At 44.1% G+C, this 132,075-nt stretch overlaps 12 protein-coding genes across 18 annotated transcripts in view; 5 read left to right on the top strand and 7 right to left on the bottom strand.

Moving 5' to 3' along the window:
• Nucleotides 1-23,398: 23,398 nt before the first annotated feature.
• taf5 (TAF5 RNA polymerase II, TATA box binding protein (TBP)-associated factor) lies at nt 23,399-27,979 on the top strand (the record flags this gene model as incomplete). The annotated part of the gene is made up of 11 exons (XM_080520442.1): nt 23,399-23,810; nt 24,591-24,819; nt 24,893-25,208; nt 25,286-25,449; nt 25,664-25,799; nt 25,875-25,995; nt 26,137-26,266; nt 26,354-26,518; nt 26,642-26,819; nt 27,082-27,259; nt 27,570-27,979. 11 exons carry the CDS (start codon nt 23,399-23,401, stop codon nt 27,782-27,784), a joined length of 2,244 nt encoding a protein of 747 aa, XP_080376568.1. The 3' UTR covers nt 27,785-27,979.
• A 50-nt stretch (nt 27,980-28,029) lies between these two features.
• On the bottom strand, nt 28,030-29,081 carry atp5md (ATP synthase membrane subunit k). The gene is made up of 4 exons (XM_080520453.1): nt 29,007-29,081; nt 28,405-28,509; nt 28,239-28,334; nt 28,030-28,157 (listed from the first exon to the last, which is right to left on the bottom strand). Exons 2-3 carry the CDS (start codon nt 28,489-28,491, stop codon nt 28,245-28,247), a joined length of 177 nt encoding a protein of 58 aa, XP_080376579.1. The 5' UTR covers nt 28,492-28,509; nt 29,007-29,081; the 3' UTR covers nt 28,030-28,157; nt 28,239-28,244.
• Nucleotides 29,082-29,259: 178 nt separating this feature from the next.
• pdcd11 (programmed cell death 11) lies at nt 29,260-47,392 on the top strand. Of its 6 annotated transcripts, none has more exons than XM_080520434.1 (36): nt 29,260-29,282; nt 30,021-30,138; nt 30,318-30,464; nt 31,791-31,955; nt 32,437-32,598; nt 32,691-32,811; nt 32,907-33,082; nt 33,709-33,816; nt 33,931-34,143; nt 34,282-34,406; nt 34,492-34,552; nt 35,160-35,306; nt 35,407-35,658; nt 36,248-36,373; nt 36,456-36,650; nt 36,820-36,990; nt 37,076-37,289; nt 37,434-37,583; nt 38,637-38,749; nt 38,856-39,358; nt 39,593-39,655; nt 39,849-39,942; nt 40,179-40,268; nt 40,370-40,472; nt 41,435-41,612; nt 42,381-42,437; nt 42,520-42,639; nt 42,775-42,897; nt 42,991-43,159; nt 43,362-43,493; nt 43,594-43,740; nt 43,817-44,070; nt 44,575-44,809; nt 44,953-45,106; nt 45,551-45,716; nt 47,219-47,392. In XM_080520434.1, exons 2-36 carry the CDS (start codon nt 30,037-30,039, stop codon nt 47,388-47,390), a joined length of 5,508 nt encoding a protein of 1,835 aa, XP_080376560.1. In that variant the 5' UTR covers nt 29,260-29,282; nt 30,021-30,036; the 3' UTR covers nt 47,391-47,392. The 6 variants fall into 6 exon arrangements, with proteins under 6 accessions (XP_080376560.1, XP_080376562.1, XP_080376564.1 ...); XM_080520436.1 differs by lacking the exon at nt 29,260-29,282 and adding an exon at nt 29,726-29,852 and having other exon boundaries at nt 36,248-36,364; XM_080520438.1 differs by lacking the exon at nt 29,260-29,282 and adding an exon at nt 29,726-29,852 and having other exon boundaries at nt 43,597-43,740; nt 44,641-44,809.
• A 32-nt stretch (nt 47,393-47,424) lies between these two features.
• LOC308148901 (RING finger protein 122) lies at nt 47,425-56,060 on the bottom strand. Of its 2 annotated transcripts, none has more exons than XM_080520451.1 (7): nt 55,489-56,060; nt 54,930-55,312; nt 53,123-53,279; nt 51,837-51,879; nt 50,927-50,968; nt 50,259-50,341; nt 47,425-48,524 (listed from the first exon to the last, which is right to left on the bottom strand). In XM_080520451.1, the coding sequence occupies exons 2-7, from the start codon at nt 54,952-54,954 to the stop codon at nt 48,404-48,406; spliced, it is 471 nt and encodes a 156-aa protein (XP_080376577.1). In that variant the 5' UTR covers nt 54,955-55,312; nt 55,489-56,060; the 3' UTR covers nt 47,425-48,403. The 2 variants fall into 2 exon arrangements, with proteins under 2 accessions (XP_080376577.1, XP_080376578.1); XM_080520452.1 differs by having other exon boundaries at nt 47,426-48,524; nt 53,123-53,276.
• A 2,095-nt stretch (nt 56,061-58,155) lies between these two features.
• Nucleotides 58,156-60,856, bottom strand: calhm1b (calcium homeostasis modulator 1b; the record flags this gene model as incomplete). Its single annotated transcript, XM_080520447.1, has 2 exons — nt 58,156-58,665; nt 60,311-60,856. 2 exons carry the CDS (start codon nt 60,854-60,856, stop codon nt 58,156-58,158), a joined length of 1,056 nt encoding a protein of 351 aa, XP_080376573.1.
• Nucleotides 60,857-63,446: 2,590 nt separating this feature from the next.
• LOC308144996 (inositol 1,4,5-trisphosphate receptor-interacting protein) lies at nt 63,447-65,324 on the top strand (the record flags this gene model as incomplete). Its single annotated transcript, XM_080516310.1, has 1 exon — nt 63,447-65,324. The coding sequence occupies one exon, from the start codon at nt 63,447-63,449 to the stop codon at nt 65,322-65,324; it is 1,878 nt and encodes a 625-aa protein (XP_080372436.1).
• A 4,554-nt stretch (nt 65,325-69,878) lies between these two features.
• LOC308148899 (ras-related protein Rab-40C-like) lies at nt 69,879-74,404 on the top strand. Its single transcript, XM_080520449.1, has 6 exons — nt 69,879-70,525; nt 70,610-70,670; nt 70,761-70,821; nt 71,689-71,766; nt 71,905-72,127; nt 72,373-74,404. The coding sequence occupies exons 1-6, from the start codon at nt 70,372-70,374 to the stop codon at nt 72,672-72,674; spliced, it is 879 nt and encodes a 292-aa protein (XP_080376575.1). The 5' UTR covers nt 69,879-70,371; the 3' UTR covers nt 72,675-74,404.
• Nucleotides 74,405-75,707: 1,303 nt separating this feature from the next.
• On the top strand, nt 75,708-77,608 carry wfikkn1 (WAP, follistatin/kazal, immunoglobulin, kunitz and netrin domain containing 1; the record flags this gene model as incomplete). Its single annotated transcript, XM_080516298.1, has 2 exons — nt 75,708-75,971; nt 76,100-77,608. 2 exons carry the CDS (start codon nt 75,708-75,710, stop codon nt 77,606-77,608), a joined length of 1,773 nt encoding a protein of 590 aa, XP_080372424.1.
• A 37-nt stretch (nt 77,609-77,645) lies between these two features.
• On the bottom strand, nt 77,646-82,059 carry mettl26 (methyltransferase like 26). The gene is made up of 6 exons (XM_080520450.1): nt 81,703-82,059; nt 81,158-81,320; nt 78,803-78,862; nt 78,646-78,713; nt 78,477-78,555; nt 77,646-78,373 (listed from the first exon to the last, which is right to left on the bottom strand). Exons 1-6 carry the CDS (start codon nt 81,894-81,896, stop codon nt 78,317-78,319), a joined length of 621 nt encoding a protein of 206 aa, XP_080376576.1. The 5' UTR covers nt 81,897-82,059; the 3' UTR covers nt 77,646-78,316.
• Nucleotides 82,060-83,460: 1,401 nt separating this feature from the next.
• LOC308144978 (girdin-like) lies at nt 83,461-100,829 on the bottom strand (the record flags this gene model as incomplete). Its single annotated transcript, XM_080516282.1, has 29 exons — nt 83,461-84,536; nt 84,814-84,879; nt 85,018-85,260; nt 86,199-86,279; nt 86,899-87,113; nt 88,140-88,232; nt 88,366-88,511; nt 88,662-88,848; nt 88,945-89,088; nt 89,164-89,441; nt 89,536-89,697; nt 90,263-90,436; nt 90,520-90,661; nt 90,760-90,890; nt 91,081-91,275; nt 91,382-91,587; nt 91,669-92,310; nt 92,771-92,915; nt 93,017-93,163; nt 93,405-93,563; nt 94,271-94,352; nt 95,876-96,063; nt 96,143-96,283; nt 96,381-96,464; nt 96,552-96,610; nt 97,006-97,075; nt 99,153-99,258; nt 100,604-100,695; nt 100,767-100,829. The coding sequence occupies 29 exons, from the start codon at nt 100,827-100,829 to the stop codon at nt 83,461-83,463; spliced, it is 5,517 nt and encodes a 1,838-aa protein (XP_080372408.1).
• Nucleotides 100,830-105,085: 4,256 nt separating this feature from the next.
• On the bottom strand, nt 105,086-121,504 carry pld5 (phospholipase D family member 5; the record flags this gene model as incomplete). Its single annotated transcript, XM_080516269.1, has 10 exons — nt 121,340-121,504; nt 112,653-112,789; nt 112,352-112,535; nt 112,081-112,189; nt 111,760-111,887; nt 108,983-109,180; nt 108,257-108,408; nt 107,366-107,531; nt 107,199-107,289; nt 105,086-105,351 (listed from the first exon to the last, which is right to left on the bottom strand). Exons 1-10 carry the CDS (start codon nt 121,496-121,498, stop codon nt 105,086-105,088), a joined length of 1,590 nt encoding a protein of 529 aa, XP_080372395.1. The 5' UTR covers nt 121,499-121,504.
• Nucleotides 121,505-126,396: 4,892 nt separating this feature from the next.
• Nucleotides 126,397-132,075, bottom strand: part of cep170ab (centrosomal protein 170Ab) — a gene marked incomplete at both ends in the record, with an annotated part of 14,105 nt that continues 8,426 nt past the window's right edge. The window contains 8 exons of the mRNA XM_080516257.1: nt 126,397-126,599; nt 126,712-126,763; nt 128,430-128,523; nt 128,928-129,016; nt 130,312-130,467; nt 130,700-130,808; nt 131,032-131,275; nt 131,730-132,075. The exon at nt 131,730-132,075 is cut by the window's right edge and continues 1,127 nt beyond it. Coding sequence (XP_080372383.1) covers nt 126,397-126,599; nt 126,712-126,763; nt 128,430-128,523; nt 128,928-129,016; nt 130,312-130,467; nt 130,700-130,808; nt 131,032-131,275; nt 131,730-132,075 — 1,293 coding nt within the window. The remainder of the gene's footprint in view (nt 126,600-126,711; nt 126,764-128,429; nt 128,524-128,927; nt 129,017-130,311; nt 130,468-130,699; nt 130,809-131,031; nt 131,276-131,729) is intronic.

Here is a 132,075-nt window from a genome sequence, read left to right as displayed (position 1 = left end):
CCTGTCCCTCTGTCCCCCACAGGTGTCCCCTAAAGGAAATTAATTATACCTTTGCAATAGTTCTGACACTTTACATGTCACAACAAGTTCTTGTTCACAGCCGCGACATCAGACAGCAACAGGCACGTAGCTAGAATCCGCTCTTTCAAATACTCGACAGGTTTTTCTCACTGATGTAATTTCATGACGTAGTGCAGACACACAGTAGGTAATAACTCTGGTTTCACATTTATACCACAAGCTGTGATTTCCTCTCGACACATTCCAAGGAAAGCACGTGTGTGTGTGTGTGAGTGTTATCATGTGCATTTCACTGGAAAAATGAGATTTGAATCTCATCAGGTCACAAAGGCTCACATCCACTCTCCGATTACAACAGAAGCACACGGTCTACATGGAAAACCAGCGCATTAGCAGTAATAAATGAAATAGTCTTGCTGAGCCAATATTTTAGATCTGTTCCGTGAAAACAGTTCGAATCATTTGGAGCACAATTTTTCTCATCATGTGGTTGGACCGAAGTCCGATCAACTCTGCATGACAACAGTACGAAGGAGGATCGAACATCCTCAGTCTGACCCCCCGGTGAGCTTTTAGGTTAATTACGAGGTTAATTACTCCAGCCATTCAAATGAGGAAAGTAAAACTTGAATCAAGCGAAGCAAAAGAAAAACACATGTATTAACCCAGCGTAATTTGCATGGTGTATGTAGATGCTATGCCTGCATGGATCATCATCCGTCGGCCAACTGCTCATTCAACACCTTCATGTTGCTTGAAGGTGAAAGCTCGGCCAGCGCCGTCCTTTCTGCCATCGTCCATGCCGAGCAAGGTTATGGACGCGTGTTCGGTTCAGATTGAGACGACTGATATAACTCTTATGGTGTGATTTAGGTGGACCACAGGTCTGAGCTGATATAAGCAAGGAAGCTCCTCTCTGAGGCACTTAACTAAGAACGGGATCTCTATGTAGCTGCGTAATAATGAACAGTTTACATAATGCACTATGAAGGACACAGGGCAAAAGGGGGAAGACGAACTGAGTCAATGTTAATAGAAGGAAGAGGGTTGGTTTTGTTTTTTTATACAGTCAGGTCAATTAGAGACTGACTTGTAAATGATGCCATAGCACAAATGCATGAGATTCCGTATCATCGCTTCACACCGTTTCCCATGAAGCACATTTGAACCCAAGAACCAACATCATATCACTCAAAAAAAAAAAAAAATCAATGCCAAGAAAACTCCCAAATACATTGAGGTTCGTCAACTCCGTGTGTTTGAAGCTACTTGACCTTTCTCTCTTCTTAACTATGGCCATGACTGGATAAAACGCCTGTTGTAGTGTGACATCACCGCTTTAGAAATCCTTCAGTGTAGGAGACTTTGTGGGGGGTTTTTTTCTCTGCTTGTCCACTGCCAACTTGAACACCACCACGTTATTCTCCTGCTGCTGGTCGCGGTAAGCGACACCCTGACAAACTGCACTCACACTAAGAATGGAAACACAAACGACTGATTGTACGGCAGACTGTACCGGAGCGGGTTCCTGTTCTTCTCACATGAATCTTAGTACTGTACTACTGGTGTTTGTATCTCTACGCAGTGGCCTATCATAACTGGAATTTCAAACCGAGGTGGTGGAAGTTGGGCATTTCTTCGGAATCAATTGCAGACTTCTAGTGTGAAGCACAAGAAATATAAGCAACGGCTTTTTATAGTACATCGCAAACGCCTGACCTTTTACCTTACACTGTAAACCAAATAGAGTTTCATGGATGTCTGACAATAATCTCACTTCTACGCCACTGCCAAACTTTTCTAAGTGCACGCTCATGGATAACGCATTTTCTCCAAGTGTCACCAACCCAAACCCAACAATCAAGAGTTAGCCATACTTTAGAGCAAAAATACTGTAGGATGTAAAATGCCTTAAAACACCAGCAGCTTCTGGCCATGTGTTTGATGTGTATGATTCTGTTCTTCGGGGTGTTTAATCATCTTTATCTCTTTAGTAGCGTTCAATCTAGTTATCATGACAACAAAAGCATAGGAATTGAATGTAGTTGACATGCTATTATCGTTACTGTGACTGCTACATATGTATTGTTGTATGACACCATATCAATAAAGACTCAACGTCAACGAGGCTGCACATTTGTGTCTCCTTTATGTGTACGGATTGAGGTAAGGTATAATATGTGACAGTCATGGAGGATATATATGATAGATCTGGACACCCATGATACACATATATAGGCATACATTTTCACCACTCTACACCTTGTGTGCCATGCTTTGACGGGTAGATTTTGTAAAGCGGGCAACAAAAAAAAAAAAATCGACAACAAAGCAGAATAGGTTGTAATATCAAAAGATAAAATCTATAATGAAAAAGATCCGTGTAACTGCCAGGGAGCCGCCGTGGGATGCCACAGGGTAACGTCGATATTTGTCAACCAGGGGAGGAAGCAACGCTGCAACTGCCTGTTAAGGGGAAGGCTTCTTTCAAACCACACATGCAGCAAAGCAATGTCACCTTGACCTCTACCTTGAAGCCGTATAGTTGCTCTTCCGCCTCTCAAGGCCACATCGCAGACATATGATGGATTACCTGCTGCTGTACTGTATGTTGACCCTTAGACACCGATCTATGCTCCTCACACCGACTCCCAGAAGGCAAGACCTTGGCCGTCGTGGATCTCACCTGATTAGCCCATCTCGAGTGTTGACACCAACTGGGCGGGGCGTCTCGGAGCCCAGTGTGTGTGTGTGTGTGTGTGTGTGTGTGTGTGTGTGTGTGTGTGTGTGTGTGTGTGTGTGTGTGTGTGTGTGTGTGTGTGTGTGTGTGTGTGTGCGTGTGTGACGCAGGTTGCAGGTCTTCAAAGATTTATACCCCTGCAATGCTGCTGAGAAGAAAGTCTGGTGGAATCCTCTGCGGTGGGTCAAGGCCCTGTTATGAAACGGGCCTCCCTCTTTTTACTTTAAACTTGAAAGAGTGCGTCAACTTACTATTTTTAAGTTGCAACCCAGCCCCACCTCCTGCCCCGCACTTCATGCCCCTACACACACTCACGCACACATATACACACATACACACACACCGGGATTTACAAGGTTGTAAATATATACGAGATGAAGTATTGCCTTCTACCATGTATGAAATATTGCCTCTATTGTAAATGCTGTCCAATCTGGGATTAATTTGAAATTTACAGTTGAAAGGCAAAACCTGCTGGTTTTGCCTCCGGTCCTGTTGCAGTCAGGACGTCGGCTTCTGCAGCAGATTTGTGCCACTCTGCAATTATTGCACACATATTTGCTGCGTTGTTTAAATTGTGGCTCCCTGAGCAGAGACCACGGGGAACAAACAGACGAGAAGCATCTTCCATTGATTTCGAACATCTCGTTACGGTCAGATTTAACCTTACGTTAGATGTTTAGAGTCTTATTCATCCTGTCACAGTCTGCGAGATGATTAAAGGTCTCAAATCAATCCCGGGTTAAATTAGTGATTTGATTTAAGGCGCGTCCTTTTCCTTGACATAAAAAACTATTTATTACACCTATTTTGATGAAATGATCACAGAACCTTTGATACTGAGGACTCTGCCGTGGATTTCAAACATGTTTCATCATTTCTCTCAAATTGAGGAAATCCTCTTATAATGGCAAACTTGAGAGGTTGATAAATATTTTCTATATATGCACACCCCTCCCAGGTTGTGGCGATTATTCTTTTTAATGCCTTAGTCTTTGCAGCCCCGAGGCATTAAGGGAGACCGCGCTGAGGGAGGAATGTGTTTTATGTCCTGTCTGGTGATGAGTGTCTGCGTCGGGCAGTGATGGTGGTGGAAATGAGAATCGGGCTGAGCAGCGAGCCGGTCCGGGCCGTAAATTTGTCCCGTTCGTCAGCGTCTCCGGATCAAAGCCATTCCTCTTCACCGAGCCGAGGTGTCAGCCGGGCAGACACGTTAAATTGCGTGTGACCTCCCACACATACGATCGCACATCCAGAAACCACACGAAGGAACAAGGTCTGAGTTCCACGGGCAGGATACACACACAGCTTCCTCACTTTATTCAAACGTCTTTCGGTTTCATCGGACGTTCCGACACATTCAATGTTTATCAGACTGATGAATAACTTTCTACATTTTAGCGATTATCCAACAGTCATTCGACAGTCCGCAGTTGGAAAAGCAACTCACACTTTGTCTCTTTTCTCCATGAAGAATTCGCAATTCTTTATAGCATGTGTAAATATATACATGTATTGAATATATGTGCCAGTAACCTGAAAATAAGAATCAACCGATCAACAAATCTCTGGATTATTTCCTCATAGCTTTTCTTTAAAAGGATGTCTATACATTATTGAGCACCATGGCTATCTCATCCATCCATCCATCCATCCATCCATCCATCCATCCATCCATCCATGCATGCAAACTCCATACAGAAAGTCCAACCCAGACTGAAACAGACAAAGCTATTGAACATATATAGTTAACAGATGGTCATTGGGTCAACAGTTTCTTGTGCTCAGCACAGGTCTCCTTTGCTCTTCGGGGTCCGTTTGCTCGCTGAAGTGTTTACATTGGTATGGTCGAGTAGCTTTGACGGACACAATGACTAAATTTAACGGTCTACAGCTATCGCTACCGTGTTGCTCACAGCCATGCTGTCAAAAAATGAGCCATTATCCTCTAATAATCCAAGCTGATGTTGACGTCACTGTAAAGTTCCAGTAAGGTATTGTCATTACATTCAGTGCTATTCCCGATTATTTCCGTAAGGCAGACATTTTGTCAATGCGCTGTTCTCGCCACGTCACTAGTTGAGTACTGGACATGTGATTGTATTTGTTTGAGACTTTGTACCAGTAAACCCAGTGTCAAGAGTGAGCTGCTGCTGCTCCTGCCGCCGTTGCCTTGGAATCGGTTGCCAGTATCTTGCTGAGCTGCCGCAGCCTTGGGGAGTGATCGCTCGCAAAGAGACCAAGTTCGCTCTCCAGACAGGTTAGATGACTAAGCTTATTCTTAGATACTGCAGCAGACATGATTAATGAGAAGACTAAAAAAAAGCCCCCCGCACATTAAATATTGAGAGCAGTGCCGGATGACAGTCAAATTTGTTTCAGATTACAGCTAGAACTGTCCAGATAATATAGTTTGAGTTTGTATGTAGCATTAAATGAAAACCTCTGCTGTTTTCCTGTTTGTGACAAAGTGCTGAATCATTTTGAGGCAGACCCCGTCTGTGTGACGTGACGTTCCCTCCGTCAACCAGCCCCTCCATCTGCTTTCTTTTTTTTTCTTTGCTGCTAATAATAGCATAGACAGAGGCAGCAAAGACCGACGGACAGACAGACAGACAGACAGAGTAGAGGATGATAATTTACCCTGAACAAAGGGGACAGCGACCGCCCTTTTTCTTGACCTCCTTCAGCTTTTGTCGAGGATGGATGAGAGGTATTGGAGAGTATTCAAGCTGAGAATTACAATTACCTCACATTTGGTGATGGCTGCTATGGTTTCAGAAAGATTTCCACCATGTGAATCGACAATATAGAGATTAGAATATATTTTTATTGCAAGGAGATTCGCAATATGTCATTTTGTTCTCAGTGTGTTGTTGAAGAGTCACGTTTATGTCATCTACATCTTGAAAATCTCTACAAATTAAATGTCATGAGTTTGCCTGTATACACATCTGCTGTATTCACACGATAACTAAGGAAAGGCAGCATCAATAGTTTGCATATTTCAGTGGATGGCTTTGGGAAATGAGTGCCTGTATGCATAAATATTTCAAGATTTCCCGTTTTAAATTCAAGACTTCAGATTTGTTCAACATATTCAATGTTTATCAACGACAACAGCCTTACATGGCACGCAGACATCAAGTTTATAATTACAAATGTATATATGTTTATCCACGTGTCAATACGTTTTAGTGGAACAGGTGAAACCATGCATATCATCCATGGTTTTGACATTTCAGTACGTACATGGCTATTTATACGTGCTCGGGTGTTCCTGATTATTATTAAACATTCCAACCATTTAAGTGTAACATTGCATCCAACAGCCTGTTGGAAAGCACACAGAATATATAATCAAGACAGTTCTAATGAGAACCCTCCGCTCCGTTGCTTTCAAGTGAAAGTCTTCTTTTCCTCAGGAGTGTAAAAGTGTGATTCATCTCTTCCTCTGTTGGTTAGTTCCACATTATTCAGTGAAAGTTGAGATGAGATGTGAAAAGGTGGTTATTTTTAGGTTTCGGCTGACTGCATTAAAAGGAGAAGCACAGAGATGAAGCTCTTTTGAGAAACATACATGAGAATTGCAACGGAAGCTCAGCTGACTGGGCGCACTGAAGGAGCAACTCACACACACACACACACACACACACACACACACACACACACACACACACACACACACACACACACACACACACACACACACACACACACACACACACACACACACACACACACACACACACACACACACACACACACACACACACACACACACCCAAATAACCAAAATTTTGGACTGTAGAAAGAACCGTCCTCAGTTTGTTACATACAGGGACATCTTCTGCCTTCCAGAGAGATCAACCCCCATAGGGAGAGACGTATGGTTCAGTGTCTTGCTCAAGGGCACATTAACATGAGATGAGGATCGACCTTTCGAGTGGAAAACAACTCACTCGCTTCTTGATTTTTAGCTGTTTATTTTCCATTTTTATACATCCCCTTGACAGTCCCGAATTAAACCATGACTACTTTTAATTCTTCATTGTGATAACCTGTGAACAATGTCCTTCACCTTTCATCTCCTTATGAGCTGAGATTGACTGCACTCATGTATCTATCATCATCTTCTACACTGTGGTTCGGTAGCTATTCAGATGAGACTCATTATTCTGGAGGAGGCCGGGGAGGGTGCAAGGGTGCAGCAAAAACAAATTCACCCTATGGGGATGTGTCCCGACAATAACCTTCTGCAGCAGTTTGCAACTGGTGACACAAATTGCAGATGCACACATGTGCCAAAACTGTATCAAGATCATCCAGATGGTTTTTTTTCCATTATAGAAATAAAGCTATATTTACGTAAACCTGCTGCTGTATCCTCTCTGTTGGGTGGTTTTTATTAAAATTACATTAACCCATTAAAACGAAGGCTTAGTACTCTATATCCTCTTATATAGCGTTATATAACACATGAAAGAGTATTTTCAGGTAAACACGTGTCTGTGCTGATCCCGGCGTACCCTAAAACGTTCCCTGGCTTCTGGGAGAGGTGAGAGCCGCGCTGCCGCTCTGCTGCTCTGTAATCCATAATAGAGCAGCTGAGCCCTTCCAGGGTTGTTGTGTTCAACATCCAGCCAGCAGACTGTGACATGCAGTCATAAAAAAGGAAGCACAAAGGATGAAACGGTGACGGAACTGAGCCTCCTGATGGAGCACGGGGGCGATCAGAGAGTTTACAGTGAAGGTGAAGCCTCTGGTCAGATTATTCTGTTTCAGTGAAGGGCCTTAAGATTTCTCTTTGTCGCTCGTCTGATCAGACAGAAGATTTCATGACTGAAACGTCTCCTGGGCTTATTTTACTGCCTTTGTTCCTTCTGTCTGTGCTAAAATATTAAAATGCCTTCATCAACACTGTTAAATATTTTCTGCAGAGCTGCTGCTGAAATTTTCAGGCATGTTAAAACAAGGAGGGCTTTTATTAAATCTTGCATTTTATTAATAACTTTTTGTTTTGCATAATTAGCTCACCCCACTGAGCATTAATTTCCTTTGCAGGTGTGGAGCTGGAGGGTCAAACGGAGCAAAATTAGATCATTATTCTTCAAAGCCCAAAGTGTGCACCAGTAGCTTTGTAATGATGTCAGTTTCTCAAATAAATACCTCCATTAGTGACGCCTTTATAATATTAATGACATTAAAGTCTTGTCATTGTATCTAAAACTACATAGAAAGTGATGTGCAGCACTGTTAAAAGAAGCATTCACCTTCACATAGTGAGATTATGGAGAAGTCGTTTGAAATATAACAGTCTCATGGTAGAGTAGTGGTTAGCACTCTCGCCTCACAGTGACAAAACACTGACAACAGATTGGAAGCACCTCCAGTCATATTGATTATTTTCTTGTTTTAGTTTCAATTGACTCCATTTTTTTTTCATTCATTGTAAAAAACAAAACAAAACAACAAACAGTGGTATAATCTCTCTGCTTGGCTAAACTAATGGCTGACCCATATCCCGTCATCGTCATATTACAGTAATTAGAAATATAGCATTGATTTGTGCAGTAAGCTTGTTTTAACATCCATTAGTTAAAGAAACAACCAAGGATTAGTGCATTACCTTGGAAAGTCAGAATTATATGTTGTTCTTGAGTATTTTGATGCAGTTTTTCCCACAGACGTCTGCAGCAGCTTCAGCCTTGGCTGGATTAGTGATGGTTTTGCATCTCACACAGATGTTGAACAATTACTTCAGGATTTATTCTTCCAAAGGCTCACCTCTGAGGCTTTCGGCCTTTCTGTCCAGCATTGCACTGAAAGTAAGATTACTCTCTGAGCAATATTTTAATCGGGGGATTGCCTCAGTCGTTCACCAGCGCTGTGCAGCAGAGGATGTAAAAGCTGGAAATAGACATTGAGGGAGACGTTCCTTCCTCACATAAAGGGCTGCAGGGAGTCAGGCTGGAGGAGTAAAGATTACCTTCCTCCTGAGACCGACATATTGACAAATCTTCCACGCTCCACAGAGAATATAGTCTTCAAACACCCAGACGTGCACAGGGCAGCTGGACGTCGGGGACTGGAAGCTGGAGGAGGGGGGGAGGGGTCCCTCCTCAGCCATCTTTCTATAAGAGGAAGGACCAACAGTGACACATGCTCCTAATGAGCTGTAAGGGTTGTGTTATCTACTGCAGGCCGATCTTCAGCTGATTACCTCTCAGCACCGACTGATTAAAATGCTCACATGTCCGCAGGTTTGGGAGGTTATCAGACTTGTTTCTCACAGTGGGCACATGGTGGCTCTGCTCCGCCTCCCCTTTGTGTACACCGACGGTACCACCTTCTCCCCATTATTCCTTTGTGATTTCACACACACAGGAGATCTCTGACTGAGGTAGATAGGACCAGAGGAACCCTCCGTCAGGCCAGAGCCGCAATTCTCATCGCAGTTTATTGACATGCAAAGCACAGAAAAGAGGAAAGGCGTGAAGGTTAGTCATATTTGACCATGTTTCCTTCACGAAGAACAGAACATTGCTTGAGAAGAGGTTGATGCAGTCTGCAGCCACTGCTGCTAAGGCAGGCAATGCAAAGAAACCCAAAAAACAAAACATCAGGAAATCCTAATTATATTATGGTGTATAAACTTTTTGAAAGGAAAATAAAATACCGGTAAAACAAACAATCACATTTTAGTTAAAATAACATTATTTCTTTTTTCAAATCATAATCTTTAAATGTTACATCTATGCAGACAAATCCTCGTTTTTTTAATTCACCATTGACCTCCTTCTAATAGATGTAAAGAGGTTAATATCGGATAAATCCAATGGATAAGAGCTGCAGAAATAACACTGACAAGGCCATGTTTAGAGAAGAGAAGAGAAGAGAAGAGAAGAGAAGAGAAGAGAAGAGAAGAGAAGAGAAGAGAAGAGAAGAGAAGAGAAGAGAAGAGAAGCAATTATTATAACAACTAATTATTATTGGTCATTATAGCAAAAAAGACAAGCACAAGAGTTCTGCTTGAAATTAATACTTGCTTTATTGAAATGTTTTTTCTTAAATATTTGGTGCATAAAAACTAAAAGCAGCTTCTGCATGTTTGATTTTGACTCTTAGAAAACGAAAGCAGGTTGGATCCAGATGACCTGAGAGTTGTGAATAACTTCTACCATCGATGTATTTTATGCCTGACAAAAATTCAGAGAATTGTACACCAGTGGTAAGTTTTTGATATCTGTCCTTTGAGTGACAGAAAGTAATAATCACAACCTCCATTCATGTTTTTATTCAGATGTGTTACTTCATTGACTCCAGTTATAGTTTTTCCTTCTTTTTTCTCAGTTTGAACTGTCCGAATGAAGTTTTAGTTTTAATCCGTATTTAAATTCCTCATTAATCCTCTTGTAATGGAGCTAAAGAGGTTTATGATGGATAAGACTACCAGATGCAGAACATGCAGATCAAAAAGCATTGACGGGATGATTTGCTGAAAATGGCTTTTCTTTTTTTTTTTGTCAAGAGGGAAATCTTTACTATAAGAGCAAATATCGGTTTGTTTGATGAAGACATTGTTTGGTGTCGAACAGTAACGTGCTTCCTCTCGTCTCCACTCAGAACACTGAGATGATAAAACTGCTTCAAAGACCCTCACAATGAATTCCTGCAACCTCACAGTATTGTTGATTTAATGCTTGATTCAGTGAATATCAGGGCTGAAACCCTTTGACTTCAGCTTTAAGACATTAGTCCATTAGTTATTTGATTATATGGGGGCAGCTCAGTTGAGAGTAGAGAGCTTTATTCCTCCCCAGGGGGAAACACAAACTTGCAACAGCTCAAGGTAAAAAGGTGCAGAACTTATAAAGTTAAGGAATTAAAATATGTAAACATATGTACAAATCTAAACAAGACCAAAAAAGAGCACAAAAAATATATATATTTTGTCAATTTAGTTTATTTTGTCCATAAACTAATATTTCTCAGAAAACCTTCTTCTTCTTAGGCATAATTTCAAGGAAAATAATCAATTTACTAAGCTCAGCGATTTAGATCACACACACATACACACAGGAGAATTCAAATGAGGGGTTTTGCATCCATTCGGCAGTGTTTACATGAGAACGATCTGCTTGGAAGAGTTTTGCTTCCACGTTTTTTTTTTTTGTGTTGCTTATATTGACCACAGAGCAATTGTATAGAGCGCTCATAAGCACAAGATATAACACAGTACCATGAAGTTGGAAGTGTTGATGAAGAAAGTTATCACATATATCAAGGCATCGCTGTAAATAAACCTGAATTTGGTAGGACACGAATTATAAAGAGGCGAAACATAGAAAACATCTTAAAATATCGTTCACAAATAAAAATCAGCTCAGGAAAATGACACCTATCACATATATGATTATATATACAGTTTTGTTCTCTTTGCACTCAGTCAGACTCCTCCGTTCCTTTCAGCTCATCATTACGCTGAGCTAAACTAAACTGGTTCACCATTTAATATATACAACACCAGGCTCTGTGTTTAAAAGCTGCTGAAAATGAGTGAGTCCTTCCAGACACACATGACCGATATCACCGTAAATGACTTTGGGTGTGAAATCGAGTGTGAAATCGAGTGTAATTGGCTGTTTATGTTTGTCGGTCCGGTGACGAGCAACCGGTTCATAGTGTACCTAACCTCTTGTTCGCATTTGCAACAAACGAAACGTGAGCCCATTTAGACTGTATAGATGACACATATGGAACAATATGGAGAGGGAGACAATAAGTAGATTGAGGATGCAGTTGATTGATTGGTTGCTCAGGTGTCAAATTGACCCTCCAGCACCTTTGTCCCCAGAGCCTGTTTGAGTGGCAATGCCGTTTTCAACCTTGAAACCTAAAGAAACCACATTAAGATGAGCAACGGAGGGTTTCCCTGGAAGTGAGTCATTCCCCCCCACCTGCTTCTCATGGGTGAGTGCGGTGAAATTGCAGCACATCAGTCAAAAGAAACGGCTTCATGCCATTTTGATTTTCCACTACCGAGGAGAAAATAACCATCTGATGCTAACGGAGTGATTGTTCTCCTAATGAACGCCAGACTGTTATGGCAACACGTCACACTGAGGCCCGTTTACATTAATAAAGTGTCATCATTGGTCAGAAGCATTGCCTTCCTGACAGCAGCTCAGTGAGAGAAACCTTCCAACGGACGGCGTTGACTCTACGATTCACTATGTCTTTTCCAGCGTGGCCCAGATGTGGATTTCAAATATGACAAATAAAACTGCACCTTAATTAAAAAAAAAAACCCATGAGGATGAACTGAAGCGCAGCAATTTTGTTATCGTGACCACGTGCTATTTGTTTCTCCTCATCTGGTGTGAAGTGACTGTCTTGTGAGGACGGGCTGGAGCCTCCACACCCAATAAGGTTGGACGTCTCAGTTCTTGGTCGGAGTGAATTCATCCCGTTCCTTCTCTTAGTTTGTGTGTCTCATGTCTCCTCCAGCTCTCACTGCAGCGCCGCAGTTTGCAGATCGGTCACAGACGACGGGTAAATCCATCACGCCTCAAAACGCCAATACTCTCCCGCAACCCGTCGAGCATGCAGCTGCACACCACCCGAAGAAATCCCCCTCCTTCGGCGTGTGTGCGTGTTCACGCGCACCACCGTGTGTGGCGTTTTGCTTGTAATATGTGCGTGGTGCGCACCTCACAAAGTGCTGACCGGTCCTCCCCTACCCGCTGGCAGTCTGCCCAGAGGCTGATATACTGTGTCGCTGCACACACATAAACAGCTATTGATCGGGCAGAAAACACCAAAATGCATTCCATTATGTTGGCGTGACCGTATTTAAAATCTTCAGCTGGTACTGAACCTCTGGGACTCCCGGCTGAAGACTCTCTCAGGCAATGTCTCTGACTGGAAATACTGTTAAAATATTTACCTGCCACAATGAAGTGGCTGCGGAGAAAGGTCTGGCTGAGTGCTGTGGATGGGTGTGTGTGTGTCTGTGTGTGTGGGTGTGTGTGTGTGGGGCAGCTGATCCATTGAAAGCCTAACGCCCTATAATTAGAGAGCCGGTCGATGAAACGGGATCAGCTATTAATTAAAAAGCAGTTTCGAGGGCTGCGTGGATATGAGCCAACACCCAGCTAACATATATCACTTGTCTTAATACGAGCCATTCCTCAGGGACACGTCACTGTAACAGCTTCATCTATATCTGGATCTCTGCACATGTATGGATGGGGTTATTATCCAATCGATTCCCGAAGTGGTTCTCCCTGTGCTCGTTCGTCTTTTTTCATCAAATAACATAATTACTGGCTCTCTAAGGGGTGAAAACGCTTCATTATTGCAACAAAAACATCATTAATTTCACACATATGATTTGCTAGTGGGGTGGACCTCAGCTTGAGTTTTTCTTTTCAATAAATAAAGAAGACATTGAAGGGTAAAACCATAATTTTATCAAGAAAACACAAGACTATCCGACCACACCTGCCCCAAACTATACAGATGGAACTCTTAGAATTCAAGTGTTTACTCCAAACACACACACACACACACACACACACACCCATCCACAGCACTCAGCCAGACCTTGCCAGACATGCATCAAATCACAAACTTAAAAAAAATAATATTGAAGTTTACTTTAGGTAAAAAAAAAAATCTTTTTTATTTGGGTATCTAACATGGAACAAATACAAAACCTGGGTTATAATTAAATATTACCTATATATTATGAATAAATCTCATTTTCCCGATACTTAAAAATATGAGCGGTATGCAGAAAAACAAATCGTGAAGAATCACGCAGGAAGAAATGTTCAAGAAGTAGCCGAGTGCCTCACGTTACACGGCATATATAAAAGGTGAGACGCGGAGGATGATCTGAGCCCGAGCGTCTCAATATACACAGATATGGATTCACACGTGTGCCTGTGGGTAACATCTGTGCATTCCTGGCGCTCCCGGTGAATCTACCACCCCGTGCTTGTGCCCCCGCACATCCGTCTGCTGTTTTGTTTTCACAGGTCAGTCAGTCCTCGGGGACGTTCCCGTCATCCTGTCCACCCGCCCCTACCCGTGGCATCAAACGGTGGCAACAAAGGAAAACCTGGCCCACCCCCCTCCTCTATGTTCACTCTTAAACACACACACATACACACACACGTGTGCACCATGTGTACAGTCGCTTGGCCATGCAGTCAGCTCACAGAAAAGGTTAGGCCACTGAATGGAAATCAATGCATCCTCACAAGCTACAAATGAAATCACAAACGTACACTGAAAGGTGATCCTGACCGTCGTGGGATTTCGCTCAGGTCACATTGACGACTCTGAGGAATTTGGCGAAGCGCCGTCGTCTATGAGGAGAGACGGCCCCTTTATCAGCCGCTCTTTTGTCCCGGACGACCTCGGAGAAGATTTCCTGTCAACGTGGCACGCGGGGGACGAGACGTGGCGCGATCGAGTCCAATAAATTATTCTAAATTATGCTTCAAGTAAAGTGCAAATGGTGGCTTATAGACAATAACGTAACAATCCCTTCCTGCGATACCTTTTTAGAATATTCAGTGTCGTATGCACACACACACACACACACACACACACACACACACACACACACACACACACACACACACACACACACACACACACACACACACACACACACACATACACACACACACACCTGATTAACATGCATGGACAGCTGCAGAAGGAGACATAAATTGGGAAATTATGGAAATGATTCGTCTTTAAAATGTTTGCATTGTCGCCGGCTACAAATTGTAATTATTGATTGGCTATTTTTCTCCAAAGAGCTTTAAGTGGCAAGGCTGTGACCTTTAGCAAATTAGAGGCCCCCCCTTTTTTATCTTATCTTCACAGCAGCTGTCAGTCACTCTCTCTCTCTCTCTCTCTCTCTCTCTCTCTCTCTCTCTCTCTCTCTCTCACACATACACACACACACACACATACACACACTCAGTGAAGCAAACCGAGCTAATTTGGTCTGCAGCAGCTATTTGTAGAGGTTTGGATGGCTGGAACAAAGAACAATGTCTCTTATGTAAAAGCTTAATTCTGCAATGACACTGTGTGTTTAAAAAGAAAAAAACGAACCGCATTAACATGGTAATAATGTACTCTGGAGGTGGACGTCCTGGGAATGGACTAATGATATGAATCAAAACGCTTCAATGCGACGCCGCCAGTTTACCAGTTTTGGTCAGGTGGCCTCGCCGTGCCGGGCTGCTCCTATTAGCTTTAGATGGAGCCTGAATTATTTATAGTGATGAAGAAACTGTGGTGTGCAACATTGTGCTGTGAGAGACCTGCAGCAGAGCGCTGCTTAAGTGGCTGGCGAGATTGCAAGCGACAGAAAAGAGGTGGGTGGGAGCAGAGAGACACAGTGGGGGGAGTTAAGCTCACTCCCTCTGATGAAATGACACTTATAGGATATCATTGAGATCATGTGCAGATGTTCATGCAGTGCAGGTCCTTCACACAGACACGGAGCACCGACCAGCTGCGGCAGCATGACCAACGACGTTTCCCGTTGTTCTATTATGTGATTTAAAGTGACTTTGGTGTGAAGCCACGGTGTCAGTCAGACTTATAAACACATGGACCCAGTAGATCAGTGTTTTTCAACCACTGTGTGGGAAGTTATCCAATTTCACATTTTTTTCTAAAAAAACATTTGCTCTCACAGCCACTGTCAGCTGTGAGAGCAGTGCGTTGCAGAGTAATAATGTATAAATACTCTTCGCCAATAGATGGCAGCACAGAACTTTGCCGGTGAAATCGAAACTGACAGACATCAGTGTGGTTAATCACCACCACCTGCGGCTGCTGCCATCTTGTATCAAAGTACTGTGTCAGTGACAGTGATGGAGAAGTTTTTGAAAAGGAAGAATGTGAACCAGGATCTCAGCTCTTCATCCATCAGGTCCAGGTTTCACACTGAGGGAGTCACTATTAAAAAAAGACATTGGGAAATACTTTTTTCTGTATTTATTTGATTCCTGTTGATAAAACTTTGAGAATGACTTTATCTTGTTAATAGAGGCTACAGAGTTTCACATTTTAACATTTTCGGGCGGTGGTGTGCCTCGAGAGTTTTCCAAAGAAAAAAGTGTGCCTTGGCTTAAAAAGGTTGAAAAACACTGTCAGAGCCTGATTCAACATACAATTGCCAGTTTACAAATATTTGGTTTCATATATTCCATCTGAATTTTGCACAAGTACAAAAGAGCAGTCGTGATCTGGCAGTGATGAGAATAACACTCCGGGGCTCCGAGGCCCTGTGGTTCTAACCCGAACCCCAGATTCCCCTCGGAGCAGTTGTTGTGGTTATTATTCATTTGTTCACGCGTCTGCAATTCAACCTTCCTGAAACAGGACACGACGCACAGTTTGGATGACTTTTTCTTTCTCGTTTTTTTTTGGGGGGGGGGCTTCTTGGGAATCAAGCCAGCGTCTCTCCTCACAACAACATACAGCTGTCTCCGGGAAGCTGTCCTGGAGCGGAGCGCCACACCCCTCAGTTTTGTTTCGGGATGCCGAATCCCCAGTTGCTGAAGCCGAGGTGGCGCCAGGGGGCGGGCCTTGGGTGTGCTGCTGCTCCCCCGAGGATAGCCAAAGCACCACCAGAGCACCCCCAAGAAAAGTGATTTTTTTTTTAAGTGGATTATTTAGATTTTATTTATGTGTGAAGATTATAATGTGTTGCCTGGTTATTTAATAAATACACCAATAAAACATATATTTATGTATTTTTTAAACTAATAAGCAGTGTAATCTTGAAAATGAAAAAAAACTCTGCCTCCTGCACCATGTTTATACATATTTTAAAACTTTGACCTTCATTCTTTGTTGTATTTATTTCCGACTCACGGTTTTATTATCAGATATTTACAATTACTGGTACTTATTTACCCCGTGATGTAGTTGTGGTCTGCTCTTGTCTTAACTTACAGAAGAAAACATAAACTGGTATTGATTGTCTCGCCAACGACCTTTTATTTTCAGTTTAATAGAAAATAATTTAATTTGTCTATCATTTGCACGGCCTTGCTTTGTTTCATCTGCAGTTCAACACAACAAAGACAGAGACACATATTATATACAAATGGAATATCGATGGGATCACACCGATCACACCGACAGAGGGAAGGCAGAGCCTGGAGTTGCCTCATCCTGCAGGACTTTTGGTTATTTAAACGATAAAGTGATACATTTGGTTGATTATAAACCGCTCCTGCACACATCCAAAGATATAGATTTAGTTTATGCCCGAATCATTTGCTTTTCCATTTTCACTCCTGCGTTGCTGTTTAACATATGGATTTCTCGGGGATTTATGTGTGTGTGTATTCAGCTGGGAGCAGAGAAACACCGACTTATAAATTCCCACCTCGGAGTTGGAACGTGTCAACAACCTCGTGCAAACAAGTCAGAGCATAAAAATGACACTGAACGGGTGCAGATCAACACAGATATGATCAAGTTATTCTTTTAAAGTAAATATTGTTCATAAGCTTCACAGCTACACTTCTGGACCTGGTGCTGTTATCACACTAACAACACGGGGTTGATGAAGTATTTGTATTTATAATACATAACGCCTCTGACATGGCCCGACCTGGACTTAAACTGGTGTAAAGAGTGTCGACCATACTGCCTTACGTGTGGCTCAATCAACGAAACTGAGGTGTGTGTGTTATTAAATGGTCTATAAAGGATATGTTCACTCAACTCCAAGAAATGACCCTGCTGGTCTGCAGCAGTGGCCGCCGCCCCTGTGTGGGGCCGGCAGCGCTGACAACTGCGTGCAGGAACCAGCGCCTCAGTTAGGTCAGTATTGAATAATGCAGACTCCCCACATTTCACCCCCCTCCATCAAGATGGAGCTCTCCAGCGTCACGTCTCTGCCTTTGCTACCATTATTCCACTCGGATGGGCAAAAAGCTCGGAAATGCACACACACACACACACACACACGCACGCACACACACACACACACACACACACACACACACACACACACACACACACACACACACACACACACACACACACACACACACACACACACACACACACACACACACACACACACACACACACACACACACACACACACACACACTACCTCACACAAGCAAAGAGCAGCTCCTGCAATGAGAAAACAGCAAAGAGAAAGACAAGCTGCAAAAAAATGTACTTGATTTTGGAGCAAAAAGGAGGATTTTATTTATATCTCCATGTCGAAGTTTGGGATGCAACTGGTTCCACTGGCACAAGTGGACACTTGAATAAAACTGCAGGATAAATAATTGTTTATGTGAATTGTTCGTCTTTAGATGCACCAGTGGAAGATGGCGGAGAGTTCCTTTTTTTAAAAAAAAATTCAGTACGTGAAAACGCTGCAGCCCTGTTTTATTACCTCCCCTCGCTGTGATTAAACCCGACGAAGACGTAAATTGCTTTTGTTGCTTATCGCTTCTGGAAGAGAGCTCCCTTCATGCGACTGCAGGAACATAACTGCTTTACTGTGACCTCGTCTCATTGGCTGCTTTAGTCTCATGTCACATGCTTCGCACCTTCTTCGACACCTGCCTCTCGCCCCTATGCATCACCTCTAGTGCTCACAACCCCTCCTCGGTTCCCTCCATCAATCATACGCCCTCAAAAACACTCTTCTTTCTCTTTTTGTTCCTGCCCCACCCCTGCTCCTCCACTACATCCCGGTCCCCATCCCACCCACCACACTGCCTTCCACTCCCACCATGCTTCTCTCCTTTCATCTTTTCCTCGCGCTCCCTATTCCTCCTTTCTCCTCCTCTGGCTTTTTTCCCCCCATTCCTCTTGAGAGTCACACCTCATGAATTATTTACCTGTGTTTCCCAGCAGGGGGTTTTGCTCTCCTTCCTGACCGTTTACTGTTTAAAGATAGGAATGCAGCATTTTCTCACAGACATACCGTCATGTTTCATTCAAATGCAGTTCATCTTTACACATCCCATCGTCTACATGTGCACCCCCCCCCACACTCTCTCTCTCTCTTCCTGCTCCTTTTGTAGTGAAACAATGAGAAGATGGTGCCAAAGTACTGAAGGATTAACACTGGCAGGTCTGTGCAAGGGCACGCAAGGTTGAGTTAAAAAAAAAAAAAAAAGTGTCATTGTCAATCACCTTCTGGATAATAAAGAGTTTGTGAGCACAAATAATTGAGCTCTCACCGCCGTGCCTGCTGGGTTCATTTCAGCAGCTGCAGCTTGACTGGAGTGTTTCTATGGGGGGGGGGGGGGGGGGAAAGCATCTTGTGATGATAGAAAAGCAGTGAAAGCTGCTCCACCACGCCCCAGCCTGCACTCCCAGGACGACACCACTCCGTCGCCTACATCAACTATTCACTTTTTAGGTTTTTTCAGCTGAAACTTTTCCTAAAAGCTTTGAAATCCACCAGAAGCGTTTATCTGAAAAAAAACACACCTTTTTTTTTTTTACAGTCAGACTTTGGCGATGCCACCAACACTAATTAACACATCACCCGCCTTCCCAGATTTATTGGCAACTACAAGCAGCTCCAGAAGGCAAAACAGTACATCTCCTGCTCGTCTGCATTAAACACAGTGTACGCCTTTTAATTTAGATCAACTGATGCATGTCGGCTTGTACCAGCGCACTAGTACTCGTTCACACCTATAAAGCATTACGTTTTTACAACAACCACAGAATATAACGCACTGAAAAGGCTTCTCTGTGTGTGAGCCTGTTAGGGTGACGTTCTACAGTTCACTATTTCTCTGCACTATTGAAGGTGAGGGAGAAAAGCAGTTTCTCTCTCTTTGATGGTTCATGTGTGCTTCTACAAACCTCTCTGTGGGGGGAGGCCACACCCTGCTGCCTCCTGACAGCAAGAGGGAGAGGGGGGGGGGGTGAGAGAGAGAGAGAGAGAGAGAGAGAGAGAGAGAGGGGATGGTAGAAGACTCCTCCAGCTCTCTCACACTCATACACACACACACACACACACACACACACACACACACACACACACACACACACACACACACACACACACACACACACAAAGGAACCAAGCGAAGCCATTACTGAGGTGTGAAGGGAGGATGAGACCGAACATGAGTCTCTCCACAAATCAACCTCCCATCATATTATCCTTGAGGATCACATGAAGCCAAAACTGAAGCAAAAATGCACGTTTGGAAAATTGATTTGGAGAAAAGTGCATAAACCAGAAGAAACAACGACACTCAAATGGGGTCTGCTGGTTTGCCAGCTTTGGGGAATCTTCCAGTGCGTCAGTGTGAATGAGGGTGGGGCTGGAGAAGGACACGCTGGTGGAAAAAACAATTCAGATTCAGAGTTTCTTTGTGATCAGGTGGTGAGACATAAAGCTTCTTCGTGTCAAACGACAATTGTTCCAATGACATATTAATACTCTCCGTCATCGCAAAGGTCCGGTGAAAGTGCCTCTGCGCTTAAAGCAGAACTCAGTAAAGACTGTCCCTTTCACATCATTAAGCCGTGGCTCTTCGTAGCGTCAGCAGAATGTGATCCAAGAGGTCGTATACATCCTGTTTTATGGTTTTACCTGCAAATGCATTTTTAATGAGTCTCGCTTTCACCGTGCCGTTCCACCAGAACCACGGCGTGTAATTCTACCACACATTTTTTTGTTTGAAACACAAAGATAAACACTGCTCTTTATCTCATCGGGCACATGAACAGGCATTTAAAAAAAAAAAAAACAACAACACATGTGACTGCATGCTGTGGTGCAGACTGCGTAGTTAAATCTTTACTGTCACTTTGGGAAGCGTCTCTGTTCCATAATGAGCAGCTTCACAGTGAGGCGGCACCGGTGACCACGCCCTGAGTTGCTGATGTGAACATCGACTGTGTCTCTCCATCCGACCACCCCCACCCCCATCCCTCCCTCGCACAACGCCGCCGCAGTGTTACACAACGCTGCTGCTTCTGCCGTGAACCCTTCTTTTGTCCCAGCCCTCAACCGTGGACCCGGGGTCCCAGCCGGGCCGTGCAGGACGGGCCCTGGTTGGCACCTGTGCACAATGGAGACGGAGTCAGGCTGCAGTGGAAACACTGGTATGAAGAGTCTGACATCACAATCAATACGGCGCCGCACTGAAATTGACATTTAAAGTTAATGGGAACACAGTTTGAGAACGCACCTGATCTAGGAGTGTCAAATTCAGACAGTCTCCTTGAAATGAAAACAGATGCCTTGCCGGCCTGGAATATGCACAGTCAGCAGTATCACAATGTTCACGACGGCGTGCGTTCACTGACGGAAGGTGGCGTGTTATTCCGCAGACGAAGAAATCCAGCCTCAGCACAATGTAAAGGGAGTGTAGCTGATACGTGTGTGCAGGTTTCAGTCTCACAGGGGTTTTCACTCTCTCTCAGGTGTTTATAGTCGGAAAGGAACCTTTTGGAGTCGCTCCGTTCGGCTAAACCAACTGTTGAAGACATCATGTTTCCTGCAGTTTCCAAGGAAGTGCTACAGAAGTGTGCAATTGTCTTTTTAGATTACACTTCAGAAAATGTGTTAATGCTTTTGCGATTTTTTCGTTTTTGTTTAAATATATATTATATATACTTTTAACTTCTACTGCTTAGATTTCCCTGTGGCGTTCATAACGTGAGTTTAATTATTTAGGGAACCAAGTTTCCTCACATATGAGTGTAAAGCTTTGATTTTACATGATAAGTGAAGGGAGGGTCATGAACAAACGCATGAGTGAGAAGCCCACCAGGCCTGATTATAATTGACAGTGACCCCTGTGTCCTTTCTCCTGCCTGAGGAGCACTGCTACATCCATTTCTCCTCTTCTTGCCTCTATTGGGTTGTATATTTTTTTAAATATCACACCTGTTTCAAAGACTGTTGCACTTTTTAAGATTTGTCCCGATCAGTCAGCAGATAAATTCTTCTTTTTTTTTGTTTTAAATGTAAGACATACTTTAGACTCACTGTGATGGGACAAAACAAGAACTATATGGCAATATAGTCAAAACTTTGTTGTTGTTTTTTTTGTTTTGTTTTTTTTAGCTTTCAGCCCTTTTATACAGTCAATACACAGTTTTATTTAATATGTTTGTTCATATTGTGATTCACATTGTCATTGCTGGACCAGCCTGCACAGTTTGTGGGCGCGAGATGCCACCACCTGGTACAAAATGGTACAGGTCGAATCGCCACAGGGAGAAAAAACACTTTTATAGAAAACTGGAAAATATAAACAGCAAATTGAAGTTTGTTTTTAAGTGTAAAACATTTCACATTGCAGAAATTTAAAGGTTGTGAGGATATCTTAATTTTTTTGGAGGAATATATAAACCATTTTATGAACAAATGTAGTTAATGTAGTTAATCATTACATGTACATTTACGCCAATCACAACTTCTCTCATATAAACAGTCTCCTGAGATTAATATAACTAATAATGTGCTTATAATCTTAATCACATTACATGTTGTATATATTTTATCAGATTCCTAAAACTAATAAAACTAGTTTCACACTGTAGCTCATAACACAAAATGAAATGCAGTCACTTTTGTTAGATACAGAATCATTATCAGGAGTCACAGCATCGCGATGAATGAATCATTAAATATAACATCAAGTGTATTTGATCAAATGTAATCATTATTTGCAAGGTAATGATTATGAAATGCAAATTTGATTTGATAAAAATGTATTGATTGTGTTAAATCAGGTCATTTTAACAGTTGATAATGATTCATCATGTTATAAAATGGAAAGACAATATTTCATAAAGCATGCAAAGCAAAGCTGTAATGATGTCCTACTGAGTCATTCTTACAAAACAAAACAAAATTATTGTTTCTTGATTAAGTCAACTCAAAGAAGGAAAACTTGATATTGTAACATGATAATCACGTCAACATTTATTTTTTATGAATATTATTTATTAAATATGATGAAATGTATCTAATCATTATCACCGAGGAGCAATATTTTGTCATACATTAGCTGTTGTGAGATGCAAATTCATCGGGATTTAAGAAAAATCAATAATGTCTTTATTATTTCATCCAGTGCATTCATGACTAACTAACGTGGGAAAGTTCACACTTTCTGGTTGGAAAAATAAATTGTCTAAGAAGGAACTTCCCACTGGAATAGAATAGAATAGAATAGAATAGAATAGAATAGAAAAGACTCAATAGAAACGAGTCAGTGAGTTTACTGCTCAATGAACGCACCATTAAATTAGAAATTGATGAAATAACCTTTCACATTCACCAGTGTGTTGAACTATTTTGTTATTTGTTGGTTTCCTTTTTTCACGTGGTATTTGAAAACGCATTCTGTACAGGTTTACGTTGAGGGGAAGGACGACGTTGATGAACGGATGACGTGATCAACCAAAGTCCCGCCCCTTTTGTGTTACGATCTGAGCCGTTTGTCCGCGAAGGGGGCGGGACTACGTCGTTGAACAGTTGACGTACAGCAGTAAGGACCAATAAAATGCGCCGATCTTCTCCGCTCGGAGGTTTCCGCTCTCAGATCCGCACATGCGCGTTTCATTTGTAAGATGGCGGCCGTGCAGGGGGGACTGGTCGACGCGGTCGAAGAAAAGAACCTAAAATCAGAAAGTGCAGCCGACGGACTAACAAATAACAGCGCGAATGATGGCAGGGCGCTGTCTACGTCCCCCGGCTCCAGCTCGTCGTCTGGGAGCAGCAAAGCGGCGGCGGCGGGACCCCCGGAGGACCAGCAGACCCTGTTGGCGGTTCTTCAGTTCCTCAAGAAGAACAAACTCACCGAGTCCGTGGACATCCTGCGGCGTGAGGCGGGCTTACCGGAGGATTCCCTGGACGGCAAGGGGGCTGACTCCTCCGGTACCGGGGCCGGGGGTGCTGCGGGCTCTGGGGAGTTCGGAGGCGTGGATGCGAGCTCTCTCCTCAGCCGAGTGACCGTTTCAGTCCCTCAGGCGTCAAGTAAAGGTTCGAAAAAAAAAAGTGTTCGTCAGTAAAAAGTGACGCGAAGCTTCTCCTGTCTTCTTCTCCTGTGTCCATGTGATGCAGAGACATGATTAATGTAATCATAACAATGAGATCAAACTACTTACAGTGAGTGGAAGTGGCCATGTGACCCACGTCGAGTGTGTTTTTGTGTACTTGGAGGATTCATTCATTAGAAGGGTGTGTTTAAAACACTCAATTCAAGACCACATTAAATAGTTTTTAAACATACGCAATGAAATAGAGGGATATCAACAGATATCCATATTGAGTAGCTTTAATACAACTGTAATAAAGCATTATAAGCACTTTTAATAAAACGACAGTGTAATAAAAAATACATCCATATAGTTGTAGATGGTTACTAAGGTAAATGTTGTCTATAAATACAATTCAACAACACATTAATGATAATAATATATTAAAAAATATACAAATATGAAGCACAAATCAGACAGAATAGCCCAAAAGACAGCTGTTTACAATTGAATTAAAGTGGGATCTCTTTGACTTTTTAAATTTTGGTTGTTTTATTTTCTCCGTATGGACTTTAAATGGCTATCATCAGTGAAACAAAGATTTAAAATTTTGTTTTTCAGTCTTTTTCAGGTTTCCAACCCATTTAGACTGTGAATTAATGACAGTTCCCTTGTTATTATCTATCTAAAGTACATTTGCAGTATCGCTACGGGTGGAAATTCTTAAAAGCAATGCCATCAGCTGCTGACCCATCTCCACGTCTCTGTGTCACTCGTCCAGCAGCCGGTGCAGAGGATCAGCCAGACGTCAACGTGGTGCTGTCAGCCTACAGCCAGCAGGGAGACCCAGCTCTGTATGAAGTCTACTACAGCGGCCTGAAGAAGTTCATAGAGACGGTTTTGGATTGTCATCGGGCAGAACTGTCGCAGGTCTTCTACCCGCTGTTTGTCCACATGTACCTGGAGCTGGTGTACAACAATCATGAAACTGTCTCCAAGGCCTTCTTTGAAAAGTGAGTGGCCTCACTGAGCTCTGCCGCTCTCGCTCCGTCCGTACTTTTTGCTCAACTTTGTCTTTACTCTCAGGTTCAGCGGCGACCAGGAGTGCTACTACGTGGACGACCTGCGTGTTTTATCCAGCCTGACCAAGAAGGAGCACATGAGGGGGAACGAGACCCTGCTGGACTTTCGCACCAGCAAGTTCGTCCTGCGGATATCCCGTGACTCCTACCAGCTGCTGAAGAGACACCTGCAGGAGCGCCAGAACAACCAGATCTGGAACATCATCCAGGAGCACCTGTACATCGACATCTTCGACGGCATGCCGCGGAGCAAGAGCCAGATCGACGCCATGTCGGGCAGCTTGGCCGGAGAAGCCAAGCGGGAGGCCAACAAGACCAAGGTGAGCGCCGAACGCCGCACGCAGCGTTACGCCGGTGTTCTTATTGCCCCTGAAACTCACACGTCTCCCTGCTGCAGGTTTACTACGGACTGCTAAAAGAACCGGAAATAGAGCTTCCGCTTGACGACGAGGACGAGGAGGCAGAGAACGAGGAGGGAAAGCCCAAGAAGAAGAAGCCCAAGAAGGACAGCATGGGCTCCAAAAGCAAGAAGCAGGATCCCAATGCTCCCTCACAGACCAGGTGGGAAATCTTCTTTAAATCACTTTACAATGGGTTTTGATGTTGGGAATTAATTTTTAAGGATGTCATGGTGCATCAGCACCTCAGGCCCTCTAGTGGCAACATCCCATCACTGCCTTTAAATAAGTTCAACACTTTCTGAAGTCATTTCTGAATAAGGTCTAAATTGTGTCAGTGTTTACTCATCAGTTTTTGTTTTTTTGCTTTGTTTTAGAATCCCCCTCCCAGAGCTGAAAGACTCGGACAAGCTGGACAAGATCATGTACATGAAGGAAGCCACCAAAAAGATCCGCCTGGGACCAGATAACCTCCCCTCCATCTGCTTCTACTCTTTTCTCAATGCGTACCAGGTAAACCCTCGTGACTGCGGCCGGTCTCTGTCTGCTTTGTGAGACGCCGACGTTCCCTCCTCTCGTCATCTGCAGGGTCTGACTGCGGTGGACTTCACCGACGACTCCAGCCAGGTCGCAGGCGGCTTCGCGGACTCCACGGTACGAGTGTGGAGCCTCACCCCCAAAAAGCTCCGCAAGGTCAAATCGGCAGCAGGTACCTCACACCACAGTTCATGAAATAGCTTCGGACATTTCCTGCTGCTTTGGAGCCAAAGCGAGACTCGCCATCCATCTGCTGTTTGGCCGGGTGGATAGAAAAACTGTGCATCTTAAATGTTTCTTTTCTTCTATCAAGACTTGAACCTGATCGACAAAGAGTCAGACGACGTGCTGGAGAGGATCATGGACGAGAAGACTGCCAGCGAGTCGAAGATCCTGCACGGACACAGCGGCCCGGTGTACGGCATCAGCTTCAGCCCCGACAGGTAGAACTCAGTGGCCCGCGTCCGACATGCCATTAAAATGTGTTTTAGAAAAAAGCAGAAGTGAATGTATATTTAATCTTTTTCCAGGAACTACTTGCTGTCAAGTTCTGAAGATGGAACAATCAGACTGTGGAGCCTCCAAACATTTACTTGTCTGGTGGGCTACAAAGGCCACAACTACCCAGTGTGGGACACACAGTTCTCCCCCCACGGATACTACTTTGTGTCTGGGGGACACGACAGAGTCGCTCGGTAAGAAGCGGCAGAGGTCATTCTGATGCCTGTTCTTCTGTGTTCTGGTAGACGTGGAGGTTATTGTCGTTGGATTCTTCTTCAGACGCCTCTCATTGTGTGTTCTGCTGCTTCCTCCACCAGCCTGTGGGCCACGGATCACTACCAGCCTCTGAGGATGTTTGCTGGTCACCTGGCTGACATCACCTGCACCAGATTCCATCCAAACTCCAACTATTTGGCCACGGGGTCGTCGGACCGCACCATTCGCCTCTGGGACGTCCTGAATGGAAACTGTGTGCGCATCTTCACCGGACATAAGGTCAGAATTCAGAACACTCCTTCTTGATGTGTTTGATTTAGGACTCTGCACAGGTAGAATGAAATTAAGTCGGTTGTTTCCAACCTTCTTTTTTTTTCTCCCTCCTCTGGATGCCCCCCCCCCCCCTGGTTTGTGTTTAGACAGTTTGAGTTTTTCTCAAAACTTCAGTGTCGGGTTACAGGTTATTTCACGTTTCTAAAACGGCCCAATCCGCAGAAGCGAATGCTCCAGGAACAAGTACTGACCCCGTTTGGTCCCTCAGGGGCCGATCCACGCACTGGCGTTCTCCAACAACGGGAAGTTTTTGGCGTCGGGAGCCACAGACGGCCGAGTCCTCCTGTGGGACATCGGCCACGGCCTGATGGTGGGAGAGCTGAAGGGCCACACAGACACCATCTACTCCCTCAAGTTCAGCCGAGACTCCGAGATCCTCGCCTCTGGTGGGCATTCATTCTCACTTATACATTTTAACATCGACAAGCTTGGATGATTGAAATACAAACTATTTAGAGAAGAGTGAATCGTTTTTAGGATTTCATTCCACTCATGACCTACAAACTATATTTATTCTGACAATAAATGCTTCAACGGACTTGAGCTAAGAAATTATTTCAGCGAAAACAACTTTAAATATTTCACTTTGAGTAATCCGAACTATATTTAAGCCTCAGAATTTGAATCGAGATGCACCTGTACTCGATAATACCGCACAACAAAAGACAGTGAATGTGATTTTACTTTGTTTTCTAGGCTCTATGGACAACACAGTTCGGCTCTGGGATGCAATGAAAGCTTTTGACGATTTAGAAACGGACGACTTCACGGCAGCTACGGGACACATCCATCTACAAGACAACTCCCAGGAGCTCCTTCTGGGCACTTACTTAAGTAAATCTACGCCCGTCGTCCACCTCCACTTCACTCGGAGGAACCTGCTTCTGGCCGCCGGGGCCTACAACCCCTGAGACTGAAAAGTAATCAACTCACTGGATCATGAAATGATGGAATTATGGGACTCAGATCAACAACTGTATTATCAGTTTAACTGGCAAATGTGTCCGACTGTGAATTAGTGTAAACCGATTTCCAGGTCCTGCGTGATGAAGCAGGTTTTTCTCCAGAGAAAAGAATCACAAAGTGTTTGTTCATGGCTGACACTTCTGTAATATAGACTTTTGTACTGGTGCACACTGTAAATAAAAATAACATGTTTTCTAAGCTTGGGGCATATATGTTTTTATTGTTTACATGGGAAAACCAAACGATCATATTTAACAACAAGCATGTCCAGCTGCTCTCCCCACCCTCAGCTGTGAGAAATGGTGGTCAAACGGAAACCTGCAAGGACGCAAGAAGGCACTTGGAGTCAAAACAGTCACACGGAACTCAAGCAGGGTTAGAGATAAGACAAATACTTACATGTGATCACTTCTCTGTGACTGCGGCTTGCTTCTTGGGCTTCAATTTGAAGAAAAGGACAATGGCTGCTATGGAGGCATACGTGGCCAGGACACACTGGAGACAAATTGGAAACAAATCAGCGCACGCATGTTTGATTTCCTCATAAATATGGTGCACAACTTACATTCCTCCTTCCTATGATGGTGTATGAATTGAAGTATCTGGCGAACCCAGTGAACTGGTGCTGAGTTCCTGCATCGTGTCCTCCCATGGTGGCTGTTCACTGGTCCTGACAGGAGAAATATGGCTACAAATATTAACATTTTTGACCTTGGAAGCAAGACATGAAACGAAATATGAGCTCCAGTGGTTAATGCCGATTTAATCATAGTTTCATAACTTAAAAATATATTTTTGTTGAGTAATTACATAAACCAAACAGCAACCTTTCTCGAGATTTAGCTCAAAACAACTTTCACGTCGCAAGTATATTCTACAATAGGACAAACCAGTTAGATTACGGCCACAAACACCCAAGCGTGTTGTGAATTAAACATACAAAAGACACTTCATTGTGACTTTTATCTGTTTTTATCTCTCACATCCAGCACGGTTTGTTCTTTAGCACAGACGGTAGCATGCTAAGTTAGCTTGCAGGTTAATTCAACTTATTACATTCCTGTTTAAATTTTACTGCATCATAAAAGCGTTTTAAAATCCAATCGGCATTCTGCACACACCAAATGGGATAAATTGGTTTTATTTTTTGGACAGATTAAGGTTTACCTTTCACACACGACCGCTGTGGAACCGGATTGAGGAAAGTGTCCTTCAGCAGAGGCCGCAAAGCTACAATCACGAGGACGTCCCGCCCCTGTGGGGACACAATCCTGAGTTTCTATTGGCCAGACTCAATGTCAGTCAAACTGGCGAGAGGAAGCGGTCACTGATTCGCTGAAAATACTGTCAATCATTCTGCCCGGCCCGTGATTGGGCAGAATATGAAACACCCTCATGGGTTTTTCTTCCGGGTGAAGATCATGGCGTGTTGCTGAACAACATGTGAGTGTAGAACTCTTTAAATTCTGGGGCTTACTGGGCTGTAGATATTGTCAGATTAGGTTTTGGGTTGCAAAAATGGTTAAATTAGAATCGCACTTTCACGAGAAGCGAGATCAGTGTTTTGGTTGGTGTAGATTTTCGAAATAAGTAATAATTTGGTTGACGTGAATTAAAACGGATGATTCTTACAATCGTATTTTTTTTCTTTATATATTTCCCTGTACGTCCCTTGTAGTCTTGTGAAGAACTGTCACACATTTACCCTTTAAGCATCACTCGCACGGAATAATTTAAAATATTACTTCTGCTGTCCGTATTTTCCCTCATCTGGGTTTCAGTGTGTATATGTGTGTTTTTGTTGAATAGACCGATGGATCATATATTTTCGTATACATATTAATTTCTTTTGTGTGCCACTATCCTATTTGAACTATTTTTAACTATTTGTGCAATGTGGAGCTGCTGTGATGACCACTTCGGGAAACACAGGCCATACACAATGCATTACCGTAAGAGCACACGGATTTCAAAATAAAAGTGGCATTCCAGGGAATGAGACCTCTAAATTAGGTAATGAAACACAAATGAATACTACTGCTAATAATAGTAGGCTTTGTTGGTATATCTTCAGTTTTGTTGATTAAGCTCTGTCTCAGTCCTCATTTTACCTTCTTCACACGATGATGTGTCATCAGCCTTTTCACTTTGTTTCTCTCTCTCTAACTTTGACTTTATCAGATAATTATTATCAAACATGGCATCAATGGAAGAGGATTTCCCCCGAGGAGGGGTGGCGAAGAAGCCCACCGAGAGCAAAATAGCGGTGCAGCGGACAGAAGTGGACAACCTGTTTCAGGTACAGTTCAAGACCTGATGGAGAAACATTTCTTGTAAATAACGTCACCATGTCCATCATGTTAAGTCATTTTGGATTCGCCTCGATAAATTAGCCAAATCAAAATGTCATATTTGGTGCCAGAAACATTTGTTAAATGCATTTATTTTGATAGCGTCTCCTTCCCTATTTTTCTGCAGTCAAATGAACAGGCTGACGCTAAGAAACGAAAAGGAGCGGCCAGAGATGAGAGCAAGAAGCTCAAGAAGCAAAAGACGGAAGAAAGACGTGCTGGAGGTCTGACCCTCAACACAGCCGCAAAAATTGTGGAAATCCTGCACGCCAAGGTAGCGTTTTGTACTTTTCTGGTAGTTTAAGGTTATTTTGTTTAGTTCTCGGATCCGTGTGTGCTGACCCAATGACAGATCCAATGTATGTAGCTCCGCCAAGGACGTAACAAAATCATCGGTGTATATTTATTTATCTGTCTGTATGTGTGTCTGTTGGCAAGATTACATCCTACTGAGTGGATTTTGTTGAAGTCCTCACCACAGATAAGATATTAGGCAATGGAACGTTCTATAAAATTTTGGAGGTGATTCAGATTTTGTTTTATAGGCTTTTTTAAGAATTACGTCAAAACTGTATGACAGATCTCAACCAAATTGTCATCACTGATAGATTTTAGGCCAGCAAAAACCATTTTAACATTAGAGGTGATCTGGATTCTGGATGAGGATTCTATTTTTTTTTTTTTTTTTTTTTTTGAGTCCAGGTCAACCTTTGGCAGCCATCCGAAATCTCTGATTGCTCTTGTTCATCCTTAAAAAGAAATGCAGTCAATACATGAATGCCACATTGTGCACCTCAAGCAATACGCTGAGTTCATGCAATTTTTTGCAAAGCTTCAAATCTATCAAAACATGTTAACTCAATTCATTACATTCCACAAGGAGGTTATAAAATCACCCACATTTATTTGTCTTTGTTGAAATAATGACCTGATCTTCATGGAAATTGTTACACGGGTACATTTCGATCAAAGGGAGAGCCCATTAAATTTTGGTGGGGATCCAGTTCAAAAAGGTTACATGCTTATCCTGTCACTTTAGTTAGACAAGCGCACTGTGGGAAATGGAGTCATAGAAGTGTAGTTTGTGTTGTCCCACTGCGCTCCATTGCTCAGCAGCAGAGTGAGCCACCAGATAGAGTGTAACTCCGTGATCAGCCAGGCTTCAACTCTGGATCCAATGATCATGTGGGTGAATGGAGCAATATTGTCTCATCTTGTGTTCTCTTAAATTATGAACTAAAATCATGGGATCACCAAGCTTTGTCACTTTACTGTCTATATGATTATATGTTGTATATATTTTTAAATTGTTATTTTTAATAGTATTGTTACATGCCTTTTTGCACTGTGGGTCCGAGAGGACTGAAATTTCATCTGTGCTGTATGTCATACATATTAGCACCCTTGACAATAAAGCTGACTTTGACTTTTTGACTAAATGAACAAAGGCAGTAGATCTGGATATGTGTCATTTCCCCGTGTCCATGTCGACCCTAAGCGGAGGTCAGAAATCTCTGATTGCTCTTGTTCTTAATGCGACACTCAGTCAGTCAGATTGTTTCCTCCTCGCAGTCAAATGTGTCCCATCGTTTCCCTTCAGAATGTGAAGGAGGGCATGTTGCTGCTCGGCTGCGTGAAGGATGTGTCAGACTTCGAGATGACGGTCGGCCTGCCCTGCGGCCTGCAGGGTTTCCTCAGCATCAGGAACATCTGTGACTCGTACACCAAGCTGCTCAATGAGCATCTGGAGTCGGTGGACACTGAGGTAGGTCTGCGGCAGACGGCTCGGAGCGCAGGTTCACTGGTGCCGCATCGCGCAAAATGGATAGTTTGTGCGCTTTCGTAGTGTCTTGTAACGCAAGTCAGTTTACACTGTAGGAGAAGATGCTAAGTTTGTTTATGTATGCTGGTGTGCAAAACACACAGAAGTGAATTTTGATGAATGGAGGATGAAAACATCCGTGTGCAGTGCGACGTTGGCATGGGGGAAGCTGTTAAAAAGCGAAGCAAAGATCAGTTTGATTTCATATTTGGGAAGAAATATAAGCCAAAGATACTGACGTGAAAAGTTTTAACTGAAATGCACCTAGTTTAGCATTAATGTGAATTTCTTTATTGATGTTTGGGTTAATTTTATGGTTTTACAAGTTAAATATTCGTATGAATTTGGCTCCAGGTTTGTCGTGGGGGTGATGATACCTGCTTTAGAGTCTGACATGAGTCTTTGTCCACTCTTTGCTGAACAGGAGATCTATTCCCTTCAACACCTTTTCCACCCCGGCATGGTGCTCAGGTGTGCGGTTGCCAAGTTGGACGTTGCTAAAAGTGGGTCGATGAGCATCCAGCTGTCAATCAACCCCAAACTGGTCAACAAGGGTCTGACGTCGAGCTCCTTAGCAGCTGGAATGGTGAGGGAGAAACGAGTTGAGCCTTTAGTCCATCATTTAATTCATACACAATGTGAACATTTCATTTCAAACCACTCGACTGTGCGATTCAGGTGCTGAGTGGCTGTGTGGAGAGCGTGGAAGACCACGGCTATGTGGTCGACGTTGGCCTGGGCGGAACGAAAGCGTTCCTGCTGAAGACGGCCGTCACGGCGAAACACAACAATCCCGAAGGTTTGAAAGATATAAGTGGTATAAACAAACAAACAAAAAAAATACTAGAAATTCACGATGTGACTCTGATCTGTGCGTGTTCTTTGTGTTTCCAGAGCTGAATGTGGGTCGCTGTGTGACTTGTCAGGTCGACGCGGTAAAAAACGACGGCCGCGTGGTTCAACTCTCCATCAACCCGGCCGCCATCGCGGAGGCTTGTGCTGAAACCAGTCAGGGCTGGAACCTCACCAGCCTCCTGCCGGGCCTCCTGGTCAACGCCACCGTGAAAAAGGTAGAACACACGCTTTCTCCAGACGCACTCGGCAATCGCTAGTTTCATTATTATGGCTTAACATGAGCAAATGTGACATAAGAGACGAGGCCAATGCATTTATATAGTAACATTCAGACACGAGGGAATTTACAGAAATGAAATAAATATATCAAAGCAAGGTAATTAAGGACAGCATAGAAATGAGAAGAAATAATGCAGAACTTTATCAAGATGAATGAAATGAAATTAATGAATTCTATTGTTTAATTGAGGGCCAATAATAGTGTTTTAAGTCCTGATATAAAAGAAGTGAGTGTCAGCAGGAGGTTCGTTCCACAGGTGAGGAGTGAAGGAACTAAAAGCTGCTTGACCTTGTTCCGTCCGACTCCGAAACATTAATTAAACTTCTTCTTGAGGACCTCAGCGGGTCTGGATGTTTCATGTTCAACTTGTAAATCTGAGATCTATTTAGGCCCAAGATTATTTAAAGTTAATTCCAAATGGTTCTTCTGGTCTATAAATGTTTATTTTCAGGTCTGACGCCACAGTTTACACCCAGATTTCTTGCCTTGATTTGTTGTCCCGGTGAGTGTTTGACTTTTGACCTTCCTTCTTTGCGCTCCAAAACAATTTCCTCCGTTTAGGTGACGAAGCATGGCCTCCTCCTGGACTTCCTGTCCTCCTTCACTGGCCAGGTGGATTTTCTTCACACGGAGCCACAACAAGAGTCCAGCTACACCGAGGGACTTCAGGTAAACCTCCTGGGGAACCCGTCGCCGGCTCCAGTCATCATTCCTCGGCGTTCCCGACTTCGGTTCACGTTCACACTCTTGACGTCTCACCGCATTTCCCCTGCTCTTGCACAGGTGCGAGCGCGGGTGCTGTACGTGGACCCGACCACCCGTCTGGTGGGACTGAGCCTGCGCAGCTTCCTCACTCAGCCCGGCGCCTCCGTCGAACCCGCGCCGGCCGGAGAAGACCGGATCGGCGAGGTGGTGAAAGACTGCAGGATGACCGCTATGCACCACATGTCTGGAGCCACGCTGGAGCTTCCAGACAAAACGCCGGCCTTCGCGCATGTGAGTCCGTCTTTATTTGTGTTTTTTTTTTTTTTTTCTTTTCATTAAAACGGGAATGAGCGGCCATGACAAGGTTTTCAGAAGTGCTGCAAGGCTTCGCTCTAGTTTTAATAACATTTGTTTTCTCTGTTTTGACAGAAAAACCATCTGAAAGAGTCAAAAGATGAACTGAATGAGGCCAAAGTGTTTGCCAAGCCCGAGCACACCTGCAGGATCCTGGACTTCAGCCCCATGGACCAGATTCACTTTGTCACGTTACGCATGTACGTAGTGTCTCGTCATCCACGCGTGTTTGAAGTCGACCTGACCGATTTTACCCATAACAATCTTGTCCTGGTCTGATTTCAGGAGTGTGATCGAGAAGCCATTTTACAGATATCATGACCTGCAGGCTGGCCAGGTTGTGGAGGTGAGTGTGTGTGTGTGTGTGTGTGTGTGGGGGGGGGGGACTCTGATTGGCTCCAGCTCACCGTGACTCTGAAATAGAAGTGTTACAGTAAATGGAAGAAACAAACAAATTCTTAAATGAGTGCGTGACGGCTCCTATTATGAATAATTATATAATTAGACTGACATTTCTCAGCAGGTCTTTTCACAGTAACGTCCATGTGTACATTAATTGGTCATATGAATGTGCGTTTTTCACCGAAACCTCACTCATAATCTTTGCCTGCTTTATTAAACCATCCTAGGTTGCAGTAGGGAAAGAGCAGGATTCACCCATGTCAGATCAGACACGCTTGTTTCAGTCACCAGTTAAGTGTTTTGTTTGTGGAAGGAAGCTGGAATAAGATCATGCAAACTCCTCATAGATGTAGAGAACTGTTCTCATGCACCAGAAGGTTTCATTAAAATTGGCTCTATGTTAAGATTGGATTCATTTTCTGCAGTAAATGTTAGTTTTTTTGTGAAAATACAGACATTTTCCGGTGAAATGGGGCTGAATGTGGCGCCTGGACGGAAATGTATTCCACACCCTTACTCTAATAGACATTTCTCTAATTGTTTCCACTCAGGGCACGGTGTCAGTGCTGCTGTCTCAGGGGATGCTGGTGCATCTGTCCGACCACATTAAAGGTCTCATCCCTCGAACGCACCTCTCAGACATCATCCTAAAGAACCCGGAGAAGAAGTACGCCGTGGGCATGAAGCTCAAATGTCGGGTCAGTTCATCCCCGTGGATTTCAACGTGCCGAACGGCCCGACGCCGTCGCCTCTCGGAAAAGCCCAAGTCGGTGTCTGATTGCGTCGCCGTGCCCCCAGGTCCTGTCGGTGGAGCCGGAGAACAAGAAGCTGTACCTCACCAGGAAGAAGGCCCTGATGGAAAGCCCCCTGACGCCGTTCCTCAGCTACGCCGACGCCCGGCCCGGCCGCGTGTCGCACGGCTTCATCGTGTGCATCAAGAACTTCGGCTGCATCGTTCGCTTCTACAACAACGTGAAGGGCCTGGTGCCGCTCAGCGAGCTGAGCACCGAGCCCATCGTCTCCCCGGAGGACGTCTTCTACGTGGGACAGGTGAGGCCAGGACAGGCGCCAGGAAATGTAACGTTGTCGTTTGTGCATTTCGTCCTCGTCACGAAATTATGACTAAGATATACCAGCATAGGATTATTTGCCATCAACGGTTGTAAATGTAATGAAAAAGAAGCTCATTGTTTTTAAGGTAAGTTTATTAAATCAGGTGCATTTTCACTTCAATCTTTTCTGACTGTGGTCACGTTCAAGGTGGCTGCATCTGTTAAGATATTTTAGGCTGTGGAATTGTTGAAAAATTACAATAAGTGAGAGCTCTGCCCCATTTTTTTCAAGGTATGTTTAACTTTTAACTGTTTAACATTCGGGGGAGTTTTGGGTTTAGACGATCGTAAAGATTAGTATTTGTATGCACAGCTTTTTTTTATTATTAAATTTGTATATTTAATGAACTAAAAGGGTTGAAATGCATTTAATTATTCTATAATTAGAGAGCCAATACAGTTTACACTATTTCAAACGTAGTTAACAGGATATCTCTTCATCTGCTTCTCATTTCTGCTCCGTTGGGTTTTGCGATTGTTTACAAGTTCTTTGCTTCGGGTTCTGATGAGTTTCTCTTGTTTTCCAGGTGTTGAAGGCTAAAGTTCTCCAGTGCGACCCCGAAAAGGCCAAAATGGTGCTGTCGTTCAAGGCGGTGTTCAAAGAGCAAACCGAAGAAGCGGCGCAGCCTCAGTTTGACTGTGAGGTGGGGAAGGTGAGGGGAAATCTCCGGCTGCGTTTTCGCCTCCCGTCTGCCTTTTTGCCGCTGACGTTCCGTGTCGTCCGGTGCGATTCAGAGTCTGGAGGCGAAGGTGCTGAAGAAGTCTGCCAATGGTCTGGAGGTGTCCATCCTACCCGACGAGGTCCGCGCCACGCTGCCCACAATGCACCTCTCCGACCACCTGTCCAACTGCCCGTTGCTGCTGGACAGCCTGCAGGAAGGAGACGTCATCGCGAACCTCACCTGCTTCAACCGAAACAAACACAATATCGTATCCTCGTCTTGAGTTTGAACGATTTCGCAGGTCTGGTGTTCAGCTCCAACTTCTCTCCGGTTGTTCTTGCAAATGAAGTGGCTGACGTCCTTCTGGGACGGGAGAAATCTGTCAAGGTATGAAGCGCAGGAGTTTTGTGTGGTTTCCTTAGCTGCTTCATTCGCAGTCTCTCACCAAGAAGCCGGCGATACGTTGGTCTTTAGAGGAAGGAGTGGTCGCCAAGGACTTCTCCGAGATCTCCGTCGGAATCCAGCTGGTCGGCTGGATCAAGAACATCATGTCGTACGGCGTCTTCGTGGAGTTCCCGCACGGCCTCGTCGGCCTCGCGCCCAAATCGGTGAGACGAGGGCAATGAAGCCGGGGAATCTTCTCTTTTGCTCTGCATGTGTCGATCATCGCTCCCTTCTGGCTTCCCTTCCAAGGCCATGACCGACAAGTTCCTCAGCGACACGGCGCTCGCCTTCCAGCTCGGACAGACCGTCGTCGCGAAGGTGACCAATCTGGACGAGGAGAAGCGGCGCTTCCTGGTCACGCTGAAGATCGCGGAGATCACGTCTCCGGAGGGCGACGCCCAGATGAGGCTGATCCACGGCCTGCGGGAGAGGAGAGCCGTGTCTGAAATGTTGGCTGGAAGAGGTACGGGGGGGCTCGATTTTTCTCTGTGGAGGGAGAAGAACAAGTTCTCATGAGATACGGCGTTGAAAGTAATCGGGACGTATTGGATCCGCACAACTGACTCTGCCGCTTCTGGCCACTTCCTTCCCGTCTCCCGTTCCGTAGATGACGGCGGCCTTCGCCCCGCCCTGGCGGCTCTGTGCGTGGCTCAGAGGCTGAAGCTGACGGTGGACGCCGTGAAGGACGGCGGCGCCACGTTCAAGTCCGATGACCTGACCGGAGCCACGATCCAGGCCAGCAAGCACCACGTGATGGGTGAGGACCAAACCGCGACCAGCTGAAACGCACCGACAAACTTAACGACACTGAATACTTCCGATGTATTTACGTATAGAAACAGACTCAACGCGTTCAAAACAACACGTAAACCAACATAATCAAAGATTGAAAGAAGGAAGGAGGAATAAATAACTGCAAAGTGTTAAATTGTCAAATAAAGAAGAATACAGGTGTGGAGTAAAAGTGATGTTAACGGTTATACATTTTGTGTTTCTTACAGTTTCTTAGCTTGTATACTACTACTAATGATAATAATAATAAAAATGTATTCGTTATTATCATAGTAGCAAAAATAATGGCATTTATTAAGATTCTCCATTATAAACCAATTACTTTCAGAACAAATTGAGTTACTGTTGTGAAATTGGATTAATTGTTAATTTTTTTTGTCATTTGGAAGCGACAGAAACCTCCGAAATGTAATCATTTTACTCCAAAATTTGATTAGTGAAGGAAAAAAAACGGATTCTCAAGCTGTTTTTATCTCATTTTTCTCATTTCATATCTCATTTATCTTATCTCTGTGAGTGTAAATTCACTTTTTTCTATTTCGACATTTCATAGACAAACGTTAAAATAAATTGGGTAAAAAAACTATTTGGTTATTTGACAGTAACTGTTATCGTGTACATTCAACATCTGAAAACGTTTTAAGTGAATGAATGTTTATGTCTGGTCATAGTTTAAAACGCAGAAAATACAAACGCCAACAAAATACTCTTCACTTTAAATGACCAACAAAAATAAGAGGCTGAAGCCAGTAGCGCGTTCATGTCTGCCCTATAAATACTACGGAATGATATATAGAATATGTACAACTTAAAAAAATAAATAAAACCAAGAGATGAGAACAAATTAAAGTAGTTTTTTTTTGTTTGTTTGTTTGTTTTTTAATTGCACACCCTTCACACAGATCAAATTAAAATGAAGTGAATGTTCTTGCGAGCCTCCCACGGACAAGAGACGGGTTGTTTTTGTTGTATTTTTCTACCAGTTGCGTTTTTTTTATATGAACTGTGTGTGTTTCAGGCGTAAACCTGACTGAGGGACAGAAAGTCACCGCCGTCATCCTCCACGTTGACGTCTTGGCTTCCTGTGTCCACGTTACTTTAAATCCCAAACTGCTGGGAAAGAAGAAATCTGTGAGCGTTCCTTCCACATTTAACATCACAACCTATATGTAAAGGATGATGTCACCTCTGGTGGGCGGTCCAGTTGTGATCGGGGTGTTTTGTGTTTCCTCTGCAGCTCACTGAAGGGTTAAAATGCGCCGCGGCGGTGCAGCACGTGGACGACGACTTCGCCGTGGTTTCCCTGCACAACACGGCGCAGCTGGCCGTGGTGCAAGCCCGCAGCCACCTCAACGAGGTTTTCCCCACCGAGTCCGGCAGGATCAAGGTGGGGGCGACCGTGGAGGTGGAAGTGCTGGAGGCCGCCTGCGAGGAGCTGCGGGGGCTCCCCCTGCTGGCGTGGAGCCGCGCCGCCGCGCCGCAGCGCCAGCACACCAGCTCGGAGAACCAGTCGGGCTCCAAAGGCTTCTGCTACGGCGAGGTGCTGCAGGCCCAGGTGAAGGCGGTGAAGCCCACCTGCGTCCACCTGACGCTGGGCGACGGCAGCGCCGGCCGCGTGCACGTGTCCGAGGTGATGGAGCCCGAAGACGTGCGAGAGGGCTCCTTCCCCACGTCCTCGCTGAAGGTGGGGAGTACGGTCACCGCCAGGGTCATCGGAGGGCGGGAAGCCTCCAGTCACAGGTGATTCTGACCTCATTCATTATCTGTATAAAGGAGAGGAGTTAGAATTGTGCAATAAGGTGAGCAGCTGTGACAGTTGCACATATATATTCTTATGACCAGCATCATACTGGCTGGAGCTGATGTGTGTTTTTTTATGAGCTGAATTTACAATAAAACATAAAACACAACACAGATTGTTTTTTAAGTAATTTATGTTGAGTTTAAGAACAAGATTGTGTGCATTTCTTTCAGATTCCTACCATTCTCCCATCCTAAATTTAAATTCACCATCTCGGAGCTCACCCTCATCCCCAGGTAACTCTATGCTGAAGTTTTATTTTTATATCCACCATGGAAAGCTTAATATTCAACCCTGCTGTATAACCCTTATTCTCTTATCGAAATCTGAGCCGAGACTTTGTGACTTTTTTTCCTCTGATACGCACGTTTTCCCTCCATTTTTCCTCAAACATTTACATTTGTATCTATTTTCTTTTTCTCTCTGAAGCAAACTGGAGAACAGTGAGTTCAAATCAGTAACGACTAAAGAAAAACTGAGCCAGTTGAAGGCCGGAGAGGAAATCACATGCTTTGTATCAAAGGTAAGTTTTTGTAATTGTATGTTGTTGGGTTGTTTTGTTTTTTTTTCCACTTTTCTTTTTACAAATGAAAATCGACTTCTGAGGAACACAGTCAGTTATTGAAACATATAGCCAGATAAGCTAATTACAGTTATTATAGTGTTAATTTATTTAATTTTTTTCCCTAATATTTTGAAAAGAGACCTGTATCTGTGTTCGTGTGGGCAAATATTCAACTAACGTGTTTCCATCTGCAGTTTCACCCCGACAGGAAGTGTTTGGAGGTCACCACTGATCCCAGCATTACCGGGACGGTCGATCTCCTGGCCATGATCAAAGATCCTAAAGTACGTTTTAGTGGAAAGCGGCTCACGGAGTCGCAGTTTATCGGACTCGGTGTTGACAGAAAACCAGATTTCCGAGATTTACCTGTGGACCATGCTTTCAGGATGCAGGCCACCCGGAGAAGCTGTACAGGCAGGGCCAAGCCGTCCGAGCTAAAGTGGTGGAATTGAGCTTCAAGCCTCATCGCTTCGTGCTGTCGCTCACAGGTACAAACGCATCTCGCCATCAGGTGTTTCATGTCATAGGTGATGCTTCCCGGGTTTCCACCCGCGCCTGTACCTGACTCGCCTCACTCCTAATTTCACTTCATGTGCTTATTTATGCCCCCCTGCAGTTGACATGCAGTTGCGTATCTATTCTCCCCCTCAGCCCTTCATCTTACCCCTTTAAAATGCGCGTTCACGAGAGTCTGAGGGGTGTCCCGTTTCACTATTGCGCAGAGGCTGAGGGCCGAGGGGAAGGGCTATTCACCCCTCGAAACGAAGCGTTTACAGATGCACACTTTAAACAGAGGGGTATGAGGACATGGTGCCGAAGGACTCGCATTTCACATTTATACGCTTCTAAAGTTATATAAACCTGTTGTGCTTTTTACGAGTAAGAACGGCAGTAGCGCTGCCGTATGTAGCTTCAGTGTGTCTTTGTTTGGTAGAGACCGTGTTTATAACATTTTATTATTACACTGTAGAGTTCCAAAGTCTTCTAATATGGGTGTTTTGAAAACAGCAAACAAGGAAGCTCCTCTGCTTTCACATGGTGAATGAGGAAATATTTCTGAAGTCCAAATACAGCACAAAAACTGAAGTAATCCATGTCTCCGTCTATTTCTTCTCCTTGATGTGGGAAAGGAGGAAAACGAAACAAAGCAGCCAAGCTGCTGCAACACGTTGAATTTGGGACGGCATCAACAAATCAACAAACATCCGTGGTTCAGCTCTGCTGATATAACTGCGCCGTATTATGACGTCAAAACTGTGAGACGGAGCGAGAGGGGGAGGGGGGCTGAGCAGAGGGAGAGGGGGGTCAATAATGTACAGATATCTAAACGTGTCAACGTTTTGGAAATTAAAAATTCAATGGACCACAGGAATCGGTACCACCGTTGCTCAACAACTAGCTGATAGAAAGGAGTCACAAACGTTTAGTGAAACTCTGTTTTCACTCTCAGATGTGTATCAGCTGGTGAAAGGCAGCGTGACTTTGGGGACGGTGGCCAGTGTTCTGCCACAGATGGGCCTCCTGGTTAAACTTCCCTTCGGCTCCATGGGAACCGTCGCCGTCACCGACCTGGCCGACGCCTACAAGCCCAACCCTCTGGAGGCCTTCAGCAAAGATCAGATACTCAGGTCAGTGGATAAATCTGCTTTTCTGCTTTTATCATGTATTAAAATGTAAATAATTGCTCAAGTATAATTAGACACAATGAATCTCCAGCTCCAGTTAAAAAAAAATGAAATTCATCCCCCATCACTTGTCCGGAAGTTTATTTTTTTGTGTTTTTTCACTCGTTTCCTTTAGAATTATTGCAGTGTTGATGCCCTATTGTTTATTATTCTGAAGTTATACACATTTTTAAGCAAGCCGTGACCTTTTTCTCTCACTCAGGCTCACTTCCTGACATTTAGGCCGAAAAACATGACAAGAAATTGAATGACCATTGTTTTTACAGAGACGTGTGATTCTTAGATGAATACACGAAGCCAGCTGCAGATCACAGAGATAAGAAAGGTCCTGAAACTAAACTTTGAGACGTGGTGGAGAAGTTCAGTGTTTACTTTGCTGAAAAAATGCTTAAACTACATTTTGATTTAGAGCTTTGTTGTCTGCGTTCTCAGACTCAACCTTTCTTCTCACTTAGACATTATTTTAGCTGTTTCAGCAAGTAGATAATGCACATCCATTTGTCTTTTCAATAAATATTTGGGACCTGCAGCATTTCTGACATGTTTAGTTAAAAAAAAAAGAAAAAGAAAGCTTATGTGAAAAGTTACAACACTCCTTGGGATTATATCCAGGATTGTAATTCGTCTCAGCTGCAACAACAGACTCTGCCCTCTTGACTCCGCCATGAAACGCACTTTGTTTAAAGTCCCTGCCTGATTGTCTGTCCTCAGATGTTTCCTCCTAGAAAGCGAAAAGGGCAAGTGGCAGCTGTCCCTGCGTCCGTCGAGGTGAGAGAGGGCGTCATTTCAAATCCGCGTTTGTGACTTTTCAGTGAGAGAGCGGGTGTCTTAATACAACGTGCTCCTCCAGGATAAACCCGCAAGCCAAGCCGGCGAAAGACCCGGAGGTTCTGTCTCTTCACACGCTGAAGGTGGGCCAGATCATCAGAGGCTTCATCAGGTCTGTGAGCGAACAGGGAGTCTTCATCAGGTAACTCAGCCCTTCGCCCAGCACGACACACACACACACACACACACACACACGAAGCTGAGACTGCAGAGTCTGATTGTTTTGGAAAGATTTCACCGCCTGACGTCACATCTGGTCGACACGTTTCACCTGCAGGCTTTCCAGAAGCATCACAGGAAGAGCACAACTCCAGCAGTCCACCAAGTACTATGTCACCAACCACAAGGTGCTGTCGGCTCACCTGCCCGCCAACAGCCTGGTCACCACCAAGGTCCTCAGGTACGACGGCGCCTCGGGCTGCGGCCCTCTGTGGCGACGCACACACAGTCTTTGTGGGAGTCCTCAGTGCAACCGTCCTGTTTCCGTCCTCAGTATTGACATGGAGGAGGAGTTTGTGGATCTCTCCCTGCTCCCTCTGGACAGCGGGAAGCCCGACGTCCTTCCAGAGTCTCTGGGTCTGCCGCTGCGACTCGTCGACGAGGAGAAGAAGAAACACGATCTCAAGAAGAGCAAGAAGCGCAGCCTGTCTGAGAGCGAGCCGGTAACTGCAGCGCTGGGTTGCACTTTTATTTTCTCACGCAGTATTTTTCCATTGCATAGTAAATACTCAGACCTCTTATGTAAATCCGTCATTTACTGCATCATGTCTTTGATCAGACTTATCTGTTTTGGCTCTGCCGTTTTTCTCGGTATGTTTTTTTCTGTTGGACATTTTTGAACCTTCATCTTGTTTAACTTTCCAGAAACCAACCGATTCCAAAAACCCAAAGAAGAAAAAGAAGGACGCAAAGAAAACGAGGGCCGACGACAACGACAGCGGGGTGGAGGTGTATTTCAGAGAAGAGGAGGATAAAGAAAAAGCCGAACCTGCCACTGTGAGATTTTTTTGTCTTCCCTTGGAAAAACCCTTTTCATTACAAGCAATACAATCCTCCCGCCTGTCTGAAACCTCGTTTGTCTCTCACTCGCCGGCAGCAGCCTCCACCCAGCTCAGCCTGTCCTTCCAGACTGCAGGTAGCGGCCAGCTTCTCCTGGGACGTGGGGCTGAGCTCCCTCAAACCGGCCTCGGCCGCGCAGGCCGGAGACTCCAGTGACGGGGAAGAGCGAGAAGAAAGCGCCAAGGTGAGGCGTCCGTGAAGGAGCGTCCTCCGCCCTGACCCGAGCGGCCCGTTACAGCTCCATTAATCTGCCCCGACAGTCACAGAAGAAGAAGTCGCACCACGAGGTGGAGCAGGAGAGCAAGGCAGCAGAAAAGGCTCTGGTTCAGCGGGAGACGGAGCTGATGGATCCGAACCTGCGGCCGGAGGACGCGACCGCCTTCGAACGGCTGCTGCTGGCGTCGCCCAACAGCTCGCTGCTCTGGCTGCAGTACATGGCTCACCACCTGCAGGCCACGCAGATCGAACAGGCCCGGGCCGTGGCCGAGAGGGCCCTCAAAACCATCTCCTTCAGGTAACGGGACTGGAGGGCAACTCCGCTCAGGTCAATGTCAAAAAAAAAAAAAAAAAAAAAAAAAAGGTTTGTGAGGAGTGGACATAGATACATGCCAGGAATTTTGGGAAATAAGAACAATAAGAATAAGAATACACAAACTGTATCAAGAATCTTTTGTTGTTTTTTTACTGTTTTAACAAAGAGCTTTAAGTTGTTGTTTTAAAAAGTTATGGAAAAGATGCCAGTGTGAAGCTCAAATACTTGTACGTCGGTGCAGCATAAAGGGAAAAGCGGTTTGTCTATTTTGAACGCCTTAATTCCAATGCTTTTGGTTTTTACAAGGAATTAACAAGAAAACAAGGGGTGGAAATTGAGTTCAAAACTAATATCTATTTTATCGAAAGACATGATCGATATCTAAATGAACTCGTGAAAAATCAGTAATGGATATGATTCAATTAGATTTTATTTCTACTGCGCCAAATACAGCAGTCACTTCAGCAGGTCTTGTTTCGCCCCAAGGAACAAGACCTGTGGAAACGGCTCGTCACTTTACCCTCGTATTGAACTGCATCCTGTGCCGGTCAGGGAGGAGCAGGAGAAGCTGAACGTGTGGGTGGCCCTGCTGAACCTGGAGAACATGTACGGCACCCCGGACACTCTCCGGAAGGTGTTCGATCGGGCCGTGCAGTTCTGCGAGCCCATGCCGGTTTACCAGCAGCTGGCTGACATCTACGCCAAGTCGGACAAAACCAAGGTCCGGAAACGTTTCTCTGGGAGCGGACTTACCTACAGCCTTGCTCTACACTTTGATATATTTCTCTGTTCTTCCAATACATGTGTGGGTTGTTGTTTGTGTTTTTTGTTTTTTTTCTTCTCACCGTTCGTATTTTCCTCCAGGAGGCAGAGGGCCTGTATAAAACCATGGTGAAGCGTTTCCGCCAGAATAAGTCGGTGTGGCTGAGCTACGGGACGTTCCTCCTCCAGCAGGGTCAGAGCGACGCCGCCAGCACTCTCCTCCAGAGGGCGCTAAACAGCCTACCCAGCAAAGAAAGTAAGATGGCCTGTGCAGACTTGCGGGTTGAAAAGCCGTGCGCACACTCGCCATGTTTGATCTGTTACCGCCGTGCACTCGAGGAGTGGGACGCTTGCTAATTGAAGCGCAGCCGCTCAGGTCACATTGCAAGTGTCGCTGAAGGGCGTCTGAACACTGCAGTCTCCAGTTACTGTCAGCAGCTGTACCAGTACTGCAGCTGTTTTTGACACATTTTAAAGCGACTGTCGGGCAGAAATCTGCATGAAAGGTCTGACTTTAAGATGAGACTCTAGTAGTAACTTGCAATGATGTTTAGATGTGATTTTTTTTTTTTTATATATATATAGAATATAATTGCTTATCTTGAAATGTAACGATAATCAGTGGAGCCATTGAGACTTCCTGATCACTATCTAAATATAAACACAATATAAATCTGTTTTTATTGTCGTCCCACCTCAGGCGTCGACGTCATCACCAAGTTCGCTCAGCTGGAGTTTCGGTACGGCGATGCAGAGAAGGGCCGTAACATGTTCGACAAAGTCCTGACGAGTTACCCGAAGCGCACCGACCTGTGGTCCGTTTTCATCGACCTGATGGTCAAACATGGCTCGCAGAAGGAAGTCAGGTAAACAAAAGCTCCTCACTCCATTTGGGTTGCTCTCATTATTATTATTACTGAAAATAGAAATAAAAAGTGTAAACTCATTCCTTGTTAAACACACCAAAACCAGCCGGACACATTACTGCTGTAAGAACAACTCCAGAACCGCATTTTAATCATAATAGCAGTCATTTCACTAATTTTGCCTGCATAAAATATCTGTTTATCAAACAAGTATGTAAAACTCACATTTTCGGCTATTTGTTTGGAACATCCATCAGATAACCTCCGTCGATAGTTATCGTCCCAATCGAAGGAAACAGAATTGCATATTGTTAATAAATATAAATAAACATTGAAAAACACCCGAAAACAACAGAAAGGGAAGAAGCTGCTGTCATGATTGCATTGGAGTAGTTTTAGACATTTTCTAGTTAATGATAAGCTGGGTCGTCCTGTGTTGCAGTACCACTTTATACCACTTGATGGTGAATTGAGTCACTGTAGAAATCTGCAATGAGATACCAAAATATTGTAACTCTTACACCACGTGTGTGTTTTTGTGCCACAAGTCAGTGCGTTTGGTTGTTTTAGTAATGAACCCAAACACACATGCAGCAGGGAACAACATGTTAAACATTAACGATTGGAGCACACGGACATTGGTATGGACAGATGACCGAATTGGATTGTTGTCACGGTGACCGTCAACTGTAAAACTACCAAGTCCCGGGAGAATGTGGACTGGGAGTCATGGCACTCTGGAGGAAAACGTTGTTGTTATTGTTCCATCTACTGAGCATGTGCAGAAGAACTATTTACAACAGCACAGTAGCAGCATATCTGAAAAGTTGTTTCCCCCATTTCCACGGAGACTCAGGCCCTGTCCACACGAGCCAAAACAATCTTTTTCTTCTCCCGGCCATTCTTGAAGTGTCCCATCAAAACGGCATCATAAAAATGACTCAAAACAATGTAGTCCATATGCCAGGCTTACGGGTGGCGCTTTAACTTTGCCATAGAAATAAGCTAAAAACAGAGAATAAGACACGGAGCATCCAAGAATTCTGGTTCTGGAGAAATCCAACATCTGGCCTTAGTGAACTGAATGGCATCAGTAGCTTCTGCAGCAGGACCTGAAGCATGTCCTGCTGCAGCGTCGCAGGGTTATCGGGTGAATTACATCTTTTTCTTCTTTTTTTTTTAGCAAATGCTAGTTTTGCCCATCCACATGGCAGCAGTTTAAAATTTCTCCACTCTGGAACCCGTTCTCAAAAAATAAATAAATAAATACCTTCCGGCTCCTAAAAGGCAGCACCATGTGGATGACCGGCCAAAAAACGATGCAGTTTCATGAACGGAACCCCAAAACACAATGACGTTTTGCATTTTCACTTAAAACTGACAACTTTTAAGAAGTGCACCGTTTAAGTACCAGTGAATGACGATCTCAAAAGACACAAAGTGTAATAACTGTTTGTAAAGCAGTCCGTTCCTAACGCGCCCTTCTCCTGGACCTCTTGCAGGGCGCTGTTCGATCGAGTCATCCACCTGAGCGTCTCGGCCAAGAAAATCAAGTTCTTCTTCAAGCGCTACCTGGAGTACGAGAAGAAGCACGGCACTGCGCAGAGCATCCAGGCCGTCAAAGTAAAAGCCGTGGAGTTTGTGGAAGCGAAAGGCACGGAGGCCGCCAGCTGAGGAGTGAGCGCGTACTTCACCGCGCCGTTTCCCTCTTCTACACGAGCTTCGCTTCCGATGCTTTTCTTTTTTTAATCGCCACCTGAACTGTTGACCTGCAAGTCTCCGTCACAGGCAGACATTGTAAAGCACGCCTCTAAAAGTGCGCAAACAAACTTGTATGTAACATTTCATCAACTTGTGTTTCTAAGCCTTTTTCTAAACAATGTATGAGCTGAGGAGGGATTGACCGACTATTGTGTCACTTTGAATAAATCAACACCATTACAATACATTACGTGACGCTTTATTTAAAATACAAAAAAAACCAATATATAGGGAGACATTACGTACAATACATACGGGCAAGACTAGTTTTCTATCAGTCTCTTTCGTTAAAGGAAAAAGGGCCCGGGACACAATCAGTAACAGTTTTGTCAATTGAAATCATCGTGGTTGTAATCCTGGCTGGTTCTTTTGCTGCAGCCGGAGCGCGCGGCTACCTGCTAGCGCGTTTCACCTACGTTGGCAGTATTGACGATGCGTGTGTGGCACAGGGTTATAGGGTGATCAACAATGGGTTTGTGCTGGCTGTATTGGTAACACCCCCTGAGATATTAAGAGGTTTCCATACTGATCCTTGTGTTCTGGTGTCCTGCTCAATGGCTGTATGGTAGCTTGTCTCTGGCAGTGCTGCACAAGTCCTCCAGTGACGGTGGCAATGAAGTCCGGCTCTCGAATGTGCCTCCTTTTTTTTTTTTTGGGTGAACAGTGCAACATGGAAGTAAAACTAGGAGCATTTTTAATTTTTTTTTTTAAAGTTACGTCTGTGTTACTGATATCCAATTCTCGTGGAGGCATATTGCTCAAAAGTCAGCAGCAGCAGCGCCACAGCTTGGGATCGTTAACATTTCCTGTGAGATGTCTTGATAGATGACCGCTGTCCATCATCTCTAGTGTATTTGATGTTTTTTGTTTGTTTTTGTTTTTTTTCGAGTTTTCTTGTCGAGGAGCTCGGCGCCTTCTTCCCCGTCTCACACTTCCTCGGGGTCCATGGGACCCTCGGCGCCCTGGGGGGCGTCCGTGTGGAGCCGCAGGATGGGCTTGTTGCACATCGGGCAAACGCTGCGGATCTCCAGCCACTTGAGCAGGCACCTGGCGGAAAAACGACACAAAATATATATAAATAAATGTAACATTTGCTGTCAGCACTGCATGCTCGGTAATAATCTACTGTTGGTAACTGAGTAGATAAAACAAACTGGCCAGCCGGACTCCGTCCAGAAACCTCCGTGAGCTCAGTCCTGTCTGAGTGCTGATACTGGGATTTCTAAACCGACTATTACGCAACATTATAATTAAAGCTAATCTTCAACCTTTGTCCTCTCGGAGTGAGCGTTGGCATTCATGGACCAGATGTACAGTTTTAAAAGTGGCATAGAAAACACAAATTTAAATGACCGAATCTGAAGATTTTTAATCGCATGGTTTTTTTTTTTTAGTCGGTGGGTTTTACGTTCATGATTCAAACTGGACAGTTTACCTAGAAGGCATAACAGTCGCAGGGAAAAACACTTGATAAAATGATCTGGGTTCTGAAAAAAGTAAAAATGGGAACAACCTTGGTGATTTGTCATCACTGCAGACAAAACTAAAGACAAGAAGCTATAAATAACAATTTTCAGAGGTGGATCGGGTCCTGAGACGTTACATCCAGGTGAATATCTGCTGTTACGAAGCTTTAACTTAGGTAAAACACAAAGCTATTTTAAGCCTCCTTTAGTTTGACTGTATGGCTGTTGAATTTTCTAAAATATACCAATAAGTGTTTTGTCTCTTTCCTTTTCGCAAAATAACTTGCACTTCAGATGGATTTTATTTTAACAGTTCAGACAAGCTTGGTGAATCATTATTTAGATGCAGAAATCCTGTGGGCCGCCACAATAACTAGTTCACGCAGTGCAGAGCTCTGTTTTTGTGGCCGTTAAGGCATTTTGCAGCTATCATAAACGGTGAAGGAGAAGTATGTGGCGCAAACCCTGCCAGCGGTGACATGATGGGAACAAAAACGTTCAGCGCTTAGACATTAAATCCAATTTACGAACACAGAGCTTCAAAGCAAATCGCTCAGGAAAATGTTTTCAAATAAACAAGGGCTACACAAAATGCAGATGAGAGAATTGGTCACAGGAATGTCACTTCAAACTGTCGGCGGAGCCACAATCTGACTGAGATCTTTTCAAAGGAGCAAAGATTACACGGGGTAAGCTACTCTGTAAAATACTTACTTAAAAAGGTTACTCATAGAAGTACAATAACCCGAACATAAGAGGCCATCCAACCCTTTACACGACACTCATTGAAGTATTTAGAAATTTCACCACTTTGGAATTATGGGAAATTAAAAAAATTATAATATTGTTGGAAAATGTACAATTGACCAAAATGGCATCACGGTTTACAGGGCAAAAATCTCTAAATAGGCTCAGATTTGCACTGGATGTCCCGATATCATATTGGAAAAAATGAAAAATCTACTCTTATTAGCTTGAAATACAGTCACTCGCCGCATAAACGGTTAATTAATAATGTTTCATTCCTACCAGAAGTTTAACAATCACTGCAAATGCAGATGAGGTAAATTAGGGATCATAATGAATATATATATATATATATATATATATGTATGCATGTGATATTTGCTGCAGTTTCCTTTAACTAATGGAATTCCAAGCAAAGCCACAGTCTCCAATCACACAGGGATACGTTCTCCTTTTCACATAACTCGACAGGAAAGCAAGTGAACCAAGCGATAATAGTTAATAAAAAAAAAAGAAAGAAAGTAAGTTCTCTTCAAAAGCTCCAGCCTCTCGGTGTCCTGACACTCACTTCTTGTGAAATGCGTGTGAACACGGACACACTCCCAGCTCGTCTCGAGTCCTGAACTCCTCCAGACACACCGCACAGGTTTGCTGCACAGGAAAGGAAAGCAAACGAAAAGCACATTGAGGTGAGTTAATAAATCACGCGCGTTTCTTGTGAGAGTGGGTTCGATCCGCTGCAGTGCTGTGACCACGAGGAGCCGGTGCATCATGGTCATCCGGCTGTAAAACGCAGGTATTGCCACATTCGGCTTTCACTCTGATTATGCTTCGGAGCAATGACAATATTTCACGACTCGATTAAGAGAAATGAGATGCTAAATTTACATTCTAACACCTTGATTTAAAAAAAACTTAAAACTCAAAACTTTTGAGAAGCAGCAGTTTCTTTTTAAGAATCACAACAGAGCACAGGGATCTTTATATATATATATATTTATATAAAATGCATTTTGAATGAGTGTGGTTATTCTTGGAGTCCTACATCCTGCAGGCACTCTCGGGCTGACATTTTTTTTTTTTTTTTAAGATATTTTCAGGACGTCTCCACACCAAGTAGGTGCAGTTTGATCATCGCGTCCACTGTGAGACGATGTGGGTGAAAATGAGAGAAGACGGCCAGTGTTTCTACAGAAACATGTATGTGGAAGCTTTTAACAGAAAAAGACAACTCACCCCAAGAAGGCTCAGTTTCTTGCTCGCGCCCTTCAGCACCACCTACAGCAGAGAATGGAGAGAAGCATTTTACAGTGAGAAAAAACCAACAACAACAACAAACACAACAACATTATGAGACCCTAAACAGCATTATGAGGCCCTGTTTACACGACAACACCAAATCCGTTAAAAAAGGGAGTGTGTTTACACTGCAGCAGGGGACATAGGGACAACGATGTAGTGAGTATGCCAGGCCATGCGAGGGCGCTGTTGCTTGATTTATTTTTAATTAAACCACACAGACGTGTGCAGAGAAGAATACGCTATAAACACGAAGAAAGTGGAGAGAAACCGACACCCGCATGGACTGATGACGCATCGGATGCTATCAGAGGTGAGTCTCAACTATTAAACTCCTGATATGGACGATAAAACTAGAATACTGACCGAGTCATACCACCGCGGGCCGCCATGTTTGTTTACAAGCGATGGAAGGGGAAGGGAGGGAGAGAGTTGCGCATGCGCACTAACAGGCTAAATAGCCTCCAGCAGTCTCTGCAGGAGGGACGAGCGGCCGTGAAAGAAACTTTCCACCTTGGGAGCCGGATTAAAAACTTTTGCGGATACACTCGTAATCGTTGTCGTGTAAATGGGGCCTCAGTCTAATGTTACAACGTGAACATCCAATGGAAACAGTTTAACCTTCCCCGGGGTTAAAAACTTCAACGCGTCACGCTACCTGCTCACTTTCTCAAGCTTTTTTTATTTTTTTAAACCTGAGCGGAGGTAAAGGGCTCCAGGGTGGATTCAAGGTCGGCTATAATCGGCCGGCGTGAGATGCTGCTCCGGTATTTATAATACAACGCGCCTCATTTGCTGGCGCTAACATGCGCAACCCGCGGTGCCAAGAGGCGCTGCGGAGACGTACCTCGTTGTAGCTGAACTGCTCCCTCGTTCCTTGTTGTTTCAACCTGGGAGACACACAGAACAACGGCGGTAATGAAGACGGGACTGTCGTAACAACAGCGACTCGGGTCGGGGGGGTGAGGTGAGGGGGGTGGGGTCTTCAACAGTCTGCAAAGTTTGCCTGAATGCGCAGCTTGTTAAATTTACACCGCGGCAGTTTCACTGAATGTTGACAGGGTTCACATTTAACTGGACACTTCAGTGTAGTGAGGTGTTGTCAAGCTTCACAGCAGTGTATCAGGAGGTTTTTTGTTGTTTTGTTTTTTTATGGCTGTGCTCCAGTTAACGCAACATAGAATTCAATTTGATTTAATTTTATTTCTATAGTGTCAAATACAACAGTGTTATTTCAAGGTATTTTATATTCCACTGCCAGCAAGCACAACAACACATAAAAAGCGTTCTGTTGTTCCGTTTGGGGTCAATGTTATATTAACATGGTTAAATACAAACTTCCAGCACAAACACACACAGAGCACTATAAGTAATCCTCATAAGAAGTGTTCATTATTTCATATCCAGGTTTATATCTAGCTATATATCATTTCCAGCTGCAAAAGCATTGCAGTGAAGCCAAACAGTCTGGACACATCTAAAACAGGAAGTTTCACCAGCTCTGCTCCAAATCCTATAAAGTGTTATGTTCAGAGCAGAGACACACCCTTCAGCCTCTCATGAGATCCACGCAAAACCTCAGGTTGGTCGAGGTGAATCAGTCACTAAACTTTGCAGTGCGGTGCAGCTGCTGAATCAGTAAACAAAGCTGATAGGAGCACAGACGGTGAACTAAAAGAAAAGAAAGCAAAACAGTACCTAGAATGACTCCAGAAGCTATGACTTTCATTGTTATCAATGAGTTTGTCATGCAACAGGAATTTTAATCTGCTGTTCAGTGCATCAAGATGCTCTGCAGCTGAAATTGTTTCCATACTTCCTCAACTATGTGTTACTTTTCTTTGCAAGTGTTCTTTCTCCTGTAGAATGTAAAAAAAAAAAAAAGAAGAAGCCTGTTGCAATATGTAAATAAAGAAGCACAAACGTGTCGTTAATTAATATTAACAATTCTAAATCGGATGTCACAACTTTTAGCAGCTCTGCGGGGAAACGCTGCATAAATTTGCATCCCCGAGCACCGGAGGCGACGCGTCATCGATACGCGACGGAGGCTCGTTACCGAGGCAGTAAGGGGATCGTTTCAACCCGCCGTGACGCTCGTTCAGCTAAACTTCGGCAAACTTGTCCACGTACCTGAAAAGGTAGCAGCAGAAAATGAGGCTGAGCATGAAGACGAAGAGGCCGATGCCCAGCACGATGACGTAGACGTTGAGCGGGAGGTGGTAGATGTCAGACGTCATGGTGCAGTCTTGTTCAAGGTTCCGAGGACTCAAACCGCACATGCATCCTGCTAGGAACAGGTTGAGAACAGAGATTAGCAAGGCCGTCACGCCGTGGAATAAAAGGCCAAACGTGTCGGCTCAAGTTTAAGAAGTCATGAATACTTCATTTCTTGCGCTTGGAGTTGAAACTCCAAAGCCTTTGGGCGTCTACAGTTCAAATTTGTGAACAGAAGTTACGTTATTACTTGTTTGTTTACCTTCCAATTATATTCGCCTATGCTAAAAATACCAAGCATATAGTGATTAACCCCGGTCGTTTGAGGCCACAAACACCCCACTGTGTGATTGGTACGGGTAATTGCTTTGTTATGAGTGCAGACGGCAGTTAAACGTCCACGTCATGTCCCCTCGTAAGGAAGACGTGAGCCACGTTTATTATTTGCAAACTTGTAAACACGGCGTTATGAACGTGCGCCGGCGAGAGTGACAAACCACCAAGGACGCACGGGGTAACATAACAATCCACATCTTGCGGGCAAAAACAGCCCTGAACAAGATCAACAGCGACCTCTCGTCACTGGACCTCATCTAAAACTGCTTCAAATCCTCACTTTCGCTCATTTTCGTCCCTCCTTCTCGCAGGACAAAATGTTCACTTGCTGCCTTAACACGTCCCACTCGTGAGCCGGTGCCATGGTAAACAGATAAGCGGTGTTATTCGCCACACCTGTCCCCCGTGTTCCTAATGTTATGGCTGATGGCTGTGGCAGTGCTGTCGATCATTAACGAGAACGTGGAACTCCAGCAGGCCGCTGGTCTGACGCTGGATTCGTGTGGCACTCTGCCGCGTCGCCACGAGCTCGGGAGGCCAACAGTTGACGGGGGGGTGGGGGGGACTGTAATAATTGGTTTGGATGCAGGTGCACCGAGGGAGCGGTGACTCGCGCTGGGGTGGCAACTGGGACGCCGGTAGGATTGTGTGTTAATTGGCTGTGAACAAGACAAACATGAAGGACAGGCACCACTTCCGCCACATCGCCATCTGTTCCACACACACACTCGGTGGAGGTGACTGGTGGTGTGTGTGTGTGTGTGTGAGAGAGAGAGAGAGAGAGAGAGCACTGGGGGGGTGGAGGCCTATCTGCTACTGATTGAAATGTGTGTGTGTGTGTGTTGCAGGTGGCAGCAGGGTGGGGGTGGGAGTCTGTTAACTGGAATGAACTCCGGGGACGAGCGCCATTTGGTAAAACAATACGAGAGGAAGCCCCACTTCCACGGGCCACATGTGTTCCTATTAATTTGCAGCGAGGATGCTCCTTGCCAGCCTCGAAACCTCCATGTGTCTCTCTTTAGAGTGAATGAATGGGTACAGCTTGCACACTGTGGGGGGTACAGGGAGGGTTTATGTGACTTGGCTGGGGGGGGGGGGGGGGGGGGTGGTGGGGGGGTTTACAATAGGAGAGGTGGGGGTAGCTAGGGAAGACCTATTGTCACATAAAGAGAGACATTTAATAATGGATCCACTCAAAAGAAATGTCCTCCAATGCAGATGTCCTGGCTGTCAAAGAAACGTGTGTCCTGACCTTACCCCTCAACCGAGCCCGAGGCCGCCGCATGCACGTCCAACACAAATGTCCCATTAATCGACAAGGAACAGGAGTTACAGATTTTCTTGTTCCTATAGGACGGGGGGGGGTAGTAGAGCACATCTCACTTACCATTACACCATTGGAATGGTTGCATGAAATCTGATTCTGGAGGCAGCAGCAGTAAATTCAGTCAGGAGAGGCCTGGAGGAGAGCCAAGCTGGTGGGCTGGAGCTTCGGACACTGAATCTGTTTTGGAGCCTGAACTCAGTTCACTCTTTTGTTGAACCAAAAAAAATTGGAGGAAAAAAAAAAAAACTAACGATCAAGATTTTCTGATTTTCTCAGATCCCACAAATCCTCAAGAGGTGCTGGTGTTTTGTTTTTGTTGCCGTTGTTGATGGCTCAGCGGTCTGTGCAGCCCAGCATTCCACCAAATCTGGATTAACCAGTCCGTGTTAAGATTGTGAGATCTGGCGCTGGAGTTTGGAGCAGGATGGAGACCTCATGTGGACCTGGATCCCACCACCGAGGACGTCGGGTAGATGTCGGCAGACAGAGGGAGAGAGGAGACACAAAGAGATCATGTTTAGCCTCTCAGACGCCTCACACCATGTGCAATCCTGGACTTGTTATTGTCAAATCTCTGCGCCTGACTCCCATCACAATGCCGTAAACAGGAAATACTCACATTTTCAGCAGAGAGGGCTCCAAGCAGATCTCGGTGGCGGCGTTCAGAATGGAAATCCTCACCCAATGGGGGCAATTATCTGACATTAATCTGTGCTTTGTCTTCCTCCTAAAGCAGCTTTTCACAAGTCTCATCCCCCTCCTGTCTCCTCTGGTGACTCCTCTGTTGTCTCCTTGTCTCCTTATTGTCTCTTCAGATCCTGCAGTTATTATTGCTCCTCGGTTGAAGGAAGAAAAAAAAAAAAAGAAATCTCCCTCCTCAGAAGCCCAAACAAAGTGAGGACAGCTCCATGAAGTCAACAACTGTTATTACTGGTGTGTGTCAGTGTGTGCGTGTGTGTGCATGTGTGTGTGTGTATGTGTGAGGGGGATCCTACTCTCCCTCTAACCATCTGCTGAGAGCAAACAGGAGACAAAGACAGTGTGTGTCGCAGTCAGTCCTCTGTCCTCCAGCTGGCTGTGTCCTGGCTGGAGCTCCCCTCCTTCAATCCTCCATGGTGCTCCGTTATAGAGAGAGAGAGAGAGAGAGAGAGAGCGAGAGAGTGGCTGCAGTCCTCCTTCCCTTTCCTCCCTTCGCTCCTGGGTTTGTAAACAGATCCGTGCTCATGTGACCAGCCGTTTTGCCTCGCAACTCTCCTCGGCCTGGGCCCTCCCTCCAAACCTGCCTCCTCCAATCTGCAGGCGGCAGGAAGGCAGAATGAGCCAGGCGCGCGCCAATGGGACGACTGCAAGCATGCTTATGTGTGTGTGTCTGTGTGCGCACACCTCTGTGCATGATGTGAGAGGGAGACAGGACACACACACACAGAAAACACACACAACACACACACACACACACACAGGCCTGCATGGCTGATGTACTGACAACCAAAACATGGCCATTTCTGTGAAGTGGAGGTCAGGAAAGAAAAGAGGAAAAAAAAAAAAATCAGGAATCATACAACCTCACACACACAAACACACAAATGCAGACCGTGGTTGTATTTTTAGAGTCGCGGCAGAGCATCGTTTTAATCTTTGCTTTTGTTAGATCTAATTATAAGTACAGTGCCGCCGCTTTCATAGTCAAAGAACGAGAAGACCTGCAGACGACAAGATGTGAACATGACATAATACGAGGAGTGGGAGACGCACTGAGAGAGAAGGGGTGGGGGTAAAAATCACACCCGAGACAAAGACATTGCATTGGAAGTCCACCCCCACACCGGCAAGGCCTCGGCTGCATATTCACAGGGGGAGAGAACAGCTGCTGGGCCACTGGGTGAAGCTGCGAGACGGTCAAAGGGGGGGGGGGGGGCTGCTTCAATAATCCCTGGGGGCAGGGAGGAGAGACTTGAATGGGATACATGCCATTTTCATTCACGATGCCCACCTCTCCCTCCCTCCCTCACGGCCCTGCCAGAGTAAATGACATTACTCCCGAGTGCTGAGGAACAGCTGGATGGACTGCACAGATGCATGAGCCTAAATACAGGCCTTAATACACCACAGGCATTGTTTGGGTGTGTGCAGGTTTCCAGAGTCGTGCTGTAGCTGCCGGCCGGTGTTGTCATTGTGGCATTAAGCGTGGTGGTTTTGGTAACTGCACACCCTCCAGGGAGAGCAATCTTTGTATCAACGACTCCCTCACAAGGTCTCCAACAGGATGAAGACGTTAAACGGGACGTACATATTCGATAGTTCTTGTCGCAGTGTTTTTCTGCGAGTGAGACGTTAACGGGGAGCGACTGGGAGAACTTCCCGGCAAAGAAAATGAGAGAAATGTAAATGCTGACCTTGTTTGCTTGGTGACATGTAAATTGTTTTGACTGCCACAACCTTTTGTTTTTGCATAAATCACGGGTTTGCCTGATTGCAAATTACTGTAGCATTGTAGGGAGATCAGCTCCGAACAGAAAGAACTGACCCAGTGAGGCTGCACAGCAATCTCTTACTTAACTTTAAAAAAAAAAAAAAAGAACATTTAATCCTCACAATGTGTCAAAATTGTAACATTTTCTTACTTATACTTACAAATAGTTTTACATCACAGAGTTGACAAGCATGACACAGTTTTGTTTTCTTTCTTTTATTCTGAAACTCATGTTTCAGTTTGCGTCTTGCCCTGTGGGAACATTTCTAACATGTCTGCACTTGAGTGCAGCACAAACATCCCGGTAGTGGCTCTATTGATGAGAACCCTCCAGCGTGTTGTAATATGATTTTACGATCAGTCTCATGCAAACAGTTCTTATGAGCAGCCGGGAATTTACAGACTTCAGGGTTCCTTTGTCAAGAGGACCGCAAAGAGCAACGTTCGAGGGCTTTCACAACAATGAAAAACTGAAATCAAACACAGCTGAGACAGAAGTAAAAAACAACTGGTTTGGGACCACGCCTATTCGATTACACTGCATGAGAACCACAATCCTAAACTGCATCTGTGTGATTATTTTTTTTTTTTTTTAAAGTGGGAATAATGTTCAAGTATTGTAAATAGCTGTGAGCTACCATGAGTCAAACTATCACACTCACTTAAACCAAACACAACATGACACTTATTACATTTAACATGATTATCATTACAAAATCCTCAAGATATGATTAACAATTATATCTGCAGCTTGGGAACTCAGTCTGACTCCTAGAAAATCCAACGGGAGTGTTTTCATCTGGTCATTTGGACTCTTCAGACCTTGCTGTAATACACCGCCCATTCCTTTTTCTGCACATCATGGGTGTGTCCCTTCACAAACCCGTTCGCCACCCCGTTGACGTTTCCATTCAGTTTCCCATTGTTTTCACCGTCCATGTGCTCCTTTCGCAGAGCCAAAGCTGGCTTACAGGTGTGCCAGTTCCACAACACCTTGTTCATGTCGTCCTGGGCCCGGATTCCCAGCAGCTTCTCCTCGTCGCTCCTCTGTTTTTCCGCGTCGTCCTCTTCGTCGCTGTCGTCCCTGCGGTGGCGGTGGAGGCTCTGCATCTCCCCGCTGATGTTCTCAAAGTACTGGTGGATGCACACTTTGGCGAAGCTCTTGGCGTGCTCCTTGCACGTCTCGTCGAACATCTTGCGCTCAATGTCGATGTAATGGGACCAGTACTTGGTTTTCAGGAAGGCAGCCTGGGTGAAGCATGGCCGGATGGCACGGATCAGAAAGGCGGTGAAGGTCATCAACAGCAGAAAAATCCATCCACAGGCCTGCAAAACACAGATTTTGGGAAAACTATTGACTTCGTGACGAACCAAACACTCAACATTAAGGGTTCGGTATAAATCTTCAGACCTCTGTGGCATCACATCGCTGAAGTTATTTGGTCAAATCGTCAGATGTGATGCAGACAGCATTTTCAACAGCGTGCTGACACTTTCACAGCTAATTAACAGAATCTGAAAATCACCAGACTTTTACAGATGTGTAACTTTTAAGCCTGTAAAATTGCCCTTCAGCTGATCAAAGACCTAAATAACCGAATGGGGGTATTTTTTTTTTTCCTGGAGGACTGGAATAGGTCCCAGTCCCATGAATAATAAATTTGAAGACTCATCTAGCCCTCTAATAAGCCACCAGGAAAGGTTGAGGGAGCTCAAAGAGTGAGGAGAAATGCAGTCTGAGAGGAAGGTTCAAGTCACTGCTGTCATTGAAGAATAAAGTAAAGGGAAAAAAGTCAAATGAGCTGGAAATTAAATTAGTGGAATGACGAAGTGGGCTGCAGTCTGGATCTTTAAAATACTGAGGCCACAAGGTTTTTCATAACAAAAAATCTCAAAATGGCTTAAATTAATTTGAACAGACATATCTTTTGTGACATTCAGTTCATTTTAGGATTGAGATTATTGTTTCAAGGGTGTGGCTCACATGGTAGAGTGGTCCATAGATTGAAGGGCGATAATCCATTGAAACCAGTTCAGTTCAGTTGACCTCTGTTGTCCTCAACTCCATTTCTTCACAGTGCTAAAGAGATACGAGGCCTCAGGATCCTTGTCTTACTAGGTAATACTTCAACACTACATCTGTCTCATCACTTAAAACCCTTTTGACCCTCTCAATAAGACGATGTTGTTAGATCTCAAACAGCATGAAGTGTGTGTTTCCCTGACAACAGGACGTAATAGTTGTATGTAATTTGGGATGCTAAATACTAACAGCGCAAAGTAAAGTAAAACTTAGGGGAAAGGATGAGAGTGTGTGAGAAACTTTAATGTATTTCTTTTATTTCTTTGTAAATCACTGTGAATTGCTTTGTGTCTGAATGGTACTTTGTTCAAATTCGAAAAATAATGGCAAGATGCTCACAACTCAATATTTAAATATATTTACTGATCATTCAATCCTCGGAGAAACTAACGGCGTTCTCAAATGACAGCCCTGAATCCTGTGTAAAAACGTGCTCATCATTTATGCAATAGCTACAACACTGGACCTTCTGCACATCCACAGAGCTCTCCCATGTCATCAAAGCATGCTCTTTGCCTTTTGTAGTATCTATTATGCCATATACAGTATCCCCTCACACTGTCCTGTTTTCACTTCCCTTGTCCGTGTTCTTATTGTCACTGCTTCTTACTACCAAGTACTCAAACGGATTAAAACATTTTCCCATGAGTGGAGCCGGTGACTTTACCATCATGCAAAAACTGTGTGACGTCCTTTTAAAGTGACACAAAAACACAGACTGTTGAAGTATCCCAAATGTCCCGGTGTGAAGTTTGTGAGGTTTCATAACACAGGAACCCGACTGAGACTCTGGCGACGAACCGTTGATGACTTCTACGGTCTTGACAATAGTGGATGGGTATGAGTGAAACATCATTCACGAAACCAGAAAGACTTCAGCGAAGCTACCTGTGAGATGCACTTGATGTATCGGGATGCTGCCACTCGGATCTCCTGATGCTCGAACAGATCTTTACAGGGAATCTTTGCCAGCAGCCTTATCTTCTCCGCCTCCGACATCCCTTTAAGAATGCTGTAATTCCCGAACCTGTCAAGATCCAAGTCAATGCTGAAAGCACACAGGAAGCTCTTTCCATCCATGAGTGTGACCGACACCCACACCGCCGGCGCTATCAAGGATCTCTGTGTGATGGAGCAAAACATGTAGCGTAGGATGGTGGGATCTTTCGTCCTTCTCCCGGTCGGCCTTCTCCACTCCTCCGCCAGCACAGACACATTATTGTTCAATACAAAACCCAACAAGAAGAACCATATAGGAGGGATAAAGAGCAGTCCGATCCCATAGGTGTAGTTGTATTCTGGCATGCAGGGGCAGCTGAACTCGAAGGCGGAGTACATCTGGGCACTGGCCAGCGCCATGATGCCACAGATCCCGTTCATGAAAGACTCCTGGTTGGACTGGAGGAACTGGAACATCATACGAAACTTATCCATCTTGGCAGAGTTGGTGGATTTTGTTGTTGTTGTTGTTGTTGTTGTTGTTGTTGTTGTTGTTGTTCTGATGGGGTTAAATCTGGGAAAGAAAGCATGGAAGAACCTGGGGTCACTTATTTCACACGAATCTCCTTGAATGCAGTTTTCACATCAAGAGTTCTACTGATGTGTCAAATGAAGATTTAGGGGGAATCCATTGAAGGTATGAAATGTATGAAAAAAGCAGATGTGCCCAAATGCACAAAAATATCTAATGTTCTTGTCAGCAGTGATTGTCTGCCCTGTTTTTTAGTATTCCATAAAAGTTTCAATTAAAGAAATAGCTTTAATCAGACAAAATAGATTTAACTGAAAAGATTCTACCAATTTGCATAAAAAATTATTAATAATGTCTCAATGTTTTATTTAATGTCACAAACCATTGATTCAATAGTTGTTACGAAACTGTAAGCAATTAAAAGAAGTAATAAATGACCAGATGAGCAGTTATATATATAGTAAACCATCAAGTTAGTGAAATTAATTTTAGATTAAGATGTGACCACAACTTTAAAGTTGTGAGAAACTAATTAACCAGTTACATTAAGCTTTTTTTTTGTCATTTCTATTACAATCATGTTAAAAATGTCCAGTGGTTCATGATTTTTATCTCAGTACGTTATGTTCCAATACAAGAACCAAACAATGTGAATTAGTTTGATAAAGACACCACGATACAATTACATTTCTATGGATATTTAAGAATAAGGTAAATTACACGCACACTTACCTTTTCACTTAAGAGCTTGTGAGAGGATGAAAACGTTGAAACTATATGACGCCAGTGTCCAGAATAGATAACTTGTAGTTTTCTTTATACTTGGTAAACATTGTAGCTTTGACCGACTGAAACATGAGTCTGGAACTCTTTGGTTATGTTGAGAAGTTCAAAGCCGACCACATCATTCATCATCAGGCTCCACCCTGCACGGACACCTGCCTGTGACGTAACCGAGGATCCTCACTAAAAGTTGACTTTCTCACGGGTGAAATCCCCCAAAAGTCATTGAACTCAAACAGGCTGTTTACACTGCTTTCAATAATAATTTAATAATAAATAAATACATTTAATAATAATGTACTCAGTGTTTCTAGTGTCATGTATGTGAACTCTGAGGATGCCTTGGTGCTCATGTGTCACTTAACAATACAGGCATGCAAACATCCCCGAGCCATTCAAATATCAGCGGCTTCGGCTGGAAAATTTGGTTTTGTCTCAGAGGTGAGGGGTGAATTTGCTCCACCTGGCCGATCAGAACCAAATAAATGAGGGGAAAGGTGGCTTGTGACATGCAAAATGTCATCTGTATGAGTTTTATATTTCCCTTTGTACACACCAGGACCCACTGAGAGGAATAGAGCTTGACAAACCAGTTAGAAGCCCACAAGAAAATGAAGGGCAGAATCAGACTCAGCTGATGTGGATTATAGGTTGTCTTATATGAAACATCCACTTCGAGCTTCATGGGAAGAAAAACAAAGTGTATTAAATAGCCTTTTCTCTTTTTATAAATAAAAATCACTGATGTAGAACAGAACAGCTCAAATAAACAAATAAATACATGTAGAAAGTCATGCTGCTCCGCACAAGGCTCCGTGATTGGTCGAATTCTACAAGATTGTTAAATCATTATTCGTTGTAGTGGTTGCTAGGAATACACCCACTTATCTGAGCCACTCTTCAGTATCAGGAAGGTAATTACTTGCACAATGGTGAGCATGTTACTCCTCTACCCCTCCTGCTAACCTTGGAAGATAACAAATCCACTTTCTCAGGCCTTTAAAAATCTTCCAGTCAGGATGATAGTCTTCTCCTCTGAAATACTGCACACTTCACTCAATAAATACCACTTTTATATTACTTTATGAAAATCCATGACTTCCAGGAGTGATTATAAAAATCACTTTTTTTGTGTGAATATTAATAAAGACATTTTCTTTGTGGCTACATGCATTCCCTCCTCTGCTACCGTCGATTTAAACTGAGCAACGGTCCGTTTCAGTTCTTTTTTGAAGATGCATGCAGTTGAAATTACAGGAAGTGTGCTGTGCTATCTTTTCTCATCTGTGTATTGCGGAGAAAAATGTCACAGCGGAGCACAGGGGCAGGGTGTGCAGGAAATAAGTCACGGAAGACAAACTACATCTAAAATAGGAAGAGATCACAGAGCTGGTGTCTGTGAAAGGTGGCGTCTGTTTCCTCCTTTTCACCTTTTCACACACACAACATCGAAGCGTCGCATTATTAAGACAAACTGCCACTGGTTTTGGTGCGTATCCTTTTTCTCCTTTAATGTTAATGTGCAATGAGTAATAATGCTTCATAGTCAGTGGAGCAACAGTATAAAAAAGTGAATGCTTCAAGACCATTGAGGAAGTAGCCCAGACTTCTGTATCATTGTGAAAATTGCATGTCATAGCCATATTTCGTAAATAATTGCAAATATTCTGCAAAGTATTGATTTTGCACATTTGATTTCTGGTGAGGTTTTTAAACACGCACTTCTGATACTGCCGTTTGATCCATTCACAGACATCAGATCCAGTGACGATGCAAGAAACTCTGCTGCGAGTGTTTATTTTGGCTCTGAGTCTCATAATGTGTCCGAGGGACGAGCGTGGACTCGAGAACTGGGATGATATCACGGCGAGCATAGAAAACCATGAAGAGAATAGGCTGACAATGGAAGAGGAACTCGACCAAGAAACATTTGTCAAGGAGGAAATTACGCTCGGTGGCAACGAAGAAAGACGAGACGACATAAGAAATACCCTTCAGAAACAAAATCACTCTGACCGACCTGCCACTGAAAAAGATGAATTGTCTGATGCGACTGTCATCAGCCAAGACGACGCTGATCAAGAAGGAGGACGGCAGCGTTTCATGGCTAAATTGGACACAAGTCTGTCACGGAAATATAATGAAATGGAGAAGACCTCACAAGCCACCAGCAAGCAAAATACAAACCACATTCAGAGTGATGGGCCTTTCAGGGAGCCAGACGGACAACAGGGACGTCATGAAAAACCTGACAAAGACAAGTTTGGCTCTGGAGAAACAGAAGGACCTCCTTCACACGTCTATGCTGCATTATCTGAAAATGAAACTGGAGAGGAGGCCAGCACAGAGTGGGAGGACCATCTCTGGTACATTTGGAACACATTTTCCATCATTTCCATGGTTCGCTTCTTTAGGAAATACCACAGTAGAAGTCGCCAAAATAACAAGAAGAATGTTCCGGTGTTGTGCACCGCTACAGATTTAACATTGCCAGATACGAACAGGCTGCAGATGCTTTCTACCAAATGTGGCCTTGCTGCATCTGAAAAGAAGTGGGAAGGTGAATTTTTGGAAGGATTTGCAGAGGACTTACTCCAGGTCATGAGGACTGTCAGTGTTAAAAATGGCGGGATGGTGATCGAGGACTTTCAGAGGATCAACAGATGCCAGATCATTGTTCCTCTTGCTCCACCTGAGCCCTATAGTTTCCAGTGTCACCTCTGCAACAATCAGACCAGTGATTTCTTTCACCTGCAGGACTGTGGCCAAATAAAAGTGGTACAAAAAATTAGAAACCAAAACGGCTGCCCCTGTCAGTCCTCTGATGCAGACGACGACATGGTTTGTCTTCTCCACGGTGACGAGAAGGCAAAGACAAAAACTGTTGATGCATCCAATGGCCCCTTTTGCTTTAATGGCACTCCGTTCCTGTCCACGTCACAAATCATCAGATGGTTTCAGAGCATCGTCAAAGAGGCCTGGAGACTGATTTCACATAAATACGAGTTTAACCTCTACTTCCACTCCGTTGACACTTTGACCATTCGATTCAGATCAGGGAAGAAGATTTGCTTCAGGATGAAGCCAGTAGTTAAGAACAATGATGTACATTTCTTCAGCACACCTTTGTCCTCAAACCGTCTGGAGACATTCTGGACACCGTCCTTGACAGCCTATGAGGAACGACTCCTACAGCATTTTTCCAGACAACTGCCTGAAGACTCATGCCACTTACAGGTGCTTGAAATTGCACTGTTTCTTCACAAAAGACAAACTGCATTGACAGGAAGTAGCAGCCTGAGGGGCTTTCACTTCAAAATGGCACTCCTCCATCTGCTACTAAACAACGATCCAGCACAGTGGAAACCACACAACATAGCTTCAAGGCTACGAGACGTTCTGGGAGTCATAGAAACCGGCCTCGAGAAGAGGCTGCTGAACCACACGCTTATTGGAAACCCTTTAACCGTTATTGAACTGCCAGCAGAGTTCACCAAAGCAAAGCCAGTGAATCTCTTCCATCCCCTTGTGGTGCATGAATGCATGCACAGAAACGCCGTGATGCATTTCCGGGAGATGCTGCAGAACACGCACATGCTGATAGAGGATTACGCACCAACAGGGGTCGACTCAAGACATTTGAAGTAGGCTCATGTACTGCAAAGTATTCATAAGAAGGCCATTCATTTATTTAAAAGTCAGATCATTTCAAAAATGTCATTCAGTATTAAACATCCCAGGAACTTGGAAAGGCGCTCTGGTCAGTTTCGGCAATAGCTTCTTCCGACGATGGATCAGCCTCAGATTCTTTCAGAGGATCAACCTCCGCTAAGTCCTCGCCGCTGGTTCCAACCTTCCAAGACCGAGTGGAGATTACAGCACTGGACGCTGCTGAAATAAGAATTACATTTTTCAGAGAAATTTCATACTGCAAAAAATGTGATTTGTCAATGATTACTGTAGAAATGAATGTTTCTTAATAGACTTTGCATTTTTTTTTAAACACAAATTATACTTGCCCCTTGGGTGCGGTGACGGGCAAGTTGACCCACAACAGTTGCAGACCCAGTCGGGACCGTGGAGCTCCTTCCATCTACCCCACAAACAGGAGAGTTTTGGTCAGAGCCACCCACATGACACAACCCGCCAACATTTTGAACTCACTTCTTGTTTACTGGATCAAAGTTGCACGCCTTTGAACTTGGAGTTGGGGTGAGTGGGCCCAAAAAGATCTGGCAGTGCATGAAGAGTTGCTGAAAGAAAGCGCAACGTTAGAAAACTTTTCATGTGCGACTGCGTCAAGGTCCACGTGGCAGTACCTGCGTCGACGCAGAGGAAACCTGGTCCCTGAAAATGAAGGCAGCCACTCGAAATCTTTGATTTGTCTTCTGGTCGCCTTTGATGAACCGAGATGATGGCGTGATCCTGCTCTCAATCATACAGCTGGAAGGTAAAGTCAATGTACACTAGTATCCACAGCTTAAAAAAAAAAAAGAGAGAGAGAAAAAAGTCATCTTTAGTCGTGGAAAACTGATTACCCTTGGTTGTCGATGACCGTATATCTTGGTGTTGAGTTGGGGTTTTGGGAGACGGTCATGTGACATTGTTGAATGTAGATACGCTTGTTTCCAGCACTGGTCATGCTGCCAGGTCCACTGGCCTGGAAGAACATCGGCTGTCCCAAAGTGAAGGTTCTGGATCCCATGATGTTGTTCCCATATTCTTCAGGGAATAGGACAGAAAACAAAACAAAAAAATTCTTGAGCAGGTCAACAGTTTAAGAGGAACTGCATAGGTTTCAACAGCCTGACAATACATGTATGCTGTATTTTTGTATAAAAGTGTGAAAATAAATGTGTCAACATTAAAACCTGTGTCAAGTCATCAAGAAAATGAGGTTTGACAAATTTCCACATCTACAATGAGTTAGTGCATTTTAACTTCACTTTGAAATTGCATTTAAATGAGCGCACCATCCTGAGGAGTGAGGGCAAATGTGGTTCGTGACTGGAGTTGCCTGTACACCGTGCCACCTTGTAATTCAGGAGAGAAGCCAACTTTGTACGAGTGGAAAAACCTGGAGGGGGAGAAATAAAGTGTTACACCCTCCAAACCTGAAGGGTTCTCAGACAACTCCTCTACAACAATTTCTCTCAGCATTATTGATTTGAAGAGTTGAATTTCAACGTATATTTGACCCATTTGGAAGGATCATCAAGTGCATTTGACACAAAATGATATGCCAGTGTGACACTTCTAGAATGAACCTGAAAACTACTCACCTGGGAAATCGACACTGCAATTTAATTTCAAATGGCAGGTCCCTCAGAATTGGGGTGTTTGGGTTAAAGGAGAGCACGATGCTGACGAGCACACAGTCTCGGTTACTCTGGAAGAGAAACATTTGTCGGTTGCAGTTTTAAACATGGACAATAATTTATTGAAAAAATAGGTCAAAAGTGTCAACCCACCATTTTTTGGAATCCACAGTTAGAGTTCAGGGGGTACAAGAGGAAGAAGTGGTCTTTCTTGCCTGCATTAACTGGACAGTTTCCAAGTTTCAAAGATTTAAATGCATCCGGTGTGCTGAACATATCTCTTCTGACTCGGACATACATCCTGTCAATATGACATAGGACCTCGATCTTCTTGGCAGGGTCTGATCCGCCTTCAGGAATAGTGGTAACTTGAGGGTCGAGCAGAATTTTCCTTGCCGATGCAGGGAGAGGTCTGTAACCCCTCTCCGGTTTGAAAAGCCCCTTCTGGTCATGAGAGACAATAACATACTCTGGATATTTCTTTGCTTCAGACAAACTCATCCAAGATTTGGGTGCGGGTGCGGGAGCTTCTTGTTCTTCTTCGTCTGGCTCTTCTTTCTCTGGCCATTCTAATTCAGGATCTTGCGCATATCGGGCATCGCCGTCTCTTGTTTTAATCTGATAACAAGAAACAGAACAAAACAGCAGGGACAAAAGCTCAATATGCAGCAGCCTCATTTTCTCACCAGCAGCTACCACCCACTGCTGAGCCCTCCGCCTCAACTAGTGAAGTGTGATCACCTGGTCGCACCTGCTTTTTGTACTCTGCAAACAGGAGCGACGCCTCACAGCTGGTAGACATGATAATTAACTACAACCAATGAGAGGCGACAGATGATAATCACCTTTATCCCCATCGCTCCCAAAACACAGCAGGGAAAAGTGCATGACAACGGAGCAATCCCCTCAACAATAGAGTTTCAAGGGTATTATAATGAAAATGTTTCTGTAGTAAAGAAAATTCAGTTCAATTAACCCGGGAGTGTAAAACAACATTTTATTAAAGGAGCCACAGTCAGTCTAATTTCACCTTGAATGGCCCGAACCAAAAAAATATTTTAAATTTAAACAATAGAATAGAATAGAATAGAGCTTTATTCCTCCCCAGGGGGAAACACAAACTTACAACAGCTCAAGGTAAAAAGGTGCAGAAACTATCAAATTAAAGAATTAAATATGTAAACATATGTAAATATCTAAACAAGAGCAAAAAAAAGAGTGAAAAAATAGAATAAGTAAAAATAAAAAAAATAAAACAATCCAGTAAAAAAGAAACAAATCCTCTAAAAATAGAGTAGATTGACAGAATTGATATACAGGCAGTGTAGATAGGTAGAAACTGAGATGTACTCAGTGCAGATGTAAACGGTACATGAGAAGAGTGTAGGACATTTACAGTGAGTTGTTTAATATCCTAACAGCTGTTGGGATGAATGACTTCCGGTAGCGTTGTGTTTTACACTGCGGGTGTCGGAGCCTGCTGCTGAAGGAGCTGCTGAGCTCCTCCACTGTCGGGTGCAGCGGGTGGAGTGTGTTGTCCATGATGGAGGACATTCTGGTTAACGTCCTCCTCTGTCCCACCTCCTCCACCGAGTCCAGCGAGCGGCCCAGGACAGAGCCGGCCCTCCTGACCAGCCTGTTCAGTCTCTTCCTGTCCCGGTCCGTGCTGCCCGCTCCCCAACAGGCCACAGCGTAATGGATGGCAGAACCACCACAGAGTCATAGAAAGTCCGGAGTAGAGGTCTGCACACCCCGAAGGACCTACCTAAAGATTTTCTTCATTGTCACACAAATACAGATGGTTTAAAGTATGAAAAAAAAAAACAATTACTACAACCTCAAGATGAAGTCCAATTTTAATGAAACGTTTTGGTTCCAAATACAGTGAAATGTCTTTTAACTTTTCCCATAAATATTACATTTCGCATGTTTTTACAAACTCACCCTGAGAGAATGACTCTGACCCTGGTTTGCTTGCAACGAGGTTGTTATCTTTCATGGCAGCATCATTGACATCTCAACTCAGTGTTGTTTTGCATCTGCTACTGTAAAAATATTTGTTTGAAGATCAATGTCTTTGAAATTTTACCCAATGTTTGGTGGTTTGTTGGGCTGGATTAGAACCTATTGTGGGACAGTTGTGTAAAAAAAAACAAATAATTGCATTGTATGTAATGCTATATAAATAAAGTTGAATTGAGCATTATTGATTTGAAGTTTTGGATTTCAAGGTATTTATGACACATTTGGAAGGATAATTGAGTATATTTGGCACAAAAACATGCCAGTGTATTAAGGTTGACAATATTATGTATGAGTCTAATGATCTTCTTCTGTGTGCAAATACCATGCTACATTATCGGACAGTGGTGGTCAACGGCGTATACGATATGACAACAAGATTATACAACATTTTTCAAGAATTCAATCCAAAATGCAACAAAAGTATTGCCTTTTCACTTGAAAACATTCAAAATGGGGCCTTATACCCTGAAAGCCATACTGTCAGTGTGCGTATAGTAAAAACATGCACAATGCAACTGCTATAGTAATCGGGGGGGGGGGGTTCTTTGTATTTTTCACGAGAGGGTTTCATCAAATCTGGCTTTATCTTGAGATTGTAGTCAATATTAGTAGTAATTTTTGGGTATTGTGAAAAAAGAAGACAGTTTCAGTCGCTCCAGCGCAAAGAACAACTTTCAAATTTAGATTCAAAAGTTATTATGGCATTGTATTACTCCAGATGAAATTGGGCTGTATGAAGCCCTTGAAGCAAAATGTGTTTGACACCTGTGATCTAAATTTTAATGAGATTTAGAAAACGATGTTTTTGAGCCCATGGCCGGATGTGACGCTCCCATGACGTCACCACCAGGAAGTTCCAGCACATACACTTTGGATGTACGTTGTTCTCAGAGCCTGAACATCTTTTGTTCGCGTTTTCCTCTGTAACACAGTAAAGCCGTCGGTCTCCGTCTGGTGAAGTATCATTGTATGCGGGATTACACAGCGGAGATCCACCTTTGTGCGTCGGTTTCTGACTAAAATGCGTTACGATCGTTCGCGTTAGCTGGCGAGCTAACGAGCCTGCTAGCATCGAAGCTTGTTTTGACCATTAATGTGAGGAGTACCGGCGATCTCCGAGGTTGGACTCCGGTACGTTAACATCCACCCGCTTTTTAAAACTCAAATCAGGGGGATTTATGTGTTAGAAGCCCCACAGAGAGGTAAATATTATCTGTAACGTTGGTGGCGTACCAGCTCGTCGTGTAGCCCACGTCAAACGGCACTCAGCTCGAGGGGGGGGCGCTTGTTCTGTTTTGCCCCAAGGAGCGGACGATTTACGGGCTTGAAAAGCTCTGTGTGAACCGGAGCCAATGCGTGGGATGATGGGGACTCAGAGTAGCCCTGTAAAGAGTTACGATTACCTCTTGAAATTTCTCCTGGTGGGTGACAGCGACGTGGGGAAAGGAGAGATCTTGGACAGTTTGCAGGACGGGTCGGTGGAGTCTCCATATGCCTACAGCAGTGGTGAGAACCGGTCTCCACCTTAATTTACTGTTTTTAAAAAGTTATCAGCACATATCTGCTATAAACCATCCTCCCATGTTCTAGGGATTGATTACAAAACCACCACGATTCTGCTGGATGGGAGACGAGTGAAGTTGGAGTTGTGGTAAGCAGTAAATGAAAACACCAAGGCTGGAATATGACGACCAAGCCCACGACATGCTGGTATATTCACATCTGTCTGTTTCTATCAAAGGGACACGTCAGGACAAGGAAGATTCTGCACTATCTTCAGATCCTACTCTCGTGGAGCACAGGTAAATGTTTTTGTTGATGGGAGGTGAGATATTGCCCTTCACAACTTGTTGTTCACGAGTCAAATAAATAGGTAAAACACTAGTGAATACAAGTAAAGTAAGTCAGAAAACAACAAAATTGGCATTGTAGTATAATAGTTAGCTCTGTACTATTGCAGCATCAAACAAAAAAACCTTTCTGTGGGGAATTTCTCCTCTTGAGTATCACAACTCACTCTCACAATGCAGGTGCCGGTCACATAGGTTGTCACTGTGTTGGTTTATGCCGGATGTGTGACTCCTGTGTCAGATATATGATACACAACCAGCCCAGTGTCTCCTCTGCTTGTTTTCCTTGCGTGGGCTGGGACAAAGACGGGAGCAGAAGGGACAAACGAGCAGAGGTGCTGTTATGTGAAAAATAGCCGACAGACACACACAACTCAAACAAGGGTCGTGCGCTTCACCTTTGTGTTGTGAAGTCCAGCAGATAGCAACAAAAACTGTCCTTTATGGGAGTTGCACTTTCAAATAATTCCTTTTTTTCACCAAGTGCTTGTGCAGGATGGGCAATATATTCAATCTTCTGGCTGTTAGTTGAGTGTAAACGCCTTTTTACTTTAGCCTTCTTCAGCCTCCTGGTTCCTAGGATTTCTCCAGGTGCATCCCTAAATGACATCGGGGTCTTCAGCCAGTTCTGCAGCCTACATTGATATAGATGGACAGTCTCTTAAATTGTACACAGAACCCACAGACCTTTGGCCCATTCAAGGAATTTGCATTTTACCTGCAAACTCACTCTTGTATGATCTTTTAAAGTGAAGGATCAGGAACAGGATGCGGCAACATGTTATTTTGTCTCAACACTATCATCTGTTTCTTGCACAGGGCATCCTTCTGGTGTATGACATCACCAATGGCTGGTCATTCGATGGCATTGACCGTTGGATTCGGGAAATTGATGAGGTATAACACAAGCAGACTTTTAAAGAGATCCCATCATCCACGTCGCCTCATGATGACATTTTGCACATGAGTCACTCAGCAGGGCATGGTGGGATTTGGCAATGGGACGTGACGGCACTTTTCGGTTGTTTTCCTCAGCACGCCCCCGGAGTGCCCAGGATCCTTGTGGGGAACCGGCTCCACCTGGCTTTCAAGCGGCAGGTGCCGACCGAGCAGGCCAGAGCGTACGCAGAAAAGAACAGCATGACTTTCTTCGAGGTCAGTCCACTCTGCAACTTCAACGTCATCGAGTCCTTCACAGAGCTGTCGCGCATCGTGCTGATGAGGCACGGGATGGAGAAATTCTGGAGGCCCAACAGAGGTGTGTGTTTCAAGATTTATATCCCACTGTTTGACCACTTCACTCACTTAATGTATTACAACCAAAAAATACAAAAAAACACTGTCGCATTGTATTTTCATTCATCTTGATGCACAATTCATGTATTTCTCCAGCCGCGGCGCCGATTTGCACTTTTGCCGTTTTCTTCCACCACCTCAGCTGCACACACACACACACTCGTTCACGGCATCTCGCAACTGAACGTTTCCTGTGTCGGTCCGCAGTGTTCAGCCTCCAGGATCTGTGCTGCCGGTCCATCGTCTCCTGCACGCCGGTGCACCTCATCGACAAACTGCCCCTCCCCGTCGCCATCAAGTCTCACCTCAAGTCCTTCTCCATGGCCAACGGCATGAACGCGGTCATGATGCACGGACGCTCGTACTCGGTGGCCAACAGCGCGGCTTCGGGAGGCGGCGGCGGCGGGAGCAAAGGGAACAGTCTGAAACGCTCAAAGTCCTTCCGGCCGCCGCAGAGTCCACCGAAGAACTCCTCGCAGTCCTCGAAGGGGAACTGTAAGATCTCGTAGTGAAGGCGTCTCCCACCGGCGGCCTCCGTTGGGCGAGTATTAAAAGTGTTGTTGCTCCAAGGGGTCACGAGGCCAGAGGAAAGCAAGGAGAGCTGTCAGCACCGTTCGTCTGAAACAGATATAGCTGTGAACTCACCTTGACCTTTGGAAACTGGTTGGATTGGTTTCTGTTCTCTTTGCGCTTACGGGTGCCATCTTGTGGATGTTCGTTTACCTGTAAACCCTTCGCTGCCGGGGCTCACTGCGACCACGCAGGACAGGATTTTCACGGGATCAGCAGATGTGAATGGAGGATATTTGCTCACCTGTCAACACTACAAAGCAGTGGATGCACAACGACTAGCTTTCATGTGGAAAAAGGGTTGTTTTCTTGGTATTTAAAGTCGGATCCGAAGCTGTAAATATACTGTGTGTGTGTTGGTCTGTGTTTTGGTGACAGTCTTGGAGGTGGAGGTTTTAAAACTTGTTTGTTCTTGAATGTTTTTTTTGTGGCGATCTGCTTTGATGTTTTGTGTCTTCTTGCCTTTTTATATCCCACTGAGAAATAACGCGGCAGCTCCGCGGGTGGTGAGCGACTTATTCAAATCAGAGACGAGTTATGTTTCAAGTAAGTCCGGCCTGAATTGAATGTCACGAGACGAGCAGATGTGCTTTCCCAGATGGGCTCCAACGAAAGAAAAAAAAAAGAAGAAGAATTGGCGTTAACAATTGAGAAACATTGAGAGTCTTGGCTCCACTTTACATGTGAAAGCTGAGTTTGTCTTGTTAGTGGGACTTTCTACGTTGCCCCTAAATTTCCGGCCAAATGAATTCCCTCTCCATCTCAATCCATCATGAGCTCAGACACGTGTTTGCTCACTCTGACCTACAAATCCACCGCTCTTTGTTATGCCGCTCCTTTAATGGTTCCGACCATACCCAGCATGGAAATGTTTTTTTATTCGCTGAACTTCTCGCGGGGAATAAATGATTTTGTGGTGAGAAAGCCGTGTACAAACGCAGATTATCCTCGTTGCCATTTTAACTTCATAAATTTCACATTTTTAGACATCCGTTCTTAACGAGGTGCGAGTGAGAGGAGTGTTCTTAATTCGGTTGCTTTCTGGATATTTCATGTACATGTTCGGTATCTATGAATGTAAAGCCACTTCTTTCCTGTGGCGACGTGTGAGAATCGGAGGCGGGGCGCTTTCAAGTGCACAGTTTGTGGTGGTTTCATCCAACGCTGCTGCTTGTTTTTGAGTATTTGTACTATTGCTGCTGAAGTTGCATCTGAACGTGTGTGTGTCTGTATGTGTGTGTGTGTGTGAGTGAGTGAGCGTGTGTGTTTGCGTGTGTGTAATAGATGGGGTAACAGTGGTTGTTTACAATGTATTGTCACAATGCAGGAGCCAAGCAATGACATCTGCAGAGAAGACGCACAGTATTTTAACCAAAACTTGTGATATTTTCTTCTAACATTTGAATGCAGACGTGTTTATTCTGATGAAACTCTCCATTTTTGTCCCACGCCGACACGCAAGGTCGCGGGGGTGGGGCGGGGGAGCAAGCGGACCCGGTGCATGTGTCATACTGTCGCCTGCTTAACGTGTTGGGCTCCCGTGTGAACATGTAAAGCACTATATGTAAACGTTTATTGATGATTGTTACTACCAGAGCTATGTGTCTCGAGGTTTGGGCTCCATCTGAAGCAATCCTCAAATCAAAATAAAGATTTGTCCTCTGCATTATTATACTCTCTCCTTCAGACATTGATCGGGGTCACTGTGGGAATTGTGGGAGATGTGTTTTTGTTTCCTTTGTCCGATCAGGGGCCACCGCTGGTGTGGAGGTGCCATAAAGCCCGGTGGTGGTGGATGTGATGGTGGAGGAGGAGGGGGGGGGGGCTGAATTGATTATCTGCTCCTTCGGTATTGGCCAGTTTTTGGATAAACGGGCATCATCTCAGCAGAGCCTGAATACAGCGCGGTCAGAAGTCACCGAAAGGTTGCGGGGTCACTTGCAAAGAAAAGATGAGGGGAGCTGCTTCTCACACGCGCACGCGCACACGCACGCACGCACACCCCCACCCCCCGGCACAACATGGGTCACACACTGCTGAAAATGCGGCGCTTTACGTTTTCCCACCTGACCGTGGCATCTCTGAGCTGAGCGCGAATGAGGGACGCTAAATTGACCCACGTCTAGACAAGGAGGATGTAAACAGCGTGTTTTTGCGAGACAAGACGGGACGTGACACGCCCCGTGTGTTTGTGTGTGTGTGTGTGTGTGTGTGTGTGTGTGTGTGTTTAAACGCTCTTCACATTGCGCACCTGAAGACCAACAACACATTCCGTTCCTTTTGGATTGGATTTTGGATAATGTGCACGACTCAGTATCACTCCTGATCATTAAAAAAAACTTGCACTGATGACAGATTAAAATCAAACAAACAAATAAGTTACTTATTCATGACATGCAAGAGCTCTACAAATCCTGTCTGGACACATTTAACGTTGGGTTTCTCACCGGAACGCGGAGCTCCGTGCGCACGGTTGTTAAGACCTCTTGCATGTTTTCTTTGATGTTTTTACAATGTTTGTCCAGTTGCTTGGTGCATGGCTCTGCTTCATAAAAGTTTCAGACACTGGACGAGCACGGGGGCGGTCAGAGGGGCTGCCCTCTCCACCTCCATTCACACTCTGAAAGGCTGATGTTGCGTCTTTCTCTCTCATTGTGCAGTTTGGTTCGCTTATTCCGCAGCTCGGGGAGGCGGGCTGGCTAATTGTTGCATGCATTTTTCCATCACCAAGACGGACGTTTTCATGCATCACCACTGCATCCCTTCACACGGGACTGGAGTTTATCCGACTCGCCACATGTCTGCCGTGGATTTTTTGACACTATTTTCCTCTTTGCGCGCAGCAAAACCGATCTTGTTTACGCGCAGAGCAGACGGACGCAACTGGGAATCGATCGGAACCATCTGAGTTTTCTCGAGAGTCAAATGAGGAACGGAAATATTTGCTGCGCGACCCATGCAAAAAAGCAACCATGTATGAAATTCCCCTCAAACTCCTGGATGAGAGACGAACAAAGGACACTAGTTGGCGTAACGCCCCCGGCTCCACAAGACTTCCAGGTTGGGCACGTGTGTATTTGTTGATACTTGTGTTTTGCGATTCACCCCGACTTTCTTTGTGTTCAAGCGTGACGGAAACCAAAGTTAAACATGACGGATTTTGCCCAAACAAACTAAACTCCAATCTCTGGGTTGACGCGCAAAGCACCTGCGAGAGGGAATGCAACATCGACGAGGTGAGATCATTTAATCCGATCTGCGCACCGGTGTGAGAAATCACAAATGTCACACTTTTTATTTTTTGTTGTGTGTTTTAGACTTTTAAAACAGAAATACTCATTCCTGCTGCATGTTCTGTGTGTAGGACTGTGCTGACTTTGAGAAATGCTGCACCAATGTGTGTGGCCTCAACAGTTGTGTTGCTGCTCGTTTCTCTGACGGCACTCCCGCTCAGCCACACGGAGAGAAGGCGGACGAAGCCTCCGCCTCCACGGCGACCTGCGAGGGCTTCATCTGCAGCCAGCAGGGAGCCACCTGTGACATCTGGGACGGGCAGCCCATCTGCAAGTGCCAGGACCGCTGCGAGAAGGAGCCCAACTTCACCTGCGCGTCGGACGGTCTCACGTATTTCAACCGCTGCTACATGGACGCCGAGGCCTGCATCCGGGGGGCGACGCTCACTGTGGTCCCCTGTCGCTTCTACCTCGCTGGGCCTCACACCAGTCCTCTGCCTCAAGACACGACGGCGAACCCAACCCAGACGTCCTCCCAGGAGGACCCCATGGCTCCCACGCTGTACTCCAACCCTCACCACCAGGCCATCTACGTCGGCGGCACGGTCAGCTTCCACTGCGACGTCATCGGCGTGCCCAGGCCCGACGTGACGTGGGAAAAGCAGAGCGACCGGCGTGAGCGGCTGGTCATGAGGCCGGACCAGATGTATGGCAACGTGGTCATCACCAACATCGGACAGCTGGTCATCTACAACGCCCAGGTGTGGGACACGGGCATCTACACCTGCGTTGCACGGAACTCAGTGGGAGTCCTCCGCGCAGATTACCCGCTGTCCGTCATCCGCAGGTCCGGCGACGACTTCTCCGAAGACCCCGAGATGCCCATGGGGCGGCCGTTCTCGCCGGCAGACTGCCTGGCCGAGGTGGACCTGCGGGTGTGCAGCGGAGAGCGCCACGTCGACTGGTACTACGACGGCAAGCTGGGCTCCTGCATAACCTTCAGCAACGGCGGGTGTGACGACAGCCGCAACCGCTTCGAGACTTACGAGGAGTGCAAGGCCTCCTGCCAGCGGGAGGGGATGGGGATCTGCTTCCTGCCCGCCGTGCAGGGCCCCTGCAAGTCTTGGGAGGCCCGTTGGGCCTGGAACTCGGTGATGAAACAGTGCCAGGCCTTCGCGTACGGTGGCTGCCAAGGGAACGCCAACAGCTTCCTCACCAAGAAGGAGTGCGAGGCCAACTGCCCGCAGCCCAAGAGGAAGCCGTGCAAGACGTGTCGAGTGAAGGGTAAAATGGTTCCCAGCTTGTGCCGGAGTGATTTCGCCATCGTGGGCCGGCTGACGGAGCTGGTGGAGGACCTGGACTCCGGGTTGGCCCGTTTCAGCTTGGAGGAGGTGCTGAGAGACGAAAAGATGGGCTTGACCTTCTTCAACACCAAACACCTGGAGGTGACCATCGCCAAGATCGACTGGAGCTGCCCCTGCCCCAACGTCACCGTGGAGGAAAACCCTCTGCTGGTGATGGGCGTGGTCCACGACGGCATGGCCATCATCCAGTCCGACAGCTACGTCCGAGCCGTCACGGAGCGGAGGCTCAAGAAGCTGCGCGACGTCCTGAGGAAAAAGACCTGCGCGGCGGCGTGAAAGCCTTTCGAGCTTTCAAAATGACAGACGCCAGAGCTGAGAAGGAAACAATTTAATTCCTCTTAAGATCAAAACACAACAAGATGAAAATCACATGTTCATTAAGTTATAAGCATCACAGGAAGTGTTCATTCCAACACGATTGTACTCCCCTCCTCTCCTCGTGAGCCCATTTTTATCAAGAAGTTTAAATATGAATACTTATTACATGTATCGTGCACGTTTAAAGAAAGAATAGTTTGAACTTTTCACATTTCCAAAATTGCTAGCTTGTGATGCAAACAAAACATTTGTCTATTTTTTACCCCTGATTTTACTTGTTTTGGCTTTATTTGATATATATACATAGGAATTGTTCTGTTTCATGTACGTTTTTCAATCTAATGTATTGTGTACTTCCTCTAAAAGCACTTCGTCGAAGTTAGTCTTTGCAGCTAAAAAATAGAAAAATGAATAGGGTCCCGTCAGGTACATATAGCACATAGGCAACTTATCTGCGAGCTTTAATTATATTTACTCAAATGTGCAATACAGAAGATTATATTGTGCCATAGATTAGTGTGTGTCAAACGGATGGGCGGAATACAATATGGAGAGAACACAATTCATTTAACAGGTCTGGAAAATTTGGCAACGTATCTGAGCGTCAAGTGTTAGTTAAGGCGCTTCGACTCCTCCGGGTCCAGAAAAGAGACGTGAAGTCACACGTCACACCAGACTCTCCTTTCTGAACAGAAGGCATTTGTTGTTTGCAGGCATGTCCACCTAGAAAACACAATATTTTGCGAAGATGAAGAAAAACAAACAAAGCAAACCCAACGATGTTTTTCCTTGGGACGTGTGACGGCGAGAAAGTCAAACCGCGTACCATTTTCTCCAGGTATAGACCGTTTCTTTGTGCCAAAGTGTGGAGGAGCGAGATATCCCTGAGACCCCATTCCGGATTCCTGGAAGATAAACATCAAATGGTTTAGATGAAACGGGAACACTTGGTTTCACAGGGGAGACGTGTCGTAATAAAACCCAAGGCCCGGTACCTCTGCCGAAGACTGTAGTCGAACTCGATGTTACTCTGAGGAGCGATCTGGCCGTTCACCGCGTACGGCTGAGAGGAGCGACACAACGGCATGTTAGGCTTCAGAGCGGCACGTGATTTGTGTGTTGATACTGCTGGAATGTTTTACTGTCGCTCACCCCGTATGTCAACAGAAGACCTTGTGGCTTCAGCACGGCTCCGGCTCCTTTGAATAAACCCTGCAAGAAAACGGCAACGTCTTCAGGGTGAAAGCATGGGGGGGGGGGGGGCTGAGTGGCAGAAGGAGCGACTCGGGTCTCTCTCTTTTTTTTTGTTTTTATATATAGCTGGAATAACCTGAGGCAGACACTGTGATAGGGCGGTGCTTCCAGTCATTATCTCAGCAGTTATTAATCTAAAGGCCTGCAGTGTAACTCCGGCAGATGCATACAAACTGCATTATTTCCCCTTTACGTAACCTAAAGATGGGCACAAGTTGACGTTTCGGTGAAAGCTAAACTGGGTCAAAATTGAAAGGGAAAATAATCCCATGGATGAAGTAATATGAGAGCAGATGTGCTCGTTTGTGATTTTTTTTTTCTTATTCTGCCTGTGCCGACTCATTCCTGGGATTCGTCTTCTCCTTTCTTCTTGCGTAAAATAGACGGAGGGAGAAAAACATCCTGTTGTCACGTCTCGGAAATTGTCTGAACAGTAAAATAGTGCAGGTGTGTGAAACATGTCTTAGTTTAGGTTCAACCTGATTTCACCTGTAGCGGGCCGGACTGGAAAAATAGTGCCATGATCACCTTCCTATCTAAAACGTGGTGGTTTGACCGGATTGGAGCTTGTTGAAGGCTTTATGTTTAACACCCCCGGAATATTTAAATTAAAAACACTAGACACACAAAAGTACATAGATGTCAAATTATGAATATCATATATTTTGTAATAATCATAAACAGGGTGTGATGAATTTTTTTTTTTAAGGCAGTTCATTAGCAGAATGGACCAAAATATGTAAGTTCAACCACACACCATCTGCCTTAAAACAAGCCGTACGCTTCGATTGCTGACATGTTGACAGATTAGAATCTGCTGCAAGCGAAAGTTTGTATTTATAACAAGTGAACGTGTAACATTTCTTATTTTGCTATATGATTAAATGTACTCCATATTTAGTGTACAAAAACGTGAAGATGTTCAGACTTTTTTTTTTAACCTTCTGCTCCATTATCTGATTTCCTTCCATCTTTAGTCAACACATAATTAATGTGTGGATAAAAATAATAATGAATTGGTCTGTTGGTCATAATTTTGTCTTTTAAAAACTTTGGATTATACTCCGTGCGTGTTTCGTTTCTGCAGACTTTGTCATTTCAGTTGCCTCTTTTGTCACAGTGGATCATGTAATCTCACATAATCTGCATGTTTTAGGTTTGTGACTTTAACCCAGGAGTTTTTCCACGTCTGGGATTAGCCCCCCTGCAGAGATTAAAGCCTACCGTCTACCCCGTATGCACATTATGAGATATACTGTAATTTTTAACGGCTGTTGGGAGTCTCCAGGCAATTTAACTTAATCTAATTGAAAAGCATAATATAGGTCTTAATATGCATTTGCACTAAAGCTTCTTATAATTTTAATCTCTCTTCATGATGAGCAAAGCAAATCTAATTTGTGTGTTTTATGAAAACAATTACCAGTTTTATTGTTCACTTACTTCTTTTTTTTTTTAAATCAGTAATTTTTTTCTCAGAAAATTCCAAGCAAATCTAAATCCTGCTCTCTGGCGCCACCTTTTTGAGGCCCGAGCCACACTTTGAACCACTGCTTTAGTCTTTTTTTTCTTCTTCTTCTTCTTCTTGCAGGTAAACACATTTAAAAATGTCTCCATCTGTTTTGGTTTTTATTCAAAACCAACAGTGGGACATTGAGGAGGATATTACGATAAAGGAGAAAAAAAAAGAGTTGGGTGATTAAGATTAGCGTTGTTTTTGTAGAATTTTACAATAATCAACAACAGTCTTTAGATTGATGATCTTGGTGATAAAGTTGTGGGTTTGAATCCAGGCCTTTCTGTGTGTGTGTGTGTCCTGTGATAAACTCATGCTATATCCAGTCATCTTCACCCATAGTGAGCTGGGATTGAATCTGGCGCCCTGCGATTTTAAACAGGATAGAGCAGTATGATGGATGGATGGACAGAAGCCCATGAGCCAATATGTGTGATTCTGGTCAGGTTTATACCAGTTTTCCCAAATGAATAGATTATGTAACCGAAGTGTAATGGTGTGTCTATATAAAGATTTTAAAGTGTCTCGTGATTCAGCACCTTGAGGTTAAAATATTCATTCTTTTGTACACATTTCGTGATTGCCTTATAAAAGGTTTCTCTTAAGTAGCCCACTTTACCAGCTGCTAATTCAGTTTCAGTCAGGACCTTTAGCTCTTGGGTTATATAAAACCAACCCGAGCAGGCCTGCATGTAAAAAAAAACAACAACTCAAAAACAAAACAGCAGCAGTCCTACCTCTGTACATGCGAAAGGAGAGATGTGAATCATGTTGATGTTGAGCACCAGGTCGAGGCTCTCTGGCTGGATCCCCCCCCAGTACTGGTGGGGCAGAGAAGCATCCAGGTGGATGGCGGGCATCACATTGTGGAGCTGGTAGTGAGCTCTGTACGCTTCTATACTGAGAATAGAAACAAAAGACACGATTGTTGTTGCAGGAGCTCTCCAGCAAAACGCGGCCAGCCGATCAGCACAAGCGAGGCGCCGAGTGACGCCGAGTTTAGAGGACTGACGGTGGGATGCTGGTCCAGATGGGACCACCTTTACAGTGTTTTATGTCGAAATAATCAGACACACTTATATAAAAAAAAAAAAAAAAAAAAGCTGTACCATCCTGTAAACGACACATTTTCCTCGTGCCATTTTCAGGATGACGAAGGGAAATAGTGACAACGTTAGATCAACAGGACAAAGCATTTATTGCACCTGTTTCATAAGGGAAATGAGCGATGGGTCTGGATCACACCTGGACAGGTTATATAAGACGGAATGAGTGCGTTTACCTGGCCAGCGACTGGCGGTCGTACTCGGACGGCTGCCACATGACGTTCCGCAGGGCCTGGGCGAAGTGGGTGACGTGCTGCCCGGTCCCGGAGGAGATCTCCAGGGCATGCAGGGGTCTGCCCGGGTTCACGGTGTCCCGGAGTACCGCCAGGATCGGCTCCTTGTTCCTCTCCGCGGCGGCGGCGCACAGCATCGTGCCAAAGCAGAGCTTACGAAGCCACTCCAGCGGGTTCGTCACGTTCGATCTGACCGAGTCGATCCACTCCGGCGGGTCTGTAACGCTGAGACTCGATCCGACTCGATCTGACTGATCCCACTCCACCCACGATGTTTTGTTTTTCACTCAAAATGGTCCATTTCCGCATCTCCCCCCACGTGACTGGCCCGCTCAGCCAATGGGCGCATGGGAGGGCGGGCACGAGCCGCTCCGTTATAAAAGGATGATGAGAATTAAAAAATAAATAAAAATACACATTTCACACAGGTTTGTTTTTATTTCAGGAAAAAAATAGCATTCAGGTTCACCGCTTTACAAAAATGTACATATATTCCCACCTATGGACAAAGAGAGTAATAACTTAAATGTTTTGTGTAAGTGACAGAATGATATAAATAAAGACGATAGTTAAATACTATTTTAACAAATACACACATCACAGGATTGTCAAGGTGGCACAGAAAAAAGTAAACACGTCAGACACACAAACACAGTCTAATTATTTATAGGCAAAGATAAGTCTTCAATTTTTATTGTTCAAAATGACATTTTGGGAATTTTGCATGAACAATAAGGATATAAGTGGATATAAGTTTCAACCTTGAGTGTGGGGAACAGGATCAGCAGGAATCCACCACCTGTGAGCCTGGTTCTGCAGGTTTCTTGTCTTATACTTGCTCATGTGGAATTGTTGGGTACTCTGTAAACATGCCCAGAAATAACTGTTATATTCGGTGCTATACAAATATAACTGAATTAAATTAAAACCATGGTTTGAATCTGTTGTGCCACGAAGAGCATACACACAAATTGCACTGACTTGACTCCTTATAAAAGGAAGCACCTGAATACACTTACGACTAAATCATGTGAAGACGATACTTAGAATTGCTGGGTTCAGGTTCAAGGTTTAAATCAGTGTGCAATAGAATATTGTTTAAAACGAGCTCACCTTTTAAATGTGCACATTCACCTGTGCTCCGGTGAGTGTCATGAACATGGCAGCCGTCGTATTTATGTTGTGACTGATTCTTGTCGGCACAATGACCTCGCAGCATGAATGCTTCTGGCTGAAATCTGCCTCAAAACAAAGCTTTTCTCTGTGACGTTTATATGTTCTCACTGAGCCTCTGTGGAGTAACGTGGTAATTTAAAATAATCTGTAAATGTGAATGTGCGTGTGATTTCTTTGGGACCTTTTCGAGGTGGTTCAATGGTTAAAGAAGACAAATGAATAGACGCAAAGACTTAAAGTCTGCGCTTGAGTTGCTGTGATGAAAGCTGGCCTGGCAGCCTTTATATTTCTGTTTTGCCCGATTCCACTTAAGGTGACACAGCCCAGTTTCATCATACAATCTAAAGACATGCTCGGTAGGTCAGCTGGGAACCTTAAACTGCCTCTTTGTCACCATTTTTCTCTGTTTACCCTGTGATGGATTTGTGATCCGTTTAATTTGGTCTTTAGTTTGCCTGTTATTGAATCAGAATGATGATGACACGGCCCTCACACGCTGCGGACTGGACAAAACCAAGTCTTCTTTTAAGCAATCGCAAGCGTCTTGTTCCTTTCTTGTTCGTCATCCTCACTCTGCTCGTTCCCAACACCGAGATGAGTCTGTGGAGTGTTTCCAATGGATTCTGGTGTCTCGAGGGGAAAGTTTCCATCTAAATCTGGACAGAGATAGCTCTGGCTGGCATCAAGCACATCCAGATTGGCTGTGGCAGTGATGACAGAATCACTGAAGATTGTGTTTGAGAAGACAGAGTTGAAACTGAACGAGGAGCCAAACAGCGACTCCTGCGCAGGAGATTTGGGGCGGTCGGCGGGAACAACAACAGCTGGATCTCTTGGAGGTTTGACAGGAGGAATGAGCTCGGGCTCACTTTTCTTCATGTCTGCCTCCGGTTGCTGATTCTTTTCATCCGGGTTTTCTTTGTCCTCTGAGACCTGGACAGGAAGTGGGTCTTTTTGGACCGCCACCTTGCAGTCGCTGCTGACACTGGAGCGTCGGGATGAGCCCTCTGCTGTGGAGATCACACTGCTGGCACGGGGCAAACTTTTGGGGGATTTGAAGCCCCTGAGTCGACACTCTTTCTCCAGAGGTGTGGAGAAGCAGTTGAGGCAGCCTGACATCGACGAGGACTTCCCTTGCACATAGAGGACCGTGATTGGCGAGTACGCGGCGGCACGGGCAGTTTCAGCTTTACAAGTGCTCAGTTTTGAATTCGTCTCATTCAGCTCCGGGTTCATTTTGCCCGTCCCGGCGGAATCTGATGAGCGACGCGTCACTTTTGGCCTCGACCCCCTCCGGATGCTTCTCGTGTTCCTCGTAAACCAAAACTCCTGGGACACGGGATCTTTCTGTTTGGTCGTGGACTGGACATCTGAATTGTGATTATTATGAGCAGGCATGGTCGAGGCTTTCTCCTTCTGTGCCTGCTTTGTGTTGTGTTGTGGGGTGGAGGTATCGCTGGGGGGCGGGTAGGACGAGGAGGAGCGGCGGGATGGGGGATGCTGCACTGGGCTGCTGCCATTCGACCACGGTTCATTCTCAAGACTCAGGCTGAACTCGCCGCTGCTCTCGCTTTGGGCTCGACTCTGGACGCCGTTTAGCCCTGGAAAAGAAAACATACGATTCATTATTGAATAAACACAGAAAAAAGAAAATCTTCCATCTTGAAAACATCCGTTAGCAATACGATACTCTTAATGGCCAACAGGGGCCAGCAGAGTCAAGCGATCCTAAAACAGTTGTTGTCTTTGGTGAACAGGAAGGAGATTAAAATGAAACAAGGTCATGATTGCAGTTTGATGGATTTACTCTAATTCCTGAGCTGGTTATACATCTGTACGACTACGCTTGCTGAATCCTCTGAATCCAGAAGGTTTTACCGTGATTCTGCAGCTCGTCATTGTCTTCAAATCCGGACGGCACCAGGCTATCGTTCGAGTCTTTGTCTATAGGACATACAATGAGAAGTCACTCGTGATTTACAACATTTGAACACTTTTAGCTTCTAAGTCTACATGAGAAAAGCACCTGAAACTGCCAGAATTGTTCTAATTGTTGATGTTATTGGATGTTATTGCCTGTACCTGTCACCCAGAGCTCAGATGGATCTGCAGTGGTGTCAGTGGTGGTGTTGAGGTGGCCAGATGGCAGAGTGGTGGGATGATGTTGATGGTGGCGGATAGACAAGATGGAGGTGGTAAGAGATGAGGTCAGTGGGCCATTCCTGCCCGTGTCCACATCGGCCTCTGATCCTTCCAGCTGTTCTGAGCTATTAGCCCATCGGTTCGCCTCAAATGGGGCCGAGGGAAAGGATAAGCTGCTCAAAGCTACATTGTTGGATGAAGGGATGGGAGAAGTGGGCAGTGGATGAGGGAAAGGGATGGGCAGGTGAGATGGTCATGGAGATTATGATCCCTTTCTCCCATAGTGGACAAGGTGGAAACAGATATGGCCTCAGATAAAATATTATATTATGTTCTAATTCTGTAGTTTTCTGAGAAAAATAGGTAACGGAACAAACTGACTACAAACAGCTTCTTCCCCCTTTGCCCCAGAGAAGTAACAATCCCCAATACCACATGTATATACGATTCCATAAACCTGCGCTGCCAGCAGTAAGCCGCAATATTAATATCTTGCTGTTCAAACAATGAAAATGAACACTATTCTATACTAAGGCTCCATGATAATGCGACTATATGATTTGTGATACAAGCTCCAAAGTTTCAGCTTATTCTTGCCAGCTGTGACTGGACCACACTGTCCTTACAATCAAAGAGTTATTATTTATTATTCACAGTTTTTTTGTAAAATAATCAAGGCTAACCATGTTTCTATCCTATAATAAAACATTATGTTGTACAGGATGAATGTACAGTGGATGAAAACTTCACAAATTTGGGATAGTTTGTGCAGCTCTATTCTATAACACTCTTTTCTATTACATTACTCGGATTATAAAGAGTAAACTTGTTTTGCGTCAGTATTGTGTCTCATGTAGCAATAGATGAATTCGTTTAATAGACCAATTTTGTAAAAAAAGAAATTAGTGACGCAGATGCTCAAATTTGTGATAACTGACTGTAAGTTAATGGTGAAATGAGGCTGGCATGAATTGACCTGCCGCTGAGCAGCAACTGCAGTTGAGACACCTTGCTGACAACAATCAACCCCGTTAAAAGCAGCGTGATGCTTGCATTGTTGTAGAAAGGCGCAAAAGCACAAGTCAAGGCGAGAGCAGACACCGGGCCACAGGCTTTCTTACACATGGAACGACGGAAGAGGGACTTGACTTTGTCTCTGTCCTTCAGCCTGTTCCTCATACGGGGAAACATTTTCAGAGGGGCTTTTTAACATGGAGGGAGTCAGACCACGCGGAAGGAGAACGGGGTGGGGGGGGGGGTGAGAGAGAGGGAGGAACGGGAAAAGGCAGGGGAGGGAAGAGGGCCAAGGGAGATGGGAGGCATAAACAAACACAGAAAGACAAGATAAAGACAACAGGAAGACATACTGAGGATGGTCGAGGAAACTTCAAACACTTCATGCAAAACAAGGAATGACAATCTGGATTTGACGAGTCTGAACACACTGAATTTATCCTCACGCTGTAATGTCTGATTTACTAAAGTCTCAAAAAAACCAAAAACATTTTTCACTGATGTTAATTCCTTCAATGAAATAATTTAAAGGTTTGTGGACAGACTGTGTGCGACACTTCACCAATCATGCAACTGGAAACGGTGTTAAAACACATCTTTAATCAAATCTTTGAAAGATATAAAGGGCAGTTTGTCAGATTTTGGCTGATTCTCCTTGAAGTGCTGAAGACACTGCGGTGATGACGGGTCTGCCTCCCTGGACACTGACTTTCAGCTGAACCTCACACACACACTCTCCTGGATGACCTGCGTGCCCTGGCTCCGACGACGACGGCAATCGGGTGAACGTGACGAAGACATACTCACTGCGGTTACGCCGCGGTGAGACGGCGTCACCTGCCGCGGCGGAGGCCGAGCCCCTGGAGCCGTCCGAGCCGACGGAGGAGCCGCCGTCGTGACAGAGGAGGCGAGGTTCCTCCGCGGCGCCCGAGTGCGTGGGGGTGGGTGGGCGTTCAGGCCCGTGCTCACGGCTGTTGGATTTCATCAGCTTTTTCAGCTTCAGCGTAATCCAGTTCCCACGTCTGTGGAGGAGCAGATATTCAAACGAAATGACATGCAAGAAGGGGGAGGCTGGTGAGACGTGAGGCAGGAGCTTCAGTTTTACAATCAATCAGTCATTTCTTGGGTTTAAGCTGAGGATAATCTCTCAAATAACCAAATACTAGAGAAATATAGTTAGCATCCATTTGACGCTTCTCGGTGTGAGATGAAAGCGAAAAATACTAACAAAATACCCCATCAGTATTTATTATTGCTTACAACTTATGTACATGTATAATAACCACACGCTGTATGATATTGTAAACAATTTATTTCAGACAATGAATAACTTGTTAGCTAAAAAACTCAAAGTATCTGTACTTTGCTAACGTATTTAGTGGATTAATCAGATATGTGGACTTCAGATGAGCATTTATTGTTTCAAATCACATTTTACTTGCATGATCAAAATCTGTCTCGTTCCTTGTTTAAACTCTGTGAGGACATTTCAGAGTTACAGAGGGAAAAAAAGCAGCGAATTGTAAATAATTGTCAACTCTGAAACGGCAGGAAGTAACCAAGTGACATCAAAAATGGTTAATATTTACATATTTCCTGTTTCTGTTCTATTTCTTTTCACAAAGTAATTTTCACAGCAATCTCTATATCTGCTTAACTGAAGTATGTGAGCAGTTACGTATGCTTATTCATAAATGAATAGTAGCTCTATCATACATTAAAACATAATTATTGGGACTTCTCTGACAAGGAGGATGTCATGCCAACATGTAAATACTAGATTTCTCCTGTCTTTCTATATCCTCAAAATAAATAACATCATTGAAATGTGTTTTCCGAAGCATAGATTATTTTGGTAAAAAATTACTCATGTTGAAACTTCAAATCCCCAAAACACACAGTTGAATTTAATGGTGATAAATTGTGTAAATAAAACAAATCGCACTGCGAGCTGAAGTGAAAAACTGCCATGAAGAAAGTGAGTAGCAGGTGAACCGTGAGCAGCTTTCAGAGGAAGAAGTAGAGTCGAGTCACGAGCATCGACTCACCTGCGAGGAGGCGAGGGCTCATAAAACTTGTACTGATCCATTATCTTTTCCTCCAGCTTCTCCTTCTGCCTCCTCAAATCATTAAGTTTGTCACTAAACAGACAAAAGCAGACACATTAGAAGACAAAAGATCCAAACTGGACAACCAGCTATGATGGATCTTGTGAAAAAAAATAAATGATGAAATCGTATTTGAAGCGTCGTTATGGTGGCGTGATGCGCTTACATGTACTGCCGCTCTTCAACGTGAAACAGATCTTTACTTTCCATCGTCTGCTCCAATAAAGTCCTGTTCTGCATCATCAAGGTCTCGATCTGGGTGAGCAGGTGGCGGTTTTCTTCCTCCAGGTTTCCTTTCAACTGGCCCAGCAGCTAAACGTCACACACACACACACACACACACACACACACACACACACACACACACACACGTAGATTAAATAGGTAAATCTAGTCTAAAAGCATCGATAAAGTAAATCAAAAGAGTGTGACGTTCTCATAGTAAAAGCAAAGCGTTCATACCTCACACTGGTTGCCGAGCTTCGTGGAGGCGATGTCCAGCTGCTGGAAGTCCTTTTTGAGTTTGGAGAAGTCGGCCTCCAGCCAGGTGTGCTCCAGCTTGGCCTCGTTCAGCTGGCTCTTGAGCTGCTTGTGATCTGCGGTCAGCGCCTCGTTGTCATTGAGAAGCTGGCGGTAGGTCTGGTTCAGCCTGAGCACACGTACAGCCCCTTATCTTTTTATAAAATGCTCCTCGTCGAAGCTCGTCACACAGCATGTGATCCAGTGGACACTTCTGTTTTCTCACCAGTCCTTCTCGTCGCGGAGCCGGCCACACTCGGCAGCGGCCGTGCGGTGCTGCTCTTTCTCCAGAGCCATCCTCATCTGCTCCTCCTTCAGGGCTTTCTCCAGGTCCTCCAGCTTGTCCCGCTTTTGCAGCACGCCGTTGTATCTAGATATGGCATCAAGGGATCAGTTTCACCTCTGTGTCTTTCCTTGTTGTTTCTTCCTCTGACCTGTCGCTCACCTGTCCTGCAGTGTGCGATGCTCCAGCTCCAGCGTGCGGTGGGCGTTCTTCAAACAGCCGTGTTTGCCCATCAGGGCCTCGTACTCCATGGCTTGTCGTTCGTGTAGAACCGCCAGCCGCCCGTGGTCCCGTAGCAGCTGCTCGTGGGCGCCCCGCACGTCCTCACGCTCACGCACGGCGCTGTCCCGCTCGCCCTCGGTCCCAGACTGCTGCTGCTGCAGCTGAGCATTCTGGGCCATGAGCGAGGCACTCTGGGAATTCAGCGTGGACTTTTCCACCTGGAGCGGGAGGCCACAGAGACGGAGCAGCATGAGACGTCTGTGTGTGTGGTTTACAGGTTTTGTCGAGGTCGGTGTGGTACTGTGACGGCACCTGAAGGTTGGCGTTGTGTGTCTGCAGGGCTGTGTTGTTCTCCTGCAGCGAGGCGGCCTGCCTCTGCAGAGCCAGGACCTGCGCCTGCTGGCTGTCACACTGACTCTCCAGCTGCTTCAGATGGATCTGCATCGCCTGACGCTCTGCCTCCAGTGTCGCATTCTGCAGAAGAGAGGAGGAGAGGGGGCAGGAGAGGAGGGAAGAGGGGAATAGAGGCTATAACATCCAGCTGTTGTTCCTTATAGACCAATTTCTATTATATGATCAGAACACTTGTTCTTCTGTTGGGTAGAACAGTGCTGTTTTCTACTCCTGCCTAACAGTGAAAATATCCCAGTTTAAGTCCATTGGGAGACTTTCTGTGCAGAGTTCTCCTTGTTTCAATCACTCTGGTTCCTCTCCACCGGCTATTCTGCTTGCTCGTGTAGAATTACTGGGTTTTTCTCTGTAAAAGTGCCTTGAAGTTACTGTTGTATTTGGTGCCATAAATAACATTTATTTGAATTGAAACCCAGGGTTGAACATGTTGTGACTTCTCTCAGTGACAACATGTTCAACCCATACGTTTGATGAAGTGGTATAAAAGATGGAAGGATGAATAGATTCCATCAAAATCCCTTTTGCAAGCACATTTGCAAGGACACGACAGGTTAGTGGGATTGTTTTCAAAATGTACCTGTATGTGCTGCATTTGAACTGTCCTGATGTGTATCAATGGGCCTCTTACGTTTCTCTCCACTTGGATGAGGCGATCTTTGAGCTTCAGCAGTTCCTTGGTCGCCTCTTGGCTTTCTCGCAGCCATTCGCTCATGGCCTTGCCGGTCTCTACAGGCGGGGTGGAGCCCGACGTTGTCCACTCCTCCTCCTGCCTTTGCTGCAGAGCCTCATAGTTGACTTTGACCTGTGCGTTATAAAGATGAGTCAAACACTTGTGTTTGTGGAAAACAACATACACGCCGAGCTGGACTACGTGACGTGACGTACAGTCTTCAGCTCCTGGCGAAGCTGCTGGTTCAGAGAGGAGGATTCCTGAAGACGCACTTCCAGAGCGAATATCTTCTCATCTTTAATCTGCAGAGACTTTTTAAGGGATGACTCCAGCTCTGATTCAAGTATCCTGAACCTACTGCTGACAAAAAGAAAGAAAAGAATAAAAAGATTAAACTGAAATGGTTCGATGATTAAAGTGTGGAGCGAGAAATATAAAAACAAAATGCGCGTAACCTGTTATCTGCCATCTCTTCCTCAGTCTGCTGTGTATTCTCCTGATCCAGGACCTTCATCTCCAGTTCATGAACCAGCCTCTCCAGTTCATTGTCTCTCTGCTGGGTCTTTAGCTTCTCACTCACCAGCTCCTGAAGATGGATGAAATACCCCAGTTACACCGAATACATAGAAACTAGCTACAAGGCGGTGACGGTGCCTTTTTTTCCAAGTGTAAAGTCTTAGACTAATGCCCTTTCAGGGGTTTCATCCATGTTCATGCCACAAACTGATATTGCCACTACTCACATCATTCACATTATTCCTTCAGTCGCTCCTCACCTCTCTGAGGGTCGCCAGAGTCCTCTGATCGATAGCAGCTTGCTTGGTGAGCTCTCTGTTGTCTCTCTCCAGGCCTTTGACCCTCTCAGCAGTTTCTCTCAACCCCTCCGCCTCCTTCATGAGAAACCGCATCTCCCGCTCCAAGCTGGCCATGCAGACGTTGCTGCTGTCGAGGTTGGCCTCTTGGATTTCTGCCTGAAACGGAGGAAACCACAGCGAAGTGGAACAGTGGTCTTTTCGTCGGAAGGAAACGCGAGTCTTCCGCATGCAATACCGTTGACATCCGAACAAGCCGACCCACCTGCTGGCGGAGTCGTCGGTTCTCCTTCTCCAGCTGCCTCTTATCTCTCTCCAGGGTGGTGGTTTCATGCTCCAGGCTCTGCTTCTCCATCTCCAGCTGCTCCAGACGTCTCGCAGAGATCCGAAGTTCCTCCAAGGTGGCCTGCAGACTTTGGTTCTCCGCTTCCAGCTCCTGAACCTCGGCCTCCAGACGGTGAACCTTTCGCTCTGGACGCAAACAGCTGATGTGAATAACTAGCTCATGGCAGCACTCTGTGTTGACATTTTACTTTGGTGCTCAGAACCTACCAGTGTTGTCAAGGGAGGTCTGTAGGTGCTGGTTTACTGTGTCCAGGGCTCTGCACTTGGCCTCAAGTCGCTGTGTGTGTTTGCTGGCATAAGACGGCCGCGCTGGCAGACCTGTGAAGATGCTGCCGCGGCCAGGACTGCTGTTCTGAGAGCTGGGGGAGTGATCACGCGACTCAACAAAACAGTGAAGCCGATTGTGATTGTTTTCCAAGACCTCCAGATCTGATATCATCTCTTTGAAACGATCTCCGCTGCGTCCCTCCTCCAGCTGTCCTTTCTCCTGGATGTGAAGGTCTGGACTGTCCGTGAGGAGGATCTCACTCCGGACTCCGTCCAGCTCGTCTGCGAGGAGCTGCCGGTTGCAGTTTAAATCTCCGTTCAGCATCTGCTGTGTTGCCGTACCAACGGGGGGCAACTCATCCAAATCTGAGCAAGAGGTCCGCAACAGCAGGGACTCGTCTGTTGAGGTGCAGTGGTTGGTGCTACGCACCACCTGGTGGCTGTGTTTGGTCTGTGTGTTGTTGTTCAGAGAAGCGGTTCTGAGCATCTCTACGGTCCTGAGGAGGCTTTGGTTCTCCCTCTCCAGCTTCAGCAGCCGACTCCGCGTCCTCTCGCTGACCTCCTCACTCAGAGTCTGTTGGCCTTCAGGCAGAAACAGAATCACATTGAACTTTCAGTCCAGGGATGGTCGAAATGTAAATTAAACACGTTTTTTTGATAAAAACTTTAACATTCAGCATTTCTACAGGCACGATGTGATACAAATATTCTTTTTCCATCATTCGTGGGCACATTCCTAACATCTTTAATGTGATGCAACACATCTGAACGTTTATATTTGTAACGCACTGGGCCTGTGTGTAAACGCAGCATTATGTTGCTCAGCACAATCTTGACCCAGAGAGCTGCATCAAACAGGATGACTTTCCTGGATGTGTGAACGCAGCATTATAAGAGAGGCTATTTTTATAACACCACTCTGTGGCTCTTTCAAGTAGATAGACTATCAAGGAGACGGCAGCAATCGCGCATGCATCAATTTACATTTCAAAACGTCTTCTGTTTTATCTGCCCTCCTTACACTCATTAGTACGGCTCCTACCCTGTGAGGTTTCCGAGGTTTTGGCGAGCTGCTCTAACTCCCAGCCCAGATGTTGGGACTCCTCCATGCTCCTCCTCTGGGCCAAACACAAGCTCAGATTCTCCTCCTGCAGCTCTTCTCTGCGCCTCCTGTCTGCCTCCCTCTCCTGAAACAGAAAAATCACCGCAAACATGAAAACCCTACACATTGCACCACTGTGTTTATTCAAATTAAAGAGGCACTTGAGAACTTCTGTGCAGGTCTGACCTGCTCCAGATCATGAACTTGAGCTTTCAGCAGCAGACTGTGTTTCTCCAGCTGGTGGACTTTATCTGATCGGCCCCTCCAGCCTTCCAGCTGATCCTCCAACACCTCTTTGGTCTCTTGAAGTACCCTGTTATCTTCCTTCAGTTCCTGAGGCACAAAACACATGAAAAAACAAAACAAAACATTTTATTTGTTTCATCTGTATTTATCTTCATCTTTCACAATTGACATTGAATGAAGCTATAATTAATTATGCTACTAGTGAATACAAATTCATTTCTATTGTTTGGTAATCATATCAACACAGTATTACTTCAATATTCATCAACATGCATAAGAAGTGTATCTAAAAGTAAAGTCTCTGAAGAAATATCTAAAGTGCATCCACCTCCACTTTGGCCTTGTAGACCTCCATCTTGTGCAGCTGCTCCCGGTAGCGTCCCACTTCACTTTCCAGCTTGTCTGCCTTGATGGCCCTCTCTCTCAAGGCGTCCAGCTCATCGCGATAAGTACGAGCTGCGCGGGCGTCCACGAGTAGCTGGGAGTTCTGGTGAAAGTGCAGACAGGGGCCACTTAAGTAAAGTCCAGATCTGCAATCTTTAACTGGGAATCTTCAAGACTTCCCACCTAATTTGTGAACTCTGGAGGTTTGTGCAGTTGGTGAACGTGTACATTGTTTTAAATACAGCTCAATTTTCTTTAAAAACTTTGAAGGCAATTAAATCCAAAAATGCTTTGATAAATCCACAATATGATTTAGTCAGTGAGTGGTTGAGGTGCACGAGGCCGCTGCAGAGCCAGACTGTGCAGGTCTGCTATTACTACATTTTCACTGAGTGTGTTTCATTTGTTCATCAAGAATAGTGCTAAATGCACATTATTAAAACATCCTAAATCAAAGAGACAAAGGAAGTTATCTTTCCGAATCAAAAGTAAATCCACAACAGTACTAATTTTCAGTAACGTTCTATTTTCACCAAGCAAAACTCCAACTCTAACACACAGTAGGTTACTGGACAGCGATGCATCATGCTAATTCATGCAGCCGTCAACGCGACAAGGCTTAAACACGCTTTACGACCTGAGATCCCCTGTTTACACAAATCCACCAGAGCTTTAGTTGTGTGTCCCAGTTGGAGGTTTTTTGTTGGCTGTACAGCAGAAGTGCACCGTCTATGAACCTGTGTGAGCTGCAGCGAGGTCAAGAGGTGACCGTGACCATCGCTTTTTGCTTTGTCTTGTCTGAGTTCGAACCTCGTGCTGGATCCTCTTCAGCTCCGCCTGCATGTTCTCCAGCTCATGTCTGCAATCCAGCATCTGCTCGCTCTTCTCCTCTCTGGAGAGAGACGAGATTAGTGTTACCACAGTTCAACAGTTAATGCACGCCCTCATCGCTCGCGTTGCTAAAAGTTGCAGAAAGGTCTGAACTATTCAAAAGTGTAGAATCAAGATCTGCTTTTTGGTTTCATGCAATATTGTGTTTGATAACTTGAGGAGAAGGAGCAGAGACCTCAATCAGACCACAGTTAGTGTGTGTGTAAGTGAGTGTGCGAGTGTGTGTGTGGTATTTGCAAAAATACATGCAATGTGGGTCATTGGTGGTGCCCGGCCATGGGACCTGCCAAGCAGGCAGTAATATGGGCCAAACTCCCCGGGGCATCTCTGATCCTGTACTATCCCCTCGCTGGCTCGCTCTGCTTCTCATTCACTCTCTACTGGCAGCTCCAGAGGGGGAAGAGCCATCTCGTCACCAAACGCCAGCATGAATAGAAACCTTACAACGTTTTACTGATAATCATTGACTGTAAAAAAAATAAATAAATCATTATCTGAAGTCTGTCATGAAAAAACTTTCTGTTCTCCCGTCTAAATCTCCTAACTATTTGCCATATTTCAGTTCGAAGAAGCAGAATAAATACCATGTTCTAATACATTGCATTTAAGAAAGAGAAAGTCACTTCAGTCAGAAGATGGTGTTCTGTTTTCACCACACAATAATATCAACAATTTTTCGTTAAAAATTAAAGTAAAGCAGATGAATTATAAAAGTGGATTGAGTCCTTTCCGTCAGGTCTTCTTTGAAAAAGAGATTGGGATGTTTCTTTTTTTTTTTTGGCATAGTTACAGAAAGGATAAATACATTAATGAACATATCAAGAACTTAAACCGAACCAACCACTTCATTTCTGTTCTCCAGGTTTAATCCTGTGGCTTCACACTGGGAAGAACTGTAACTCAGATTTCGGGTAATCCAGATTTCTTCCACCATCCAAATTAGGATACGTGACACTAACATGACAATAATGTGTGACTTTGTGTGGTTGTCTGTCCAAAATTCACCCTTGTAGTTTCTCAGCTGGGATTTATCCACGTCACCCAGTGACGTGGATAAATAAATGTGCATATTTTAATCTCAGGCAGTTTGCATTTAATTGGTATACCAATAAAAGTATGTCATGCATTCATTTGTTTAGTATAAGATTTTATTCATGAAATCTCTCAACGCTTTTAAATCCCTTCTTAAAACTTGTCTTTTAGCACATACAATATATAATAAACACTTAATTGTGTAATGTTTGTACATCTTCTGTGATTTACCACAGTCAATGCCATGAAATGTGTAAATACTGCTGATATAGACTTTTAATACATTTAGTCTTTGTATAGATTTTGGAGATAGAAGTATTTAGATTTTTTCTATCAATTATTAATGTTACTATGTGTGGGTTTTTTTTGTCTTAAACTGTCTTTTAACATTTCGATTAAGTACAGTGACCTTGAGAGTCCTGAAAGTCACTGTAACTTTTTTTCCCGGGAAGCATTCATGCCTTCTTGCTCATGTTTTCTGCATATACTTACAGCTCTTGTCTAAGTCTTCTGATTTTTGCTTTGGAGTCAGCCAGCTCCACTGCCAAGTGTTGCTGTGTCCCGACCTGCTGCTGCTGCTGCTGCTGCATGCTGGGAGAGTAGCTGGCTGGCTGTGGACTAGAGGGGCTGCTGAGCAAGCTGCCGACGCCTTCCTTTTCCAGCATCAGCTCTGCTATAGTCTGCACACAGAGGGAAATACAGCAGGTTAGATACATTACAAAATAAGGTTGTTTTTTTTTAATCTTGTCTGATCTGTACCTCCAGATGAGTGTCTCTCTGGTCCAGCAGGTGTCGGAGGTGCGCGGCCATGTTCCTGGCCACTGCCTCCACCTCATCTGGATGCACCTCACTGGACTCCAGCCACTGGAGGTCCAGCACGTTCTCCTGACTGTGGGTCAGCTGATGGACGTGGAGAAACAATGACTCAACATAACCAAAACAAGTATGGATTTACTTTGACTTGCCGCTGCCGTTCACAGCGCATGAGGTCAAATACCTCCTGAATGTGTGCGGCAATCGCAGCTTTTGTGTCAAAGTCCAGTGTCTGGATTCTCTCGATGTATTCTTCTTTCTTCTCACACTGCAAACATAGAAAGATACATGCAAATTTAACCAGATGTAGTTCTATAGACTGTTGTGTGCACGTGAATCAGGTGTCAGAAGTTACCTGGACTGCACATCCCAACAGTAACAGCAGAAGTGTCTTCATTTCATCCAGACTTTGCTCTGCGGGGAATTAAAAACAGATCAAACTTCAGCGAGGTCTGTTGGCATGGTAGCCATCCAGCAAAGGGTGGATATGGGTCACGGCTTGCCAGAGCAGTGCCATCAAAAGCCAGTGTGGTTATCAGCCTGATAGTGTGCAATTGAATTAGAACAGAGAGGAAATACTGAAACTACTGCAGCTTTAGGTGCCACTTCTAGGACTAAACGCTCCCACATTGACTTGGGAGACTCTTCAGTGTTTTGCAATAACAAGGGCAGTGTGGCATCGCTGCAGATTAGACGTGTTTTTATGTTGACAAGGATTGAGTCTGTTTTTCATGAGCATCATTCTTTTTTTCTTCCCCGCATGCTAACTTGAGATGAAGAGCACTCAAAGTTGTTTTGGAAAAGCTCACCACAGTACGGCGTCCTGCCAAGCAGCAACACATTTGGCAAAGGAGTCATGACCAATTGTCTCAGATTATCCTGTAACACAAGTAAAGGGAAAGGGAAAAAAAGACGAGATGGGAAGAGGAGGGGGGAAAAAAAAAAAAAAAGAAAAACGAAAAGAGATACAGAATGAAACACTTCTTGGAGTCCAGCCAAAGGGTTTGAATGGCTCGAAGGCGTATGTATGGACGGCACATAGCACCTGCTTCGACGGACGTATAGAAACACGGCCAACAAATGGACGGGGGCTCTGAAAGGGCGGCTGACGGAGCCAGTTTCCCCGGTGGAAGGGAGAAATCCTCCAAAACTGTGCGGCGCTGCCTCGTTTTAGACTACCAGTGTCTGACTTCACCTATTTGGAAGGGCGGATGTTGATGTGCTTTGCAAAGAGAGGACTTGTGGGACTTGTGTTCCTCATTCCAAACCTTCACTCAACATTGTCGCCTGCTTTGAAGAAATACAGTTTGTTTGTTGAAGTTCTTTTCAGACTTGATTAAATCAATCTCCATCAAAGAAATACTGACTCTGGAGCTGGAATTGATGCTCCCCTGGTTTTATTTTTATCTCAGTAGACAACTTCATCAAAGGAAAATGTAATATTTGAACATCTGCTGGAAGCATTCCTACAGTTTCATACAGACTTTGGTGATCCTGAAAGGGCAAATCATCCTGACTGTAGTTTATTTTTCATGTATTCATATTATTATCAAGGACAGCGTGAAATAAATAAATAGCACCAGATATAAAAGAACTACTCCTTTTCATGTTATCCAGTACACGTATAACACTGGGATTACAATGGGTGATGTGGTGGTGAAAGTGAGCAGCCTCAGGTCTGAGTGTGTAGTTCTGTGGGGAGTTTACAAGTTCCCCACGCCATCTGAGGTGAATCTGCGACTGAAATGAAATCTATTGTACAATAAATCTGAAAATCATTGCTGAGGATAAATGAAAGTACCTTTTAATCGAAGTATTACTGGCGAAAGTACTACAAATCCTCCACGCACACACTTCTACAGGTAATTTAACGCGACTAGTTGAACTCTATTACTCCATCAATGGACACACTTATTGACGACAAACATTCAAATTTAACAGTTTAATGATGTATTTCGTCGCAGCATATGGTTTAGAAATAAAAGTAGCAGCGATGGTGTCAATTGTAAGGACTAAAAAAAAACCCAACATAATAGTACACAAAAATAAATCACAGAAATGAGAGTATTGCTTTTGTCACTCATTCTTTTGATTGTGTAAAAATGTGATACGTTTATAATGTTTGATCTAAAGTAAAACCAGTTCCCCGGTTGGTTTTTTGTTACTAGCAGAGTGGTCAAGTATTCTCACAGACTTAAAAATAAAAAGAAGCAAAAAATTAAAAGCAGCATTTCAAGAAATATTTCCTATATAAGGTTAAAAGCATACGGAGCCATCATTTTTCTCAGACAGATTAAAAGTAACTGATCTTTACAGTTTCTGCAGTCGATTTAAAAAGTAATTAAAGTGTTTGAATCCAGCAAATCCACATCAGTCGACACACTGCTGCTGTGGTATGAGCTCATTCACTGCGCCGGTCCACACAACGCGAGTACAAACTGTACGTGAAATCTAAAATGACTCCGTCCTTTTTCAAAATCAAAGACGGCTGCATCCGTGGCGTGTGTCTGTCTGTGAATCAGTCCAAAGCTCCCGTGGCGCCGCTGCAGCTCTAACCCCGCTCCTGCGCTGATTACACACATGTTGACACGGCGGATATTTAGGCCACGAATCTCAGGAAGAACTAGTTCACCTCGTACCAGTGATCCAACGTGAGCGCAGCCGCAAACCGATTTGGAGCTGAATTAGAGACGGAAAATCCCAAATAAATGTTAATAATGTGATGTTGACACAGATTGCAACCGCGTGTATTCGTTTTTTTTGGATGTTCCAGGGTCACCGCAGCAGGTCAGGACACTTTGCAGAATATATCTGGCGAGATTTTACACGGGATGTCGTTCCTGCTACCACAGGGATTCAAACTCAAACCTGCAGATCGAAAGCTTTAAAACACACACACAGCATTTGAGAGAAAAACAGTGGGGGTGGGGGGGGTGGGGGGGCATTTCAGACTCACCAGATAATACGTCTTGATTTGCTGGATGAGAAAGTTTAAGTTGTGGATCCTCTGACTCGGATCTCGGCTCACTTTGTTCGCACTCTGAGGTGCAGCTGAAGGATTTCTGTACAAGAAACGGTAAAAAAAAGGGGGGGGGTTTTAAATGGCCATTTCTGCTTCTTTGGCAGAAGCCGGAGGAACAACATGAAAACATCCGCGGAGTTTTCTATTCATTCCTGACTTCAGCCTGGGTGAGATCTTTTCCCTTGCAAAGCGGAGACGTTCTGAGCCAAATGTTGGCGGCACTCAGCTTTTCACTCTGAAGAAAGGCCTGAGCTGGATTCTTGGGCTGTCGTGAAGGATTGCACTGCTACACTTTTATCTGTTGGGCCGTGCAGCTCTGAAAAGCAAAGTCGACTCACCAAGACGGGGGCGAAAACCCGGACACGCGCGAGAACTGCTGACAAGCTAACATATTGGGTGCATTCAACACCCCGGAGAAAAAGAGCCCTGACACTTTCCCGGATGGCAAAGACACACGTCTGAGTTTGAGGTGCTTGATGCTGGTCTGTCCCGGCCTGTTCCGTCTCCCCCTGCACGCCGGGCCCATCTGTGTCCCCGTGGCACTAAACACCAGGCCCTAATCCCAGAGGGTCTCCCAATCCGGGAGATTATCCCGCCTCGTCCCCTCCCTCCGGCGCTGCTTTGTTTTGAGGTTTGGAGCTGGTTATTGTGACTCGGGGGGGGGGGGGGGGGGGGTAAGTGGGATGAATGGACACCGTGGACTCGGGCTGGCGAGACGGCTTCATCCTCCGGTGCTCTGGGTCGTCACTTCTTCCGCACTTTTAGCAACTTTTAGTCCGGACTTCGCCATCAGTGTCCGGAGCGTCGCAATATTCCGAGACGAGGTTGAAACATACACGCAACATCGCGAAGTGTTTGTTTAGGATGACAGTAACCCCCCACATGGCATAAGGCGACCCAATCATAATCTCTTAAGTAGCATTTGACAGTATTTATGATGCTCTTCATGTTTTCTGGCCCTTTTGTTTGCTCTTCTGCTTCAAACCACTGCCCCTCAAGTAAAGACTGGACGTCTATCTGTAACAGTTGTGTTAATTATAGCATCTTAAAGAAACCAGGACCTGTAAGAAATGAGGAAGTGCCATTTAAAGTGTTCTGCAGACTACAAAGCCCCCCTTTATTACTGCAGGCTGACAAAGCCGGGACTGTTACAGGCTGGATGAGAATGTTAGCAGACGTTTGAGACTTTATCAGAAGCTGCTTCAGGACACACATCTTGTCCCACGGTTGACATTACATATACACACGTTTTACAGTAAATTTCACGATTCATCATAATGACAGAAGTCTGGAGCAGCTTCTTCAACACTTGAGGCTACACATCCATTTGGACACTGGCTGGTCCTCAATTGGAAACAGAAGCAAACAGGCATAAAGTGACTTACATTTGAGTCATGATGTCATTCAAAAAGACTCCGTCCAGCAATTCAGAGAAATCCATGTGGACGCCCCCATCACCTGGGACAAACGTCCTCACCTAAATGAGAAGGAGGATGTGAAAGCTGAGGCTCATTTTCAGATTAAATGTGTCTCCTGTGCATCGCTTACCCAAGTGACGAGTGGACTCAGCATGAACTGATCCAGACAGGCCAGAAACACTCCACTTTCCATGCTCTCCAAGGTGTCTGTGTGTGTGTGTGTGTGTGTGTGTGTGTTATTCTGCACAGGACATCCGAGCTGTGTGGATCAGAGAGAGGCAGCAGGATTACATCCCTGTCCAGGCGAGATTCACATGTGCACGAGTCGTCCCGTCCAGAGATTTCAGTCCCCGCGGTGTGATTCAGGTCGTTTCTGCTCCAAAACTCATGAAATCCGTCGCAAAGTCGCCGCTGGGAGAGATCCGCAGTTTGTCCCGCAACACTCCGCACACACTCTCACATGCACACACGCACACACACACAGACACACGCGCGCGCACACACACCCCCAATGGTCCTCTGCTGCAAAGGCATCTGCCGTCAGTCCCACCGACAACTCCTCCTCCTCTTCCTCCTCCTCCTCCTCCGATGGAATGAAGAGTTATAAATAACTAAAATAAAAAAATAAAAGTTGCTATGTATAACGAGTTATGTTAATAAATCTTGAAATATAGAATAGAAATGTTTTCGCCCGTTGGATTTGTAGTTTAGAAACGCAACCGGGATATCTCTGAATTTAATCTGTTACCATGGAGACAGAGCCCCAACCCCCCTTCATCATCATCATCATCCTCATCTCACACACACACACATTAATAAACTAATCAAACGTGATTTATCAACTTTCATGCAGGCTGGTGAAATTCAAAGTGCTTCACAGATACTAAGAGAGAGGGAGAGAGAGAGAGAGAGAGAGAGAGAGAGAGAAGTTACACGTAAACAGGTAAATCTGAATAGAAAAACTAAACATAAAAATATTCCCACCATGAATTAAGACACAGATAATTAAATAAACAAGTATACAGCAAATATTAACCCAGATTTTTGTCATTATATATTTTTTTATATATTATACAGGTCAGATGTCCTGGTCAGATGTTCAGGACATCTGACCAGCTGAGTGCTGTAATTTCTGTTAGAGGTACAACACCACCACCATGTGGCCAAATCGTGTAACAGACAACACTTGGTTGTCTCGCCTGATTATTTTTAGTAAATCTCACGTTCTAGTGCTATGTTATTGTGTACATTATTGTGACAATAATTTACACAATTAACACCAACACATACATTATTTAATCACGTCTTGTTGAATTTGGATTTCAATATCTTTTTTTGTTGTTCTATTAACTTAAAAATTATATTGTGGCCCAATTATGTGTTTAATCCTAAATCCTATTATGGTGACTTGTAGTTTTTCATTTTCCCTTCAAACTTGAACGATGCGCTCCTGAACATAATCACTGCATTTCTCTCGGCAATACAAAGATCTTTGAACAAATGTCCACATGAAACAAGTCCATTTTCTAACTGGTCACATTCTCACCTATGGACAATTTTAGCCCACTGTTGGGATGCCACAGGACCACAGAAAGTTTGTTCATTTCTGGGGAGAGACAATATTTATTTGTCATGAGACACAGTCATGACATGAATTCTGACCCAGGAATGTGATTGACCATCACACCCAGTGGGGGTGGAGGGCTTCCGCAGGACCTCCCCCCCCCCCCCCCCCCCCCCCCCCCCTTTCTGCTCACAAGACTCTTCCCCCATGCAATCAGCCAGTCACTGATTGGTTGAAGCTCTCAGGCTTTGACACCTCTGAATTCACACGTGGCACAAAAGGCTTTCAGCCAGCCTCGCGCTCTCTTGCAAAGCAAACTCCAAGGAGGTGGGTTGCTGGAGAGCAGCTCATCCAGTGTTAGCACACAGCTAACACGAGAGGCCGGCAACCAGAGGCCTTCACTCCTCAACTCTTCTGCTGACCCAACCACGAGGGTCAGACCTTCCCAGGACCGGAGACCAGCGCCCACAGTCTGCTCTCCAGGGAAACCACCCGGTTCCTCCAGGACGGGACCAGGGAAAAGACGCCTCACAGAACTTCTTTGTGTTTTTCCTGAACAAGCAGGAAAACCATCACAGACCTGAGCGACCAGCTCCTCAGTCTGAACAAAGGGACAACCAGGAGCTGTAAAGAAGGACTCCTGAAACATCAACTCCATCTTCTTCTCCTCAGCCTGCAGAACCAGCAAACCACAGTTAGCAGGAGGTGCTAACTACAGGAGAAGACACCAGCTTCCCTCCAGCAGGACAACAACTGAACTCCTTCAAGGAAGTGGTAACAACTGGGCATTACTTGAGATTAGTTAAACTTGATGCTATGCATAGAACTGTTTAACTTTCATGAAGATGTGTTGATTCTGTTACAGTGATCGCGTTCTGTTGATAATGATATTAGGCACTGTTATCAACTTGTAAACCAACGTTAGCTCTGCCACAGACACAGGGTCTGCATGCTAATCTGCTTTACTAACTTGTTAACTCACAATCCTACACATATCACATCAAAGACAACATCACACAGTAACCGAACACCATCTGACGACTCCTGACGTTTTACAAGACAAATCGCATTCACATAAACTCATTCTAGAAATGGTCCTTTAGCAGAGACACACAGGAAGCAGATGCTGCGGCTAGCTTTTATTGTTCCATTGCTATCAGCACATGGCCGAGACACAGGACAGACTTCCTGCTCTCTGATAACCTCCATTTGGAATGTAGTTTCTTGTGATCCGCCATCTTGTTTTGTAGTTCCATCACACGTCTCACACACACACACTCCCTCCAACTCTCTCTCTCTTTTTCCTCGTCACACACACACATGCACCTACACACACCCAGCTGTATATAGGTAGTTAGAATCTGTGTTTTATTTGTTTTCATTGTTAATCAATATAATTTTTGGAATCATACTTGCTGTTTTATTAATGTGCACAAAGGTGAATGAAATGTCGACCTCTTCTGTGTCAAGAACTCCAAAATCCTTCAAGCTTTACTGTTAATTCTGGTAATTGTAATTAATTTAACTATTAATTCAAATTCCTGATTAACTGTTTAGTATATCTTATGAGACTGATATAACTGAATATGCTATCATTTCCTGTTAAGACAGGTGGTGCTCCGAGGTATCTGATACAGATCAGATTAAATTTCAACAACATTATTAATAACTATCTTTGATAATTATTAATCATTATCGATAGCCAACCAAAACATAAATAGTGATCCATATGAGGTAGTAAATCCCTACACCACAAACACATGTGATTGAACTGTGGTCGGATACCGTGCCTGTATAAAACCCACACAAACACAGGGGGAACGTGCAAACTCCAGACAGAAAGTCAGTCCAGTTCAGACCTGAAGCACAGACCTTCATGCTCTGAGGCAAGAGAGACAAACTACTGCACCAAGAGTACTTTGTGATGTATAATATGTGTAATATTTTTCCCAGCTGAAGGTTGTTTTAGGCTCAGCGTTTGTGATTTAATAGTTAAAAAAAGACTGAAGTGTGAACCTGTGTGTTGAAGTAGCTTTAACAGCATCATTATTAATAAAGGTCAGCGATCTTGTTCCTCCCCTCGTGTTGGTTTCATCACTTCAGAAGCAGCGGCTTGTTAGTGATCCGGACAAAGAGAACATTTGAATAATGTCTGAGTTCAGCAGTCGACACTAATTGAATTATGTAAAACAAGAAGTAAATTAAGCATGCGATGAGCCAGAGCTATTAAAATCTCTCTTTTGGAGAAGCATCTGACCTTGTTTGGCTGCAGTCGGTGCACTCATGTAAATGAAGTAAACACAACGCCAGTGTAGGAAGAAAACAAAAAAAAAGACACTTTATAAAGACAGATGAACAAATCTGAATGCAATGATAAACAGAGAAAATGTCCTAACTACTGTATCAGTCTGTGCGCGCCGTTCCACTGACGGACTTGGTTACAATTGCAGGCAGTACATTGTAGATTTTAAATAACAAAATGCTACGTAATCTCAAAAGCATTGCATTTTACAAAATACAAAAAACAAAAAAAAACTAAATGGAAAGAAAAAATAGTTCATTATAATAAAATGTTGAATGTGAGCTGTCTTGTTGAGTTTAATGGGATTTATGCAGAGTTCACATACAGAGCATATTGCTACTTCAAGTAAATAGTTTGTATTTGAGTATTGCTTTCAGTATCCATGCAGCAGTGCATGCTTATATAACAGTCAGTAGTTAATTAGGTAGATTATATTGTTGTCAAAGCTATACTTTCTCTGTAAATCAATATCCATTGAAACAATGTTCAAGTATGAAGGTCAGCATTCTCATTTGAGTACCTCTTTGTAAATAGGAAGTATTCAGGCGTACAAAGCTTCAGGTTATATTGAAATATTCTGTGCTTATACTACATTTAAAGGGCTATTCCACTTGTTTTCCTCCTTCGTGCCTGTTTGATGCTTCAGATGTTGTACGTTTCTGTATTTTCCCTGCTGGTCTTTGCTTCCCTGGAGAGTCTTGGCGTAGCGCGACCCCCAGTCTCTTTCAAAAGCAGCCCTGAGCTGCTCCAGGATCGTCTCCCCTCCGTCTTCAGGCCTGTCCTTCATCCGGACCACCAGCCCGACTCCTGCGTTGGACAAAAAGTCACTTCCCACCCAGTCGTGGTTTCCTGAGCACAACAGACAATAGTTACTGTTAGAAGTTCTGGAACAGTAGATTCAAGTTGCAGCGTTTCAAAAAAGTATTACGAAATTTAGATCACTTTTGATGATATCACTTTTCCTCCAATCCTGCCGCCACCGGCCGGATTTAACACGTTGACTTCTCATTTACTGCAGATGTTTTTATGAACCTTCTAACATTGAGCTTTGTACCTTTTCTACTAATCATTGCAGCAGCGCCAGTCCAGTCCAACAAACAAGATTCACAAATGTGTCACACATTTAAGTTTTTCAGAAAACACAGTTGTTTTGGAAGAGGCAGAAACACTTATTCATATTTTCAACAATTCTCCAGCCAAAAACTGCATAAAATATGAAAATATCTAAATATATCTTGTATTAATTCCATTAATAAAAAAGTTTGATGCTGAGAATTTAGGCAGATCCAGGGAATGAGTTAGTTAATCAACATGTTTTAAAGCTTTTTTAACAGATTTTAAAATGGTATAATTGGTAAGGAGAGATGAAGCTTCAGTACGAGAAGTAAAACTATAAATGACATATTTCAATGAAGGAAGAAATGAGGACAAGCAGATGGTAACTTACTACCGAAGTGGTGAATATAGATTTGTGTCATTCTTGTTCGTGTCTTTCGAACTAAATCAGTTTAGTTGCATATCTACAATCCTTATCATGAAAGTGTTAATAAATTGTGACAGCTATCTTTTGTATTTACATTAACATCAAGTTACAGGGCTTGTAGTGAAAAAAAATCAACTTCGTCATGTATGGTAGATTGGCAGGGATATTATTTAGTTGTATTAAAAAATAAAAGATTAAATCAAAACAAAATGTCTGTAATTTTGATGAAACCTTTAAGTCAAATTGTTGCTGGTTGAGGCTAAAAGAAAAAGCAGAGCATCACAATGAAAGAGTGGCTCTTCTGACTAAATGTTGTTGATCTCAAGTATTTAAACTCATAGTTTGTTATGTATTTTGTTAAAGTGTTAAAACATATGTACGTACCAGATTCAAATCAATCTTATCTTGATAAATGAACACATGAACATGGACTAAATAAAGTAGTGCCTTTTTCCAGAGACACATTGAATCATATTTAAGCTTATCAATCTAGCAAATAGTTGAATACATTATAGTACAGTGGTATTCTATAGTGAGTTACCAATATTTTACAGAAATGCAGTCAAACATTAACTGATTAAGGGCATTTTTGATGTTATGGATGATGACTTTTTATTCAGCTTAATAGTTTTATTAGATTAGATTGGCTTTAAACGACACATCAGACTCTAAAACGGGTGTCAAACACATTGTAGTTCAGGGTTTTTCTTTGTTGTGGCGCAAAATGACTAAAATCTCAATTAAAGCCAGTTTTATTGAAAACATCTGGTGCAAACTGCAGCGAAATAAAAAAATAAAGAAATAAAATGTAAGAACTTCTCCCGTATCTGTTGCATTATAGGTGTTTTTACAAATTCACCCCGACAGTAACAAAGGGTTTGAGCAACAGCCGTCCTGCCATTGGACATTTTGGAGCCTCTTGTGGGACAGTTTTGGTCCACAGGCCTTATATTTGACAACCCTGCTCTAAAATATTAAAATATCTTTTAATTACTTTTTTTTTTTTTTTTTTTAACTTCCTGGTATCATGTGCTCTTTTAACGAATCATCATGGCACAATAACCAACCCAATATGTAATTCCATTAGAAGTACATTGACCAATATTTTTTTCAAAATAACTGTAAAGCCCTAGAGACTTTCAAAGAAGCTTATTTAAAAAAAAAACCCAACCCAAAAAGGTCCTCTAACGTGCACAAACTCCACTCTACCTACCGATGTAAGCAGCGCTGTCGGTCACCATGTACTTGTTGTGGTTGAGTCCCAGCTGGCTGTCGTCTCTCTGCTCCTTGTGGCTGAAAAACCTCTGTGAGGTTGAGAAGTTCTGTTATTCAGACGGAGCTCAGCGTGGAACCCGAGCGTCCCCCCATCACTTCACTCACCACCTCCATGGAGCAGTTGAGGAGCTGCACGCACAGCGACTTGAGGGAGTTGACAAAGTTGAAGGTGAGAGGGTGAGTCTTCCTCCAGAAGCTGACGAGCAGGCGGACCCGGATCCCCCTGAGCACCACGGCCTCCCTGATCACCTCGTCCAGCGGAGACCAGTACCTGTTCAGCCAGAACATTGTGACCACTGATGATCTGCTCACCTTTGAATTAATTCAGCCGCAAAACATGTTCAGCTTTAAAATGAGGATAACAAAGCTCGCGGCCAATCAATCAATTTCAGAACTACAACAACAAAGACACTTTACAAATTTTTCATTGATTTCAGCTTCTCGTTTGCTCGAGCCTTTTAACTTTTCACACATTTTCCTCTTGGTTTTCAATTCAATGTATTTTCTCTCTCACTTATGTTCAAAATGAAAACTAAATGAATGAATGAAGCAGTTTTAGTTATTTTAGTTTTGTATTTATTCTTGGATATTTGGACACCTTTAGTACTTTTGGACAATTTTGGCAGTTTTATTTACTTTTATTACTTTTTTTTTAAGCTGTTTTAACTGTTTTAGCTGGAGACTAGAGTCCATTTGAGATTGATGATTTTGGTGTGCAAAATCAATACAAATGTTTATAAGACATAATTTACTGCAATTTCTCGCTTGTGTGTCTAATAAGGGCTCTCGTCTCGTTTCGTCGGTTTGAGATTCAGACTTTTTTCCTCCAAACAGTCCAATCACTCTGGGGTATGGGCTGGACTAAAAACTTCCCTTTTAGAGGTTCCATTTATCAACTTCCAGGACCTGCTGGAAACATCTGGATGCCTGATATATTTGATAAAAACTCAGAGAGAGAGGAAAATTAGGCTTGAATGTGTTGCGTCATCCACACACCTTGTGACTGAGTTTCCCCTAAACGTCCGGTGCACCAGAGGGAGGTAGTCTGTCACAGATATGAAGATGAATCTCTTTGCGCTCTGGACGACTTGATAGATGGCGTCCACATCTCGGGTGCGATCTTTGGCGCAGAAGAGCTCTGGAGAGGTCTACAGAACCACCACACATCTGATTATTCACTTTGTTTTCGGTTCGGTGGGGAAAATCTACAATACTAATCTACAAAATCTACAAGCAGTGGCTAGTTGAGGACATTTTCTTTGCATTATGAGAGGAGAGTCTGGAGCCTGAGAGCAGGCTGGCGCTGCCAGCGGTCTGCACCAGCACGGCTCCAGGAGTTCCTATAGGATGATGAATCTCCTCAATGCAGCTGATAAGCAGCTTGTCGCTTCGAAGGGTTACAAGATTCATTACTGTCAAATTAGGCTGAGCTTCTGAGATCTTCAGACTCCACGTGCTCCTCAGCGTGATATTATCATGATTAATCACCTCCTTCCCGTGTATGTTATTAGTTAGTAATGAAATTTTTATAAAGACATCCCCCCATGTCGACCCGCAAGCTGTGATGCCCCAAGTGAAATACAAACCTGTAAAACATTTATTACACACATAAAACCTGTGCTTGTGTCTTTCTTGATCTTGTCGAGTTTGACACTTTGTGCACTATCGGTTTATGCCTGAACATGCGTTAAATCCTGTCGAACAGCAGAGGCGGGTCCTCACAGACACGTAAGCGGAGGCCGGGGTGGCGTTCAGCCGCAGCTCCAGGGCGCCGTGCCTCCCGTAGAGGGCTGTAACCCTCTTCGACCAGATGGAGGGGATGTAGTCCCGCTCGTGAAGCTGCCAGTAAAAGGAAAAGATTCTGTGGAGGTCCAGGGCCAGACAGCTGCAGTTGTACACCACCAGCCCCAGTTCTTTCCTCTGTGGGAGGGTTAGAGAGACACACAGTGCTGAAGAGGTGATGCAGCAGAAAAAAGTTTCAGCCCCTAATTGTTGGTGTCATTACCGTGTGAGGATGCAGTGGACTAATTAGACTTTAAAATAAAAAAAATAAAAAAAAGGGGGGGGGGGGGGGGGGGGGGGTCGAGTGATTTCAGAATATCTGTGAGGATTGATGATCTAAGAGGAATTCTGAGGCTGAACAAGGTGAAGCTTTGTTCTGAAGGAAATGAAAACCACATAAAAGTCTCTGGAGTGAAGCTGCTGCTATAAATCAGCTGATGTATGCAGGTGTGGAGATGTTTTGGTGCAGGGATGTCAAACACACGACCCGAGGGCCAAAACCGACTGCTGGAGGCTTCGATCTGGACCAGGGGATGCATAATCTTACAATTTCAGGATGTTAACTGCAATTTTTGCTGCTTCTAATTGTTCCACTGTGGGGGAGAAAGAGACACTGAGAAGGTGTTGTAGAAAAACCTACATTTCACTGAAGTCCTCTTTTGTTTTTTCACCAAAACTGAGAGAAACACATTAGTATTCTTGTGTTTTATGTCATTATCCCACCGTTTTTCTCCTTTGGCTTCACAAAGACCAAACCAGGCTTTGAGATTAGTTCGACAACTTGCTATAATTTTGGCAAACTGACATTAGGTTTAAAAGAACAGCTAATGGCTAATGAGAACTGTAACTGTCCTGAGGATATTAAATGACGGCACTGACCTGATGACACCTCTGGATCTACCCGTTCGGACCTGACGCTGACCGTTGACACTAGTCAGTATCATGTGTTGAGGAATAACCACTTGAGATCAGTTTGTGTTACTACCTCTACGTCACTTCCGCTAAATGGCTCGACTGAGTCTCTACAGGCCCCCAGATGTCCATGAAATGTTTTGGGCGAAAGTGCTTTGGTGCCTATTCACACTTAAAGGGGTCATATTGTGCAAAATGTACTTTCTAGTTGTTTTCCAACAGTAATAATCAATCCAAAACCTCAGAATGATGCTCCAGAGGTGAAGAAAATCTGTCCTCTCTCTCCCTGGCTCGTTTCAGTTTTTAAAAAGTGTGTTGCTCCAAATGAGCGAATCAGAAATCAAACCCTATATAGTGTCATCAGGGGTTTAGCCAATCCCATTTAAGGTAAGCTCTCCCTTTGACTCCTCCCACAATTAGACAGCTCTTCTCTGGCACATGGCACCACGAGAGGAAGAACTTCCTCCTCTTCCCAAGATGGGCATGTGTGGGCGGAGCCAGTCCAGGTCACAGAGACACAGCAGATTCTGAATGCAGCTCCAATGATCCAATATTCAAATGGAGGAAATCAAGGAAAAGCTGGATTTGGGGCAAATAACTTTGAATACAATGTTTTTGGACCAAACACACACGCATACGTATATAGGCAGTTACACATCCACACACACACATACAGCATGTCTCATATACAAAACACTGACTTTCGTTCACTTCTTGCAGACTCACCCTAACTACCTATTTTCCAACACTGAGCTTTAAATGCCATCTTCAAGTCAACATGATTGCCCAAAATGTCTGGCCTCACCTGCCCACAGGGTAGCATATAAGCTGGTTCCCGTCCCCGTCAGTTAAGAAACAACAAACACGTAGAGGTTTATTTTATCCATCCAGAAGGCTTTCATTCATTTTCTCCAAAATGACAGCTAAATTAACCTTAACTAGTAGTTCCCAACCCAACCTGGAGTTGAGCCAGGGATATTGTCACTGTGAATAAAGAACACTAACCCCTGCACCAGCATGCAGCCAGATCACGTCAAGCAGTTTTTTTTTTTTTTTTTTAGTCTTATTTAAGGATAAACTGCGATCCATGCAGAACTATAAATGAAGAGAGCAGGAGAAAGCGGTTCTAAATATACTCCTCTTGTCTCGTCATTAGCCACACTGCAGAAATGTGCTCAGTGTTTATTCTATTCTCGTGTGCGTTTCCCCAGGAGGAAACACACGGAGGTTCATATTGTGAATTTTCAGAAATATTAAACTCTTCTGCCGATCAGTCTTTTTCTCCTGTGTTATGGACACACACACACACACGTTTATGCATGTGCCCATTACTTTGTAACCACGGGCTGCTTTTTATAATTCCACTGAACAGTGGTTCTCCCTCCATCCAACACTGCCGGAGCGTTCAAACTGCCAGGTAATCACTTCAGGTTACGGGATGCTAATGCTCCCCTCGATTGTGAATCACACACTGAATAAAAAATGAAATGCCACTTTTCTTTGCCAACCGCCTCAGACGGCAATCTTAAATCCTCCCTGATGCATATTAGGAGCCGCCGAAGTAACTGAACAGAAGAGTACAGAGGAGCTCATCTGTGCTGTGTGATTTTTCCAGCTCCCTGCGGGGTGCAAAGGTTATCGTTTAATTAAATTTATGCAGGCTCCAACTTCTTTCTTTTTTCTTTTTTTTTTTCCCTTAAAGATGTAAAAAGCTATAGTAGACCTGACCTCGCCCTGACTGGCCAGGCTCATTTATCTGGTGGTTTTACCTCTGCAGGCTCCTCCTGCTGATGTTTTGATGTTACCTTGGAGAGTGACCTCCAGTCCATGTCAGCGCTCCCGATGTAAATGTGCCTCCGGTCTACGATCCAGAACGAGGAATGCAGTCCTCCTCGGGTGAAAGCTGACATGTTAACGAAGTGAATGTCTGCTTCTGGATGAGAATAAAAAAAAAAGAGTATAAAAACTTAAAATGTGCATGTTTTGGTGCTTGCCTAAAAACACAACACTTAAGAGTACAGACATTTGTCCGGACTGCTGATGCTTGGAAAATACCAACTTGATTAGTTTTGCTACAGTGAGAAAATGAATTGCTTTCACAGAATAAAAGTCTCACAGGCACTCACTGTGCGCCGCCAAGTCCTTCAGTTCAGCAGAGTTTGTCAGACTGCTGGCAATCTTCAGTTTAACCCCACGAGATTTCAGGCCGAGCAGCCTCTGGAACAAAAGCTGACCCTGAGGAAGAGAACAGTGTTTCTTAATGTCTCTGAAAAGGGCAACACTCATGTCTCGGCAGGACTGAGCTCATTAAAAGATTTACGTGAAAATAATTGCATTTCTCCTGCCGAGCACGTGGGACGTGCCTTCACTTCCTGTTTTGCCTTGGTGACTCGCTACCTGTTTGGCAGCGCTGGGGATTATTTCCACGTCCCAAGAGTTTAAGTCCCACACAGGCGAGACCACCTCCACGGAGTGCTTGGCCCAGTCCAACAGTGTGTTAAAGCCAGCGGAGAGGGGAAGCCGGGGTCGGTCGCCCAGCGGGAGAGAGAGGTCGTCTGGGATGTTCTCCACAAGCACAATGCTGAAATCAAGACAATTCCAACAATTTATCTAATTAAACTTGTTTTTCCATTGTTGCAGTGTTTGTTTGTTTGTTTTTTTTGCTTATTTTAATGCTGTTCAATGCTTAACATCTTACTGGCAGTCGCTGCTGCAGTTCTCCTCTGTGATCCCGTCCTCATCGTCCCCCCAGATGTCCACCGACGAGAAGATCAGCGCCACCAGCACAGCAAAGCAGCAGAGAAGGGCGAAGACGGCAATGCACTTCTGCTGTGTCTGGAAGGAGATTCAAACACAAAGTCAGGATCTCTTCTACTCCAGTTCCAATGCACAGGACCAATGTGCAGTCCAGACAGTGACACTGCTGGTCTTGAGTGGTTCACAAAAAGGAATCTATCGGCTCTTAAATGCTAATGTCCTGAGTCAATACGATTGATTGGAGGTTAGGATTCGTGATCGATAGAACTGCTACGTCTTCATTCGACAGTGAAATCTCTTGATTTGACAACCAGTGTGCTGCAGGATTCAGAGCACTGGAGCAAAAAGACACCCAACACTCAGAAATCCTACTTTATTCCAGAGAGCTGAGGAGAAGTGAAGTGGAACAGTCTCCAGCTGAAGACAAATTGATGCACAGTAAAGCTCGGCGATAAAATAAAATATTGGAAAAGTCTGGTTTCTGTTATATATTGCCAGCTCTGTTGTCCAAGTACTCCCCCGGTGGAAGACGGATTTTATGAGCTCTGAGCCATAGTTTCATTCACAATAAACAATATTAAGGCATTGCGTGTGTGGAGTTTATGGTAAACAGAGGTTTTCAATATGGCTGCCGCTGCGGTCAGGGGTGATAATACTGCAACCCTCATCCAGCCTGAGGAGTCTTGATTTCCACAGTTTTTAAAAGTGCCTTCGGGCACTTCTGTTTTGCTTACCACCGCAGATTTTCACCATCTCGTTCCCCCACCGCGCCGTTTGGCTTTGTCGGTTTGTGAGCCGTCAACATCACATTAGATATTCTCCTTTGTAGTGTTTGATCAATCAGGTAAGTCACATCCTGCTGATGAGTTTTTAGGCGGAACGACGACTCCCAGATGCTGGTTTACATTTTTGAAAATAACACTGTTCAGCATAAAGTCCTGGGAAAGCTGTGGGTGTTTGTTGACCCGGTCCCCGACTCCTCTCCACACTGTCTGTCTCCGGCAATGAGGCTGAAAGGCTGGTGCCAGCCTGATGCACCTCACACTCCTCTGAGACCAGCGAGCTCTTCATTACAGTGAGCCCAGTCAAGGACCGCGCTGGACGGCTGTGGATGTGGACACGACAGCCAGGAAATGAAGCTTCATGATGCAGACTGACAGGGCGAGACGGGTCGGACACGTTGCGGTGACATATAGCATTTCTTCCACAGAATATACAATAACAATCTCATCTGGCTTAGCCATTGATTTGAAAACAAAACCCCAATAACTAGTGCAACCTTCGTAAAACTAACCATTTTCATTTCATGATGGTGAAGTTAGATTTTCTTCTCAGATTTCAGGTATTTTGTAAAAAAACAAAAACAAAGAGAGAGAGAGAAAGCTGACGTATGAATACACCCATCAAAAGCAAGTACGACAAACAATTATCATACATATCAGGTCATTTCTACTCCATAAGCCTTTAGCGTGTATATCACAATTAATGAAGCAAACTAAAATATACAAGAATTGTGATGAATAGTAAAATAGTCATTTATTGGGGGGAAATGCAAATGAGCAAGTGACGACTTTCTAGACATGGGACTTATATATATATATATATAATATATAATATAATATATAATATATAATATATATATATATATAATATATTATATATATATATATATATTATATATATATAATATATATATATATATAATATATATATAATATATATTCACATACACATGCTTTAATTGTTCTTTTGAGTTTTATGTAATTTTCACTTGCTTTTATTTCACAATCATGTGCCAGATGCCTCGATTTTATATAAATGTGATGAAGCAAAATAAATAAATAATAAATAAAATTTGCCGTCACTGTAAAATAAAGTGATTAACAACATTTTATAATGGACAAATAACTGATTAAGATAAAATATATGTATTAAAATTAAACATATATGGCTGCTTGTAGGCTTGCATGTATTTTAAAGGCAAATTAATTTTAAATGATTAACACGTATCGAACAAAAGCCGACAAGATGAGTGGAAATCTAACAAAGCTTTAACCGTTAGAATAGGATTATATAATAGGTGTAAGAGCTCACCTTCAGAGGCTCCGGTGGAGCTGGTCCTGCCATTGGAGCTGCACCTCTTAAACTTCTCTGACAGGTGGGAAACAGCAGCTCACTCACACATCTTTATCCGTCTCACTTGTCCAGCCTCTTCGGGGTGTGTGTGTGTGCGTGTGTGTGTGTGCGCGTGTCTCCATCCTGCTGCTTCCTCTCTGTCCTCAGAGCTTTGTGTGTGTGTGTGTGTGTGTGTGTGTGTGTGTGTGTGTGTGTGTGTGTGTGTGTGTGTGTGTGTGTGTGTGTGTGTGTGTGTGAGTGTGAGTGTGAGTGTGCTTTTTGTGTGCACCATAGCTCCTGGTCTCCACTGTGTCCTGACATGGTTCCCTCAGACTGAATGTGTGTGTGTCTGTGCGTGTGTGTAAGCTGTGTGTGTGTTGCACACTCTGTTTCTAAGTGGAGGTGGTGAGCGAGACCAGCCCCTCTCCTTCGAATGGCCAATACAGAGCTGCGAGCCCTCCCTCCTCTTCCCATCGTTTCTCTCTCTTTTTCTCTTCCTTGAGAACAAAGCTCATCTGGCAGGAAGCATCCGGTCCCTGCCTACAGAGGGGCTGATGCTGAAACATGCAATTACTGTGTGACAGCTGAAGCAAAAACTCTCAAATCGTTCTGGACTCGGTAGGTCAGACGTGTGTGTGTGTGTGTGTGTGTGTGTGTACACACACTCACTAACAAGCCTGCACACACAGTCACTGTATAAAAATAATGAAATGGCTCTGAAGCTCGAATTAATGAGCTAAACTTGTGACATATGTGTAAGTCAGCAGTGTTGTCTGTGTTTCCCGGTGCATTTTAAATCATTTTGATGAATGTGCTTTGCAGCGATGCACTATATTCCACTGCACTTATTTATTCTCTTCTACTGTAAATGGTTTCTGTCTCTTCTCACTGCTCCGAGTTACATTAAAGGACCTCGATGGGGGTAAGAAAAATTCTGAAACATGCATACACTTTCCACACGTACCCTTGAATACAACAACCTTCCCCTCGCAGATAAACACAGCACTGCCTCATGACAGAAAACAACATATGCTGCTGACTGCAGGCAAGCTGCTTCTCTGTTTATGAGTCCAGCAGTGTGTGCAGAGGCAAGAGCTGCAAGGATGAGAGGCGATTCGGGGAGCTTGTTCACTTCTGAGGCAGTCCTGCTCAGAATATTCAAATGTGTCTTTATTAAACATGCTGGCGGCACTTGTATGTGTAGTTGTCACGAAAATGTTGCCACAGCCTTTGGGAAAAATCCCCATGAAGATTGACACAGAGATCAATGTAACACTTATTTAAAAAAAAAAGGGGGGGGGGGGGGATAACTTTCTTATAAGTTCTGGTCGATCCCACTGATCATCTGGCCTCAATTAGGTCTTATGTACATTCCTTATAGCTATTCTGAAGGCTACACTGTATTATATACTACACATGCACGTTTCATTTTTTCTATTTTAAAATCTTCTTGCACTATTTTTTTTGCCTATATTCTCTATATTTGGGTGATATATTATTTCTATAGTCTCCATTTTTCCTTCTGGGTGATGTATGTCTACACCGAAGGAGGGTGAGAGGAGATCTTGATTCCACTGTGTGTCTTGCATGCACAGCAGAATTGACAAAAAAAGCTCACTTTGATTTTGACTTATCTTGCATTCAGTGGGTTGGTGGTTCTATCCTCTATGCTGATGAGCAAGACATGGATCTCCGACCTGCTCCCAATAGAGGTTGAGCGTCCTCCGTTTTATCAGTTGCCATAGTTTTTTTTGTGTGTTTTTTTATGACTGGGTGAATGAGAGACTTTAAATCACTGTGATAGTGATTGAAGCGGTTTGGTGACGGGGATGCAGATCGGTTTATGAGTTGTCACATGTTGCCAGTAGACAAACAAAGTCACAGCAGGTTTTCCCTCCTGGGTTCGTCCACGATGGGCGCCCTCTGCACGTCACGCCGTCTGTGACATGACAGAAGTGTTTGAGTCGCTTCCCAGGAGAGCTGCGCGTTCCCAAGGCCGCACGCCAGGGGTCAAACAGACAACGGGAGGGACGAACGCCATGGCGGGACGGAGGGGAGCGGGACGCCACCGTTTCTCCAGCGATCACGTGCGCAGACTTTCAGTGAATGTGATGGTCGGCTAAGAGTCTGCTGGCAACGCCAGACAGTTGCGGCTGTAAATATTGAAAAACAACGATGCAGTCACTGATGATGCAACTTTCAATACTTCAGTGTGAAATCTTTTGCTGTCAGTTTCTGTCGGCGAATTCTTTCGCCTTCGTGCCTTTTAAAAAAAACACATCTGGGCCAGATTGATAAATTCACGTTAATGGTTGTCCGGAGTCATTCTCATCTGAAGCCAAAAAACGGCTACTGTTTTCCAAAAATTACACAAGGGCTCTGGTTTCCTCTCACAGGTGACTATAAATAGTCTGTGAATGCGATTTATGAGGGTGCGCACGTGACAACGTCTTGAAAACAATGTCCGATTACACGTAAACAGCAAAAAACGCTGAAAAGGATGTAGGTTTCATGTTGAGCCACTAGCGGGTGCTGTTGTTGTTGTTTGTTGTTTGAAACCACACATACGTTCAGAGAACAATACAACAAAAACACTGTGATGGACTGGTCGTTTATTCAGGGTGTTAAACTGCACACAGTCAACTGGGATCAGTGTCAAACTCTGTGATCATACAAAGTAGAATAGAAGATATGTGGTTACTTCAGGGGGCAGGTTTTCTCCAAAATTGGAAAATTAGAAAGTATCTGTCCTTCATCCCTGCACTTGAGTCGATTTATCATATCAGAAGATCCACGCTTTACTTCTCTAATGGCTTTTTATCTTTACTCATGTATTTATTTCGGCTGATACGTCATTTGAAGACAAATATCTGTACCTATTTCATTCTTCAAACCGACATGCTCATACTGTTACCCAGACAGAAGCTGCAGAAAAATTCTAAATTGAAGTCAAGATAGATTTCCGAGATAAAAAGTATTATTCCTATAATCACTGTTCAGCCATGTTATTACATTAATTCGATTTTTTGATTCAATACTATGATGCAATTTGAATCGTGATCATTGTATTTGTTAATGATTGTATCCACACATATTATGATATGATTGTATCACATATTACAATAACCATAACTGATAATGTTCTGTAATTGTTGTCACGTATACGCAACACACACACACACACACACACACACACACACACACACACACACACACACACACACACACACACACACACACGCACACACACACACACACACACACACACACACACACACACACACACACACACACACACATCACTGAGCATTATAGCATTTCACATAGACTTTTTACACAATCCAATCATGACACCTAAATTATTTATGACCGACATAACATCTATCACTATCACTATCCTTCCAGGGTGACATTACATTACTCAATATGACATTTTGTTGCCATTTAGCTCTGGATAAATTATGCTGACCTTCGCTCCCATGCAAACGCAACCCCACTGACTTCCCATGAAGGACGCCTCAGAGTGGGTGTTTCACCTTCACGACCAAAACTCAACAGCGGGTCTTCATGCGTGTGCAGGACGCGGCGGTTTCTGACGTCACGGGGCGACATGTGCCGAGCGAACGCTGACTGGGCGCAGCAGCGCAGGAGGACGGCCGGGCCTGGCGCCAGGGGCGGCTGTGCAGATAGAGATCCAGCAGTGACAAATGATCCTGTTAGGTCGTCTCGTTCCATCAGGATGAGGCTGTCCAGAGCCCAGGACAAGGTCCAGTAGCTCTCCAAAGCCTCGAGGCCACAAGATTAAAAAAGATGGATTTTTTTTATTTTATTTTTTTAAAATCGGATCACGACCGATGCTTTTTCTTGTTTTTATAATTGAGCTCTGGCTGGAATACAAATACATCGCCAAAAAGTGTAGTAATACAAGTGGAAATAATAGAAAAAGGTTTGCAACACTTTGTGAGGAAGGTTTTCATGAGGGCTGACTCAACCCCGTCAGATTGGGAGAGTTGCTTTCGAATGAGCCTCAATGTTGTGAAGATCATGTTGCTCTTGCACGACGAGTTTCAAGCATCATCCATTCATTCATAATTTTCATTCTTGACACAACAGTGACGTTCACATCGGTACACTTGTCAGATCATCAAAGACAACCTGCGAAGGACATTTTTAAGCTGAGCAGCAGAATGATGAAGATCCCCTCTGCGGCCGGTCGGGGGCGGTCATGAAAGGAAACTGTTGACATAAACATTTCGCCAGCTGAGGTCACTGCAACGACGCAACTGCACATGCAAACGGGTGAAAATTGCGAGTTAATTTTCTAAGGGGTTGAGTTCAAGAAGCTTCCTTTGATAGGTGCCGTTAATTAAGCACAGCTACTGCAGGTGTCAAAGGTCACGCCGACCCCAGTCTCTCCCTCCCGCTTTCTCCCTCCCATCATTTGGTGCACAGTTCTCCGAAACAAGGGACCAATTTACTATCTCAATTGTTAAAAAAAACGCCCTGCAACATAGGGTGAGACTTTAACCATAAACATTATACCTGCATCAGCAAACCATGGTGCGGGTGAATATGACATGTCGATGATTCTACAACCTTTTATAGAAACTCTTTCTATTGCAAAAACAATAATTAGATTCCCTGCAGTGAGGAGCAGCACTGCCGATCACACACCAAGTTAAACCACAGCTAGTATCACTGATAGCAAAACTTTACCGGTGAGCTTATTTAGCCAGAGAAAGGAGTTCAAGGTCTAAAAGAATAGCTATTAGAGTGTCAAGGCCAAGAGTAATCTTTCTTCTTTCTCATCAGCAGTTTTGTTCTCTGAAATACACATGCCAAGGTGATAAATATCTCATTAGAATTCTGTTTAAACAGCAGAGCAAAATGCCATAAAGAATGAATAATGAACTCTGATGTAGGGAAACAGTTCCAAGGATCCAAGTGGCAATAAATGGAGAACAGGAGAGGTCCCAATACTGAACCTTGTGGAACACCACAACAGAGGGAAGCGGTGGCTGACATACGGTCGACAAGTCCGATCCACATAGTCATATCTTGACCATTCAGGACCTCTGATCCCTGCCACTGCTCCAAACAGGAGATCAGGGTAGCGTGTTCCACCGAGTCAAAAGCAGCTGTTAAATCCCGCCCAATCGTATTTGTTTCCACTTTGTAACAGTCTCGTTTTGCTCAAGGTGTCCCGGTTTTGTCCCACAGGCCACATGTTTTTCACCCCCGTTCTATTTGTTTTGTTTCAACATCAAGGTTTAATATCCGAGTGTGCTTCAAGCTGAAATGAAGGCACTGAAAAATGACACAACAAACGTATTCTGAATAGTTTCCTCGCCACCTCCCTCAGTTTCCATGTGACACTGAAAGAGTGGAATGAAGTAACTGTAACAAATTACAGTCGTTCGGTGCTTGTGAGCAGGTATAAATATAATGAAGAAAAGAAACCATGTTTGTTCTGTTTTAATGATTAAAGATACTCAGTGATTCCAGAGGACCCAATTAGAGTTGACCTGAATCCTGTCTGGGAAGATTAGATATTGATTTTAAACTGACTTCCTACAAGAGGGAAGAGCGCAATTTAATGATTCACAGAGTCGACGAGTTTTAAATGAGTCAGATTAATGAAAGCATAAACTTGTTTCCAGCCTTTTATTTACATTTACTTTTGTAGTCTTCTCCGGGGTGGGGCGGGGGGGGGGGGGGGGACCTCCCTTCACTCGCTCAATCTGCTGGGCTCAAGTCCAAGCTATATCGAGGATGGATGGCTCCATCGTTTTAATTCATTCCAGAATCACAATTGTCTTATTTTTGAGTCTTTTCCTTCATGAAAAATGAGCCAAAACACATTGGATTATTCAGAAATGAGGAAACTTCTGGGGCATGGACAGCAAAAAATACTCTGAGTAATGTTATTATTCCTTCAAAATGTCTTCAGAGAAAATGCCTGTAAGAATTTTCAACAACCTAAAGCCAATCAGCCAGTTTCTATCAGTATAATGTAATATTCTTCCACACAACCACCCACACCCACACACACACACACACACACACACACACACACACACACACACACACACACACACACACACACACACACACACACACACACACACACACACACACACACACACACACACACACACACACACAAAATATAATTTAATGGAAAGACAAATGCTCTGACTGTGATCAAGTCATTTTTAAAAGACGATTCTCTTATTTATAATTCTGATGTTATTGGAGTAATTTATAAAATAGTTAATTTCATTCCCGCCTGGCTCATCTCTTGTGTGGATGAAAGCATTTTGTGATTCCGGTCAAGCAGAGCAATCAACATTTCTTGGGTAAGACAGTTTATCAGTATTATATATTAACATGTTGCAGTCAGCTCCAGGTTAGCAAAAATTACATTCTAAGATTAAGGCAATCCTTTTACTAATTAAAAATTTTAAAAAGTATATCCAGTTTTTTAAATGTTGAAGAAGAGCAGTGGCTCACCCGTTCCAGCTTGTCTTTGCGGCGTAGGAAGACGGATGCGGAGTATCGCTGCTGCTGGACAGTGCTGGAGCTGCTGCTCTTCATCTGGGACATGCAGGGCAGCGGTGCCGGTGGGGCCTCGTCCTGCCCCCTCGACCTTGGATCGTTTGACAGCTCCATTGATGACCTGTGGATGGCTGCTGTCTGCTGGGACGGAGGCACACACACTCTTTACACACACACACACACACACACACACACACACACACACACACACACACACACACACACACACACACACACACACACACACACACACACACACACACACACACACACACACACACACACTCTCCCACCTCTCTTCTGCTCAGTCGAACCATCAGAAGCCACTCTCGGCCTGTTTGCTTTCCGAGCTTCAGTGTGTGTGCATCCAGACTTTTTCTGGCCAGAGCGCCAATGTTTCCTCATCCTTCAGAGTGGTTTTGTGTGTGTGTGTGTGTGTGTGTGTGTGTGTGTGTGTGTGTGGCACAGTCTCTCTGGCGGCACTGGAGGGGCGGGCAATGGGCTGACAGGGCGGAGGTGCAACAGGAGCTGCTGTTTGGAGAAGACAGAGCACAGCAGGCGCTGGAGCAGAGTAATCTAATTGAGAGAAAGAGTTAGGACTCTATCAGACATGAAGACACGTACAAGCTCTCTCTCTCTCTCTCTCTCTCTCTCTCTGTCTCTCTCTCTCTCTCTCTGACACACACACACACATACACCATTACTTGAAATCAGATTTCATCCATTTACACCTCACATACAGAATACTGATGCTGGCCGAGGCATCTTGAAGAGCTGTGGCCTCACCTCAGGAAACCTTTCGTGCAGGTTGTGAAAGGCGCCATATGCCCACTGGGAAGTTGGCACACACACACTTTCACCACCTCCCAGGGACATTACACCGACTTACCCTCAGCCTATCCTGCATTCTCACCAGAAACATGAAGAGACTCTCACCTCAGCCAAACCAGGTGCTTTATTCTATTATTTTAAATACAACATTAAACAAAGAGCCAATTCTGAAACAGACTTTACTGATTAAAATGATTTTTACTGAAACAATCAGGACCAACTTTGAATTTCATTTAAAAACCTGCGGTAATAAATCCTGCGTGCTGTCAGTTGCTACGGTTTCTGCAGCTTTCAGTCGGCATGTGTTCACAAACCCTCTAAAAAAGTTTTGGTGATGTCAGTTTCGTGCTTTCGGCTTGTTTTCTCTGCCACAACTTGATTTCTGTTCACTTGGTCCTCAGCCTCCCACTGCCAAAAAACTGCGACCTCTAGTGGACAACAGCCATAACTATGACCAGACATAAATTTTAGAGAAAATTATATTTGCACTTTGTAAAACCTCTGACTGAGTTAAATAGTAAAGATGAGCTGCAGAATTGAAGCACAATCATGTGTTTTTAATTCAGTTCAATATTACAATTATTACTACTGTAAGAATCATATTTACACATGGAAAACTAAAAGGAATATGAACAGTATTCTATTCTATTTTATTTTATTCGACTGACATATTTCCCATGTTGATTTGCTGTCTTAAAAACATGTCATTTTCATAGAATATGCGGTCATGGCTTTTTAGTGTGAAGATATTAGGCCTTCACTTTCTGATGGACAGTTCCTTCTTTCCAAGGTTTTAACACAGTTTGCTGACAAAGCTTCCCTTCTCTCTAACGCCCGCAAGCAGCAACAGCCTGTCGATGGAGTGCAGAATATGTAAACGCTATAACGGTATCCAGTGTAGCATCATACATCTTATTCACTCTCAGGCTGTTTGGATGCTAAATCATCGACGGCAGGTCAAATTACCCTGAATGCCCAATAATGCACACAGTTTCGCTCGCCTGATGAAAATGTGTTTTCATTTAACGGTGTAATGTGTCGAAAAGTGCAACTCAACCTAAATGCAGCCCTCAAATACATACCTCAGCGGGAACGCAGCTTTATGAATATTTTATTTCTATGCAATAAGTGCGAGCAGCGCGAGCAGGGGGGTAACGAAGCCCACCGGGAGCCGGGACTTAATAGAAGTGAGAGGAGCCAACTGTTCCCACCGAGGTGAACACCTGCAGCGGCGCCGACGTGCACCAGCAGCTTTGGTGGAAGTCGTTCACTTGGGAGAGAAACCCTGACGCAGCTTTAGAGGATTAAGGAAGTGGAGCAGAATATCTGGAGACATACAATTAGTCGCCCAGTGACTGTGGCAGTGTGGCCCGTGAAAAACTAATTTGTCGTGTGGACTTGGCTCTGCAAAGACGGAGGAGGTGGGGGGGGGGGGGGGGGGGGGGGCTAAGTAGAGCAAGACTTATGCATTAAGACCTCTTTTCTGATCAAATAATGTTAATCAACCATTAACTTTCTTGTAGAGTCAGACACCCTTCACTTACGTACCCCATAGTTAAAAATGTTTTTTATATAACTGAAAATGTTTGTGTATTGGAAGTGAAAGCAGCAGAAGAAACATGAGCACAACATAATTTACTGTTATTAATTTTTAAGCCGAGCCTGATCTTTCTCTCAATGTCTGTTGTAATGTTGCTTTTCAGTAACTTTATGATTGTTACTTGATTTATATGGAGCAACCAACGTCTCATAAAGTGTTTTTTTTGTTTTTGTTTTACCTTGTGTACGCAAGATTAAAAACAACTAGCAAAACAACATTTTTTTTTAGACTTTAGAAGCTTCAAACATTTATAAATCATCAGTCTATACAAATATAGGAAGGTAAATAAGGCTGTACACAATCAATTATTTATTTTGAATCTTTGCTATTTCAGAAATTTTACATAAAATAACTAATCATAACTAGTTATACCTTTTAAATAATCAGTAAACATGGTACAGTAAATGATCATTGTATTGTTGGGCATTGTGGTTCCCTTCAATATGTCTTGCAGTGTATGTTGCATGTTTTTCTGCACTTTCATGGGATTTCTCTTGAATTTCTTCAACTAAATCATCAAGAAAATGATAAACATTTCAAAGAAAATGTTGATTTGTTTTTTTTAAAACAAATTTCTTCAGAGTAGTGACACAACACAACACTGAGACCCGAGGTGAGAGATCAGTGATGCTGCCATGAAAGCTAACAAACTAGCATTAGCGTCAAAGCCATGCTGTCAGGGAGAATTTGTAAAAATACCCATAATGCAACAGCAGAGGGGTCTTTTTTTTTGGGGGGGGGGGGGGACATTTCACATTATTTTGCACTAGAAGAGTTTTTATTAAAATTAGCTTTATGTTGAGATTGTAGTCATTTTCAGTAGTAGTTGTTTGATATTATGAAAATATCAGCATTTACATCACTTATATTCTGCGCCACAACACAGAAAAACTTTTATTTAACCAGAAATGAAATAGAATTAGCATACAAAAAAGTCCTGTTGAAGGCCACCCTACACAAAAATACGAACCAACGGCAACAAAAGCAGCGCAATTCCACTTGAAAAGCAGGTTAATGAACTTGGCAAATTTAGCATTTCTTAGATTTTGGAATGGGAAAAAAATCTCGAACAAACCTTTATTGCTTCATATATACGTATATAACTACAGATTTTTACTTAATTGATCACTGCGAAAATCATTTAATTTTCATTTTTTACAGTACATATTCAGACAAACAAGACAATTTTCATGATTATCATGCATTTTATTGGAAATGAGACAAACAATGCTCAGATATTACAAGGTCAACATTAAAGCTAACATTAATAATAATTTAAAAAAAACCCAACTTTGTACAAAACATCCAAACAGAAATCGTTCAAATGCTCAAACGGAAACTGAAGACAAAGTTATGCTGAGCGCAAAATGCATTAATCGTATGTATTAAAGTCGTTTTGGCTAAAATTTTCTTCAAACAGTTCTGATCAGGTTACATTCATATGTAAACATCGGAATGAGGCAAAGACATTGGAAAAAAACAAACAATAAAACCCTATCTAATCGTTACACAGTAGATCCTTTCATTGCATCGGTGGAGATAAAATGCAGCTGCAGGACTCGGAGGTCATTGCTGGTTCAACCACCATCAGAAAGTTTTTAGTTTTTTTTTAACCCTGCTTTTGGTCGGAGACGTCGAGGGAACACGTCCTGGGGTGAATATGAGCGTATTTAAAATGTGCAAACAGAACACGGTTTACCGTCGTGTCTCCACCTCCTGGAACCTGCACTCCGCCTTTCCTCCATCTGCGATGATTGTTTGATCCAGGGCACTTGTGACGAAATACATTTGGAAGAGGAAAAACTTTGTTTTTGTTTTTTTTTTCTTCTGGGAGCTACATTTGATTTCATAGTTTCCATTAACACACAGGATCTATTTTGGATACACTGGTTTGAAGTAACGTCGGCACGAGAAAGGCATGGAGGGAAGTAATAAATGTGGCTATAATAAACATTTACACCCGTACATCGTGTACAGTCCCAGTTCTTTTCCCTGTGAAAAGCACCGCGGCCGCTTCTGATGGAAAATCATTACTGAGACGGACAAAAAAACAAAAAAACAAAAAAAAAAAAAAATATTTTTTTTTTTTAATGAGAAATAATTCTATGGCAGGGTAGAAGAACACTTTTTGGGCAGCATTGCACTTTTTAATTTCTAGTTTTGGTGTTAAGTTTGACAGGTTTTAGTTAAAAAATTCAAGATTCAGTTTCATTTTTTTTGGGGGGGGGGGATGATTGTGGAGTTTGACTCTAAAAACATGTTTTGTCCTTTTTAAGATATTTTGAAGGAACAAATAGAATGAGGAAAGAGCTGCAACATAAAAACACGGATGGGTTGCCATATATGAAAGCTCCGTCATTAATACTGTTGGGTTTTCATATAATATGTGAGTTTATCTCCACAGCTTTCCTTTTGACTCCTGTGATTTGATTTGCCTGGGAGCGGATCAGACCCTTTGTCTCAAATCAAAATCCCGTCCCGCCACATCGCGACCTCGTCCCAGGCCCCGAGCGACGCGTCCGACATGATGGACGCGTCGGGAATGAAGTCCTTGGTGTGTCAGGTGTCGGGTCTGATGCTTTCATTCTGCCACGTTGACGCGGCCTGAAGATCCGTGCGGTTTGCCGGACTGTGGAGCCGCGAGGGAGGCCTCGGCTCCGGGGAGCGACAGGGACGCCCCCTGCTGGGCCCCGGGGCCCATCTTCAGGTCAGACAGGGGACTGGTTATCCCCAGGGTGGACAGAGCGTCCAGGGTGCCGTCCGGGTCCACCATCATGTCGATGACTGTCGGTTCAAAGCAGTGAAGACACGGGGGGGAAAAAAATTAGTCAGAACAAGATCCAATTCTCTCATTTCCTTGTGACGTGAAGGTTAAAGACAAACATGAGATTCATACCTATCAGTTGTCTTTCCACTCTCTTCAGGTCGTGGATAATAGTTGAAATCTCCTGTTAAATAAACATAAATAAATAATGGGGCGAAGGTTGAGGGTGTGACTCCGTGAGCGCTCGCACACCAAATAAATCACCCCGATGAATCCCTTCATAAGTCTGGAGCCGAGCCGAGTGCACTCAGTGAATGCTTTACGAGCCCTGCGTCTCGTGGCACTGTGTCGCTCGGCAGGGTTCACACAAGGCCGGACTCTGTTCCTGCTGCGATTTATGACACGGCACGCAAGACAGGTTTTTTTTTGTTTTTTGCTTGATTTGTTTTTTTCCCTCAAAGTAACCTTTTCAGTTTAACTTCGAAAAAAACTCAGTTTGATTGCTAAAAAAGAATCTTGTGGTTTCTTGTGAAACGGGCACAAGGAAGATTTAGATGTGGTTAATTCGATCCCCCCCAAAGAGCCGTAACGCTGTCAGCACTCACTGTGATTGCTTGCAGTGAGTAATCAGATATTGCAGTGAACCGCTGGGTTTGTTCCAATGAAAAGATCACTAACTATATCCATAAATTCATAAGCGCGACATCCTTCACTGCATTGCCTTCAAGTCTGTTGTTTGATTCAATCCATGCCAAGAAATTACCCCAAAAAACCCACATTATGTAGATTACATTTCTCTTAAAAGTCCAGCATTGGATGGCTGCCACAATGCACATTTGAAAGTTTTGTGGTTTCCCTTCATGTGTCCCTCTTTTGTTATACTGTACATAATTAACTTCACACTGAGCATGATTTGGGTTAAATGAATACTTTAAAAAGAAAAGGATCTTGCCGTCGTTTACTTATTCCCATCCAATAAATCGCACTTGTTAATGGGTGTCAGTCTTGAGAAGGGGTGTAAAACATACAGAACCGGCCCACCAGAGTCCAACCCGGCGAGAGACATGAAATATACAAGCTGTGAGAAACTATGACAAAAACTGCAATATATTTATTTGACCACCAGGGGCGCATTTTAGTCTGTATGATGTGGTGATTCAACTCAGGTGATCAGGATTAATACAGAAATGTGTTGACATTAAAGACTATTTCTTGGATTTGACAAGTTATTCTGATAACTATATGAAATACCAACTATATTTTGGAATTCCAGCTCCAAGTGACCAAATGTTCTATGTTGAAGATCTATAAATTGTAAAGCACATAATGAACTTAGGCTTAATATTGATGCAAGTTCTTTTAGTAAAATGTCAGATGTCATGTGTTGTAAAAGGATAGTTCAATATCTATGGATATATTAATACTTTGCTGGATGAAAACTAAACAAATACATGAATTTGGAGTTCCAGTTGTTTCTAGATTCTAATGCTATTATTTACTAATCCGGCTTACTTGAGAACAAATTGCAGTGTATGTTTACCCTGATGTAAAATGTGCTTGTCACCCCTGCATTATGATTACTGTAATTACTGTAAAATATACAGTAAATCTCTGCAGCCGACACACATGAAACATTTCATATGCTTCATAGCGATACGTTCATTTTTTGCCATAAATGTTTTACTATTAATGTTGTGTGTTGCTGTGCTTTTTCCAGTTTATGTTTTTATGGCAACGCAGCCATCTGACACATTTCTGACAGAAAACATTAAAGAAAGTCAGTAACAAGCCAAAATGCTCTTGCGAGTGAACAGGAAATATGAAACATGAGATGACGTGACGTTCAGCACCTTGTTGGAGCACTTGAGTAGTAAAGAGTCGTGCTCCTCCTGCAGTTTGGTCTCAATCTCTTCCCACTTGCGTTCCTTATCCTTGAAGAGGATCCTGGATGCCAGGTTGTTATGGAAATAGATGAAAGTGAAATGCACAAAACAACATGCTTATTATAGGTCTTGTTAGAGGTATTAGCTGACTGCAGGAGTGGTTTCCTGCAGATAGAGACTGCAGTTCGTAGGAGTGAATCAAACGCCTTTGAGGTGTCACCCTAATGAGGAAAATATGTTGCTGGTTGCCAGATGAAAGCTCTGTGATGTGTCACTCACACCCTACTGGCCGGCCTACTTCCAACAGAAAACACTGAGAAGAATCTTAACACGCCAGGTAACTTGCTGCTGTTTTGACAGTCGGAGCGTTTGCAGTGTTCTGATGGCTAAATGCATTAGAAATAGAGAAAAACAATCACTAAAAGCAGATTAACTTCATGTAGAGTAGCGAAGTCTAATGGGTACCTGATTTTGCAGCTTGTTTTGTCCACAGCCTGGCGTATCCTGGTGGAGAGTTGAGTCACAGAGGCGAGCAGCAGACCGTCTAATACCGCCTGACGATACGAGAAAGAAAAATATTCACAGGGCAAATGAGTTAAATATTGACTCAAAACTGCTAATAGCCTGTAAATAGGCTTCACTGTGAAAATATGCTCCTTTTTAAACACATTTTTTGTGCATGAAATTGTTTAATGATTATGTAGGATTATTGAAGAAATTATAGCTCCCTCTAGTGGTACACTGAGGTAAACGTAAACTTCTATTTTCTTGGGCGAGAGCAGAGATATAACTGTACGGAAGGATCGTGGGTCAAAGCAAGAGACCCCAATCTGAACAAACCACCAAGCAAATTGTAATAATTTAAAAGAAAAGATTGATTTCTTAAAAAACACATTTCCTAAGAGCAGTGGACACAACACCGAGACTCTGAGATCAAACTCCCGTGATGTCAGGGTGAGTTTGTAAAAAAATGCATAATGCTACAGTTTTCGCTAGAAAGTTTAATTAAAATTGGCTTTATGTTGAGATTGTAGTCATTTTTTCAGTTCAGTTCGGCTCAGATAACTTTATCTATCCCACAAAGGGGCAATTCATTTATAGTTTCTTAGTATATATTCATGCACAAGATAAATAAGTAATGAATCAATTGGCCTAGGACGCATTTTTAAGCAAAGGACAGAGGGACATGACATATGTAGCCTACATATACACGTTGTGGAGCAAGATAACCAGACAAGACGTAAGACAAAGAATTAAAAACCAGTAATAAAAACAATAAACAGATATAAAATAAATATATCCTCCCTTCAGAATGATTTAAAAGTCATTTCAAATGGGCGTGGCCTGCATTTAGGGGCTTAAGTTTTTGTACTAATTGTTGAAAGAACAGACATTTTCATCACATATACACTCTGCGCTACAACAAGGCAAAACTTTTATGTTTAAATTTAAGGGTAACTAAAGGGACTATTTTACCAAGGTGAAATTGGGCTGTATGTGGCTCATGAGCTAAAATGTGTTTGACACCACTATGCGAGAGGAGGGGGGGAGGGAGGGGGGTGTTGGCTCATAGCAAGAATACGCCTGGTTTGAGACTTGAGGGTCTTTCTGTGCATGGATCTCAAATTTCCTCCCGCAAACCAAAAACATGCAGCGAGGCTTGTTTATGTGTGAATCTGCCTTTTACCCCCATCGCAAGTTCCACTTCTGTGCAGCCCCAGAATGGAGGAAGTTTTCTACACTGAGATGTTCAAAATATAAGAGTCCGTATCAAATGTTAGCCTTTGAAATACTTTTCGTAAACTGCCTGTGCTGGACAACGTGATGCTGTATCAAAGTGCTGACTCACATCCTCTCTGTTCCACGTCTGTCGACGGATGGAGCGGGCGCCCTGCCCGTTGGAGCCACGCGGTCGGAGCTCCACTGACCGCCCGTTGGTCCCGGCAGTGCCGCTGAGCTCCGCGGAGGGACGTCCCTGGTCCAGGCTGTCGTCAAATACTCTCTCCTCCAACTAAAACACATCATTTCAAATGCACGACAAGTAAGCATCAGTCCATCAGATCACACATTTTTCCAGCTTTACGTAATGTGGCTTCATCAGGAATGCGCGTCCCATTAATTGCAGGTTTTACTTGGACAGTATGAAATCAGGGAGCCTCCAGATGTTCTGCAGTCATAGCGAGAGGAAGGAAAAACCCACGTCATGCGGTGGCTGTTGCGTAAAGTGATGACTGTACCAGAGCTCCGGGGTCCGTCGCTGCGGGGCTGACTGAGTCGATCTCTCCGGCCACATCATGAATCTCTCTGGCAAGCATGGCGAGATCTTTGGCGAGATCCTGGCTGATCCTAACGAGTGAAAAACATGCGGGTATCAACATCCGATGGACCTCTTTCTATATGTCATCATATTTGGGGAACATCATTTAAAAATTTTTTTTTTACTTTGAATAGAAACTCAAACCACGCATGAGATGGTAAAAATAGTGAAGTACCCAGAGGCTGGATTAGATGAGTTGGAGTGACTCACTCCTCCTCTTAGACTGCACTGGCATCCTGTTCACCTACGTACCTGGCTATTTCCTCGCTGTGCGCCGTCCAGTCTCTCATGTAGTCGTCCGATTCCCGGGACTGCTGCTTCAGGGACGCCAAGCCGGCGGGATTCGGGGTCGCCGGGGCCGAGCCTCCGAGCTGGGCCACGCGTGTGGAGGGGAACGGCCTCGTGTGATCCTGTTTGGACATGTGACGGTTTGAGCCGTACTCGTCTTCTGAGGTGGAGGCGTACTCGACGGGCACGCGGCGCCACCGAGTGCCGGCTGGGGGCAGAATGGCAAAAGAGCTTCGGTCAGGGGTGTTAAACATAAAGTCCCGGGGGGGGCCAGAACCGGCCTGACAACCCACACCTAGCGAACTCGCATTAGCCTCAAAGCTGTCAGTGTCAGATTGTAAAAACACCCATGATGCAACATTATTTGGAGACATTTCACTATATTTTGGACCAGAAGATTTCATAAAATTGGCTTTATGTTGAAATTAGAGTCATTTTCTTTAGTGATTTCGTTTTCATCACATATATGCAAGCCACAACAAAGACAAACTTCACAGTTTAAATTTAAAGGAACATTCTGGCACTATTTTACCGGTCCGGCCCACTCAAACCCAAACCGGATGTGGCCTCTGAACTAAAATGTGTTTGACAAGATATGTAGATGATTTGTAATGATCGAATGAAACATAAAGAATTTAATCGTCATCTGAAATCATACTTACATGCAGGTGTGTTATGTCCATATGGGGAATTTCCTTTACTCTTGTCGGGCAGCTTGGAGGCGCTGTTGGCTCTGGCTCGTTGCCCAGCCGCTGCCGTCACATTGGACCCCCTCGGTCCTTGCCTGATGCCATATTCACCAGCAGAACCGCGCGCCGCCAGACCTCTGCCTCTCGTCACAGTGGCTTCAGAGTCGCTCTGGGCTGACGGGGAGCCCACCCTGGGCCTCCGCGGCTGTGCCAGAGCTTCTATCCTGGACATGCCCCTCTTGGCCATACCCGTCCTGGATGTGGAGCTCGCCGTCGAGGCCTCGGAGGCCACCGACATCCGGTCCAGGTCAGCCGGTTC

The sequence above is a fragment of the Blennius ocellaris genome (genome assembly GCF_963422515.1).
Source record: "Blennius ocellaris genome assembly, chromosome: 3".
NCBI classification, from domain to species: Eukaryota; Metazoa; Chordata; class Actinopteri; order Blenniiformes; family Blenniidae; genus Blennius; species Blennius ocellaris.
The sequence above is the reverse complement of the archived record's forward strand: the minus strand, read 5'-3'. Positions and strand labels throughout refer to the sequence as shown.

Coding starts and splice junctions, on each gene's coding strand:
- atp5md (XM_080520453.1), bottom strand. CDS start 28,491: ATGGGAGGACACGATGCAGGAACTCAGCACCAGTTCACTGGGTTCGCC. Junction 28,335..28,404: donor CCATCATAGGAAGGAGGAAT/GTAAGTTGTGCA, acceptor ATTTGTCTCCAG/TGTGTCCTGGCCACGTATGC.
- pdcd11 (XM_080520434.1), top strand. CDS start 30,037: ATGGCATCAATGGAAGAGGATTTCCCCCGAGGAGGGGTGGCGAAGAAG. Junction 33,083..33,708: donor TCAACGCCACCGTGAAAAAG/GTAGAACACACG, acceptor TCCTCCGTTTAG/GTGACGAAGCATGGCCTCCT. Junction 44,810..44,952: donor CCAAGTCGGACAAAACCAAG/GTCCGGAAACGT, acceptor ATTTTCCTCCAG/GAGGCAGAGGGCCTGTATAA.
- LOC308148901 (XM_080520451.1), bottom strand. CDS start 54,954: ATGCAACCATTCCAATGGTGTAATG. Junction 51,880..53,122: donor TTCTGCTGCTACCTTTTCAG/GTACGTGGACAA, acceptor TGTGTCTCCCAG/GTTGAAACAACAAGGAACGA. Junction 48,525..50,258: donor TCACACGCATTTCACAAGAA/GTGAGTGTCAGG, acceptor TTTTTCCGCCAG/GTGCCTGCTCAAGTGGCTGG.
- LOC308148899 (XM_080520449.1), top strand. CDS start 70,372: ATGCGTGGGATGATGGGGACTCAGAGTAGCCCTGTAAAGAGTTACGAT. Junction 70,526..70,609: donor TCCATATGCCTACAGCAGTG/GTGAGAACCGGT, acceptor CCCATGTTCTAG/GGATTGATTACAAAACCACC. Junction 72,128..72,372: donor ATTCTGGAGGCCCAACAGAG/GTGTGTGTTTCA, acceptor GTCGGTCCGCAG/TGTTCAGCCTCCAGGATCTG.
- mettl26 (XM_080520450.1), bottom strand. CDS start 81,896: ATGCTGTGCGCCGCCGCCGCGGAGAGGAACAAGGAGCCGATCCTGGCG. Junction 81,321..81,702: donor GACCGCCAGTCGCTGGCCAG/GTAAACGCACTC, acceptor TTCTATTCTCAG/TATAGAAGCGTACAGAGCTC. Junction 78,556..78,645: donor GACTACAGTCTTCGGCAGAG/GTACCGGGCCTT, acceptor TTTATCTTCCAG/GAATCCGGAATGGGGTCTCA.